This window comes from Nymphaea colorata, chromosome 4 (assembly GCF_008831285.2).
Source record: "Nymphaea colorata isolate Beijing-Zhang1983 chromosome 4, ASM883128v2, whole genome shotgun sequence".
Taxonomy (NCBI): domain Eukaryota; kingdom Viridiplantae; phylum Streptophyta; class Magnoliopsida; order Nymphaeales; family Nymphaeaceae; genus Nymphaea; species Nymphaea colorata.
This window is the reverse complement of record NC_045141.1, coordinates 14,754,843-14,883,054: the sequence shown is the minus strand read 5'-3', so window position 1 is coordinate 14,883,054 and position 128,212 is coordinate 14,754,843. Positions and strand designations below refer to the sequence as shown.

At 37.6% G+C, this 128,212-nt stretch overlaps 11 protein-coding genes across 14 annotated transcripts; 7 read left to right on the top strand and 4 right to left on the bottom strand.

Moving 5' to 3' along the window:
• The first annotated feature begins 7,260 nt into the window (after nt 1-7,260).
• On the top strand, nt 7,261-9,273 carry LOC116252148 (60S ribosomal protein L7-2-like). The gene is made up of 7 exons (XM_031626235.2): nt 7,261-7,379; nt 7,530-7,715; nt 7,800-7,897; nt 8,403-8,460; nt 8,541-8,620; nt 8,692-8,794; nt 8,876-9,273. Exons 2-7 carry the CDS (start codon nt 7,530-7,532, stop codon nt 9,089-9,091), a joined length of 741 nt encoding a protein of 246 aa, XP_031482095.1. The 5' UTR covers nt 7,261-7,379; the 3' UTR covers nt 9,092-9,273.
• Nucleotides 9,274-24,528: 15,255 nt separating this feature from the next.
• LOC116253596 (U11/U12 small nuclear ribonucleoprotein 25 kDa protein-like) lies at nt 24,529-28,693 on the top strand. 2 transcript variants are annotated; one of them, XM_031628500.2, is made up of 5 exons: nt 24,533-24,931; nt 25,061-25,160; nt 25,470-25,569; nt 27,923-28,005; nt 28,102-28,693. In XM_031628500.2, the coding sequence occupies exons 1-5, from the start codon at nt 24,778-24,780 to the stop codon at nt 28,352-28,354; spliced, it is 690 nt and encodes a 229-aa protein (XP_031484360.1). In that variant the 5' UTR covers nt 24,533-24,777; the 3' UTR covers nt 28,355-28,693. The 2 variants fall into 2 exon arrangements, with proteins under 2 accessions (XP_031484361.1, XP_031484360.1); XM_031628501.2 differs by lacking the exons at nt 27,923-28,005; nt 28,102-28,693 and adding an exon at nt 25,653-26,404 and having other exon boundaries at nt 24,529-24,931.
• Nucleotides 28,694-29,254: 561 nt separating this feature from the next.
• LOC116253597 (ATP synthase subunit b', chloroplastic) lies at nt 29,255-31,532 on the bottom strand. Its single transcript, XM_031628503.2, has 2 exons — nt 30,657-31,532; nt 29,255-29,510 (listed from the first exon to the last, which is right to left on the bottom strand). Exon 1 carries the CDS (start codon nt 31,339-31,341, stop codon nt 30,685-30,687), a length of 657 nt encoding a protein of 218 aa, XP_031484363.1. The 5' UTR covers nt 31,342-31,532; the 3' UTR covers nt 29,255-29,510; nt 30,657-30,684.
• A 1,510-nt stretch (nt 31,533-33,042) lies between these two features.
• LOC116253519 (uncharacterized) lies at nt 33,043-35,152 on the bottom strand. Its single transcript, XM_031628356.1, has 4 exons — nt 35,004-35,152; nt 34,825-34,922; nt 33,497-34,153; nt 33,043-33,166 (listed from the first exon to the last, which is right to left on the bottom strand). Exons 1-4 carry the CDS (start codon nt 35,108-35,110, stop codon nt 33,129-33,131), a joined length of 900 nt encoding a protein of 299 aa, XP_031484216.1. The 5' UTR covers nt 35,111-35,152; the 3' UTR covers nt 33,043-33,128.
• Nucleotides 35,153-37,081: 1,929 nt separating this feature from the next.
• LOC116253702 (uncharacterized) lies at nt 37,082-42,465 on the top strand. Of its 2 annotated transcripts, none has more exons than XM_031628659.2 (2): nt 37,082-37,450; nt 39,686-42,465. In XM_031628659.2, the coding sequence occupies exons 1-2, from the start codon at nt 37,382-37,384 to the stop codon at nt 41,942-41,944; spliced, it is 2,328 nt and encodes a 775-aa protein (XP_031484519.1). In that variant the 5' UTR covers nt 37,082-37,381; the 3' UTR covers nt 41,945-42,465. The 2 variants fall into 2 exon arrangements, with proteins under 2 accessions (XP_031484519.1, XP_031484520.1); XM_031628660.2 differs by having other exon boundaries at nt 38,807-42,464.
• Nucleotides 42,466-45,598: 3,133 nt separating this feature from the next.
• LOC116252123 (uncharacterized) lies at nt 45,599-53,823 on the top strand. The gene is made up of 5 exons (XM_031626200.2): nt 45,599-46,156; nt 47,234-47,384; nt 52,370-52,575; nt 53,282-53,455; nt 53,553-53,823. Exons 1-5 carry the CDS (start codon nt 45,968-45,970, stop codon nt 53,637-53,639), a joined length of 807 nt encoding a protein of 268 aa, XP_031482060.1. The 5' UTR covers nt 45,599-45,967; the 3' UTR covers nt 53,640-53,823.
• Nucleotides 53,824-55,876: 2,053 nt separating this feature from the next.
• On the top strand, nt 55,877-76,467 carry LOC116253125 (uncharacterized). Its single transcript, XM_031627895.2, has 11 exons — nt 55,877-56,506; nt 58,318-58,386; nt 59,024-59,116; nt 60,544-60,665; nt 60,988-61,183; nt 63,470-63,645; nt 65,533-65,662; nt 66,724-66,884; nt 72,312-72,409; nt 72,884-72,986; nt 76,110-76,467. The coding sequence occupies exons 1-11, from the start codon at nt 56,183-56,185 to the stop codon at nt 76,153-76,155; spliced, it is 1,518 nt and encodes a 505-aa protein (XP_031483755.1). The 5' UTR covers nt 55,877-56,182; the 3' UTR covers nt 76,156-76,467.
• A 6,267-nt stretch (nt 76,468-82,734) lies between these two features.
• Nucleotides 82,735-111,782, bottom strand: LOC116253184 (probable calcium-binding protein CML17). Its single transcript, XM_050077648.1, has 2 exons — nt 111,663-111,782; nt 82,735-83,103 (listed from the first exon to the last, which is right to left on the bottom strand). The coding sequence occupies exons 1-2, from the start codon at nt 111,663-111,665 to the stop codon at nt 82,861-82,863; spliced, it is 246 nt and encodes an 81-aa protein (XP_049933605.1). The 5' UTR covers nt 111,666-111,782; the 3' UTR covers nt 82,735-82,860.
• Nucleotides 85,988-88,503, bottom strand: LOC116253004 (uncharacterized). The gene is made up of 2 exons (XM_031627690.2): nt 88,185-88,503; nt 85,988-86,653 (listed from the first exon to the last, which is right to left on the bottom strand). Exons 1-2 carry the CDS (start codon nt 88,422-88,424, stop codon nt 86,468-86,470), a joined length of 426 nt encoding a protein of 141 aa, XP_031483550.1. The 5' UTR covers nt 88,425-88,503; the 3' UTR covers nt 85,988-86,467.
• On the top strand, nt 93,268-102,821 carry LOC116253000 (UDP-galactose/UDP-glucose transporter 5B-like). Of its 2 annotated transcripts, none has more exons than XM_031627686.2 (11): nt 93,268-94,031; nt 95,006-95,119; nt 95,216-95,308; nt 95,396-95,461; nt 97,306-97,404; nt 99,343-99,422; nt 100,616-100,728; nt 101,883-101,971; nt 102,080-102,166; nt 102,251-102,319; nt 102,409-102,821. In XM_031627686.2, the coding sequence occupies exons 1-11, from the start codon at nt 93,723-93,725 to the stop codon at nt 102,613-102,615; spliced, it is 1,326 nt and encodes a 441-aa protein (XP_031483546.1). In that variant the 5' UTR covers nt 93,268-93,722; the 3' UTR covers nt 102,616-102,821. The 2 variants fall into 2 exon arrangements, with proteins under 2 accessions (XP_031483546.1, XP_031483545.1); XM_031627685.2 differs by having other exon boundaries at nt 101,820-101,971.
• Nucleotides 111,686-122,698, top strand: LOC116253001 (UDP-galactose/UDP-glucose transporter 5B-like). Its single transcript, XM_050077647.1, has 12 exons — nt 111,686-111,853; nt 112,856-112,969; nt 113,065-113,157; nt 113,245-113,310; nt 116,724-116,822; nt 118,671-118,750; nt 119,999-120,111; nt 121,277-121,365; nt 121,474-121,560; nt 121,645-121,713; nt 121,803-122,073; nt 122,273-122,698. The coding sequence occupies exons 1-11, from the start codon at nt 111,686-111,688 to the stop codon at nt 121,965-121,967; spliced, it is 1,143 nt and encodes a 380-aa protein (XP_049933604.1). The 3' UTR covers nt 121,968-122,073; nt 122,273-122,698.
• Nucleotides 122,699-128,212: the final 5,514 nt, after the last annotated feature.

Sequence of the window (128,212 nt, the reverse complement as noted above, 5' to 3'; positions counted from 1 at the left end):
AATGACATTAGTGCTTTTGATTTTTAATATGCACACTCACTCAGCTTTGGCTTTAGCTAAAAATGTACAAATCACTTGGAATTTTGAAGTGAATGGCATTAGTGCCTTTGACTGTTAATAAGCACATTTGCTTTGCTCTGACTTTGCCTAAAGATGTGCAAAGTACCCGTAAAACAACAAAGCAAAGAGGGCTTCGCTATAGTTGGTCAGATCTAGTATGAATCATAAATGGATGATAGCTAGAGTTGGTGGTTCTTCTAGGGTTTCCTCACTTGAGATTCCGGGAAAGAGAATCAAGTTTGTCCTTGCTTACTGCTTGATGCACTATACCTCTTCAACCTTTTGAGCTAAATATGGCAAAAGGAAGGAAAATCCATGACCCTATTGTCTCCACCCCGTAGGAACAACAAGCTCACTGCATTGAAAGGACAAACTGTTCTTTAGAGGGAGAAAAATATCAACAACTTTGGGATTGCGGGTGGAACAAAAGTTTTCCACTAGATGCCTTGATTCTAAGTGGCTTAGAAGTACATGTATTTACATCAACAACAATTAATATGGGAAAATCTGAGTCTTCGTAAATCATCATTTTAACATAGTAATTAAGCTTTTCTGCATGCAGTTCAGTTTGAGTTAAAATGAAATCATCGGCAAGGGTCTAATTAATTGGACTTTTTCATATTATTACATGCCCACTAGGGTTTTTGTATAAAACCTCTAAGTTGATTACTCAATATGGTGCATGTAACGTTTTAGTCTTTGCAGTTTGGATTGGATTGGGATCTAAACCTAGACCTGAAATCCATCGTGTGAAGAGGAGCCCAACGCCCGCTCTCTCTTTTCGTCTCCCCATCCCTGGTTGCTGATTCGTACGACGCAGTGTAAACCAAAGGCAGAAGAGAGTGCAGCGGCGACGGAGGTGAAGGGCGACGACAAAGGTGGAGGGCAGCGGCGGCGCACAGGTGAGTCTATCGATCTCTCATTGTCTATTATTTCTTTTCATTCTTCCTCGCCCTCCTTCGCAACTCTGTCCATCTCCCCTCGCCATTTTCTATTGGTCTCCCTCTCTGTCTGAGCTCTCTCCCGCACTGTCTCCCTCTCTCTCCCGCAAGCTCTCACTCCCTCGGCCCACGCTCCTCTGCTTGAGCTCTCTCCCAGTCTCTTTTGTCTCCTCCTCTCCCTCTCCCCATTTCATGTTTGCCTCTGACCGAGTGTTCTCCCTCTTTGTCTACACTCACTCCCTCCTGTGCTGCCCTCTCATCATCTCCTTGCTCACATTCTCCCTACCACCAGTCTCCTCTAAGTTGCAGCCCTTCTCACTCTCACCGCCTCTCACCTTCAGTCGAGCACTCTCTGCATTTCCCTTCTCGCCTATCTTTTTCTTCATGCGCGATTGCCGTGCATGAGTCTCCCTCATATGAACCACCTATCTCACAGTCGAATGCCTTCTTCTCAGGGCAGACCTCTCTTTTGATCTCTCTTTCTCTGATTTTCTTCGTATTTATTGTTGTTTGGTTGGATTTCAGCTAGAGAAGTTTGTCTTCTCCCTCTAACCACCAATTAGGCCGTGTTGTTGGCAACGACAACAAATAATGTTTGGTGTTGGTGCTTAGTCGAACACTTGAGGTGGTTGTCAGGAGCAATGTTGTAAAAAGCATATTGTAAGTCGTATCGATGGGCTTTAAGATACGTCGTATCGTAAAATATCATAACGTATCATAACTGTATCATATGTTTTTTTAATAATAATAATAATAAATCAGGAAAAAATTTTTAAAAAAAAACATTAAAAATAGTAAAAAATAAAAAATAATAAGTTCTTCATCGAAAACATGTTTTAGATAATGATAGGCTTATTATTGCTATAAAGTTATGAGTTCATCATTCATAGACATCAAACTTCATAACAATATAATTTTAAAATGAAATTTCATAACAATGAAATTGTGAAAATGTTCAACGCCAATGCATATAAAATGAAAGCACTCTCAAACTCTTATTCATAATCTTCATTTTCATTCTCATCTCCATCTTCTTCATCATCATCATGAATTTGAAGATCCTCACCAACACATTCAACAGGCTCTCCTTCATCAACAAATTCTTCTATTGCTTGAGCTTGAAGGTTGAAGCATTGAAGATCTTCATCATCAAATATTGTAGTTGGTTCTTCCTCAATCCATGGCTCTAAATCTTCAAAGCTTTCCACGTTGATAGGATCAAAATGAGATGTGTGCTTCCTTGCTGAAGCTTTTTTGTAATTGTCCATGTTAAATAATAGAAAACTTGTTAATATATAATTATATATAAATATATTGTAAAACAAATGTAAATATTAAGCTATATTACCTTCGTTTCAACTTCATATTATATCGAACAAAGACAAGGTCACTCAGCCTTTTATGTTTGAGCTTATTCCTTTTCTTGTTGTAGATATGATGGAAAACACTCAAATTCCTTTCGCATCCACTAACACAACATGTCTTGAGGACTTTAATTGCAAAACATGTTAGGTTTAGACAATTAATCCCAAACATATTCCACCACAAATCTAAACAAAAATAAGACAAATTTCATGTAAAAGTTAAAACAACATGAAAGAAACAAATGTAACAAATGCAAAGTAAATTAAAAATTTCTATGTATATACCTGGACGCATGGTTGTCCTGGCTCGAACGGCGCCTGGTTCTTTCATATCCCTAAAACAACTGTCATATAGATCAAACTCATTGTGCACAACATCTTGTTCTCTAGAATTATCCTTTTGGAATTTTGTAACAGTTTATTCCCCGAATTTTGTATTAGATTGTATATAAATACGATATCATGTGATGTATGTCAGTTTACTAAACATGTTAGGGCTGCATACCTTATTTCCAGTACTCGTACTAATGAAGTTTTTTCCTTGAACCATTTTGATGTGTGGAGACCTTCAGGAATTCATTCCCATCATGGATTTCAGTACTTTATAACCTTCATAGATGATTGCTCTCGTAATACTTTTGTATACTTACTGAAAGACTATAGTGAAGTGCCTAATATTATAGAGACTTTCATTATTCTTGTGGAGACTCAATATGGAGGGTATGTTAAGACCTTTAGGTCTGACAATGCTCGTGAGCATGTATGTCAATCTCTTGATGATTTCTTTCGAAAAAAGGGAATTGTTCATGAGATGTCTTGTAGTTATACTCTCCCCTAAAATGGAGTGGCTGAGAGAAAGAATTGTCAGTTACTTAATGTCACTTGGGCCATCTTGTTTCAAAAGAATCTTCCCAAACAATACTGGGTTGAAGTTGTTCTCACTAGTGCATACTTGATTAATCGTATGTCTAGTCATGTGCTAAATGGGCGGACCCCGCATTCTATGCTACCAGGGAGTCGTCAACCCTTTCCTCTTCCATATCATGTCTTTGGATGTGACTGTTTTATTCATAATCACAATCCTAATGTTAAAAAACTTGATCAAAGGTTGATCAAGGTGTATTTGTTGGCTATTTTCCAACACAAAAAGGGTATAGGTGCCTTGACCTGTCCATTGGTCATGTCTATGTTACCATTAGAATTCTCTTCAAGGAAAGAAGTCTATGCCAAGGAAAGAGTATTCTCTGAGTCAAGAAATTCAATTCATAGATTTTCTAAAATACAAAAATGGAAGAGAGTCAAGTGACTGTTACAAATGTTTTTGAGCACGAGAAGAATGAAGGTTGTTCAACTGTGACTGAGAATGAACGTAACCACTTGTTTGGGCAGGTTTACTCTAGGTGAAGATTACCTACAGATGAGCTGGCTGGTGAAGAGAATTCTACTTTCAATCCCAATGTTATACCTTCCCTAGATAACCCAAGTCGTACTCGGGAGGAGTCAGTTGAAAGAGAGTTTACGACAGAGGTTGCTAATGAAGAACTACCCATTGCCTTTAGAAGGTCATGTACTCAACACACTATTGGTAACTTCATATCATATTCTAAACTGAGTAATGACTACAAATGTTTTATATCATCGCTCTCTTTGGTTGTGATTCCCAGGACTATCGTTGAGGCTGAAAGTTATTCAAAGTGGGTTCATGCAATGAGAGAAGAGATGGAAGCTCTGAAAAGAAGCAGGAGTGGGAGGTGGTAAAAATCCTTGAAGCGGCTCATCTAGTTGGATCCAAGTGGGTCTACACCATTAAATACAAACAAGATGAGAGTGTTGATAGGTACAAAGCTTGCCTTGTTGCCAGGGGATTCAGTCAGAAATATGGAATTGATTACTTGGAGACTTTTGTTCCTATTGCAAAGATGAAAATTGTTAGAATTATTATCTATTTACCAATGATAAAGGAGTGAAAGATGTATCAACTTGACGTTAAAAATGTTTTTCTCAATGGAGACCTTGATGAGGAGGTGTATATGTGTATGCCCTCAGGATATGAAGAATCGAGAAAATGCTGCAAACTGAAGAAAGTTTTGTATCGGCTCAACCAATCTCCCCAAGCATGGTTTGAACGTCTTAGACTAGTTATGAGACAACATGGTTATAATCAATGAAATGGAGATCGTATACTCTTTGTGAAGAGAAAAAAAAACATAAAGTTACTTTTTTGTTAGTTTATGTTGATGATATGATTTTACAAGTAATGATGAGGATGAAATAACAAAATTAAATAAGTTATTGGTTGTTGAGTTAGATCTCAAGAACCTTGGCAAGCTAAGATATTTTATTGGTATTGAAATTGCTAGGTCTGGCAAGAGACTTGTGTTGAATCAACGGAAGTAACTTCATATTTACTAAAGGAGACTGGAAAACTAGGGTGTAGACTTGCCTCTATTCCTCTGCATGCTGGACACAAGCTCAGAATTAAAGATGGAGAATCTCTCTGTGAAGAGGCCAATGAAAGGTATCAACGTCTGATTGGAAAGTTGATCTATCTTACTCTCACTAGACATGATATTACCTTTGTTGTGAATGTGATGAGTCAGTTCATGCATGCTCTAACTAATGCTCACTTGAAGCAATTGATAGATCCTGTGTTACTTGAAGATGAATCTTGGTAAGGGACTCCTATATGTTAGGCAAGACCTTTTAAAGATTGAAGGGTATTATGATGCTGACCGGGTAGGTTGTGTTGATACTAAGAGGTCAATCTCAGGCTATTGTGTCTACCTGATAGGGAATCTCATAGTATAGAGGAGTAAGAGACAAGATGTTTATTCCCGATCTAGTGCAAAGACATAATACAAAGTTGTTGCTACGAGGGTTTCTGAACTATTATGGTTGAAAATATTATTGACTGATATTGGTATAGAGACTGAAGGACCAATGAAGATGTATTATGACAACAAGTCAGTGATCAACTTGGCCAACAACTCTGTCTTACATGAAAAAAAAACAAAGCATGTTGAGATTGTCCATCACTTCATCCAAGAAATAATTAATGCTAAAGAACTGGTTCTACCTTACAAGAATTTTTAAGATCAAACTGCCAATGTTTTGACTAAAGTTTTGCCTTCGACCTTGTTTGAGAAAAATGTATCTAAGTTTGGCATGTTTGATATGTATGCCCAACTTAAGGGAAGTGTTAAAGTGTATTAGTGGATGGGTCTTCTGTCTGGGTCCAGACCCGGTTCAGCTTGTATCCTTGATTTGGCTACTTAAGTTATTGTAATCCCTAATTTCAATGTGAATGAAAAATTTGTAGAGAGAGAGAGACTGGCTGCTAGTGGACATCAGACCTCCTCAATCATGGCTTTTTCCTTTAAGTTGGGAGTTTTTCCACGTTGCATCTGTTTCTGTTCTATCTGTTTTTACTGTTTCAACAAGCCAAAAAATTATTTAGTACACATAGGAACTCATTGAGCATTAGGAACCATTCTCTTCCTATACTAAGAATGGATTGTTCTCATACAATGTTGGTTTATATTTTATTTACACTTCACTTCTGAGACTACAAACTACTGGTTAATAGCTAAAATCACAAACATTAGAAATTGAAAACAACATTAGGACAAATTCATGCAAAAGGATATGAAGTGCCAAAAAGAGCATAACTGAATTTTTGTCTTCAGCATACAATTGGTCATAGGTCATTTTGTCTGCACTGTGTTGGATGAGATTAACCGTCAATTGAGAACCATAATAATAGCCAAACTCATCCTTAGCACTTACCGAGGCATAGTATAAATTGTGAATTCTATAACATTGAAAGTATGCCTTTTACCTTAAAGAGACAATTGCCTTAAAGGGACAAGGAGTCGGATGAGAGATTCGTCACTACAGTTAGTGGGGAATAATACAAAATTGGCATCCGGAAATGGTTATTTCAAAAGAAAGTTAAAATTTTGAATGAATATGAATACACACACACATGCAATGTGTCTATGATAAGCAATATGTAACTTTGTTTTCAATATACAAATGTGTCTATGATAAATAAGACGATTGCTTGCAACAAGATAATATTTACTATGCTGAGTGGAATATCTCAAGTCGCTCAAGACATAAAAGACAAAAATAAATTGAAATAGATTAACTGCAATCATATGCCCTGCTATAAACATTATGAAAAGAAAATTAATGGAGGTTCCGAACAACAAGTGCCGTCGACTGATACTTCATATCTTTTAGTAAATGAAGATGGTAATCTTTGTTGACAAAACAATATGTGCTACAGACCATGAAAAATGATGTTTGTAGAAATTCTGCAATTTTAGTAGTAACTTTTGATTAACATATAAAAAAGCAAGTGTTACATAGAAATTGTGCTGGTGTTTAATTTTCGTTCACCAGGCAACACATGGCATACGTTAACATAGAACCTCACATATATGGAACTTTAAAATAATTTTTTTTGTCGCTAAAAGCATCATTAATCATTGCATCGTGGCTAAAAATACTATAAAACATTGTCACATACTATCACTAATGTTCATGTCATGACATGTGAGTTTTCTTTGGCAACAGATTTTTATTTTTTGGCCATCTGATAATATTCAACACATAACAACATAAAACTCTCATAAAATATATTATTATTTTACCAAAGAGGGAGTAGGCATTGCTCGAAGGTCATTACGAATCGGGTCGGAACAAGTGATTTCTCTATGACATAAAAAACAGGTCCATATCCGAAGTTTGGACTTTGGAGCAGGAAACAGTTTTGGAGCAAACTTGACTCGGGGCCACACCCGACCCGTTTTGCGTCCCCACCTCCCGGATTTGGACCACGTCCCAACTTCATTTTCGACGATCAGATGGACGGATAAGAACAAATCCCCAAGCCATCCACGCAATCTCAGCCATTCAAATGAAGAGACGCCGCGGGTAAGTACCCCTTTGCCACCCGCCTCCGCCATTCTGCGCGGAGGCGAGCAACGAAAACCCTAGCGCCGTGAAGGTAAAACCCTGTACTCTTTCTCTCTCTTTCCCCCTGTGGAATGTGAGATCTGATACTGGCAACTCCGTGTCCGACTAATCTGATCTTCGTCCGAACGCCCGTGGAATCCGTGGTTCTTTCTTTTACCTTATCTTGATATCGGGTTTGCAGATGGGTGAAGACGGTAAAAGTGGAGCCGCCGTCGTTCCGGAGTCTGTGTTGAAGAAGCAGAAGAGGCTTGAGGAATGGAATCTGGCAAAGAAGCAAGTGATGGAAGCAGCGAGGAAGAAAAACGCTGAGAAGAGAAAGTTGATCTTCAAGAGGGCTCAGGAATACGCGGGAGAGTACGAGGCGAATGTGAGTTTGTGTTACTCTTGCTCCCTTTCTGTCTTCTATTGGATCTTTGCCGCGAGGGCTGATGCTGATCGGACTCGATGACAGGATAAGGAACTGATTAGATTAAAGCGCGAAGCGAAATTGCGGGGAGGCTTTTATGTTAATCCGGAAGCGAAGTTGCTCTTCATTATCAGGATTAGAGGGTATGTTTTCCATTTCTATTTTGTTGCCCGTCTCTTTTTAACTTTCTTTTAATTGATTTTCATCTTTATAAGTATGAATTGCCTGCGGAAGTCGTGAATGCAAGTACTTGTTTGCTGATTCAACCATATTAACTTGAAACTGCAATTGAAATACTGAAGTGGCGGATCTTATTCCAAGTGATTTTTTCTTGGTATCTTATTGTTAGGAGCCAAAAAACGCATGTGATGCAAAATGGGATTACCTTTGATTGGTGGAATTTGTTTATTAAATGGATTATAAAGGCTGTGCTTGTGCTAAAAGCAAGTGTTCGTTTCTGTCTTTCCTGATGATGAGTTGGAAAATCGACATTATTCTTTAACGTTGTTTGATCTATTGCAAATAAGTACGAGGCCCACCTTCAAGAAGTTGGCATGACTTGCTATCTTTCGTGTTGGCTTATTTGGTTATGATTTTCATGGATTGCTTCAGTGCTTCATATTTATGCTATCTATGCTTTTTGTACAGTATCAACGCTATGCATCCCAAGACTAGAAAGATTTTGCAGTTGTTGCGTCTGCGCCAGGTAGAATCAATTCTCCACTGCTCTTTTCTCCAATTTTTCTTGTATACAGGTGACGGATGACACTTTTTTTTTCCATGTAGATATTCAATGGTGTTTTCCTGAAGGTGAACAAGGCTACTATGAATATGTTACACAAGGTTGAGCCTTATGTGACCTATGGGTACGTCCCTCTCTGTATTGTTACTTTCAAGGTTCCATTTTCATAGACTTCACATATTGTGCATTTTGCAGCTATCCTAATTTGAAGAGCGTGAAGGAGCTGATTTACAAGAGGGGATTTGGAAAATTGAATAACCAACGGATTCCATTGACGGACAATGCCATTATAGAGCAGGTTTGTTCCTGCTACCTTTTCCTTTCATGGTCTTACTGCTAGAATTGTAGCTCAAGATCTTTACTTGTTTATTTATTGCAGGCCTTGGGTAAGTTCGGGATAATATGCATCGAAGATCTTATTCACGAGATTATGACTGTGGGCCCTCATTTCAAGGAAGCAAACAACTTCCTGTGGCCATTCAAGCTCAGTGCTCCATCTGGTGGCCTGAAGAAGAAGAGAAATCATTACGTGGAGGGAGGTGATGCTGGTAACCGTGAAGACAAGATCAACGAGTTGATTAGGCGGATGAATTAAAATTTTCCTTCTATCCTGAATTCGCTATTGGTTTTTGACTCATCAGTTCTTTCTAAGACTAGTATATTTTTTTTCCTTGGGGAGATTTTTGTTTGTTTGATGCTCTATAGCTAAATGAGATACCTTTCTCTTGTGTTGAAGTATCTTTGTTCCTTAAAGAGATATAACTGTTTTCAATATTAGATGTTGGGAACGTGATCTTGCTATCCAGTATCTAGTTTAACCGAGACTGTTCATCCTCGTCTTGTACAGTCATCGATGGTCTAGGTCTTGGTTGTGGGATCTGTATCGTTTTTTCAAAAGTTACCTGTCTGAAGTTTTTGTTGTTTCATATTTGTCTGACCAGTGATGGTGACGTTATTGATTTGTTTCACCATTGAAAGTGGCAGGAATTGCAGGATGGGCAATACAAAAAGAATAACAGCCTAACATATCCTTGGTTGGTCTGTGTTTAGAATTCTGAAAAAATTAGATTTCTTTAGGGGCGTAGATTCTGCATCATGATAGTTTTTAATTACTTCGGATAACTATTATGACCACCTGTTACGTGCTTTGGAAGTCTAGAAAGATGATTAATTTCTAAAATTAAATGTTTTACTAGTATCTGATGAATCCTCTATAAATGGCTCTTATGTTTGCCCTTTAAATGCTCTGTCCGGACGCGGCCCGTTTTCCTTGTCCAATTATGTTCGGTAAAGTGGCTGGATAATTTTTCAGTTGCACCAGGCATAAGGTTGGTGCAACTGAAGAAAAAGTAGCAGGAGAGCAACTCGAGTTTGAAATACAAAGCCGAACAAAAAAGTAGCAGGAGAGCAACACGGAACAAAAGCCGGCAGACTGGTTGTGATAAAGCCGGAACGAGGATTTATGGGAATGAATTCTGCAGATATGTAACCCACTTTTTCTATTTGATGAGGAAATCTCGTCTTTTCCTTTTGTAAAAAACGCGTATCAGCTTCTTCTTTCCAGATTATTCTCTTTCCTTCAAAGGGTTACGGAATGGCTCGTATATGCATTTTGAACTGCTATAGGGAAAAATATTTAGTCTGAAAGTTGCATTGAAATCTAGAAGAGAGAGAGAGAGAGAGAGTTGTGGAAGGGCATAGCTGGTTGGGTAGATGGACATACAGAAAAAGTGTTGGGGTTTGATTTTTGTGGTTAGTTCCATGTTTAGTGGTAGTCCCATGAACCTAAACGACAGTATTGCAACGCTTTAATTGGTGGTTGTACAAATACTTCATCTATGCCCTGATGTACACCAGGGGAGCTGGGGGAATGGGCAGGCATTTGGAGAGGGAGAGGGAGAAAGGCGAGGGGAGGACGGACGGGAAAGAACCGGAGGGGCAGAGAGGGCGCCTGATGAGGCTGAAGCCGGGCGAGAGCTGAAGGAGAGAGTGGTGCATGTGACACGCCATCGTCATTTGTAGGCCTTAAATGTTGGCTGTTTACACCATTTTGAAACTCATTGTGCCCACTGTATTTTTTATTGCGCTTTTTTGGGTATCAAATTCTGATCACATTTTCACCATCGGTTTCTGAAATGGTAACAATCTGGCAAAATATTCTGTTTTTATAGGCCAACTCGGTTGGAATAAAGTCAATCGCTTGTACAATTCGATGCGGGGTTAAACGTTTAGAGGCTGGGTGGGGTGCTCGATCTTTAAAACGTTAAAATCAGTTAAAAAGTTCTGTCTTTGTGAGATATTAGCTAATTTTTGAGAAATCAACCGTGTAAACCACATTAGTGTGGACAAATTTAAAATAAAACAACTAAAACTTTGTTATTTTGATAGTAGGTGACATAAAGATTGTATAAATTATGTGCCTTCTAGCTAGAGACCAATTTGAACGGTGCAGAGGAGTCATAATCATTTTATTGTAGTGCACGAGAGAAAGAGAGAGAGAGAGTTTAGGCTGGAGCTGACAGATACTTTACAAACGCCAATGGAATAGGAGCAGCGAAATATTGTTCCCCCAATTGCCAAATAACCCCTTATGAATGTCAACGGATCCAACTTTGAATTGGATTTTTCCTTATTGGTCTCAGTCTTAGTAGTTTTTTTTTTTATTATTATTATTAATGAAAGTTTTGATACCCGTACTAGTACTAGTTTCAATATTGTTTGTAGGTAAAAATTGGTGATTCTCAATTCCAAATATTTTCTAACTAGATTTTGATCCCTATCAATTGTATATTTATCTTCTAGGCTATTATTTATAGTTATAGCATAAAACAATTTGTATTTATGTGTATTGTAATTAGAAATCTTCCCTTATCGAATACTATTTGCTATTGTACTGTCCAAACAACCCCTCTTATTGGAAGGAGTTAGAACGAAAATACCATTTTCTACTTTTACAATTTTTAGATTTTGCATCCAATTGTGGGAATATGATAATTTCATTCATGAATTATTAGATAAGATAAATTAACTAAATATAACTAAAAAGTAAAAGCCATCGAGTCACCTTAACCAAGATCTTCAGCCTATCCCGAAACCGGTAAAACATTATATTACAAGGAATTTTCTATTCCATTGAATGCCACTTAGGCCTATACAAAGAACAAGAAAGGAATTCAGTACTATTTTTTTCGATGCTGCTTGAAACAACATTGTTGTGTTAGAGGAAAGATAGCTATACTGATTCGGTATACTCTAAATACGCCCTTGGTACAATATCTTATCTAATCATTCATGAATAAATTATCATATTCCCACAATTGGATGTAAAATCTGGAAAGGAGTTTTCGTGGTTGTAAAAGTGAAAAAAGGTATTTTAGTTCTAACCCCTTTCAATAAGAGATGTTGTTTAGATAGTACAATAGTAAATAGTATTCGATAAAGGAAAGTGAACATAGTTGGATCAGTTCACTTTACCTTATCGAATACTATTTGCTATTGTACCGTCCAAACAACCCATCTTATTGGAAGGGGTTAGAACGAATATCCAATATATTGGATGTTGGCATATTTTGATTCGAATTCTGATGCAAATAAGAATGAAGAAAAGGTTCATATTGATCCTAATTCGATTTTTAAATTTACAACCAGAAACTAAAGTGACTTTTAAATATAAAACTACATTTGAACCACGTTATGATATGTTAAGAGCTAATTCTCAAGACGTAAGATATTTGAAATTAGGATATGTAGTTGAAAGAATTTTGAATCCAAATCTGAAAGCCTATCTGATTTTTAATTGGGAGGCTAATGTTTTCAATATTTACTTTTTTGAATAATCCATTTTGATGACCTATTTAAATCCAATCCATTCCATCAAAATTACAAATTTCTAAAAAACATTACAAAAACATGCCGAAAGTTTACAACTATTTACACAACAGGCCTATGTTTTCAGAAATTACAGGTTCATGCTTGAGTAAGAAGTTAATGATATACTAGGCCAAAAATATTTTTGCCATTTTCAACTTTTTTGACATGTAGAAGAACTTGATCATCCAGATCTGTTCACTATTTTCATTCAAGTTTCGTAAGCCAAAATAACTATAAAAAACATTTTTGGGTTATTTATTTTGTGATAAAAGGAAAGGCTGTGTTTTTTAGGGCCGTTTGAGAATAGAAACATTAACACAGTATTTTGCGAATTTCTCCTAAAGATTGAGCTAGCTCCATAAAATAAAATATTAAAAAACATTATTCGAACATTAATGCGTTAGTCTTCCTATTGCCAAGTATCCCTTAGGAGGCCTTTGGTTAGTAGAACAGGTGTTTTATGAACGTACCCAAAAAACCAAGGCGTATCCGTTGAACATTGCATGAAGTTTACCCAATTTTTGTAATACATTCATGGAAAATTATGATACAAGTTCGTTGACCAAACTTCCTCTTAGGGATGCCTTCCATGCATGCATGCAGGTGCTACAATCTTTCTCCGCTAACATACATGTGCTTCCAGGATTTCTTTACTGTGGGAATCGGTTGGGTTCTATATATTCGGAGGACTGCCGTTTGACATTCAGAGTTAGAATATACACCAATGCATCGCTTTGCCTTCTGGTTCCTTTTCTTTGGTGATCCATTCGTGACTCTTTTCCACTCTGTATTAACAATTTTGCTTCCACTTCGGGTTTAAAAGAGAAAACCCCGGGATTATGGTCACCTTGGGACTGGAAAAAGAGATTGCAACACCAAGCTTTTGAGGATGATCAGCCATTGAATTCAATTTGGCTGACTGTTTCTCTGGAGATGTGTTCCTCCATCTTTAGATAATTTTCATTGTTCTTGTATTCTGTTGAATTGGATACAAAATACTGGTTCACGCCGGTTGCTGCCTGGCTGCGTTAATCTATCTGTAACTCTTGAGTTCTGTTCTACGTAAATCAATCTACAGCATGAAAGCTGACATTCCAAAGAAGGGCACTAGTTGATTTTTCATGCTGCAGTATATTTCAGAAACTCATTTCACGTTCAGGTTTGATGGGTTCTCTGTTGTCAATCCTGTCTTTCAATCTTCACATGGTATCGAGCCACTGATGGCAATATCTCGTGTCCTTTCACGACATGAGATACAGTTTGATCTATGTGGAGGCACAACCTTATATATAGTTTGCACATGGTTTACTGCAGGGTTGCCTATGAACATTTGCTGCATGAAGACTTCATGTCTTAAAAGTAACAACAGGGACTGATGCAACTCATAAAAGCACCACAATTTTTGCAAATTACAGTAAACCATTGGAAAATGCCTGTCATTGAAGCACTAGATAAAGAACTATATATATAGGCTTTGATGGGTGCGGGATCCAACTTTGAAGGGCCATAAGCAAGCAAAAGATAGAGCTGGAGTTGATCTTTGTTTTGTGAACTCAGGGAACTGAATTATCAAGTAAATTGCATTAGGAAAAAATTTCCAGATCCATAAATTGGGTAGCAATCAAACTAATAAACATTGTTATAATTAGCTTTGATGAAGCAAAATGGTAGGTATTGATGATGCACCTGCGGAAAGTCACAAGGTGTTGATGCAGAAAGGTCTTTCCCTTCCAAGACTTCAAAATTATTTCATCTGTACGTGTGCACCACACATGCAGGCAGAAACTTTAATGAATCTAGTGTGCATGATGGAAGCACCAGTTATTTTATTAATTTTAGTGCTTTTCTAGAGCTCATGCTTATAGAGATGCTTTTGGTATTTGGGGAGCTTTTCTTTTCGCACTTGAGAATGCAGTCTTCTAGACAAAAAGGAACACTCACCACCATTCAGTTTCTAAAGGGAGAAGGCTTTTGGATGACCTTCAGATCTCTCATTATGGAAGAAAAAGTGCATACACAAAATGAGTGCTTCGGTCTTCAAGGGAGCTATCCATAATCTCATCAAACGCACGTTGAGCACTCATTCCTTTTGTAAGCCCGAGATTTAGGATCATGGAACATGTCCTGTTTTATTGGTACATGTTATTCGAGTGTGATCTTGAATCTTGGTTACAGAGGAGCAGGATCATTTGGCTGGCCTGAGTTAAGACTGTCCCTTTTTGTTAGCCTCTGACCCACTTCTTGGTCTGCCCATTGGAGTAGCATGCAGCAGAACTCTCCAGGTGTTTCTCTTTCTAGAAGTTCGAACTCTTACTTGTATACTCTTCTTCTTTGTCCTGTCACTTGACCGGGATACAACTGAATGACTAGGTTGGCTTTTGAACTCTTTCTCTTTTGGGTGTAGAGAACAGACGCCTGCCTGTTTTACCTTATCAAGTTGCCCTGCCATGGGAGCCTTTAGTTTCATATGGTTGTGTCAATGCACTCTTATTAGCAAACAATTTGCCAATTTCAGTGTTATATGGTTTACTTTACTGGGTGACTCAAACAGCTGGAGGTGACATGGTCTCAGTTGTTCTCTTGGCGCCAAAAAGAAAAAATAACACACTCTAGGTGAAACAAGAGATTAACAACCCATTGCTTAGAAAAGAGGCTGGAAGATCCCTTATCCCCCCTGTCCTTACGATCATGAGCTGTGTCCGAATCTGGGTGGGGTATGGTACACTATCAAATAAAATGTCACGATGCCATTGTTTACAGTTAAGGGGAGAAGCATCCATGAAAATCGAACTGACGACATGTCTTCTACCTAACCGCATGTTCAACCAGCTATGTTACGCCCTTTGGAACGAAAAAGAGTGTTGAAAAAGTAATACACTAATGCACCAACTTTATTATGGATTTTGGTAGATACCACCCAATATCCAATTTTAATTGAAAGAACAAACATTCTCCTGCACTTCCAGTTAAATAAAAGGGCAGCCCTTCCAAACCTATCACCATTCAGAGTAATTAAAGCTCTTGTTATTCAGTAAAATTTGAGTGTGATCTGTAGTTCTCTCATGCAGGTGTAACTTACGTTGTTGATTTGATTATAAGAATTGCCTTTGCTATGCATGGTTCAACTTTTAAGACAACCTAAAACATTGGATGAATTTGAATTTCTTTAAGACAAACTAAAATTCTGACTATAAGTTTGTAGCGGCCTCCTATTTAAAAGAAAAAGATAGTACATAAATGAGTATTTCTGCGTGATAAGGCTGGTAAATTAGCCGAAGTAAACAAGACATGTTCAGGCTCAGTGGTAGCTTGAATTTAACTCGTGTAAAGCATCAAGCATGGAGACATTTAGAAATGAACGTAACTTGTTTGCGCTTCTCAATCGTTTGATTAATATAACAAACCGAGCTTAAACTTCGGATCTTGGAAGTTCGTTAAGATACAAATGAATACCAAAAAAATTAGTGTCAAGCAGATCGATAATAGCTCATTTGAGAACTTGCTTAAACGAGCTAAATTTGTACAATCCACAACCTGGTCGTGCTAGGTACTGCTCGATCATAGCAAGCTGGCCCATATTCAGCTTATTAACTCGTTCAACGTGGTTGACCCAAGTGTAATCAAGGCTGGTTATGTACTTTCATACTGGTACACAAAATTTTCGTGGGCCAGTATAGTTAATGATGAAAATACTCCTGGTCAATAAAAGAAAAAAACTTTTTTGTAAGGATAAAAATGAAAATAAAAAAATGAAAAAAATAAAAAGACATTTCTTTTTAAATATTGATCAAAGTATCTCCTCTTTTTTTTTGGTGTATATGGGTTGTGTGCACCTAACAGACCATGCAACTCACACTCAGTTATACGCACAAGAGAGAGAGAGGAGGGAGGGTTCATAAAATTTTCTTAACTTAATTGTAACGGTCAGATATATATATATATATATATATATATACGGTAGGTTTGCTGTTATTCTGGTTATGGAACCAGAGAGAGAGAGAGAGAGAGAGAGAGAGAGAGAGAGAGAGAGAGAGATAATGAGAAGAGACAGCACGCGAGTGAGGCCACTCGGGATATCGTGATCAAATCACGTCCAAGAAAAGGCATCAAGGAAGAAGATATTAAGAAAGAACCACAAATATGATAAATAATAATCGAATGCAAGGTTGGGCCGGAGGCCAATCCCCAATGCTGTCTCCCCTTCACCCGCCCTCTCATGAAGCGCCATCGCCGCTGTCCCCTCCGTTTCTTTAACCAAGGCAGCAGCAGATGTAGCCGTACTCCCCATCAGAAGCTTCCCCTTCACTCTTCTCCTCCTTTTTCACGTCTCTGTCGAGGGCAACCAACATACCGGTGTCATGTTGCCTATACTGTCTCCTTCTTGGAGTAATAGTTAATAGTTGCAGGAGTGGTGGTAGTGGCAGCAGCAGCAGTTGAAAGAACGCTATTTTTTATGTGTATATACGTCTCTTTGTGCTTGCATTTTATGTGCATTCTATTTTAATGTTAGAAAATTCGAAGGTTGGTGCTGACTCATTATTGTACCCACCACAGGCGAATATCCCACTCTTAGAGCTTCTTTAAATCACTGGAGCCTCTGCCTGTACAATCACCCATCACAACCTTCCTCCTATGAGGATTCCTACACTACAGTTCTTCTTTCCTCCGTATTTGGATGTGTGGTACATGCTGCAGTGCTCCCCACAACAAACCTGCAATGCTACAGAAAGAAGACTGACAAAGAAGTGCATGTTTTTCCCTTTCATCTCCAAAGAATTGAGTACAATAGAGTTATATCCAAAAGAGTTTTTATACTTTTATGATCTGATTCTATATTTTGACTAGAATCCATGATAAGAAAGATCAATGTCAAGTTTATTTATTTGATGTTTGAAACGAGGCAACTTGGAAATATATGTTTACTGTGTTGGTTTCTGGTCGTTTTTTTGGTGTAAAATCTGGAGTCTGTCCCTCTGATGCAACTGGATTTTGAATGTTATTTTTTTTCTTGTTCTATGCCTTTAATAACAAGTAAAAGCCAGACTTCAATAGTTCTTGATCCAGTGTTAGGTTTGAGTAGTTGTGGATTCTCTGAATTGAATTATGTCCATCATTTTTTGGCATTGACAATTTATTTGGAGCTTTGATATCTTAAACTTCTATGATCAGTCTAATAACTTTGCTGGTTGTTTGCATCTTCCTTTTTTTTAATTTTCTGGTCAAAGAAAGCAGAAAATAGTGTCTCGTATTCTATTTTTCGTCCTTTACTACTGGCTTCTGCTTAAGGTTACCCATTAGATATGCGTCTGTTAAGCCGTTGGGTTCATATGATTCTCATTGGTATTATCCTCTGAATCAATCCCACAAAAAAGTTGCGTTTTTCTTCGTTGATCATTGGTATTATCCTCTGACTGAATCAATCCCACAAAAAAGTTACGTTTTTCTTCGTTGTTCATTGGTACTCATCCTCTGAATCCATCCCTGGAATTCCACGTTAATTTGTTGGTCTTATCATGTTAATGGTGTCATCTGATGCTCTTCAGGCTTCGAGAAGCCGGCCTCCAATGGCTGTTTCATATATATTTCTCCCTCTCTCTCAGTGGGTGGAAGCTCTCTGCAGAATATGAGCAATATTGGTGAGGTTCAATCCGAAGACGGATTTCTACGTCAGGGAACACGTAGAGACGATCTCAGATTGAGCCGCGCCAATATCACTGGTTGACTGCTAGAGATACCTTTTCTCTTCCTTTCTCCTTTTGTCAACATATCTCAGATTTCATGTTCGTCTGAACTCTGAAGATCCTCTGGACACAAAGCGTCACGTAAACTAGGACAGCTTGCCGTTGGGATTTCTTCATCCACTGAAGAAAACTAAATCGGCTTTGAAGATCAGCAATGCCCTTATTTACTTCAGCTCTCTTGGATTATAAGCTGGTTATCGCGGTTTGCTTTCTCATAGAACTGCTCTCTCTTGCAGATTTTTGGACGGAGATGTGATGAATGCAATGAAGAAGAGACTGAATCATTGTAGAGAGGTCAGTAGATTCATGAATCTGTGTATGAGTGTGAGAACGACTCGATATATGTCTCTATTCCTGAGTCCTTAATTAATGAAGCACATCCTTGTTTCCCTTACTGTGTTTTCTAGAGGAACATGCACACACATGCAGGTGGCCATTTTCTTGCAAGCAACAGTGGGCATGCAAAATTACACACGCATTACATACATAGAGAGAGAGAGAGAGAGAGAGAGAGAATGTAATCAGAATCACATGGCATGCATGCATGAGGGCATGATCAGACATATGCATCTAAGCGCGTGTAGAGCATTTGTATTGACTGTGAAATATTTGATGTATGAATGGGAGAATGAAAATAATAACATGGTTATACTGCATCATATTGCAGAGACTATTACTTTTGAGATGTTTAAGGCATTTCCTTGACATTTATACTTGGAAATTAACTAACGGTAATATCATCTAGTGGAGAAGATCAGATCAAGCCCCTTGTCTGGAATTCTACGTGCATGGTCTTTGAAAATAATAAACATGGTTATAAATACTGTATCATATTACACATAGACTGGTATTTTTGAGATGTTTATTACATTTCCTTGAAGTAATGACATTTAGCTTGGAAATTAATTAAAGTAATATAGTGGAGAAGATCAGATTAAGCCCCTTTTCTGGAATCTAAGTGCAAGATCTTTGGGCATAAGAGCATGAAACTGGAGTGGCGTATTGGCTAGCAAGTTATATATTTGGGCCGGGACACAGGTTAATCGGCTTCCTTCTAGAGGCTGCCTGGAGGAATTTCTTTGTTTTGTGTGTGTGCATGCACTCTATGACTATGACATGGATGCATGGGCTTGAGCACAGAAAAATTCAATGTTAAATGGATTACCTCTTTGCAGAAAACTAATTACAAGAAGGCTAATTAGTTTTTTGTGGTCTTGGAAGATCGTTGTATTCTGGTGAACTTTAAACCAATCTATTTTTGCTTCATCCATGCCGAAGAGTGCTATCCATCTTAACACACACACAAACACATATACTTATGAGTGTCTTATGAATCTATCCCAAAAATTAAGGCAAATTCATAGACACCTAGTTTTAGTGTTCTTGAATTTGTCTCAACTTAAATGCATGGAACACTCACAAACTATTCCAATTTCTATACAACCCCTAAGGGGGCACTTGGCATTAGGATGAAGGTGCAAGTGTTTCATGAATCTACCCCAAAGTTGGGGTAGATCCATGGAACACTTGAACAAGTATCCCAAAAATTTACTTCAAGTGGCATATTCATGGAACATGTACCATGTTGTTCTTAATGCGAAACAACCCATAAAGGGTTGAGCCTAGGGTTTGCTAAACTTAATTTCATGCAAGCTGAGTTGAAGCATATTATACTATTGAGCTTCTTTATTCGTATCCCAATCTTCACTCCTTTGTTTGTAAATCTTGGAAATGCGTTCGCCACTAACTAGCTGACACCTTATTAAGAAGTTTGATGACAATTATGAAGCAAGATGTATTATGGCTAGATGTGATGCTGATTTTAAATCTACATTATGTTAAATCTATAACAACTTAAACAAGTAGTGGATTTCTCGACTAGGGGTCTCAAATCTGTGTTATCTTGTGAAAGTCATGAATTTGTGGTCTTAAGGGGAGGGGTCTGAAAACATATCCATGGTTTTAAAATCTGTGGTAGCCTCAATTCTGAGGTCCAAGGCTATCAAACATAGCCTATACATGAAAAAGGATATGAATATAAGATGTCATATCCACCACAAGGTGAATTAGGTTAAATCCTATTGCATGACTTAAGTTGCCCAGAATTCCACAGAGCAAGGGATATAAGAGTCTTGAATTGGACCTACCATAAAAAATATAGGCATGATAAATGGACACTATATAAGTATGTATCTCAATGGAGGTTGCTCGATTCTCCATAAAAAAAAAATCCTCACTCAGTTGAACCTTGCTAAAGTCAAGTAGGGAAAAAATGAAAAGAGCCAAACCATCTCTATTTAGAAGAAGAACCAGAATTTTCAATGTAGTGCAAGAAAGTTAGAAACCCTTTGTAGATTGCTCCACAATACTAAGATAGAACATGCATGGCATGTGTGAATACAAAAGCACTGGTTTCATCTCAACTACTTGGTAGCTGATGAGAAATTTATTTGTTCTCCTGCCAAATTTCAAATCTATCTACACTAGCTTGCTGGATTTCCTAAGGCTAGATCTACATGGCCATTGAAAAAGTATATCATAAGCAACATAAACAAGCAGTCATACAACTAGCCTTCAAACACTGACGCAAGAAATAGATGAAAAGTTTTTGGCAAGGTAAACCTTCAAAAATGTTCACAACTGTTTGTGCGTCAGTAAACAGACTTTGAAAATAAGAACTTGCTTTAGGAATAGACTAAAAAGGGATTATTTATGTCTGGATATTTCATGAAGGATGATCTACACCTCAATGTTCTATATAACCATTGTATGAAAAGAAGAGGTATTAATGTTATAGTCCTCAATCAGCCATTGGACCTTTGATTTTTAACCCTTCCATTTCTCGACATAAACAAATGAGTCGCTCATGTATCTGACAAAACTTGCAAATGCCCCTTCCATACCCCTTTCCTGTCTTCTCCACATCTGCTTCAAGCTTGGCCTTCTTAAGTTATTAACCTTTCACATTTTACAAATTCCATTAATCAAAGATTTTTTTGGTATTAACAAGTTCCTTGACTACTATATTATGAAGCTGGTTATATGCACTGGGGGTGCATTGACCAGAATACCCCTGGTCAATAAATAAAGGGAAACCTCTTGTAAGAGCAAAAAAAAGTAGTGAAGTAAAAAGTCCAAAAAAGACATTTCTGATTTAAAATCTCCCAATTACCCCAACTCCTCTTCCTTTGCATATCTGTTGGGTGCACCACCCCATGTACACAACTCTCACTCTCACTATACTCCAACCCAAAAGATTTGGCAGAGAAGAGAGCACCAAAGAATTCAGATGCATATTAAAACATTTTAATTATCATGGGCATCACAAGTCAAAATTCAGTATGTTTTTGGAATCAATGGGAAAACTTTAAACGCTCCCATTGGATGACTCTCTCTCTCTTTCTCTCCTAGCACATACTAAAAACGAAAGTATTCGTTAGTTGCATGGTAGGTCACTGCTTCCTGTTGAAATGCCAAAATTTGAAACTAATTAGGGAAGTAATGTAGTTAGTGAAGAACTTAAGAGGAGAATCTAGAAAATAGAAGTTCTTTTGATTGACCAATAATTGGTCTTTAAGCTCCTTTTTGTAAGACTGCTTTGTCAAAGCCTAACTTTTTCAGCCTTACTGTGGCCAAAGGCTGCTTCAGTCTTCTTAAGTATCGTTGCAGCTCTCATCAATTAGGTTTAAAGGACTTAGAAGGAAGTCTCCAACGGAAGCTTGTCGCCATGTCTTGTACATGGTGGGCCACTCAATGGGAGAGAGGTGGGGCCTTCATGCAGGAACATACCCCGCATGGAGCCCAATCTAAACTTTGAATTTACATGTTGTACCTCAGTTGACTTGGGTTCAGTTATATGGGGCAGCCCCACCAACCCTGGCCACTGCCCTAAGGCCAATTGAAAATTTGTTAACTATATATTTTTGGTTCCTTAGAATAAATTTTTTGGCTCAGCTCCTAGCGCCACTGGATCTACCTTACTTTATGCCAAACATTAACTTTGTTCGATCCTGTGTCACCACATACAGTTAAGTTTATAGCCTATACAACCACTGATGGAATTAGCAGTCAGCCACATGCACTTCCTCACACTTTTCATGCCATGCTTAAGACTGATTTCTGAAATGTCTCTCGCCATTGGTTCAGCTGGACCATGAACGTTCAATCCCCAACAAATGCACTTCTTTTATTAGGTTAATAGAAAGAGTATTTCATCCTATCACTCAACAAAAGGGCCGAAGCCCATGCCCTTCTCCCCATCTCTCCAAATACTAGGCAGCCTAATTTTGGTGTATCAAGTGGTTCTCCTGCCATGTTTCAACTTGTATATCTTTGTCTCCTTTTTTATAGCACATGAAGTTGAAGCCATGAGAATTCAACACGGAAACTAGTCGCCTACCAACCCCACTCCATCCATTACGCCAACCCACTAGAGGATCAACAACTGCAGTTATTATTATTCATCAAAGAGTGCTTAACAAAGTTATTCTAAATTCAGAACACACCTTTGTGGGTGAAACCTTGTACTCGTTAATGGTAGAATGAGATTCTCCCTAATATTCTTCACCAGATTTCATCACGATATCAAAGGATGGTTTTCCCATTTCCTTCAAAATTTTCAAATCCTTACTAGTATGGTGCCATTATTTGGTCACAGTTGATTTAAAAATAAAGTTGGTTTCGTTGAAAATGTCCCTACAACCTATAACAAAATAAAGCAACATGTAGAGCTTCATTATGCACTACTAGTGCTCTTTGCCAGTTGTTTCTTGCTCCCTCCATGCGTTTTGGGCAAAGTGAAACATGACCAAGTTCATCAACTCCATGTTTAGGAGCAAAAGTAAAACACCAATTTTGCAATCTATGAAGTTCTTAAGAGTTATAAATACATGATCGCATATAAAATTCGGCATTTCAGGACATTTTAGATCAATGGATTCTTTGTTCCAGTACCATCGGACCGTTGGTTTTTTGAGATGACAACTTTGCATCAAATGAATGAAATACAAGATATATGACAGGAAGCGCTAGGAACAACGTTAAAAATTTTTCATTGCAGGAGTTAAACTATAGTTTAAAAATTTTAGCAGAGATCAAAATATGACTTTTCAAATTTTTGATATATATTAAACTAAAATTTAAAATTTACATATAAATTTTGATTTTTTAAAAATCTGAGGGAGGGGGCACCCGGCCTCAGCCTTGAGCCCCCTGCATTCCAAAAGGATTAATTTTAGATGGACATTGTTTTAAAACGTGGCTTGAAATTTTGAGAAAAGATGAACGGCCCAACTACATAAACTTTTGGTTGCCATTATCGTTTCTCAGGACCCTATAATATCCAACATTTTTTTTCATTTCTCTATTATAATGACAATAAACCCGTGCTCTAAGAACCAAACCCACTTAATGGATATCTGAAATTGGAATATGGAACTCCACTTATCATGTCTTTCGAAGGCAAACACAATCAAAAAACTCAGAATAGAGAGGGACAAAATTTAGAAATTGGATCACTTATGAGCAACCCTCTGCAAGAAAGCTCCAAGATTCCTACTATATATGCTCAAAGCTGCAACATAAAGTTTCCAACATCATGTGGAAAAGAAAAAGAAAGAAACAACTTACAAAAGAAAAAGAGAAAGCCGATCCTCAAGGAAGGAAAAGCATTCCTGATGCACACACAAAAGCAAGGAATGACGAGAATTCGACGCAAAGGATCAAAAACCTTTCCAAGCCATGTGCTCTCTCCTGTCCTTGAATATTCTAAAATGTTATATGAATTCACTGGGAGGAACTTTTGTTACTGCACTTGCTAATGCATCTCAGATCAGTTTTCTTGCTACCAAAGAACAAAGATTAATGTCTTCAAATCAAGCATGTAATAAGTCGATAAAAAAGAAAAATTATGGTGAAATTGTATGATAAAGGGATGCTGGATGAGCCAAAAAAAGGTTTTTGAAATGTATTCTACCCATTAAACTTTTATTTCCCTTACTACTGAAATTGAGGGTTGTGACGGGACCTCAATGAAGTATGATACACTCATCAACTAAAATATTGTGATGCTATTTTTTATAGTCCATAAAAATAGCACATGTAAGCTGCTTAAGACAGTTAAAGTGTGCTTTTTCACAAAATTTTTTACTGGACTCAAGTGTCAACACATTTTTGACAAATTTTTTTGGCTTTTTTTATCATAACAACCTTTATTTTTATTTTTTTGAGCGAGGGCGCCTGGGAAGCATGAAGACCCCTTTGCTTTTTGAGCTGCATTAGCAGAAGCAAAAACATACATCAAACGAAAATCTTAGCCGACAAGCAACGCTATGCCCTTTAACAGCTCGTCAACTGCACAACAAAGAACTCGAGATCTCCGCCGAACCGTGTTAATCATAAAAGTACCAACATTTGATTATTACTATTATGGAAAAAAAGAAAAGAAATCCACCACATTCTATCTCTCTCATCGGAGGGTGATTCCGTCTCTGGGATTAATGGGGAGGATTCCTTCCTCCTTGGCCTTTCACGAAAGTCTTCTCCTCCTTATATTAAGTTTGTGTTGCTGTTCCTTATATTAAGTTTGTGTTGCTGTTGTGAGTTGGAGGAGGATGGAACCCCATTGCTAAACGATCACCTTCTAAGAGAGATACAACGAACAGAAGAACTAATGTCTTGCATCGTAGAAGGCTCTGCGCTTGGCAGGGCAATCGAAGGGTCTGCGGCGTCGGTAGTTCCCCGGAAGAGTTTCTCATATTGTAAGCTCCCGCAGCAGCGGCAACTCCTGAAGCTCACTGTCCTGAAATTGGACGGGACCTGCTTTGGTATGAAACTTACAGGGCACTTGCTCTGTTTCTCGGTTCACACTTGGGTCTGAATTTAGGGAGGTTTTGTTGGTTTCTTCAGCCTCTTTTCCTTGTCTTCTCATTTGAAGTTCTTGTGGATTCTTTCAGATGTACAAGTTGCTAGGACAGCTTCAGTTGGGGAGCTCAAGCAAGCTGTGGAAGATGTGTTTAATCAATCTCCCAAGGAGGACCATCGCAAGATTTCGTGGTAGGAATGCTTCTTTATTTTTTCTGGTTTTGCCAGGCCTTTCTTCAAATGCAATCGATCTTTCTGCGAGTAAAATAAAGAAAAATCAAAAACCATTCTCGTGATTCTTTCGGCATTGGCATCTCCAACTGTATAATCACGCATTTGCATGAGAAGTTTTGTGTGTTGGCTTGGCTAAGGTGGCCATTAGCACGTGCCGAAACGAAGAGTTCTGCCATGATGTTCAAGAATGGTCCATTGCTGCAAAATGCATTAGTTGGTATCTCTCAGGCGATGGATGACAACCCTTCTTGCTGTTGGTGCTTGCAGGTCTCACGTTTGGGGACATTTCTGCCTGTGCTATGAGGGTTACAAGCTAATTAATGACAAAGAGTTCCTCCGTGACTTTGGAATCAGGGATGGAGATCAGGTGAGCACAAAGTACTTTGACTCTGCATTGGTGGTTGATGATTTTTGTGTAATGCTTTTGTCCTCATTAACGCATGTGGGTAGGTTGTGCTTCGAAAATTGGAGATTTGTGGTATTTCATGGTTAGAAACTGATGAACATGAGAAAGATGTAGTGAACTTGCTGTCGATTGAACAACGTTAACAATGCTCCCAAAGGTACAATGAGAAGCAGGCAGTAAGGCACTTGTTTAACTACACTAAAAGGCAAATTGATTTGCGCATGAGGTTCAAATGCCAAGTGAAATGATAATTGCATATTCATGTGCAATTTGAGGAGAAGATCCCACTACTTGCAAAACCATCGGAACTGATTTTGTTTCTTTATGGGGAAAAATATTTTATCTTGGAGCAACAAAAACAACTCACACTATCAAAAACTGCAGTATTTGGAGCAGACTGCAATGCCATGTTGCATTCATTACAGAGGCCTCACTGATTTGCCGTCTTACCATATAGGGTCAGCCCATGACAAGCTTTTTTGTTATGTCGCCAGTCATCGCACCATTGTATGGACCAAATACTTGGCAGGAGGCAAGCATATTCTCGTGATCAACATTTGCACGGTTGAAAGTTGAAATCCATGTATTCATTCTTAACTGATTAGAGAACAAGTTGCTGAGAGTAGCGCTTTCAAATATGCATTTGGGAACAAATCAACCATGGATTTGACTTGCACAATTTGCAATTGTGAATGGGGCAGTGTGATTATTAGAAATGCAAGACAGGGTCATCATTTTAAACATGCAAAGGCAGTTTTATTGTCTTTTTGCTAGTGGAGTGCACCATTTAATTGCATTTGTTTGTTTATTAGTTATTTACGTATATGATCACCTTTTTGCCTATTAGGAGATCTAGTGAACACAATTGCAGCTTCCCTTGAGCAGTTAAGCCTCATACTGGAGGATAAAAAAGATGTCCGATTCTTCTGTAATTTTATAACTCGTACATGATATAATCAGCTTCCACAGAGTGCTATATGGAAATTTCATTTCAATTGTTGGAATTGAAGTTTTCAAAGAACTCGATCTGACTGCACGAGCCAGTAGCGGAGCCACATACACACCAGCCCCACAAAATTTTCCCTTATCTTCTTATTACTACTTTTTAATCGTTTGCGCTATTATATAGATTCTGACCCTGAAAAGATGAAAGTTTTTAAAATTAGTATCAGCGCAAATTTTACTTGCTTCGCCACTGGCACCAACTGAATCGATGTTGCCTGTTAAGCTAAGCTAGTCCACACCCTATCCAGTACCAGTAAGGCAGTAAGGTTGTTTCTCTCGAAAGCTGTGAAGTACATGGCAGATGATAATGCATCAGGCCTTTCAAGGTGACTATTGCTTTGAGTTCTCGGAGGACAAAATGCTTGAATCGAACTTCAAAATCATGAGTTGCATGGCAAACCTGAGCCCCTTCAACAATTAGTTCAGCTAATTTGTGGGCGTTGCGTATCATGCGAGTCTATGACATTGTCCTGTGTGCAGTCCATCCCAGACGTTGCCTAGTTTTAAAATGACAGGTACACAGAAAGAGAAAACACAGCTACAGTTTTGTTGATAATCTAGATTGGACCCAACTTCTTAACAATGTTAGAAGTTAGAACTGCCTTGAAATTTTTGCACTGTATTTTCAAAATTTATTCAAAAAATAAGGTCCCTTTCTTACATCCTTTTTATAGGATAGAAAGAATGAGAAACTTTGCCACTCAAACTTGAAATTTCTTTAACCATGCAATGTTTCGGTTTTTAACAACATCAAAAACTTAGGAGCCATTGTATCTTCAACAAAACCTTAGGTGTGCTTTTATTCCAATGTGTGTGAGCGCTACATGGGCGCACACGGCACACGAGTCTTGGAAAGCTGCAAAAACTGATAGCATGACAGCATAACTAGTACCACCACCATAGATTTCTTGACATCAATCATCTCCTATTGGGTGTCTCCAACTAACGATAGTAATTCATACACTGGATTCGACCTACGTGTTGATGATCTCAAAAACTTGATAAAAACGCATATTCTCTCATGAAGCTATAAAATTATAAAATCATTTGTCTAAACAACGATTGAAGTGGAAAAAATATCTTTTTGTTATTTGAGTACAGGCAGGATTCAGGTGTAAGTTTCCAAACTCTACATAGTACAAGCTTGATTTTTGTAATGTTTATTATGACCGTTTTTTGTTATGTGAGGTAGATAGACACCGTCCAGTATAAACTTTGGCATTGGATAAAACTTGTTTCTGCTTCTCTTTTTTCTTTTCAGTAGATTTTTGAAGCCTAAACCAGGTCGGTTCTTTCATGGATTATGCAGCTTAATTTCATGAGACATTTGTCCCTTTATCATATTCCGGAGGACCGGCCTAAAAAGCATACTGCAGCTCACAGGCAAAGAAGGTAAATACGCAATTAATTTTTGTTCAGAGACCACGATTATGCTTTATAAAGTTACCGCTTAAGAATATGACTAGCAGCCTTCATTATCGATACCAGGTCATCAGCAGGTTTTGATGACAAACGACAGAATGAAGATGGTGAGAAGTATGGGAATGACGAGGACATCATAGAGCAGAACGGATTCAAGTTATCTCACTTTCTGAGAGGATGGCTTTCATGTTGGAGGTTATGGTTCATGGGCAGACTACAATCAGAAGGCAAGGGATACTTCAAAAGAATAGCCAGCAATAGTCATCTAAGCGGTGAGCGACAAGACCTGAGATTACCTCAGTTCTATGGAACGCCTTAGTTTTCCTCAATGAAAGAAGAGGCGGTACGAGGGGAATGTGAAGGGTGTCAGGTTCAAAACTTTGGATCAAGACTGAACCCTCCCAATCTGCTGTTTGTGTTTTCTCATGACGTTGTCCATGTAAGCATTGGTGATCGGGACTCACTTGGGATTGCAGGGTTTCTCATCATAAAAGAAACACAAAGAAAAGATGCTTAGTTTGTTTTGCACACAAGGAGATTGAATTTCCAGAAAATTATATAAGGAATTTTGCATACAACTGCCAACTCTGAGCTGTCTTATTGTCAATATTTGACTGAGAAACAGTAATTGCCTCAAGGGATCTTGAGGTTTGGTATAGCTGGTTGGACCAGTGATTAATAGAAGGTCAGTCCCTGGTTTGAATCTCGTGGGTGCAAACCTCCTGAGCAAGCTAATGCAGCCGCAAAGCCTGAAGGAAAATCTTAGCTTCTCTCTCTCTCTTCAAAGTCATAAACTAAAAGCAACCAATCACCCTTAAAACCAGTTTCATTCAGATTTATGACAGAGAGGACTGAGGAGTGCATTATAGGGTGTTTGTTTTGCTGTCTGCAGAATGGTCGTTCTTCGAACAGCGAAACAACGCCGCTGAAAGGACATGCTGTTCTGTTTGACACAAACACGGCCTGAGGAGGGGCCACGTTTGTTCTTTCTGTTACTTGAGATATCAGAAACAGGATATCCTATTCCTATATCATCCCAAGAAAGGGAAATGAAACACATTCTTAGTGGCTTGTCTAGTTTCTTAGTTGTAATATTTACTACAGGCTCCCTATGTGTAGTATACACACGATAAACTAAAAGCAACATTAAGAATCTTAGTAGTGCCATGCCGCGCATTCATTTCAAGTACATAAATCTCTCTCTCTCTAATCTAAACCATAAGCAACCAATCACATTCAGTTAAGGTTTATAAATTAGGATAATGTGATGTGAATTGAGGTTTTCATTCTTGGCAAATGAGTCGAAAATGGCACCACTTATCCTACCAGAGCGGCCCGCTACAACTTCTCTTGCATTCAGTTTACAACTTCCAATGGACTATGCTCTTCAAAGAACAACTCTGAACACGAGATGCTGTTTCAGGAATGGCCGTTGTCCTTCAATCTTACTGTAAAAGGTGCCTTTGAGCTGATCACTGAACAACATGAAGGGTATCGTTGTATGACAAAAGCCATCCAATAAAAAGTCCACAATAATTATGTGATTGGGTCAATTCCAAACTATACATCAATATATTTGTCTCTTTTGTCCAAGTAACATCAACCATGGGTGCAAGAAGTAAGAACCGCAGATAGCAAAAGAATCTAACGGGGTCGGACGCGTGGAACATACTTGCACAAAAATAAATCTAAGATTATGAGTTTTTTGGCATTGAATTGTGTAGAATGAACCTACAGAGTTTATATTTTCAAAGAATACTTAAAAGAATAAATTTTGAAATGTGCATAAAACTTGTGCCACCATATTGTGTCCCATCTAGGGTTGGAAACAGTTCCAATCTGGATTAACTATATAAAATTAAGAGCAGAATCGTGTGAAGCTACAGTATAGCCAAATATAGCAAAACCCCTTTACAGGTCGCCAATTTGCAACCCTTATCTCAATCCTTGCTGCCCATAAAAGACCAAGTCCTACTGTCACAAAGCTTTAGCAGCAAACATTCGAAAAACCTACGATATCTGTCGTTCATCAATATAACTCGGAGTTCGGACTAATAAGGCTCAAACAAAAAGGATGAAAGAGATGACAGATGAAAGACCAGATGAACTGAGACAAGAGGATTTTGAAAGAGAATTCTAAAGATATTTATTATTTTTTACTGATCAAACTTATTTCTATAGTTGTTCAAGGACATGAATTTGATAGACAGAAATGTAGCTCAACAACATGGATTTTGAACATCGAAATGTAAATGGCAGTTGAAATAAGAGCGGAGGCAAGACATTTTCATCGAGTTCCTGCTGGTAGCAACTATAATATCGTCTTCTTCTTCATTTCTATTTTTATTCAATTCGATCCCCATCTCAGCTCATAATCATAGCAAAATGCATAATTCTAAACATCCCAATGCCTCGTTTATACAAATACCGCCTCAGAGGCAGAGATAGAGATATCCAATGCAATGTCAGAATCGCATTTATAATCATCGCTTTTCTACAGATTTTATGCCCATTCAACAATTCCACACAATCAAGCTGAATGGAATTGAGTAACAAAGAAAAGGGAAGGAAATCCTAAAAGCAAAAAGGAGGAGGAGGGGAGGAATAACAGAATTACGTACAGACGAAGCTGGAGTGGAGTGTTGCTTCTTAGAGGGGGAGGACCTTCCTGACAATCTCGTCGCTAAGGGCCGCGATCTGGGAGTCGAGGCTCCGGATGGTCTCCTCCTTCTGCCTCTCGAGGTTCTCGAGCGCAGCGTTGAGCTCCACCTCGACCTTCTTCCTCCCCTCGGCGAGCTTCGCCTCCACCTCTGCCGACACCTCCTTCTTCATCTGGTTGAGCGCCGCCGATATCTCGGCTCGGGCCGCCCTCATGATCGCCGCCGCCTGTTCGTCCAGCTCCTTCACCTCCGCAGAGGTGTCCTTCACGCTGTTGAGCTTCTCCCTGATAGCCGCGTCCCTCCCATCCATGAACTTCCCGAGCGGCGTGAAGTAGATTTTGTCCAGCGCGAACATCAACACCAGAAACTCTGCCGCGATGATAGGCAGCGTCAGATTGAAGTCGAAGAGCTTCGCCTTCTCTATCTCCGCAGCCAGGGCCGGCAACGCCGACGAAGCCGAGAAGGCGGCCGCAGCCGTCGAGACCGAGAGCGCCGCGGACCTGAGATGAGGGTGGCTGATGAGGCGGCGGACCGCCTCCTGCGGAACATGGAGGAGGGTGGTCGCAGGGGAGCACCTGGGCTTCTGGGGAAGTGGGGCTGTGGTAGCCTTGGTTGGGATCTTGGCCATGAGGATGCTCGTCGCCATGGGGATTCTTCACTCAGTCTCCGCGCTGCTCTGTTCGTGGCTTCTCCTTTGCTCCTCCTTTCCTTCTTTCCGATGAAGAGAAGAAGAGGGTGGAAGAGGAGGAGGAGGGAAGAGGGTGGTGGTGGTATGGGATCTTATCCGTCCATCTCCTCTCCTGTGCCACACATTCTTTAGCACGAATGGTGGCCGTTGGCTCTCCCCGGCGGGCCGGCCCTCCCTGCTCCAGGACTAGGAGTCCAGGGAATTCTGACGACACTGAATCGGGTTGTGCTCCTCCCTGCCCCGACCCCAAAGTTGGCTTTGGAGCCGGATTTTCTAATCCATCCCAATGTGAAGCTTAAGCACCCATGGGGAATATTTAATAAAGTCAATACCATATTTAAGGCAAAATATTTTACATCGAATATAAGCATGCCCTCTTAACAGCAACAGTAAAACCCCTGAAAGAGTGACGCCGGAAGAGTGAGCTCAGCTTATTGCCTGGCTTCAGTTTTCTACAATAGTCAGGAAGACACCTTAAAAAAAGCAAAGTCTCTCTTCCTTTTCCCTTGTCATGGAGTTTCTCTTCCTTTCCCTTGTCATGGAGTCTAGGACTGATTCGAAACCCGAGTGAACTTACAATTACTCTTTTCAACTGGAGAATAATATGCTATCATTTGCAGTATAGAAGAATATCTCGCATGAGAATCAAGCTGACGACTGTGTTTTCACCAGTCCACTTGCCCAATCAGCTATAATCAGCTATGTTATGCCCCTTAGTGCCAGATTTTAGAGCGGCTATTAACATCTTTTCTGTAAAAAATGTTGAGGGTGCTGCAGGAGTTTACCCCAAATGTGATTAATGCATATGGCTCATCTTGGTGGAATGCGGACTCTGGCAATCTTTGCCGGTATTAGATGTTTAACCTTGTGGGCGCTTGGCCCCTTGATCATCTGCTCTTGCAGACTGCTAAATTTTGCAAGGCAATAACTGCAATTGTGCACTAATTGGTTATAGTTACGACATTCGTTAATATGGGCTGGCATATTACTTCCACGTCCAAGGTCTTAATGCAGGACATCATCTGGTCGTGTTCCAAATTCAGTAAGGAATTTCTTTATGAATGGTGGATTTGTTCATGATGCTTGAATAAAATCTAGTTATTGAACACAAGGCAAAAGAAAAAACATGAGCTAAACTTGGTGCAATCTGGTTCCTTTTATATACGCTCCCTGTTGCTAGATACTGAGGTCTCTGCCTTCAGTTGCTCCAGAACAGGCTGATTTCTGCTGACAATTAACACAGTCCAATTTGCTGCAACATACTTTCAGTTTGTTTCCATGTGATTTAATGCCGACGCGAGCTTCTGGACAGAGTTTGGGAGTCCCAGATCTGCTTAAAAAACAGGGAAAATGACGCTGAACCCCGGCCATAACTAAGCCATTTGGTAACTGATGCTCTTTGATTGCCGGAAATTAGTGTGCTCCGGGCGGTTCATGATGATTTGAGGACCATCGCCACCACAAGGACTCGAACTACCAAATTTGCATGTAGGCCACTTTCATCAAGACAACTCCAAAACAGAAGTTACGGAGCCCTCAGCTGAAAAGTATCGTTCTTGCATATTGATGAAAAAAGACTTCATATTCTCATTATATGTACAAAACAGGAGGATTTATGTTACAGAGTAAACATAGATAAAAACTCCACAAGCAGAACGCAGAGAGAGAGAGAGAGAGAGAGAGAGAGGTTTTCAACTTTTCATGATAATGAAGAACCAAATTGATCCTTTCTGCCAGTTTCCACATTATGACGCGAAGGTCTCCATGGAAATGCATACTGGACCTGCACATTCACATAAAAATGACAGCATTAACAAGAGTTTTTCTTCCCAAATTAATGGTGTATCTGAGATTAATGTTGATGCACTGATCTGACATTAAGAAGTAAAGATGAGTACCATCATGATGATGATGCACATTTTGACATAAACCTACATGTTCCGTAGATTATGATGATGATGGCTCTGATGATACTTAGCAACTGATTTGTGGGTATTGGACTTCTAGACCATGCATGCTTAAATTCCACTGTACGAATACTCTCTTCATAATCGAACCGGTTTTAGTAGTTCAGAAGAACCTGAACCCTGAGGTAAGAAGAAGATTCATATACCATTTATGCGCTTGTGGCATGAGGCAAAATGGTGGACCATATCCTGAATTCCGGCGAAGGCCACCAAGAATTCTGCAGCGTCTGTACGGTCAAGCACCCTCTTGACGATGAGCTCGAGCACCCTGTACCTGAGCTGCTGAGCTCGAGCGACGATTCGGACTATCTTCTTCAAACCCAACTGTAAGGAGTGGACGGCCGTCTCGGTCCTGCATGTGCTGTCCTCGTCAAAGTCGGCTCCCGCTCCGGCGAACGGCAGCCTGAGTATGCATGTGGCCTGATACTCGCCGAGCTCTTCTTCCAGGATGGCTTCCTCGATGCGGGCGTCTTGGCGACAACGATTCAAGACCTTGATCTGCCAGGTCCTTAGATTGAACCGGGACGCACGGATGAAGAGGAAAAGGAGTGTGAAGATGGCCGAGGGACGCCAATCGCCGAGCCAATACAGGGAGTTCTCCAGTCGGCATCTCGACGACGGCATGAGCTCGCCCGCAACCTTGCCAGGACGGATTGGAGCCGATGACCTGTGGGAGCGCGGCTCGTATCGGCTGAGTTGCTTGTCAATAAAGCGGTCCAGGAGGTACTTCGCTTTGAGAAATCTTTCCAGTGTAGCCGCTCTCTTCATTCGGTCGTGGAGCCCTTTTTTCAACGATTTCTGTCCTGTTCGGATAATTGCACCGAGAAGAAGGTAAAGATAAGGATTTAAGCTTTGATGGAACCAAATATGCACGATTCAATCGTCTCTTTAAATGCCAATGGTGCTCTTAGTTTTGGTTTCTTTACAGAAAGCATAAGAAATTAATACGAAGGAGAAATTTTAGCAATAAAATGTTGGTTTTCATCATTGATCTCTTTTGCTTTTAAATCTGAACAACAAACTATTGATTTTCATCCTTGATTTCTTCTTTGTTACCAGAAAGTATCAAGAAACACATCCTGAGGTCTTCGAATAGCGAGTTGCCAGTTTGGTCATGATTCTGCTTGATCCTTCTAGTTTTTGGCCTTCGAATAACCTGAACGGCGTAGCACCCTTCGCAAGCAACGGAAAGAACGAGTTTCTCTTGATGGCGACGTTGGGTCGTCCTGGTTTCTGGGCAAATGGCTACAAGATTTCTTGATGGGGACATGGAAAATGGTTCTCCCCCCGGTGATGGATCACCGAATAAATTACAGCAATCTTGGTCGGAGATAAGAAGAAAGGGATGCAGAAAAACATAAGAAGACGTAATTTCCGATTATAGACAAGATTTTTCCGGTCCACTGGTGAAAAATGATCTTGCTGAGAACAAGACTGTGGCCAACAAGAAAGAAAAGGAAGAAGCAGAACGCACCGCGTCTCTTCCAATCGAGGATCCACGCACATTTGAGAGTGCCGCCGTGCTGATGCTGCTCGTCCTCTTGCTCGGTGGCCTCGCTGCGAGTCTTGCCTCTGCACCAAAACAAGGAAGAACTTAGGACTAAAGCATTTCAGGACTTATCAAATGAGGAGAGTGAGAGAGATGCAGCGGACGTTGGTGGGCAGAGTCTGAGGAGCTCCCACGTCGTCTGCCTCGGTAATTCTCTTTTTGATAACAGCGGTGACGAAAAGGACGACGACGATGATCGCCTTCTCTCCATTATTGATCCCTGCAGTTTGTCTCAAAGCAAAAAGAAAAGGGAGAAGAGGAGGGAAGGAGGAGGAGGAAGCCTTACGCGCGTTCCCTATTTATTGAGGAGGAAGCCGTTAATTTTTGTCAAATAAGTCCCCAATTTACAGTAATTTGACAAAATCATGCCCATCTGCTGCTTCACTCGAAAGAATAAATTAATAATGCATCTCCAGTCAGCGAGTTCGATTTAAAAAACACTTTCATGTTATCATTTGTCCGGATTTTGATTTTACTAATAATCTCCAAAACTCCAATTTTATGTTTGAAAAAATAAAAATTGAATGTTTCTAACTTTCTTTTAATGAATGTCTGATTTTTTCAATCCAAGTGAATTGGTTTTTGTACTATTAAGAAATTAGGTTAAACATAGGTGCATTTGCAGAGTTATGTATATTTTTCACTGCCTTCTTCTAAAGGGCAAAATGGTATATCACTACTAATTCATAGTTTGCTTGATCAAAACAAACTTATAAAGCCTTTTAATTTGGAAAAAAATGTTTAGCTTTATTACTAAATATTTGGGTTATTTTTAAAATGTTCTTTGAATAAAATATTATCTCACTGGCGGACGATAATACCCTTACCTTGCTTTTCATGTGGGGTCATAAATACAACTACTCCAATGCATCTCTCTTGCCAAAGTATGGTTGGGATGCAAAGACATAAAGAAAGATAGATTTTTTCAAATCCACCTTTGACTTATAGACAATTGCCAAAGTCCATCCCCGAACATCTCTGTGCTTTTCACTTAAGTCGTCTATAATATAAGTTGGGATGTAATTCTCTCACTCACTTGCAACTATAGAATAAAGAAATTTGACCTATGGAGATAAATTAAGTAATGCTTAGAAGATACTCAAATGAAGCTTATTAGAACTCACCTCAAAATATTATTTCACAAGCGAATAAGATCACACCCTTCAAAGGTTAGCTGGAATCTATTATTTAAATTGTTAAATTGTCAGCAAAATAATTTTTATTATTTAAAGGTTAGCTGGAATCTATTACTCGTTAAGTTAAAATGAGAATAATTTGAAGTGATTAAAAAATGAAAACCATCTTTTTATCCTTATTTTTTGCTTATAATTTCAAAGAAAACACCATCTTTTATAATGTTTTTTAACAAGGGTATACTTTTTTTAGCCCCAGACTGCATGTATTTAGAAGCTGAGATGACTGAGACTAGTGATTGTGAGGAAGAGGAAACATTTTTACAAGGACGGATGGTAAAAAAAAGTTACGTTTAAAAAAAAAAATCATGCCTTCATATTTTTTTTATGAAAAAACTATTAAATGAGGCCTTAATATAAAAATTCCGTCAACATGATAAACCAAAACAAGTTTTTGGCAGTATTTCTTTTTCAAAAGTTTATGTCTATCAATAGATAACATTCATATGAATTCAGCTAACTGTTTGCAATTTTCATGTTAGTGAGAGTTTACTTCATAGGATTGTTTTTATAAAAAGTTGAAAAAAAAATGTCAAATGTTGATCACGTTTTTTCAAAAGCATAAGAATTCTTCGTCAAATGAAAGTAAGATACATTTGACAAAAGACATTAACAATAATAAATATTTGAAAGAGGCAATAACAGGTTGTATATTTTTGTGTTTTAAGGATTCAAAATGACAAAAATACCCTTGATAGTAAAATAGAAGACCTCTTCGTAAAAGGGTAAAATGGACTTTGAACATAGTTTCTTATAAAAAGACGAAAATACCCTTCTAGTGAAATAGTGGAACACAGGTTCTAGTGCCACCCATTGACATGGAAATTGGCTTGTTTTACAAAACATGGCTTTGATTTGTTTGTACGTTTCATATATATTGTACGTTTCATGGAATTATCTGGTAATTTATCCGCCTTTTGTAAATTAGGCCGTTCTTTTCCCTCCCATTCGTCTTTCTCTGTCACATGGATGGAGCTAGCAAGTAGCAACGCCCTTATGATCTCCTCTCTCTTTGAAAATCAGACGGTTGTGATGTAAAGTGATCCGCCTATTGTTCCATGGCGTCCATCCATCGTGGGGATGGCGATGTTTTGATTGTCTGTGAGTGGTGCAGCAAGATTGGAGATCGTTCTGAGAGGTTGGTTCCTTTCCGGTTGATGATGGGGAGCTCCCTTGCTCTCTAACTTGTCGGATTCTGTTGCCGCCTGCTACCGGGCAATGCGCGAACTTGTCTGCCTTTAGTGGGTTTTTTCGTCTCCCAAGCAAGCAGAGAACTGAGCGGTGGGGAGATGACGTCGTCCGTTCTTTATAGGAAGATTGTCACGGGTTTGCTCATCCAGAGAATTCATAATCCAGAGGTATGCCTTTCTTTTTTTCTTCTTGTTCTTGTTCTTTCACTTTGCTTGATTTATTTTGTTTTCTTGGGATATTCTGCACTTTATTTTTTTATTGGTTTCAATGTTCTGGTTTGGTGGGGATGGTACCCTTTTGTTGAGTTTTTAATTTGGAGACTTATTTGGTGCTATGAAGTACATTTCTTTGTCACTTTCTGTGTTTGGACTTCATAATGATGCTATAGAACCGCTAGACTCTGTCTGGACAAGCACCCAACTTGAGATTGTGGAACTTTATTTTCCTTTTTTCATATTTTGGCAGGTTTCCTTTCTTTTCTCTTGCTGTTTCCCATATTTACTTGCTTATGTAGGAAAGCAACTTCTCCTTTAATGTGGGCTGCTGGTAGTTCCGCCATACTCTAGTTCTATGGCTTCAACTGATATTCAAACATCCGACAAATAGAATCTAATTAAACGGAAGAAGGGCCCTCTGTTACGGCGCTTCTAATATTAAAGTTGTCGAAATGAGTCCGTTTCCATTAATGGCAGGCCTTTTCTGGAATACCCAGATGATATATTTACCTTGCCATATCCTACCGTTCATCTTATTTGGTGAAATTTAGCCGTTCTTAAGCAATATATATTTTTCATGGAGATAGAAATAACTCACCTTCTGAAATTGCGTTAATCTGTTATGGTGCTGTAGTAATGGATCATTGCTGATAGCTGACTTGATCTGGGTAAGTTGTACACACAATTGTAGAGGTGGGCAGCTGACCAATTGTCCTTTTTTCTGCAGTAATTAATGAAAATTAGCGTGGCATGACAATGATATATGTTAGACTGAGGTATGAAAGGCGCTTCTGCAACTTGCATGGAGTGCTACAGCCTAGATTACATAAAAATCATTCTGTATTGCTTCAAAGACCATCCTTGAATTCCCTCATCCCCAAATCCACCTTCCCTGATTAGGAGTGAGTGGTTAACCTTATACGACTAGGATTTGAAGATCCAGTAGTACTGCTCCTCCTAGTACAAGTTTGTCATCGGTAAGAACAAAATAGTGTATATGACAGGTGATGCTAAAAGGTCTGATGGACTGTTCCTGAATCTCAAAGATCTGCCTTGGTGAATTTTCTCACGTGAGTTGAAACTAATTGTGCATGAGCATGGGCCTTGGCGAACCTGCAAACTGCTGTTCTTGGATATGGACATATAATCTTCATGAGATAACTTTGTTTATTTGCCTCATACCAGAAGATTGATTATGCTTGTAAACTATAAATTCATAATTGGCACACACAAATACGCTTGAGTGGAACCTCTATTGAACTGAAATATATATAATGCCTTGAATTTCTTTATTTGTGACCATAATAGGCCTTCTGTAGTTGGCAAGTTCTATGGACCTGTGCCGCTTCAACCTCTTCTAAGTTCCATGCATCATTCTTTTCATCAATAAAGTGCTTCGTGCTTCATCTGAGCTGTTATAGTTTGCCCAAAGGACCTGTTTCAAGCATGAAAGAAAATGTGTCACATGAAAGGGACTATAAAAAATTAGCCTGGGTGGTGCATTTGTGAAGGTACTCTCCTAGTGGATTCATGAAAAAGACGTTTAGATAAAAGCATCTGCGCGCTCCTGCTACCTGCAGGGAAGGTTTTTCTTTTCTCCCACACAGTGAAGTGTTTCATTTCATGTGAAAATGAGCCAATGGATTTGTATGCCAGCAGATATTAGTAAGAGCAAGGACCCTTATGATTTATTGATTACAGTTTCTATGGGGCGTAGGCCTCCCAAAAGGTTAACATTTAAGTTTCAAACTTCCAGAACTTTTCCTTCTGTTGGATTAAGCTACCTTCCCTCCTCCAACCACAAGAAGACTGGGAAATGGACAACAGTTACCTGTTCACTATTGTATCCTCCCTGTCTGGCATTCATTTGAAACTTGGTATCACTTTCAGATTGTTGACTGGATGTATTTGATGTGTCCACCCCATAGTTCACATATCACAGTAATCTTCGTAATGTTGGTTCAGATCCTCCTCCATGCAGGCAAAGGTAGGTCAGTACTGTAGTGGATATCAGTTGGAAGGACCAAGTATTCAAGAATAACCTTCTGCATAAATATGTTAATCTTATTTCCAATATATTTAGCCTATATAGCATTCTCTGAAATTGCCTTGAACTAGATAGGCTAGGCTTTTGGATATGATTTTAGATGCAACTATGTCCTAACAGTTACCACAAACTTAATGCAGCAAGAGCCCATGCAGCTTAACTGGAAACAGAAAATCTTTACTCTTCCAATATCCTGGAACGGGCGTAGACCTCTGATAACTCTGGTGAGATCAGTCCTAGATAAGCCCAAGTGTAGTATTAATAGCAATGAGAATGGATCCACAGAACCTGCAAGAGTTCTTTTGGAGAAATTGTTTTCACAATCACTGAAGCTTGACAAACAAATGAGTAATGTCTTCCAAATGGATGATAATATGGATATTAGTCTTCAAATTCTTGAAGCTGATCTCCAAGCAGCATTAGTTGCTTTGATGAAGAAAGAAGAGGACCTCCAAAATGCAGAGAGAATGGTGTTATTGGACCGTGCTGAATTAGATCATGCCCAGCATGAACTAGAACGACGAGAGGAAGCAATGGTTGCTGTACAAACTAGACAATTAGAGCTGGAGGAAGAACTTAAGAAGGCCCATAATGATTTAGCCTCTCAAGGAAGCCAGATTGAAAAATTGAAGCTTTTGTTGCGAGAGCGTGACAAGGAGATGGTCAGCACCAAATATTCTCTTTCACGGAAGGAGGAAGAACTACATAAAATGAGAGAGGACTTGTACCTGAAAAACATAGAAGCTGAAAAGATTAGTTTGGAACTGCAGTCTAGAGATCAGATTCTGGGCGAAGCCAATGAAGTTATAAAGAAACAGAAGGTTGACATTCAGGAACTCCATAGTGTCATTGGGGAGAAAGAGCTCAAGTTACTTCACTCCTTACAGCAAAAGAGGAATCAAGAAGAGATGCTAAGGGTTGCAGAGGCCAAACTAGAAGCACGAACTCTTGAATGGTTATGTAGACAAGAGGAACTCAAAAAACTTACAGAGGAAGTGGCCAACCAGAAGTATAAAATTAAGGGAACAGAAGCAGAGCTAGAACAAATGAGAACAGTTCTTGCTACTATAAGATCTGAGCTAATCGATTCTCAAAAGTCTTTAGCTTTGTCACGAAAAACGCTGAACAATCAAGAGCACCAGCTTGAGAAGCAATTAGCTGATATGGAGGAGCAAAAGATTGTCTTGATGTCACACAAAGCAAGCCTGAAAAATGCTCAGCTAGAAATTGAAAATGAAAAGAATAAACTAGAAGCAGCTCGTGCCCGTAATGCTGAACTTGAGAAACAGCTTGATGCCAAGAAGGTGTTAGTAGCAGAGCTTCAGCAGGATTTGGATGCTAGGAAATCTGCTCTGGAGTGTGCATCAATTGAAGTCCTGTCACTCAAGAAGGAGCTGGAGAAGAAAATGTCAGAGTTCACTATTTCTCAAGGCCTTCTTCAGGTTAAAGAATCTGAGTTGGTGAAAGCTAAACTTGAAATCGAGCGACTGAGATCAGATAAGAAGTCTATTCAGCTTCTCTTGCAAGCAAAGGATGCCATTATCCAAGCTACAGAGAGGAAATTGTCTGATGTGAAAGAAGAGCTGCATGAGTTAAAGGATCTGTTGAAAGGAAAAGAAGATACACTTCTTCAGGCTACCACTATGCTTCAGGATAAAGACCAATACATACATGCAATGCAACTTGTACTAGATGACACCAAACTAAACTACTCCGAAGCTGCATCTATTATACAACGAATTGCAAATCTCACAAATGTGCTGGTTGCTTCTGCAAAGAAAGAAAGAGATGTTTCCTTCAGTGCAGAAATTCAGGAAAAGCTGTTGACGGAGAAGGAGATGATTGTATCACCAGTAGTGGAACAACCAATGGAGGCTCTCAATAGGCAAAAGCAGTTGGAAACAGAACTAGAAATAACTAAAGAATCTCTTAGGCTGAAAGAAATAGAGTTATTAACTGTACAGAGAACTCTCGCAATAAAAGATGCAGAGATCAAAGCAGTACTTGAGAAATGGACCTTGAAGGAAAGGGAACTTCAAAAAATGGAAGAGGAAATCAACGAGGAAGCCGAGAATATTAGAAGAGTACACATTCTTGCACAGAAGAGAACTGGGGACAAGAGTGTCGACGAATTTACAATTGAAAGGCTTCAAGTTGAGGTTGCTCAGTTAGAAGTTCAAGCAGCAGTCAGTGCCCTTCAGAAACTTGCCAATCTTAGTCAGGAGCTACTGAAAGCAAGCGATACTTGTTTGAGCTTTGAGATGGGGGCTTCCTTAGACCAAAAGAGTGAGACATTAAAAGCAAAGAAGGGGGAGCCTTTTAACGAAACTAAGAGTGCCATCGTCAGGCTTTTCTCTTTGACTGAGCAGCTTCTGGAAGAGGCAGGAATTCAGAAATGAAAAGCTACTTGTCTGCACCAATGTAAATATCTAACACATTCATTGCTGCTTTCGCTGGCTGATAAAAATCACTGCTTGTACTCTTCTTTTCAGACATAACAGTATGAGCTGCGCAAACGTGTAAAGCTCATGCATTCATCTAAAATCCATTATCATGTTAGATGATTGCTTCGGGTAACAGAGACCTGGAATATTGCAGTTTGAGAATGCTTCTAGTTGTATAGTTTAATATTTTTTCTTTTTCCTGTGTTTCTTGAAGATTTTTCCATGTACACTAGAAGTTGTTTAAATGCAGCAATTGTTAAGCGGAGGAGGATTTTTTCCTTTTGGTGACAGTTGTATCAAATGTATATGCAGTCTTTGTGGGCTGGAAAGTGTGTTTGCCACTGAATTGTCAGTTCATATTTCACCATCAGTCGAATTTTTCGGTTCATTTTTTAGCACTGTAAAATATTTCTGTAAAACAATGCTTACTGGCAATTGATATGTTGGGATGCCAAATAGCCAGTCGACAATTTAATTGAGGCTATGCGCATCAGCATCAATGGGGCTTGGAAATCCTTGAGTCGGCAAGGGGGCCAACCACGTTTCAACAAACCCCTTGTTTGTAAAATGTTTCAAGCTTTCTTTCCTTCAGCTGTAGTGGCAGTTTGTGTGCATCCTTCCTCCCTCACTTCAATTTCTTTCAGGCTTCTCCACTACTTCAAGAAAATACGTGCTTATGGAAAGGTATACTCCTTGTGAGATTAGAAATGATATTTTGTCAACCTGTAAACTCTTACAAGTCTTTAATACCAGTGATCACTTGAAGATGCATTATTGTATCTCTCCCTCTCTCTCTCTCTGCTGTGAGCATCAAGCTTGTCAACCTCTCCCATCCCTTCCATCCACCTCCTGCACAGCAGCCACAACCACCAGTGCGTGCTGGATTGAAGTTTAGGGAAAAAGTATTTGAAAACGGACGAATCAAATATTGGAGAAGAAAGTAAGCGCAACAAAGGGTACTCTGTGTCCTCTCTCTGTCATTGCTTATGGTCAGATTGGCTGCTGCATCTCTCTTTTTTTCCTTTTTGGTGGGTCGGCACCCGGCAACCGACTGTCCCAGCCTCAAGTTTGGTTTCATTCTTCATTGTAAGCTGTTCATTTGGAGCAGATTGATTCTGCCGTCTTTGAAAATACAAGAGAAATTTAGGTGCATATATGAAATATCTGGGAGTAATGGAATAAACAGACAATTTTTGATATTGATAAAAACACGCCTGCTTTCTGCATTGTTGATAATAAAAGAACTTTTTTGCCAATAATCAGTCAGTGGTTGCTAAATCAAGTTGGACCTAACTAAAATATTATCAACAAAACACAAATCGCAAGTTCATTAATTTGCATTACCTTTTCCAGTTTACTTGATAATTGACCATATCCAAATTTGTTACTTTTTTATAGTTTTTATTTATTAGCACTATTGCTTAATTAACAGTTAATTTGACAGTAAATTTTTGTAGATCTTTTTAATTAACCATGAAAAAACTTATGTTGTTTACAATGAAATTGAAAAGCTTAAGTGTGTTAGATTATTGTCAAATCCTTAGGTATGTTTTAGATGTGCTACTAGAAAAAAGTTATTTGTGTAATATTAAGACCTCATTTGTATCTATATTGGTTAACTTGGATTTTCATTTTTTTTAAAACATTGTAAAAAAGCGCCTAACTCTTGGGCAAATAACGTTCAGGTTTCTAAACTAAATAAACATGCACTAATTTTTTAAAGAAATTATCAAAAAACTGCCTTCTTGAACAGAATACTAATTTTTGACACAAACTTATTTTAGATGCCACTTACGAACCATTATTCCCTCGTTGAAATGAGATATTTTAGTTTCCAAGTTGGGTGCTTTTGACATAAATTTTTCAAAAATTTAGCACCTCATTGTTAGTTTTTTTGTTAGATTTCAAAAGTTGAGTGGTACTTTGTTATTTTTTAAACATCGGGCACATTTTTTTTGTCTATTTAAACGAGGTGCACTAGACACTTAAGTTGCAACTTTTAAGTTTGCCGTTAGTACGTAAATAAGTAAAAAGATATGAGGTATTAGTGCAAAAATTTAGAGTTAGTTAATGAGAGGTCTCACTCTACTATTGCACCAAACCCCTTTTGCCAACGAGATATCCAAAGAGAACAAAGGGTTTTTTTTCCTTCTCTTTTGCTTTTAAGATATGGAGTTATTTTGAGACTTAGGTGGAGAGCAGAAAACCCGTCAACTAAAGTATTATACATCTAATCATTGCAGCATAAAAGAGTTATGTTCACGAGAATTGAACTGATCATGCATGATTTTTACCAACATCTTAAGTCACCAATCCTTTTTTCTAAAAGTGTTTTGAAATTTAATGTTTAATTCATTTATAGAAATGAAATCTTCAAATTCATTATTGTAATTGGGATTTTAGTTTTGAACATTTTTTTACTAGTCAGGCAGAAATATGCTTTCTTGCTGGACAGTTGATGATTAGCATTTTATTTTTTTTCAATTTTCCCCTACCCTCTGTTGTTTTTCATCTTATTACGGGAGTTAGGCAGTAGGCACGTACTAGGTCCCATAAGATTTAAATTGAAAATTCAAGCTTAATATACAAATTAAAATATCAATAACATTTTTTGTGACTTGAAAAAAAATATATTTGAATAAAATCACCTTTATATTTTACTATGACACGATCAATGTCATGTTGGTAAGATGATTGTAAGTGTTGGAAGATTAGAAGATAGCAATCCTTTTATACAAGTAGTTTCTTTGTTATCAGCTCACTGTGCTCCAAACGAACTTTTGTGTTTTAATGAAATTACATAAGTGCTTATTAACAATGATAACATGAATTAATCATAAATGTGAATTCATCTGACATGTATACATTATACTATCTTTAGCTATTATATATAAACTTTTGTGTATTTTAGGTCTTCATTGAAAAGTAAAAAACATGTTATAGTCAATACAAGCTAGGATCTCATTTAAAATTAAAGCGTAGTTAGTGTTTTAAATAAAATAAAGAAAATTTACCAAGTTGAATTTGGTCCCCCCTTATCTCTCTAAAAGATATATATATATATATACCCAAGTAAATGTTGGTAAGCATAGGTACATTCATCTTAGTAGTTGCGCATTTGCTTTCTCCTTTGTTGGCACTGTATCATTTGCTTTGTTTGTCAAATATATTATATATGCACATGAACAAATCTTGAAGTCAAACAGAGCATTATTGTACTTCCTCATTTACTAGAGAAAGACTAAAAAACCAAGTTAATTCCCACGCGTATTTTTGATAAAAATGAAAAACAGAAAAATTTGACTTTTATTTTTTCTTCCACTTATAAGAAAGAAAATGACTTTTTTCAGCAATTTTTTTCTTTTATGGCATTTATGATAAAATTTTACCCAAAATAAATAACAGACAAAGTCTTAGTTGAGAAAAAGCTAAAAGGGGGGTGAAAAGGAGGAGAGGAAGGAAAGAGTGAAAAAAGAAAAAAAAGATAATCGGTCCTTACTTTGTGCATCTTTTGTCCTTCATCAAGCATGATGGACGGCCGTAAAAGTAGCTCACTCAGAAAAAATAATACTAACAAAAAAACTAAAAGAATATTTTACAGAATGAAGAAAAGCAGAAAACCCCTCCCACACTCTCCTTCTTCTTTCCCTTCCCCTTTCCTTTGCTGTGAAATCCCTCATTTCCTTTGTGAATCATTCGAAAGCCTGTTGGATGGACAAATCAGTTGAGCTACCACCCACCTGAGGTTTCGCCGGGGAATCCGCTTTCCCGACTCATCTATGTGTCGGAATCTTGGGGTTTCTTCTGTGTTGGGTGCTGTCTGATACTTCAATTTGAAGGGAAGGAGTGAGGGTTTCCGTGTTCTCCTCTGGGAACCGGGATTCCGTCGCCGGTCGGGTTTTTGGTGGTTGGGGACTTGCATGGGAGTGTAGTCCGAGCCGGCGGCGTCGAGAGTAACGTCGATCCGTGCCTGAAACCATGTCTGCGATAGTCTGTGGAAAGAGGTCCCTTTTCGAAGAGCTCCATTCGCCTCCTCCCGTCTCGAAGCGACTTCGCTGCGCCGGCGGCAGCTCGCCGATCAGGCCGTCGCCGTCTCGGGTGGTCTGTACCGCCGTCGACTCGCCGCTCTTGCAGCTCCGGGAGCTCTTCCCAGACATGGACGCGCAGGTCATTTTCTGCCTGTATTTCATTGCAGATTGTTTCTTACGTTCGAGGAGGTTCTTAATATGTGGTTCTTTGTATCTGAACGAATCGGCATTGGTTCTAGTTTCTCCATAAGTTTTGCTGGCTGGAGGAGATCGAAAATTGGGTTTAGTGCTCCATTTCTTGCTCATTCTGTGATTTTCTGAGTTTTAATTGGTTTACCACATGAAACTTTTCTTCAAGTTTCTGAAAATTTCAAGATTCTGATTTTGGATAATTTTCTGTATCAAATTGTCTATTTTCTTTCACTGGAGTTGGATGTTTGTTCCCGAAATTGGGTGATCTTTTGGTTTCTATAAGTCGTATAACAATTTTTTTTGCAACCATCAAGTTCAGATCTGCCACCCACTTATGATAATTTTGTTATACGGGGCTGGCACTGGTTTAGAACTTGCATACGGGCAACTGTTATGTTGTTTTTGGAACAAGGGCTACGCCTGCCTTGACAAACTTCTCAAATAAAAATATGTTTAAGAGCAATGCTTTGACTTTACTGGTTTTGAATATGGTTTTTCTGATGTTTAACTAGAAACTTTTTGTATGTCTTTTACTGCTTCGCGTGCTTTTGTGATGCCTGAGATGCAAGTTCAGTACTCCGATAAAAAGCTTAAAGTAAAGTTGGTGTCTGATTTATGGTTTGTATAGTTACCTCTACTTCAACGAGGAAGAAAATGGCTTGTCCTTTGTTTGGGATGATAAAAAAAAATTTATGGAGTCTTGGCAGTTGGTATGTTTATTGGTGAATATCCATTTCGAGAGGTATGGTCATCTTTCCTGCATTTCTTGTTTTCAAGCTTCATAGCATTGGCTTGGTCAATGGATTTGTTTCCTCCATTTACTTACGTACAAGAAAGTTGAATCCCTCACTCATTTCAAACTACAACAACATGTGGATTCATCTAGCAGCTTATTGCTATTTCTAGTTGTTAATTTTTTTTTACATGGATTAGAGCTCATACATGTGCACTAAAATTTTGCAGTTAAATTACTATTTATTATTCCAAAGAGGTCAATAACAATCCTCTGCATGCTATCTTTCAGCTTCTTGAGAGAACACTTGAAGCATGCGGCAATGATTTGGATTCAACAATCAAGAGCTTGAATGAACTCTGTTTACGAGAGTGCAATGCAGCTTCTGCTGGGATGAAGCCTGATGTGAAGGCAGGAGTATTTCCTCAGGAATCTGTAGAAGGTATGCTACTTTGATTGTTGACTCTTGGGGTTGTGAAAGTGGTTAAAATTACAGTGCCTACCAACCTCTTTCTGCAGTACCATATGGATAGTTGTGATTCTTTAATATTTGATTGCAGATTGCCCGTCAGATCCTGTAGATCTACTCGGTTTTAATTTTTGTCAGGAATAAACTCTTGGATCATCGTTTTAAATAAAACCATATTTTTGAGGATTTTTTATTTTTTTAAGGCATGTGAAAATGGCAAAATTATGAGCTATTAATCTTGAATTCAGTCAAATGCCTACTTGTACGTTGTACATGGATTTTGGGTGATCTAGTGACCAATTTGGCTCAGTCAGACCCAACTTAGTTACACCAGCTAAAAGTGGACCTTTCCTTTTTGATAACCCCTTGCTATTAACAGCTGTCAGCTTACCCTGTAAGGGAGCAAACACAAAATGCAAATTCTCCCCCAAGACCCATTTCAGGTGGGACTGTTTTTGTATAAGGCTATAAGCTTCACCAGTAGTTGTCTCTATTTTGTACGTGAAAATGGTCCTCTCATTTTTGAAAGGACAATTCTCTCCATCCTTCCAAAGTGAGACTGAATTTGGAAGAATGTCATATTTTTAGAGTGAAATTTTCACCTATTTTTGGCTGAAGAGATAAGTTCTCAAAATAACCTAGAGCTACATATGGGCATTTCCTTGTCCTTCACTAAGGCACACCCTTACAGAGTCTTTTTGAAAAGGTGAACAAAAGAACCTATATTTGCATAAGAATCACAGTTTTTTCAAGCAAGTATGTTGTTGATTAGAAGTTTAGAAGAGACTTTTCCTTTGGATTGGGCAAGTGAAATGGGATTTGGAATAAAGAAGCATATTTTTGGGTGAAATTTTAACCTACTTTTGATTGAGAAGATAAGTTATCCTCAAAAACAACCTAGAAGGGTACTTGTATGTATGATTTTTTTTTTCCCTTCACTAAAACACATCTATACAGATAATCCTTTTGAAAAGTTGAAAAGTACCTATATTTGCATAAGGATAACTGTTTTTCCCGTTGGTAATGGAGATGGGAAATTGAAAGAACCTAAAATTGATGCTTAGTGAAGACTTGACCCTTTGGCTTAGACAAGATGAAGGATTTTAGTCAAATGTGGCTTTATTTTGTAACTGTATAATAGTTTTTCCATAATTATTTGCTCATGATTAAACGTTGCTTTTGATTTGTTGACAAACTTGACATCTTTCTTTCTAGCTAAAGGCTTAACATTGAGAGTAGTTGTGTGAAAGACAAGCTAATTGGCAAACCATAAGGTGCAAGGATGATTTTTCAATAGCTGCAGCTACTTTAGAAAAAGCCCTACATAATATGCAGCTAGACAGAGAGAGAGAGAGAGAGAGAGAGAGAGAGAGAGAGAGAGAGAGAGAGAGAGAGAGACAAAGGAGGAAGAGGGAGGATAAGAACCGGTCTACTTGGTCTCTACAACGACACCCTTAATCCCAAGATCAACACTCCTCAATACGATCAGGTTGCACCCTCTAAGGCTCGAACTAAGGACGTGGTTACTACAAGCCACCCAACTCGACCAGTTGTGCTACTCATTATTTGGTTGTCTATGTCACATAGGTGCGGGTGCCGGAGCGGCACACCTCAAAAAATTTAGGTGCAGCAATGCGGCGAGGCTATTTATTATTATGATTATTATTAATTTATTATTATAGTATATATATATAAAACATGACAAAAATTGTCTATAAACCACAAAATTATCAAATAACAAATTCAAAATTGCAAATCATGTCAATAAGAAATATACTCTAGTTTTGAGTTCCCAATTCATACTTCATCCATCATCTTAAAATGTAATAACAACTACAAAATCTGATGTACAAAACAAAATAATCGTGCTGAATCTAAGTTCCATAAAGACTATTATGAAGAAAATAAAATGAAACAAAAAGAAATGGTTAAAAATCATAAAATCTCTCATATTGTCCACAGGAATGAAGATACATTATCATCAAAATACTAATCAAGTAATACTATAATACTTGTGAGGCTGAGCGACAATGGATGCCGTGAGCACGAACCTTCTTCCTCCCCGGCCCTTCAGCCCTTCTACTCACTGCCCACCCATTCCCCATTACACATAGTGACGCGCTGGTTAAAGAGGAAATGCTAAACAGGCAAAAAGAACATGCTAAACAAGTAAAAACTGTAAAACACTAAAAGTCGGTGCACGCTGCAGGAAAAAAAAACTGATTTAATCATTTTAATGTTAAAAAATTAAAACAGAACAGTTAGAAGTTAGAACAGAAAACTAGCATTATAGCAGGCTTAGCAGCACTCATAAGTCTTGAGTGGCTGAATCTTGACGGCAAAAACCAAAAAATAGAAATAGGAAACAAATAAAAACCATCAATAAAACTATGTTACATAGGTACGGGTACGGGACAGTGGGTTTGGGTACGGTATTTTTGCCAATCTTGGTATGGTGGTATGGTGATAGTTATGTATTTTTAATTAACTATATACATGAAATCAGCAAAAAAAAGTAACGTAAATATAAAAAACTCATGCCATTTTTGCCGTAGATATGTTGTATGAAAGTAAGGAAGAAAAAGGAAGAGGCATCAGGCAAAAATAAGTTCATTTAAAGTGACATAGGTATTATGTATGAGAAAGAAGGAGGAAGTGCCGACACGTACCACTGTGACATTGCAATAAAACATTCACTCATTTAGACGGCAGAAGCCAAACTAAGATGCATTGTTAAAATTTTAAACTAACATCTAATGGGAAAATGAACAAACGTAAAAATGAAATCAATACAACGTTCAATAGTTTAATAAAACAAAGAAAGTGATTGTAAAATGGAATTTGAAGAATCAGAGAAAGAGCAGCTGCCAGAAAAAATCCTACAAGCTCTACTGCCGAAAGAACAACACACTTGCCCCCCGTCTGGTTGTAGTCGACGCTGGAGGAACAAGCTCTGCTGGCGGAGGAACAAGCTCTGCCGCCGGCCGTCGAAAACACAGGCGCCGCTGCATCGGAGGGTTGTGAAGCGTTGGTCACCGGTGCTTCAATGCAAGAGGGAGAAGACTGAGGAAGACAAAGAGGAGGGGGAAGGGGCACGATCATGCCCTAAATCTGTTTTAACAAAATAAAAAATAAAAAAATGGACACAAAAGTCCGTGATGCGGTTTGACCGCACCCAACTTTTCTTGACTGCGGCTGGGTGCGAATCCAGGCCGCGCAGTTGCGTTGACGCTGGTGCGTTAACAAAATTGAAGCGTCCATGTGACTTAGTTGGTTGTGCGTGTGTGTGTGTGAGAGAGAGAGAGGGAGAGGGAGAGAGAGATGATGATGATGATTTTGGTGTGGGTGAGGTGTAGTCCTTGTTGTAAAATGGTGCTGTTGTTAGAATTTAAAGATTAGACATTATGTAAGTACACATATGTATATTTCATATATACTGTCATACATCTAGTTTCATGTATGATTTGTATATATGAATATCTATGTATGCATAGGTGTTTATGTATTTTATTTTATTTGTTTCTTTTTCTTTTTTATGTACCTTTTTTATTTCTTTTCTTTTTCTATTTTTACTTTTTCTTTTTTTGTAAAGGGGAACTAGCTGTTGGGCCAGCTTCCAACGGCTAGATTTCTAGCCGTTGGAGCTGGCCCAACAGCCAACTCCTCCTTCTTCTCTCCCTTACATTGTACTATAAATAAGGGACTGTTGTCCCTTGTTTTGTTAAGGCTTTTAGGCCTCTCTTGTGTTCTCTTCTCTTGAGATTAATATATTTATATTCTCCTCAAGTTTGAGGATTGGTTGTGCATTACCTATTGAAGGTGTTGGAATCTTCAAGAGTGTATCTCTTGAAGCGTTTGCATCCTCAAGATTGGGACTGATTTACAGCTGTAACTTCATATTGTATTGATTGGGTCCAAACTAATGTTCATGAAAATCATATTCTTTTTTCGTTTAGAAGATCCTTTCAAAATCTAATTAAAATGAAATGGAAATGTGTCTTAAGTGGGTTGTGTTTCATTGGCATGAGTGTGGGCAATGTATTAGAATATGTATTATAACCTATGCTGGTCAAGTCTAAAATACCACATACAATGTATGTAACACGATGTGAAGATTGTAAGCTGTTAAAATTTTTAAATATCTAAAAAATTCAGAGGAAAGACATATTGCTTCAGAATTATATCCACTACAAAACAAAACTACAAGTTCATATGAAAATGACCATAAATTGCACAAGACATTGATGCACAATAACAAAAAGTGTGAATAGCATGCATTTTAAAATTTAAAGCTTAAAGACCTGAACTAATCCAAAAATACAAAAGCTTTATGCTCCTCAAAGAACATAATAGTCTTAAAGAACTTTAGAGTTTCAGATTTCCTCTACAAGAAACCATAACAGCTTCTGTTTCGTTCTTGAAAATCAAACTAGAATTTACTCTTTGCCCGCAAATTTGTAAATAACTGCCATAGCATAGTTAGCAGTCAGTTCTAAGGGATTAATGTGAGATGCCAAATGAAAAAGAATTTTTGGTTATTTTCCATGTTTTTTTTAAAGTAATGTAAAGTAAAAAGTTGTTTTGCAGGTTGCACTTAATAAAATGAGGATGTTTTGTATGTTACACTTAATACATGACAGTGGCATTCTAATTTCAGGGGTGTCACAACGTGATATGTAAACCTATGCTATGGCACTAGATTTTGCTTGAGGTTAGGATTAGCATCCATAAAGTAGCCCATTTCCAGTTTTCCACTTGCTATACTTTTTAGGTCGGGTCTAAAGTAATTGGACAATCCCAACTGAAGCACTTGTCATTTCTATAATATTGGTTCTTGTTTGGATAATTGTCCGGTTAATGTACCTTGTTATCTTCTTTTGCTGAGGTTTCTTAGCAACTATTTGCTGTTATTTATATGCTAGAAGCTTAATTCTCCTTCTATGTTTTCATGTTGGTAGTTGCCAATGATGATGCGACTGCACATGGTCCATCTCCTACTGATCTTCCAGCTGATGGTTTGGAGTGGGTGGAGTTGCTTGTGAGAGAAATGATGAATGCGTGTGATATGAATGATGCTAGGCTGCGTGCATCAAGGATCCTTGAGGTGCTTGAGAAATCAATTATGTCTCGAGCTGGGGAAGTTGTGGCTGAAAATCTTCGGAAGGTGTATATCCTTTTCTGTTCATTTATAAATTTATTTTCTCCTTCTAAGGACCTTATTATTGGCAAACCATTAAGTAGCGGATATTTTGTTGAAATTTCTTCTACCTGCTATTACAGACGACCATCATTTCTCGGTTTTAGTTTGCCCTCTTTTTCTTTCTCCCACCTGTTCTCCTTTGGTCTAAAGCCATCTTAAGTTCCGTTGTTTCCTATGCCTAAGACTGCCTTCCTCCCTTGGAAAAATATTCAGCTTGTTAGATATGCACCTCTAACTACTAAAATGGTGTCAGCTGCTTTTCTGAAACACGAGATTATGAACTGGGAATTGCTGAGAATTTACAGCTTTTACCAAGTCAATCTATGTCGATTTATATGAAAAATGCATAAAGCTGCCTGCTTTTGTTCTTTTTCCTTCAAGGATTACAAAATGGCATATAGGTGTACCTTTTGAGAGTCTGGAGCATTATTTTTCCTCTTTCTCCTCAGAGGTTCAGCTCCTTTTTCTTCCTATCCACTATTATCCCAAAGCCTGATAAAACATACTCAATAATTGTTGTTTGCTCTGTATAGCATGCTCCATGTGCAGGCTGCTCAATCGTTGAATTGCATTTTTGCTAATACCGATCCCACCTGGGATCAGGTTTGATGGTTTGAGTTAAAATTTGACGAACCTGGCCTTCATTTTTTTGCCCTTTGTTGGGGTTCAGGAGAACATGCTACTCAAGGAACACTTTGAGGCTCTTCTTCGTGACAATCAAATCCTCAAACGAGCTGTGACAATCCAGCATGAGCGGCAAAAAGAATATGATGAGAGGGGTCAGGAGCTGCAGCATCTAAAACAACTCGTCTCACAATATCAAGAGCAAGTGCGGACACTTGAGGTTCGTCTTCCTTGAAACAAGACACCTGTTCTCTTATGCTTCCGGGCTTTGCTTCTGAACCATTTTTTCCTCACCAACCCTTGATTGTGTTTTCCAGGTAAATAATTATGCCTTGACAATGCATCTGCAACAGGCACAGCAGAGTAGCTCTATTCCTGGGCATTTTCACCCAGATGTGTTCTAGTTTGCCAGATGGTGTGAAGTCGTATGGAACAGAAGTGGGTGTGTTTTCAATTTGATTGCATTTGTCCCTATGCTATTGCCATACAAAAATATATAGCTATTGAGGGCCCAGTTGTAACGTCTTGGATGATGATTATGAAGCTATAAAGCATTCATTCATCATCTTTCACTCTCTTTCTCTCTCTCCCCGTCTCGTGCACATACACATACAAAGAAAAAGCAGCCAGTTTTGCCATACAAAAGCATATAGCTATTAAGGGCTCTGTTGTAATACCTCGGACGATGATTATGAAGCTATAAAGCATTCATTCATCGTCTTTCCCTTCTCTCTCTCTCTCTCTCTCGCGTGCACACACATACGGGGAAATCTGGCAGCTAGCTAGCAAGAGTCTTGTTTCTGACATCAAATATCATAGGTAAGAGTCTCATGATTGATGGTGCCTTTCTTCTGTCCCACTTATGATCTTCAACAGTGCATTGGTGATATTATCTTATTTCTTTCCATTTAGGCACTGGTTGAGTGCAGGCTATGCAAGGACAGATGCACTATGGTTCTCACCATGGTTCGGAAATTTTGGTGCCAGCAATTTGCTGAACTGCAGGTGGAGTTAACATAAGTCCATCCTCGATGCCATAAACCAGCAGCATTTCTTTTTAGTAGTCGTTTGATTCTCATGCTTTTAATGTGATTTAAATGTCACGCATGTTTTGAAAACACCATCAATTCCTTTCTCTACTAAACTTCACTTTAACAAAAGATGTTCTTTGGACAATTTGTTGGAAATTGGACAACTTACAAAGTCATGGTTTACTGTTTCAAGAAAATCACATTCAGAACCTCTGAAAAAAGCATAATATCTCCATCCAAATGCTGGACTTCTTAAATACATTCCATGCATGCTTCCTTGCACCTAGAAAAACAACGGCAGCTGATGCATTTAGTAGTGAATACGTGTGGTTGCACAGGGTAAGGTGATAGCAAATTGAACAGCTGCGTTCTCATTGTAAGCCAGTGAGCCACATTGCAAGGCAATGAGTTGCGGATCAACATTGCCACGTCGCAACTTGGATCAACTTCGACTCTTTCATGTAGTGGGCTCGCTTTCACTATCGTAGACCACAAACGGTCTAGTGGAAGCCATTAATTGGCAAGACCTGATGCTTCAGTTAAATGAAATGTAAAATATTAGACAAGGAAAACATTCCATCTTATCTTTTATCCTTTTTTTTCATCTATTTTGTTCTTTTTTTTTATGAATAATTAGTCTAAGCAGGTGTAATGCATATGCACACATGGCCCCAAAGAAACCAAAGCCTCTTCCTCTAACCTTAACCTTGGCTACTTCGGGATCTAAGTAGGGAAAGGGGCACCAATCAACCATATTGTTGCATATCCACCACTTACAGTTTAGATGAGTACTGCCCACAAAAATGAAACCGATGACCAGACTTCTACTTGCCCACCAGTTCGATCAGCTACGCTATGCCCTTCCAAGCGAGAGGGAGAGACTTCACATTTAATCTCACTCATGGTTAGATGCAATGCTAATTATATATTTGAAAAAGTTTAATTAATTTTATGTTTTTCAGACCTCAAATACAACAAGTTTGTGATCAACATGTTCATATCTATAACCTAGAAATGCGTTCTTGGATCAGTTCAGTTGGATGCTTTATACAATTTCAACTTATAGGAGTTAAAAAATAGACTGTTGAAACTTCAAATCTGTATGGAATACACAGTATACACTATTGGCGGTGCAAATGACCATTCAAGAATGCATATTATGAAAACAACCACTTAAAAAGACACCAAACCTTGTTCTGAGATGCGACCTTGCAAATGAAGGAAGCCAATGATACAACAAGGGAGCAAAATGAAGAATAGCCATTAAGTGTGTTTCTTCTCACCAGCTGCCCCAGTAAAAAGGAAATTCAGAAGAACAGAAACCAGAAATCCCTTAACCCTAAACCCCAAACCATAAAGAAAAAGACCAAGAACCCTAAGACCCCGAACCTAGAAATACAAGTACTGCCCTTTGGATCGCGCCTGCAATGCCGCCGTTAGTGGGAGCCAGATTTGCAGACGGCTGCTACTCACCGTCGCTGTCTCCATTCGTTTATCAGAAGGTGGGAAATGGGGATGTCGGATTCGGGTTGAATATGACTGAAGTCACCAATCCATTCTTAAATCAGTTGGACATGAAAAAACAATTTGGAGACGTCATAGAATTCCGAAATCGGGCGGATTGTGTCGTGCTTAAATGGCTCAGCAAGAACACGGGAGGAAAAATCAGGATAAAGTCTCAACCGTGCCGAAATCAAACAACTGACTCAGGAACAGAACTCCCCCCGGCAATAAAAATAATATCACTTGAACGAGAGAGGGGGAGGGAGCCAAGTTTCATCCATACATCTACAGACTGCATCATCCCACTCTGCCCCTCCCTTCTTCTTTCTTAGTTCTTTCCCTTCTCTTCTTCTTCTTCTTCTCCTTCTAGATGATCGACCATCATCTTTCCTCCCGTTGAATTCCCCTCCTCAATGGCGCTGTCCATCTCCTACCACTTTGTCAATCTCTCACCCTTTTCCTCTTCCCCAGAGAAGTCCTTCCCTGGCAATGCCAGATTGAAGTCGGAGCTCCTTCACCACCCGCTTCATGGCACACCATCCTTCCTAAATGGGGGCTACAGCCTCTGGAGTGACCCACTTCTGCTTTTTTCCTGTGATTTCAACAAGAAGGTCGGAGGCGGCCGCCTTGATTGCCTGCAGAACGTGGTTTCTGCTGACTATTACTCGACTCTGGGCGTCCCAAGGACAGCGACTAGCAAAGAGATCAAGAGTGCCTATAGGAAGTTGGCTCGGCAGGTAATGAGGCAACCTTAACAGTGGATTACTCCCGTTTTCGTTCAATTGTTTTCCGTATCTTTTTGGTAATGAAGAGTGACAATGTTCCCCAAGTTAAATATTCTGTCTTTTGCGTTAATATTGGCTTCGCTGCACTGGAAGTGGCTAATCCAACTGGCGAAGAAAGAGTAGGTCGTAGTAAGCCTTCGTCACTCGTCAGCCTCTTATCTTATCCAAACACATGTTACTTTAGGAGGTCGTTAGCATGAAAAACGTGGATTTTTTGTTCTCTCTTGTTGTCGTAGCATACTACCAAGAATTGAAGAGAAATTAAAGCTGCCGAACGCAAGCCACCTCTTGCCTACAAAAGCTCATATCAAATATAACAGACTGGAGACTCTGAGGGAAGTGTCAATTTTTGCATACGAGCATGGCATTCGAATAAATTTTGGACGTGTATGCATAAACTGAATATGAATAACCTCCAGTTCATTTATTCAATTTCCAGTTCAGATGCACTTCTCCTTCTTTTAAGCTATTGCTTCATAGGGTTTCTTCATGAGAAGGCGTCTAGTTCAGCTTTGATCACTATGTTGCCAAGACCAAGTGCTAGACTAAGCCATGTAGGGTCACGAAGTATTTACAAGTTGAAATTCCAATAGCCTGACCTGCATTTGCACCCAAGTCGACTTTGAGTTTGGCAGCTTATATGCTGCGTTCATGTGATGCAAGCTGAAAGTAAGCAGAAACATATTTGGTTTCTTACTAGTATCCTTCTCAAGTTGAGATGATATACATCATTCACTGCTCTTCCAAAAGTTCAAGTTTTTACTGCATTTAAGGTTCTATTTGGGAAGTTCTACCTGGATAGGAGTTTATGTATTACGAGGCATTGGATTTGGTATTTTATCTAAATGGTCATCTCATGCAATCCAGAACTTGCAAATTATACACGTAAATCACAGTCTCCCACAACTTGTTGGCTCCTAGTGCCATGACTCTGTACCCAAAATTGGAGTATGAACTGGTCATCACTTACTGCTTTTTGCTTTTAAGAATGGCTGTTTAGATATGTGGTCCTTTTGAAGCGTCTCTCTATTGGGCTTCTAGCACTAGGGAAAAACTGAAAGTCAAATAATTTCTTGCGAGATATACTTCATTCAGAAGTGTTGCCTGTGTTGGCATGGAGGCTTTCTGCTTGCTATGTTAATGGACATGCAGCAGCTTCAGTAACATGCACTTATAAAGATGCACAAACTGAGTTGGTGGTTACATAGTCTGGACTCCCATTCAACTGATTGCAGTTTGGCATGCGAATCTAATTTTTTCTTAGAAATGATCCTTTGTTTTGTTTGAGAAGGGACAAAGGACAGTAATTGGTGTAACATAATTGCGCATACATATATAAGGTATTACTATCTAATGATTAAACTTTCATTCTTTGTTCTGCGAAATGATAATTCTCTTAGTTAGTCTTCCAACTTGCTATAGAGAAAGGCATTAAAAATTAGCTTTCTTGCATTAATTCTTCATTCAGGTTGTTTCAGCTTTTGCTATTAATTTACATCTTTTGGACCTGAATAACCTGAACTTCGCAACTTCAAGACTATGAGAAAATCGAGAAATCCTGCATAATAACTTGTAATGGAACTCCACAAATGGAAAGAGTTTCGTGATTTATGAATCCATGTGAAGTATGTATTCTATTTGATATTTGATGCTTCAGTCTCCCACAACTTGTTGGAAACCTTTTGAAGCATTTTTTTGTTCATTATGCAACCTTTGCTCACGATCCTCTTTTTCTTTATTTTCCTCGAACTTCAAAAATAAAGTATCACCCTGATGTGAACAAGCAACCTGGTGCAACTGAAAAATTTAAGGAGATAAGCACTGCTTATGAGGTACAATTTTGACTCCTCCAATCCCCCTTTTTCCTTCAATGTGTTTCTCTCTTAGTTCTTGTGGTGCTATGTGTATCATCAGATAATCAGACCCACCATTACTTGCTCTTTGTTATTCATGCTTATAGCGTAACACCCTGAAATTTAGTTTCGTATTGAAGATTGTGAAGGATCTTCAAGACTTATAAACGGGGTTGTTAAAGAAGTTGGTTGTCCTGGTTCCTAGCATTTTTTAGGCTGGAACCAAACTGCTAAGGAGTGGGTTGGGATCTGGTGAACCAAGGTCTCATGCTCGGGAGTGAGTGAGTCGTTATAGTGGTACCAGAGCATAGTTCAACACTCAGACCTACGGTCCTACCTGTGGACGCGTGTACCTAAGCAGGGTGAATTGTAACACCCCAAAAGTTTAGTCTTGTATTGAAGATTGTGAGGGATCTTCAATAACTTATAAAGGGGGTTGTTAAAGAAGTTAGTTGTTCTGGTTCCTAGCCTTTTTCAGACTGAAACCAAATTGCTAGGGGTGGGTTTGGGATTTGCCGAACCAAGGACCCAAGCTCAGGAGTGGGTTGGGTTAGGTCATTACGTATAGTACTTCTGTTTCTTGATATTTTTGAATGCTGATCTACTAAATTGTCAGGTGTTGTCAGATGATAAGAAGAGGGCTTTATATGATCAATATGGTGAGGCTGGTGTGAAGAGTCCAATTGGGAGTTCTGCTGGAGCATATGCAGTATGTTAAAGCTCATCCTGCAAACATAGATTTACTTTCTTAGTTGTTATGTTCTTTATCTTAGTCTGCAAACACATCTTGGTTAATGTCTTAGCATGTGTAGGAGGTGCTTTAGTTAAATTGTCATCTATCTAATGAAGCTTGGATGCTGGGATTTTATTATGGTTAACATGCTGCTGATGCAGACCTTTTTTCTTAATGGTTATTGGTGTTTGCCTTAGATGAGGTCTCTTGTTAACTAGTTAAGGTGCTAAAGCTTTGTTTAGGTATAATCCTGCAAATTGTCTTAGGAACTTAGTCATCACAGTTTTTTTTTTTTGCCCACCGCTTTAGGTTAATTTATTGGTGAAGGTGGAGGAAGGCTACCTGCCATCTTGCTCCATTAGGTGTGGGACAGTTTAATAACAAACAAATTGTAAACCATAATCTACGTCTGTCATTTGATTTGAGAAGCTCCCACAGTTACCACTGCCACATCTATTTAATGTTCCTTATCTAAGATAGGAAAAATCCCAGTGTCCTGGTTACTATTGAGCATAATGATAGGAAAAATCCCAGTGTCCTATTTACTATTAAGCAAAAGAAGGATGCTGTGTGCCCCTAATAGAAAAATCTGACCATATAGAAATCTTGACCTCTTTATTTCTTGCCCTGCATTTTGAGACATGATATATTCAGATTGAAAAAGCTTGCCCTGCATTTTGAGACATGAAATATTCAGATTGAAAAAGCTTTTTACAGATGCAATTTCAAGTCTTTCTTTGGTTACACTAAAAGAAACTGCTTTGGAATGCATTAATGTAAGGCTATAAGCCTATAACTTTCATCCTGTAAGTTTGGGCCCCAAGTTTTGGTCCTGGATTCTGTTTCTTTGCAGTTATATTGTTTCCTTTTTATGTTTTCAAAAATGTGTGCTCTCTGGAGTACTCTATATTTTCTTCGTTAGGGGTGGAGAAATTGCTAATAGGCGGTGACCTTTTCCCCTTTATTGGAACTGTTGTACACAATTGCTTGTATGAAAAAGCACAACCGTAGTGCATATACATAAGATCAGGGTTATCTTTGGCTGCCATTGACATGCTTTTGGTTTGCACCAGAAGCTGGTGCAAAGACATTATATTTCAATTTTTCTGCAAATAAAATTTAAGGATTGTTTTCTGCTATGAGTTTCTTAAGGGACATCTGAATCTTTTCTTTTGTTATCCTAGAGAGAAATCAGTAGTTACTTTCGAGTTTCAGGGAAAATGTCTATGTTTGGCAATTATTGGCGGATAAGAACATCCCAAACCCTACCCCCCCACCCCCGCAAAAAAAAAACGAAAAAAAAAAGGATATATAGAGTATGTAGATCTTTTTCGTGTAGATGTGTAACTCGTCCCTCCAATTTTTGCAACTGACAGCCAATTTTTTTGTTTTTCTTTTTCCAGGCTAATCCTTTTGATCTATTTGAGACATTTTTTGGTGCAAGTATGGGTGGATTTTCTGGTATGGATCCAACTGGATTCAGGACCAGTCAACGCACCACTGTTGTACGAGGTGATGACCTACGGTGAGCTGAGCTTTGAAGTGAAAACTTCTTTGTCCTTTTGTCCATCTGTTATCTGTGTACTCTTAGAAGTTAAGCACTTTGTTCTTGTGCTTGTTGCAGTCTCTATTCCCATTGTTAGAAAAAGGTTCAGGAAATGAGTTACCAAATGTTGTCTAGCTAGGTGGTTTGATTATGCTCGTCATGATCAGCCTTTTGGATTAAATTATTCTCACCATTATATTTGCATAATCTCTTCTTCAGAGTTACTGCAAGTGAAGTATGTAAATATTCAGGATTTTCCATGTGAGCAACACGATGATGTGTAATTTCACTGTTTCTGCAGATATGATATGTCATTGAAGTTTTCAGAGGCCATTTTTGGAGCAGACAAAGAGTTTGAGCTCTCTCACTTGGAGACTTGTGATGCTTGCAATGGTACTGGTGCGAAGATAGGGTCAAAGATGAGGGTCTGCTCTACTTGTGGTGGCAGGGGCCAAGTGATGCGGACAGAGGAAACACCGTTTGGTCTTTTCTCACAAGTATGTAAGTCCTGTTTTGCTAATCATAAAAGCGTCATTATTCCCCAATTAGTCATCATCTGTGCTTCTTCTTTCCACAGCACCTGTTAATTTTGTCAAATTTTTTTGGTCTCAAAATCCAATTTTGGTAAACAAGGCCTTCAAGTTTCTGAAACCCAATGTTGAGATGAATATTCAATTTAAATAGTTTTTACCTTTAGGACCTTTAACTTTTATCCGAGTATTGGGTTGGGTGGGAAGTGGAAAAACTTAAGTTGAATGTCCAATTTTGGTCCAACAGAAGCTTCAAGTTTTTGAGGCCCAAGAAAACGGAATTTCAAAAAGGAAAGTGCTTCACCCCCCACTTAAATCAGGGTTGCAAAACCTTATGATGAATGTTATTGAAATTCTAATGGTCTATGGAAGAAGCTGTGACATTGGTTCAGCAAATGCTGCATCTGAGTCGGACATGCACTGAGTGCACTTGTCAACGGTTATATATATATATATATATATATGTAATAGTCACAGAAAACACATTTTTTAACACATTTTTTTCTCCTTTTTTTTCACTTTTTTCATTTTTTTTCAGTTTTTTTAATGCCAAACAGTTTTTTTCATTTTCTATTTTTTATTTGTTGCAAATCTACTTATCTTGTGATGTTTGTGTTATTAGTTTCTTACTTATTTTATTTTTCCCTCATTTTTAGTTTTTTAAATTTTTTAAAAATTTACCGTATTTTTTTTCTGTTCTTTTCAAGCTCCCCATATTATACCCGAGAAAAACATGGCCGTTTAAAACTCCGAGACATTATTTGTGACTATGATATATATATATATATATATAAGGGAGAAAGAAGAACTAGTCGCCATTTTTAACTGCACAGACTAGTTATAATATTTTACTCATTTTCTTGTAAAATCAACTCTATGGATGTGATCTTCATAACCAAAACATTATAAATTCATATAAACAATGACATTTTTAAAGTGTGTATCTAAGATTTGTAAAAGTGTAATAGATAATGTCTAGGAGTTTTAAACTGCCATGTTTTTCTCGGGTATAATATGGGGAGCTTGAAAAGAACAGAAAAAAAATACGGTAAATTTTTAAAAAATTTAAAAAACTAAAAATGAGGGAAAAATAAAATAAGTAAGAAACTAATAACACAAACATCACAAGATAAGTAGATTTGCAACAAATAAAAAATAGAAAATGAAAAAAACTGTTTGGCATTAAAAAAACTGAAAAAAAATGAAAAAAGTGAAAAAAAAAGGCGAAAAAAATGTGTTAAAAAAGAAAAACTAGTCGCCATTTTTAACTGCACAGACTAGTTATAATATTTTACTCATTTTCTTGTAAAATCAACTCTATGGATGTGATCTTCATAACCAAAACATTATAAATTCATATAAACAATGTCATTTTTAAAGTGTGTATCTAAGATTTGTAAAAGTGTAACAGTCGATGGTCTGCTTTATTTTTGGCTTATAAAACTGATCTTTATGTCCAGAAAATGTGTTTTTTATCTGATTTTCATATTTCATATCTCGAAGCATGAAGAATACATGTAAAGTTAGTTTTCTAAAAAGAATGTAAAAGAATAGCATGACGCAAGTCAACTTGTCCTTCTCATTTTATGTACATATATACATACATACATATATACATACATGTAGGTAAGTTGGTATGCATGTGTGTATGTAGAGCTTATGTATATACATATAAATATGATACACAAACATAGCCCATACTGATTTTTTTTTTTTTCAAAAAATGGCACCCCTTATGTATGTACATATATGTGTATGTATGTATATAGAGCTTGTGTATATAATTATATATTACATACACATAATCCGTACCAAAGTTTTTTCAGAAAATGGCACCCCTACACCTACACTCGTATGACATGGGTTAAAAGCAAAAATCTTATCGTAACTTGAAGACCTCAACTGTACCATGATATTTTTGTGATATTACCATGATATTTTATGAGATTTAGTTTGCTGAAGATTGTGAGAATCCAAATATACAATCCTAACTTTTTTGGAAGTTCTTAAGTTATCATAGGACAATACCTCGCATGCTTAAGATCAGTTTTCATGATTACTATTTGATTTGCCGAAGTGATCATGCAGATATTTTTACGAGTGAAGTTCATGCTCCCAAGTTTGATTGCTTTTTCTTCTTTTCTTATGATTTGAAAAGAAGCTATTGATTCTTGATATTCTTTTCCTGTTGTCCTCAGTCTGGGATACATGTACTGAATGCACATTAATATTGACTTCTATTGCTTTCTCCAGATCTCTGTTTGCCCAACCTGTGGTGGAGACGGTCAAACTGTTTCAGAATATTGTCGAAAATGTGCTGGCGAAGGGCGTGTCCGGACTAAGAAGGATATGAGGGTCAAGGTACCTCCTGGTGTCAGTCAAGGAAGTACACTAAGGGTACGTGGAGAAGGTGATGCAGGACCAAGAGGGTATGCTGAGTTCTTTTGTATTTGCTGTTCAGCTTTGAAATTTTTAATTTTATCTTCTTCCAGAATTCATGCATTATTCTTTGATATTTGTTCATCTGGCCATTCCACAGGCCATTGATGTATCTTGATCTTCTAAATGTTGGTCATGCCTACAATGCTGTCTAGACTCTAGTGCATATATTTCTGAAGATTGAGGATCATATGTAATGCTTGGACATGCATGTCATGTTTCTGTATGTCATAAAAATGTAAAGATGTTTATTCATCATTTTGATCTGTGCATGTGTATGGGTACATCTTCTGAATGGTGATCATAGAAGTGGTTGTTAACTTGTTATGCTTGCGGTTAGTTGGACTGAATATATGCCTCATGCCTGAACCCTTAGATGAAGTCATGCAACTGCCAAGGTTCTGATTTCTTTCTGGTAAAAGTAAAACCAATTTAAAATGCTTAGTGTGTGTATATATATATATATATATATATATATAGAGAGAGAGAGAGAGAGAGAGAGAGAAAGAGAGAGAGAGAGAATCTTGACTGATATCAAACTTGTTAACCTTGGCTTTTAAGTTCTGTCTCTCATTCAATGCTTAATTGTTGATCATTTAATGAAAAAGATAGAGTTGTCATGGTGTCATGTTTGGTGGACTAGATTGTATGAGCATTTTATATTTAATGGCCTTAGCTTTATCAGCTCATAAAATATGATCTAGGCATCAAATTTTCACACACACACACAGACCCACAGATTATGAATGTGTGTGTGTGTGTATGTATATATATATATATATATGTTGTTAATGTAGTTACCAAACTCTTAACTATTAGATGACCAAAATGCATGGGTGAGATGTTCTTGACAGAAAAACAAGTCTTCATTTCTTTTTGAAGGCATTTTTGTCCTTTTTTCTGGGTTATCCTAGCCTTACATTTCTTCCTATTTAGTCACTTAAGGCTGGTTGCACAATTGACCCCACAAAATAGTTGACATAATCTTGGAACTCTCTCTCTCTCTCTCTCTCTCTCTATATATATATATATATATATATATATATATATATATATATATATATATATCACACAGAAGCACACACACACATATATAGAGAACTAGTGTCAGCATTGTCAACTTTTCCTTTTCTTGTTAGGTGCTAGTATTTTATCTTTCTAAATGGAAAAGGATGGTTCTCCCTTTTGCCATAATCATGCATCACAGATTGAGTTGATACAGTTGATATATTCTCAGTTGACACACACTCACATACACTTGCATTGCACTGTTATATGTGTGTGTCTGTATACAAAAACCTTTCTTGGTCGTTCAACTGTTTTGCCATGTGTTTGTCATGTCATCATTTGGCCATTTTCCAGCCATCATTTCAAAAACCCAACCATATGTATAGATTTAGAATCTTCAAAACTATTACATCAAACAAAAATTACCAAATTTATGTGTCCAGTAGGTTTCATTGAGGTTCATAAATCATGGATTTTAGATTTTTCAACCCAAAAAATCTGATTTATGATCCAAAGTTTAGTAAGTTCTTAATTTATAGAGTTTTGGACATTCCAATCACATTCCACTTCTTAGATTTTGAAAAGCATACTTAAAATATTTTGGTTAGCTACCAGACCACATTTCAAACGTTAGGTTTCATTGTTTCTTATGAATGTGCTCATATTTTCATACTTCCTGTGCTTATTTGATTGTACTGTTTTTCTTTAAGTCTCATGGTGAGCGTGCAGCTTCAAAGTTGTTTTGTTCTACAGCTGATTTATTTTTCAGATGTTGGGTGAAAAAAATTTGAGCTTTATCTGAATCCTTTTTTATTGTTTATCTGACCCTCAGAGTGTGTCTGACAACTATTTATTCTTTTTTTGTGCAGGGGACCTCCTGGTGATCTCTATGTGTATCTCAATGTCGAGGAGATTGAAGGGATACAGAGGGACGGCATAAACCTTTGCTCCACAGTCTCAATAAGTTACCTTGATGCCATCCTGGGAGCAGTTGTGAAGGTAAGTCTCTTATTAGGCAGTCTTTAAGTAGATGCCATAATAGGGCAAGCAGCCCTGCATAGCTATGTGCACAGATCTGGAAGAAAAAAACATTGCTCTGTCAACTCTCATATTCAGATAAAACCATCAGACCCATGGAACCAGCCGTAATACATAAGGTCATCTCTTAGAGCCTTAAGAGCGCTGATCTGAAACTGGCTTCTTCATGGTAATATGTATACAAGCATCTTAACCCTGATCCTTGAAACATTTTATCATATCGGTTACATAAGGCAACTGGAACCCTGTGTAGGTCTAGTGGATTCTAGTTGCAATCATGCACTAACTTTATGGAGGTCTTGAATTACCCTCTTAGTCACTAGCATTGTGACACTTCTGGAGTTGCTTGTGGAATTGGTCCCATGACCTTAGGTATTTCCTTGGACTTCCAATGGATTGTATCTAGACCGATTTATTAAGATACTGAGATTCGTTACCTGCTTTATTTGCATCTTGGATCTTGATATTCAAATCTTAGATGTATTGGATTTTGAATCCTTCAGCTTTGCTCGCCATGAGGACCTTGAAGCTTCAACTGATAACTTAACTGCTATCTTTCCAAATGATATAAAACGAGGACCAGATATCTCTAGCAACTGCTAGTTTCAAAAAATTGGTTTGAGTCATTAAAATTGTAAATTTTTTGGCATGGTTGTACAAAAATATAATTTGGCCATTATGTTTCTATTTATCATTTAATTATTTTGTATTCCCTTCTTTTCTGAGTTTTTTAGCTTTTTTATTGTGATGAGAGGAACATTTCAAAGGCAAGACTTACATTACAGCCTGCAATTGGGTGAGCCCAACCACCATCCCTTAGGAGGACGACACCATGGGAAAACTCAGCTGCAGAGCTTCATGGTTGAGCATGCTTGTCGTCTTCATGTTGACACCCTTCAAGATCCCTCTCATTTTTGCCTTTCATGGTTTTGGAGTTTTGATTGTAAAGAGTCAATAGTAACTGTAGAGGACCTGATTAAGGAATTTTCTAATTTGTCTACCGTGATAATCGTGTGTTACAGGTAAAGACGGTTGACGGTGTCAATGAACTTCAGATTCCTCCTGGTACACAACCAGGCGATGTGATTGTTTTATCAAAACGAGGGGTTCCAAAACTTAATAAACCATCCGTACGTGGTGACCACCTCTTCACCGTGAAAGTCACCCTACCAAATCGCATCAGGTACACCGTCTTTCTTTTTTTAACTTTTAAAATGTTTGGTCAGAACCATTTACTTATGCCTGTGGTCTAAACAAATTGTGAAGGCATGCCTTGAAAACAAAAGGAGTCTGTTCCTTCTGACTGTTGATCATAATAACATAAGACTTGCCACTGGACCTTCTTGTTCCATGCAACAAAGTGAAAATGGCCTGATTTTGCTGCACTAGGATGTTAATTCAGATTGCCACCTTTCTTAAATGTAAAACTGGAAGATTGGGGCAGAATTCTTGCCTTTGGCTGATGGAGTTTGGTAAAAGGATTGCCATGCAAATGGCATGTAAACTCCAAGTATAGGTCCTGATAAAATTGTTTTCTCTCAATGGTCAAATCCATATAGTGTTTTTTATATTGATTGTGCAGATCTCAAGATTTTAGTTTTTATTGATATAAGATTTCATGTTGTCCTGGTATTATTGCGGTATATGAATATCATACTTACTTATCCAAATGTTGATGATAACTAAGCATATACACCCTAGTGCACCTTTTCTCATGAACTGTGCAAAAGGACATCTTTTTCATATCATTTCAGAAGAAGTAGACAAACTAGGTAACATGTGAAAGACATTTTTTGCTTTCCATCATGTGCACATGTATCAAAAAGATATTGGGACATTTCATTTCTTACAGAATTTGAAATCGATCATTTTTTATATATAGTGGGGGTCTATTCCAACATTGAAAATCAGAAAGAAGTGGCCGAAGGGATTTTTCAATTCATAAAAGTCCACACTTTTCTCTCTTTAAAGTTGAATCCATCTTTTTTGCTTTCCATTTAGCTAGATCTCCTCTATTTCATATATGTTCTTGTAAAGGTTCTACCTTTCTTCCTCTTCCAAAGAAATGGAGAGGTCTTCTTCCATGGATTCATCTTCTTCATGTTCTCTCTTAATTGTTTTTGAAACTGTTTCTATTTCTACATTTCCTTCTTCACTTTTCTTCTTTTCTTCCCCTTTTGAAGTTATGATCTTTCTGTTTCTCAGTTATAATGGGTGATGGCATTCTTCCTACGTAGCAGGCACAGATGATAAATAAGATAATACTAAAGATTTGAGATACAGAATTTCTCCATTTTGACATAAGATACTTATTTGACCTAACAAGAGCATTAGATCTCATATTTTCCCCATGGCCAAGATAATACTAAGCCAATACATTTCATCAATAAGATATGACCTAAGTCACATGGGTATGGGTACGGAGATATGGGTACGGACATGACAACTTTAAAAAATGTGGGATGGCAGGATATATGTATGTATATATGCAAAATAACACAAAAAAATCAAAATGAAAGCAACATTTATTAAACAAGTGATATAAATAAAAACATTATATGTTAATGAACAATGACTAAGAATAGAATGAAAAGTAAGGTGAAAAAAAATTAAATCAAAGTAAAATTAAGCAGTTTGGATCTATAGGTACTCAAGTGTGTCCAAGTACCCTTTGTGGGTACGGGTACGGCGACATGGGTACACGGACCTTACTGAAGTACCCATGTGACTTAGGATATGACCAGTTAACCAGCTCAAAAACCACTTGGTACAAATAAAATCTTCTTGTTGTATTGAAACACAAAAATGTCCACTAATCTGGTGAATGTTGAACTTGGTAAAATAAAATGGTCAAATAATGGAAACGTTAAATTATCAAATTTGATTAACTAAATGTTTCCAACTCTGGTTTACTCACATTCATCATTTGCATAAAGTTGACCCATAGATAGCTGAGATATAGCTCAAGGAAGGTTTTTTTCATGCTTATGCTTCAATGTCGTTTTATCCACATCTCTCATGTTAGCTGAAGGAAGGTTTTTTTCATGCTTATGCTTCAATGTCGTTTTATCCACATCTTTCATGTTAGCTGAAGGAAGGTTTTTTTCATGCTTATGCTTCAATGTCGTTTTATCCACATCTTTCATGTTAAAGTGGTTTAATAAACCTAATAATATGTAAGTTTTAAACTGATAAGACATGTTCTAATCTGGATCAAGATTTTCCCAAATCCACACACATGTAATTATAACGTGGCTCTTGTGTTGTAATTATTTATAGTCTCTCAAAGACATTTTAGTCCAAAGAAATATTTTATGTTATATAAAGATTAAGGACTGGGGTTGTGTATCACTGCTGCTGCCTCCCCCCCTTTGTGCACTCTTCTTTCGTTCCCTGTATGTTCTGAGAATGTACAATTGCACTGGCCTCATCAAGATATGATATTGAGATCTTACCTGGTATCAAAGCCAGATTGCATATTGCTTCCAAAAGATATACCCAGATAGATCTAAAAATATGTTTCCAGTTAGACAGCCTTTCTCACACCCTTCTCTACATATTTCTGTTTCAGGTGTCCTTCCTTATTCTACACATCTTGAACAGTTTATATTCAAACAGCCCCACAACTTTTCAATTTCTGCATTGATTTGAACTGAAATCATCTCTATTTTCTGATGTCAGATAATTGGATTCCTTAATTCTCGTGTGGGTTTTTGGGTTCTGAAATCTGATTTGAATCGGATCATTGGTTCAATATTTGATCAGATATGCCATGTTACAGAATTACAAAGATTGATATTGTGGCCGACATTGGATCAAATTCATTACGTTTACAATTTTTTTGTTTTCTCTATGTTGAGTCAACTTCCTTTCTGATTTCCACGTGTTATCTGATCTGATCTGGTCCTTTTCTATTTTGTTTTCCTCTCCTTGTTAAGTGAAATCCAAATCTGGAATTTGCGCAAAAAGAAGCTGATTTTAACCTGAGTTCTGCATAATTTTCAATTACCATATGTTTCACAGCACATACATTGTTCCAAAGAAAAATCAGATTGCGTTCCAGGATAGAGAAATTAATTTGTAGTGCCCATGACAATGCAAGACACATTTTCATACTGCCATTCTGTTATCTGCGCAAAGCTGATATCCGTTGCTGCATTACATTTGATTGAATAATTTCTTCTCTTGCTTCTTTTCCTTCTCTTTGACTCAATGCACTCTTCTACCTACACTGAGCTCTCTTTAAACTTTCTAGGCTAACTTGTCTCTGGAAAACTCACTCATAATAACTTTCTGACTTGGAAGAGGTAAGTTTTTCTTTTTATAAAGAGCCAGAATCCGTCTAGGCATCTCAATGGGTAATTGCAGACTTCCAGCCTCACGTAGTTTATACCCCAGTGGTTCACATTAAAACTTGAGCTCTCAAGATGGAGACCTGTTTGATGATCCAACTATCTGTCAAAGTATTGTAAGAATGGTCCAACATGTCACTTTCACAAGACCAACATTATATATTTCATTAAACAAATGCCTCAATTTATGCATGAACCAACGATTAGTAATATTAATTCTAGGAAGAGGATTTTGAGATATTTAAAGGTATCCATTTGAGATGGGCCTGTTTATTAAAAGAATAGGTTTAACAAGAAAGGGCATGAAATCATCAACTATACAAATACTGATTGCGCAGGAGATCTACATAAGAGGAGATCTATTTTCAAAGAATTGCGTATCTGTTCAACAAAATACAGTGCCATTAAGAGGCCGTTACAAGGCCCAGTATTGAAGCGTTATATAGGTCTATGGCAGCTAAAACAGTTGAAGTGATATGGGATCAACATCTATTGGGTGATTGGGGAGAAATCTATTGAGAGACAGTTGAAGTCATATGGGATCAACATCTATTGGGTGATTTGGGAAAAGTCTATTGATCTCTCTTATTATGTGACAATGAGGGTGCTATCATCATTGCTTTAACCTAGTTCATCACAGTTGCATAAAGCATATTGAAATAGATCAAGACTTCATTAGATAGAGGTTGAAGATAAGGAGATCAAACCTTTCAGGTTCAGAGAAGCCAAAATGTCAATTTGTTCACCAAAGGCCTAGCAAAGCGTCAGTACTGTTTTCTCAAGAATAAGTTGTTCAGGTCTGAAAACATGTATAACTTGAGGAAGGGTGATAAGACGTGATTTGGATCTAGATCAGATTTTTTCTAGATCCATATACATGCGTAAATATAATGTGGTTGCTATGATCTACTGATTTTATAGTCTCAACTCTCAAGTATGTCACATGGGTATAGATACAGGTGCCGGAGTGGGCGCAGAGTATATTAAAAACAACTTTGGTACCGGGACACAGCCATATATATTATACTTATATGTATGTTTATATGTGTGCATATATATATATATATGCATTGTACATATATAATAAGATTATAAACAAATAAACACATAAATTCGTTGTTTACATTAATAAAATAGATATTACTGAACAAAAAATGTTAAAATATAAAATATACAAAAAATACAGAAATTAAGTCTGCTGTTTCCAAGCAGTGTCCCGTACCAGCACCAGCATTGTGTTGCGTTGATATGGGTACTTCTACAGTTTAAAAGTGTCTAAGTTATACCTGTCTCAAGGATATTTTAGTCCATGGAAACATTTTATATTATGTAATGAGAATTACGGTTATGTGTGGCTTCTGCTGCTGCCCCCCTTGTGCACTCTTTTCGCTCATTCTCTTTATTTTTTGTGAATCTGCAATTTATGGTGGCCTCTTCAAGATCTTATATTGAGAATCTTTCATAATCAACTCTATATTTATACCCTTCATGGGTATGAGTACTGATTACACCCTAGGCATGGACCACATTAAATGAGGATGTACCTCCCTCAAAACTTGAAAATAGTAAATATGCAATCAGTATAAAGTTTTTACCCTTTTACCTTCTAACCAAGAAGGAAGACCAACTTAAACCAAGATAGAAGGAAGAAAGATTTTATGAACATTTTGGTCAAAGAAATGTACAAAAGTCAGCAATAAAAGGTTCTTCATTTGTGGGTACAGACAAATTGAGGGTACAGTTTGCAAGGTGAATGACAGGAACAGGGAAAGAAGAAGAAGAAAAGAAAAGAAAAGGGGCTGGAAACAAGTGAAAAAGCAAAGCTAGTGCTACAGATTCACTTAATATTTTGTTTCAATTCCTGCTTTGATGCCATGTCAGCTAGTATTCCCTTTCCTTGTAGCTTAATGGTTGATTACAACTAAGACATAGAATGACATAATCCCTCATCACAAAGAATAGCTGTAATCTAGAACACGAAAAAATATTTATATAGTTCAAGGTGATATTCAAAGTACTAAATCTTTCATTTCCTTTGCTTAATGGGATTCTTACGATGTTTTAACCATTTGCATCTTAAGGATCACACACTTGACAACTCAGAACATCTAAAGTTATGATTTCAATATTCTCTTTTTGTGGTGACTCTGTTGGTGAAGTTATTCTCTCAAATGCTTGTTCATGTACCAAAGTATATATTTTTTTTGTTTGCTTATTTAGCATACTTCAAATTTCCTTGATGGTTCTGCTACTTGCAGTGGCAGGGAAAGGGAATTGCTTGAGGAGATTGCCATGTTGAAGGATACTCGCAGCCAAGCAAGGACTAGTCCTATTAGCAAAAGTCAAAGTAACACAGGTTTGTCTTTGGACATGATATTCTTGTGTTACAGTGTTAGTAATTCTGCTTCTCAGAGAACACCCAAGCTTCCTTGGGTGTCTAGTTGTAGTGAGTAACTAAGCTATTTTCAGATTGTGGGACTAAAATCTAAATCCTTGAAAGAGGTTTGACTAATTTTTAGGATTTTTTTTCATTTTTCAAAATTTGCCGAGATTTTCCCCACCCAAAAAAAAACAATTTTACTGAAAAAAATACCCGAGAAAAACCTCATCATTCAAAACCTGAGAACCATATTTGTGGCTATGAATAGGTGATCCACTGATTTATAGTATCAAGTTAGAAGAAGTTACTCTTGAAAACTTGCTAGAAACTAGGCATGAAGTGGCTGGTTTCGATGGTGCTTAAAGTCTCCAGTGAACTAAATGTTCTCTGATATGCATTGCTTATTTTGCATTTATAAACTTTAATAAATTAATTGTATGTTGAATGCAGGCAACAGGATCAAAGGTCAGAATGGGGACACTTCAAGAAAGCCTGAGCATGAGGAATCTGACGCCTCTGATAATCTCTGGAAAAAACTAAAAGATTTTGCTGGGTAGGTTTTATTACTTTTAGTTCATGTGATTAATTTGATTTGTTTTTTGGTTGGACAAACAATGATTTCTGCACTTAAAAAGAAGTTATGCCCCTTTGTTGTCAGCTGACATGGTTATTGTAAATGCTTGTGTACTATTTTGCTCTTGGTATACCATAGTTTTTACAACATATCAATGAGAGAATTCACCAAGCAATTACAAAAATTGTGAACAACGAGTTTATCTAGTAAGCTGTCCATGAAATGAACTCATCAAACGAGGGCTGAGTGAAGCTCTAGTACAAGAGGGGAACCTCACACCTATAGAAGCTCACTTTGGAAGTGAGGTAGCATGCCAGGATCACACTTCTTCCTCTTCTGTTATGCCTTCATGCTTCTTTATTCCTTCTTAAGTTTTCTCTTGTTTTCGTACATGTTTCCTGAATGATTCTACTATAACTCCTTCTCCTACTCTGTACATGCTTTTCTGAAACCAATAATTATGCTTCCCAAATCAAAAGTATTGATTCTTGCTATGTTGTCATGGCCTAGAAAAGTATGTATACCTGTACCATGTTCCTTAGTAAAAGGATGCCTGCCAGAGTTTGTTCATTGAAGGGCAATCTTATAATTCCTTTTTCAAAAGAAAATGTGTTGATGCTACCTTGTTTATTATTGACGCATGTTAGAAATGGTAAATTATTGTTTTAAATGTGAATTTCATACTAATTTGGATATACATGAACAGTTGTCACAGCTGAATTCTGAGGCCCGTGAGGTTATCTGCTTGACCAGAGCATTTTGATATGCAAACAGGAAAGTGCACAATTTTTTATCGCCAGGCATATAGGCATGTGGTTGATGACTCATACCAACATGAACAGAAGTTGTATGGAAACATAAAGAAGGCATCGCAAAGGAAGGAAGTTTTACTCAAGATTGCACAAGGTTAATTAGGACTGAGTGTTGGTACAAAAGGACAAGAAATAGGAACATTGATAGGGACGTCATGGATCAGATTTATCTGATTACCGTTCCAAAAGCATAACTGTTTAGCTGAATTAGGTAAGAAAAGTCAATCTGATTACTAATTGCATTTGGATTTGGTGTGCAGTTTCACAATTGAATCCAAATCCAAGTCCAATATCTGACTGAAATCTGATAAAGATATGACACAGTTACATGTAAGCTTTGGAGCTTAGCCATGTTTGAACTCAGTTCTAAAAAGGGTCCAAATCTGAGTTAAATGTGGAGTAGCTAAAACAGAGAGGAAATAGGTTCTGTACAGGTTATAGTAGTATTTTGGTCGGTATAGGCAAAAAGGTTTGATAAGGACCTTCCTTATAAATTCTTGAGAGCTGCATTTGTGACCATGCATCAGGCATTTGGAAAACATGTCTGTTATTAAACCATAGCGTTTAGTAATACTTCCATTGACAGTGGTCACTGCTCCAGTGTAGTATCGTGCAAAATGGAAAAGGTTCTACTGACAGATAAATGTTATTCACTTCTTTGTCACATGAAGCTATATGATAAGAGATGTAAGCATTAGCATATACAATTCCTCAAAAGGATGGTGATGGCTATTAATTGAAAAGTTATAACTTCACCTTTTCTTGCATATAAGCTTTCCTTTCTCTGCATCCAGAGTCCCAATTGTTTAGCAAGTCTTATGAGCTTGACTCTTTTTTATATTATATTAATTTGAAATTGATTTAATTGGTTAGTGCCACTTTATTTAGTATTTTATTTTATTTTTAACTCTTCCACCCCATATATGCATAAAGTTGTGAAATTACCATTCACTTACAAGGATTTAGATGCAAAAAGCGCGGTAAGGAAAAGTTTGCCCTTGATTCTGTAGTGCCATCATCCAAAAAAGGGGAAAGTAATTATACTTCAAGTTCCCAATTCTTGATGCTTATGTTCAATACTTGTCAAAATGAACATGATATTCTACTAAGGGCCTGATGCACAAAGTAGGACAGGTTTATTAAATTAAGTGGTTAACATCAGTTATTAGCTTAGTAGTCAAAAGCGCGATGTGTAGAAGAAGAAGAAAATATGAGAGAAATGTTGAAAACATTTTTTTGACTTAGGCGGCTAGGTGCTTCAGCTAGTTGAAAAGGAGACTGCCTAGGGCCTAGGCGAGCTTTTGACTACTATGGTTGTTAGATTGCTTTATCTGATATAAATTCAAACTTGGAGTGTCTAATGATAAGTGGAGACAGTGGAATTCTAGAACCACAAAAGGATTGGGAAAAGATAAAAAGAATGACAGGAAATTTGCATCAACTTCATGCACATGAAATAGACAGGCAAAATGTGGGGTTCGTTCTTTTTCATGTTTGTGTGTGTGTGTGTGTGTGTGCAAACAACCATACTTGTGCTTTCTCTGTTTCATCATTTCTCTCTTGATTCTTTAGGACCTTAGGTTGTAGGTGTCAAAGTATATTGTGTTTTAGGACCACTACTGAGTTACTTCCACGCTACCACTGTTTGGAAAGAAATTTTCCAGAACAACAAGTTTGAGCATATTTTTCCTTTTCCCCCCTTTTATCCTTAGGTCTTAGCTCTCCAGGTGTATGAGTAAAATCCTCGGTTTTGTGTATGGTCAGGTATGAGTTGTATTATTCTTATTTTTATGAACTCAAGATTTTGTTCTGCAAAGCTTTGCTTTGCCAGCTGAGTTATAGATACTTGAGTCGTTTATGTGCTATATGCAGAACATATAATTTTTGTGGAGGGACATAGCAATTATATTAGGCTACTGGGGTGTGATTTGACCAAGGTCAAAGTGACCATACGGGTTAATGTATCTTATGTAATACCAAAGAGTAAAATTGTAAGCATAGACATTTGTCAATTCTATGTTGTTTGACCAACCTGAATTTATCTAATAGTCCGTCACTATTGACAGGAAATGACCCTGTTTTGTAAACTATATGCATAACTACAAACAAATTCTTCTCAGCCAAAAGATTGTAACTATTCAAATTGTAACTATTCAAATTGTAACTGCTATTTCCTGTTCTTTGATCGTGTTTTTTTAATTCATAAATGACTATGTAGCTTGCAGTTTACATTTGAGTCTAAGGATGGAAAGTGTTCATTGCAACTCATATAATCTCCTTGGGCATGCAGATCGGTAGCGAATGGAGCGCTAACATGGTTAAAGAACAATCTCTAATCCTGCAATAGACATTCCTGGCGTGCAGGCACTGAAACCTCTCCTTGGGCATCTTTCTAGGCCACAAGTTTTTCTCAGTAGTGGCTTTGAATATGTTACTTATCAAGTGTTTTAAGCCTCAAGCCCAGTTCTTTTTTTCATCTTTGTTTCTCCTTGTAAGAGCATCTTCCTAAAGCCCATTCTTTAACAACTTAATTTTTGTATATACTTCTGTAGCAACTGAAATAAGGAGATTTTGTTTAATACTGATGTATAAGATTGCCCTACTTGGGAATAGATTCATCAATGAAAAATAAATTTGTAGGAGTATAATTGTCACCTTCTTACATATACAAATAATTGCTCGGTGATACTACATGTGTATCCATTCTTTATCCGAATTGTTCATACTCCATCTTCCTAAACTCTATTCTTTGTCCCCTCTGCTTTGCCTTCAAAATATTAAATGGAAGCAACCTTTGACTTCAACCCGCCCTAGGAGGTGGTGGTGAGTCTGAAGGTTCTACTTTCACTTTCTACATTTTCATGGTGGCTTCTGCTTGAGAGAGTGTATCATATTCACCTCTGGAACTGGACTTGGTGACAACCTCTGCAAGTTTTCTGCTCCACTTGCAAAACTCACTTGCTTTTGCTGCTCTCTGGTGAGCAATCTAGCAGCTTTTCACTTGGTTTCGTGGGGAGTTGATTTCCATGAAAAAGAAAAATAATTCTCCTTTTTGCCTTCTTCCATGATCTTTATGATGTGTTGGTAGTTATTTGTTTGGCAGCTGGGAGACTGGTCTAGTGAGGTGGTACTAAATGTTCACCAACCTTTTTCTTGTTTTGGCCAATTTCGGCGAGCCATTTGCAAGTTGTCTTCCATTCATTCACTCGGTCAAAATTTTGTCTACTGAGTACTGAACCTTGGACCTTCAGGTTGAAGGCATTAAGTGGATCTCCTAACCAGATGTAAGGCGCATTTCTCAGTTTTACTTTCTGGGTTGTAAGCGTGCACTGTGTACGGGACGCTCTAGTTCCAGCTTTACTGGAAATACTATTCATGTGTAACTTATGAACAATCTGGTAGGGGTAAACGAATGGCTTATATTGGTCCTCATATTTTCAATGTTTTCTTCTTCTAAGGGCTACATTTTTTTGAGCCCAAAGTTAGGCCCTTGGGAGAAACGTAAAACGGCAAGCCACTTTTCGTTTGATTAAGTCTTTTTGGGTGCCCAATGCCCATGGATATTTAGATCATATAACACGTAAATGTTTGAGCTTGCTTTTTTCGGTTTATGACTTGAGGAAGCCGCACCCTGGCAGACAGACTTTGTCAATCGCCTGGCCCAAACCAGCCGAGCGTTTTGCTCGGCTGGAACTTGCGTAAGGAAAGACAGATTATATATATATATATATATATATATATATATATATAGAGAGAGAGAGAGAGAGAGAGAGAGAGAGAGTGCAATCAACGTTCCTACAGGCTACAAACAAAAGCCAGCACTACCACATGCAGCTTCAATGGGCGCCATCACCACTTGTATCTTTTCCCACCATGACAGTCAACAACACTGCAAGGCCATTACGATCACCAGCTAAAATTTATGGAGCTTCTAGTTACCTTCTTGCAGGTTTATTTTAAACGGATAGACTTGGACCGTGTAAGTTTTGCCTAAAATACAAAAATTTCTCCAGGCCGGAATGTCTAGAAAAAGGGAGGCCTTTAATAGTTTATAAATACTTGTATGTGCGTCACAATCTAGCAAGCGTTTGTCGATTCTTAGAAAAACAGTATGACAGATAACACTCTAGAAAAGTGAGTTTCCAAAATTTGAGCAATAATCTCTATTATAATAGAACTATGTATCATGATCACATTGTGTATGTATCGCGCGCTATTTCATTTTTTGTCTGATACATGATATTCTTAAGAATATGGTTTATTTCCTTCAGATATAACTCTTATAATATTGCATGCATTTCATCTCATTCTAGGCTACTATAACACTTTCATATAATGAAGCGTGAATTTTACATCCACTTAGAATCATTAACACCATGACATATCCTTTTCTTGTTAGAGCAGGTTGTTTGTTATAGAATTCCACTTGTGACGATGGAATTTTCATTCGGGTAGTTTGTGTTCCACCATCGCAAGAAGAATACCATAACACTAAAGTCACCCTTGCATTTTGTGGGTTATAAAAACCTAAATTATCTTCTTCTCTTTCTTATTAAATGCTAGAGATTATGATTCACAGCCAATTCTCATTGTTTAATGTCCTTTGCATGTTGGTAAAGATTATTTCTCTAATCTTGTCCTCATGAATTCACATTTCATGCATATCAGTCTTTATATGTCCGTAGTCTCTCTTCTAGAGTGCATGCTTTTGATTAATTAGATATAAGAATGATCCTACTCTTGAGAACCATGTAAGTGGTAAGCCGGGAAACTCGGGAAGTACTTTTTACTATTTGGAAGAAAAAGAACCTCATTAGGGGAAAACAAAAATCTTACTTCAGACACATGTACTTACTGGCCCTCAAAGCACTCCTAATTTTTCGTAAAACTAGTGTTCAAGTTGAATTTTAAAATGTCAAACTCTCTTCCTTGCTGTCTTGATTAGACCTTATTGTTGAGATGTTTTAATAGGATGATAATTGTTTTTCTCATCACTACACGTGACCCTTCTAAACTTCTACCATTGATAATATTTCTCTCTATTTTATGATTGCACTACAAAAAAACTTAAGCATTACCAATTGCCAGAAAATGTCGCTAAAACGAAAACACGCATCACTAATGCTTTTACCGATGTTCTGTGATATCATTGGTGAAGAGTGTGTCAAAGAATGTGCCGTTAAAAATCATCACCGACACACTGGACTGGCATGTCGGTATAGGATATCACCAGTGCAGTCTACATGTAGTAAATATTGACATTACCAACGTCCGACAACGTCGATAATAATCAATTATTTCTGGCATCTTAACGGGTTGTCAGTAAAAACTATGCCGACAATGGACTTGGACGTTGATAAAATTTTTTACACATCAATGATGTTAATGTAGTAACATTACTGACATTCCAAGTGCGTCAGTGAAAAGGGTATTAGCAACGTCCGTAGTCAACACATCGATCAAAGCAAAGTTTTAGCAACGTGGGATGCTCGCGTTGATAATGTTTCAATGGAAATATGTTTCAACGACTTGAAGAATGTCACGTGTTGGTATTAGACTGATACAGATGCCTTTTATTGACGCACTTAGCTGAACATCGGCAATCTTCAACATCGAAAAGTTTCATCGATGGGAGAACCATAACGCGTCGGTAAAGGTTGAACCTTTTTTCATTTTTATTGATGCTGGCTTTTGACATTAGTAAAGGTGCAACTTCAACAACACAATAGCTTCACGCATCCGTGAATGTCTTTTTTAACCGATATCCTCTTCTGAACATTGGTAAAAGTTCATACTTATCGAATAAAGGTTAGTAAAAGTCAACTTTCACTATGTTATATTCTTCATGCGTTGGTGAAACCATCTTTTTGTGTAGTGTTGCTATGCATACTTATTATTGTGTTAACTAAAGCAGAACAATCTTTTATGAGAACAAAGTTGGAATTTATTCTAAGCTACTCATGAAGGTTCCTTAACTTTTTATCTCATTGAACCTTGCCATGTGTAGTCTACCATATAAGAAAAGCACATATCTTTGTCTTAGTTGGGGAAGATGTGATCCTTAAGATAATAAGTCTAAGGATAAAAGTTCATGAAAGTTCCTTAAATATTCAGCTCATTGAATTCCATAATGTGTAATCTCTCTCCTATAGGAGAAACACATTCTTCATCATGTACATTCATACATGTATTTCCCCAAATTTTTCCCTAAGCTCTTGCCCTTATTGTAGACTTGCAATATATATATATATATATATATATATATATACACACACACACACACTAGTCATATCTTAAAAGAATCTAATTTAGGAAAATGAAGTTCATAATCATTGTTTTGGTTACCTTTTAGCAGATGAATTAGCAACCGCTAAACTTTGTATTTATGAGTAAGTTCCATATTTCCTATTTTTACACAAACATTTTCAAAAGATGTAAATTTTGAAAATATCTTTGAGATATCAGTTGGTTCATTTTCAGTCTTTCTCCACATCCTTCTCATTTAGTATTCTTTTGTGAATGCAATAAATATTCACTAAAGATGACGGATGGATCTGCATACTTTTTCTGAAGAGACTTTTCACATTTAAGAAGATGATTTCAGCTAAGAAACTAATTTGGAGAGAGAGAAAGAGAGAGAGAGAGAGAGAGAAGGGGATGAAGGTAATGGTGGAGATGGCCCACAATGGGCCAGAGTCATTTGGCAATAGTAATAGCATAATAATATTACTTCGTACACTTACTACAATTTTTTAAGACAGATTCATGAACTACTTTATGGTATTCATTCCATAAATAAATACATGAAACAATAGCAGTATCTGTTACTGTTACTGCTATGTCCCCATAGAGAGATATGATATACAATGGTCTCAAGTCTCTGGCTTTCTTCCCCATGTGCATGAAATGAGATAGGTGGCGACAGGTGCTGATTTCATTATCAAACAGACTTTACCACTCCTATAACATCTAAATCATGCATAAGTCAGTGATGATCTCAAAATTGAGACTGGTTTTACTATTTCTGTAACATCCATCTTTATGTCACATCAATGGCGAGCGACCGATAAGAAAGGTATTCAGGATTGTTGTTAAGTTGAAAACCCTAGATCAAGTCTTAGTCTTGTCATCTTAGAGGACAGTCTTAGTTTCTAAAAGCATGACGGCCAAACTCATCATCCCATAGAAAAATTCTATGACATGACACCTTGTGTAAAGTAAAAGTTATGAGAAGAATAGGTGCGAGCGCGTGGTTTGTAAGCGACGTATCTATCGTCGACTCGTATCACAGTGAATATGTGGAGGAAAAATGGCAGAATTTGTAGTTGTCAAGAGCCCACGCGGTTTGGAGTAGTTGATAATTCTTATGAATTGTTTTTCATATTTTGTTTTTGACTTTATAACATTTTCCTTTTTATTTTGATTTGGCCTTCTTTGGCTTCTTCGACATGGTTGTTTACTGGTCCAAGCGACCGTTGTTGGTCTTATTGAACGTTAAAAAAAAAAGGCATTTTCTTGGATATTGAAAAATATATTTTCGGTCAATTTGGCGTCATTATGGAAGGATTTACCAAAACAAAGTGTCAACAACTACATATTGGGTTTGAGTTGAAGGGGTAAAAAATAAAATGAATATTGAAAGAAAAAAATCCATAATCACATAATATTTTTTCGAGTAAGCATGAGGTTAACAACCTACTAACCATTCAAACTCTTAAAAATAATTGGGACTGAGGAAAAGTAGATTCACTTTAGATAAATATATCTATTCACGCTCTGAAAAATAAAGTGCAGTTGCTCTTTGCATATTGTTTTCATAAACAAAAACTTTCTAACAATAAAAGTGGTCACGATAAATTTTTCTTTCAAAACCATGTTCACTTACAGGAAAGTCCTATAACTCTATCCAAAATAATCCATAGTTTGCTTACTAATTGAAACTATACAAATTAACCAGATAATCTCCCTTTCATAAATTTAAGCTTAAAAGGAAAACCAAAAACGAAAACTAGGTATTAAGCGTGTTTGATTACTAGAACATGATCGTCACAAATTGCCGCGCGCTTTAGCATGATTATCAATTTGGAATCCATAATGCAGTGTGATCAATTGCCTATACTATTAGCTCATATACGTAGCTCTACCATTGGTCCGTACAACATAAAAAAAAAGTTTCTCTTGGACTTTTCCTTTGGTTTTCATGCACAATTTGTCTTAAGGGACATGAAGTAAGTGGTCAAACTCGTGTGCGGATGAGAACTTAGTTATCAGATTAATTTCTATGAATACTATTCACCTAGACTGCAAATAATGATGAGTAAGACTCTTCAATTGATGGGGTATACTTTCTTCTACTAAGGTCATGAAGCGGCCTTATACCTTCAAACAAAAGGAGGGGAGGTGAGAGTATTGGCTCCTTTGACATCTCATTTACTTTCCCTTATATAAAAATCAGTACTCCAAACTATTGAGCCATTGAAATTATACTATTGTGCGGCATAGCTAGGTGCATAGCTCATATCAATAGTTATTTAGATCGAGTTATATCCAATGCTTTTTGGACCTGACCTACAATTCTTTACTGTCTCCCTTCTTTATATATCAAACGTCCAATTAAAAGGGACCAATTTACAAGTATATGTAGAGGTAGTTTGGTAGCAAAAACACTATATCATTGTATAGATTCATATAAAGTGTTTTTTCTGTCAGATGATTCCAATAAAGGAATATGTCCTGATTGTTCTCTTTTTAAACTAACTTTTATGTCATGCATTTGATGAAGAAAACCTTCTAAAAATTAAAATACCCACACACATTCAATATAAAAGTAACAAATAAAATGTTTGGGCGCTTTTTATGCGAATTTTTAGGCATAATTAAACTATTGCTGCCGAGAAATAAAAGCATCAAATATGTTGCAAGAAAAATAATCAACTTAGAGCCGAAGAAGCAAATTTTCTTTGTACTCGTAGGGAAAAGTGGAATGGTGGCTTCGTCTAAACTAAACTATTTACAAAGAGAAAAAGGCGGAGGCGTTGATTTCAAGCGAGGGGCGAGATGCCAGCAGCACCTGCCTTCATCATCTGCTGGAACTCAGCCAAGCTCACCCTGCCGTCGCCGTCGGCGTCGACGGTTCCGATCATCTGGGCCAGCTGCGTCCGGCTGGCGCGCCGCTTCAGCCCCATCGAGCTCAGCACCGACCCCAGCTCCTCCACCGTGATGAACCCATCCCCGTTCACATCGAACACGTCGAACGCCTCCTTCAGCTCCTCGTCCTCGCCGACCTCTTCCCCTCCCAGCCCCTCCCCATCACGACCACTACCCGCGTTGCCGTCTCTCCTGCCGGAGACGTTCACGGACTCGTAGAGGACGCAGAACTCCTGGAGGTCCAGGGCTCCGTCGCCGTTGGTGTCCAGCCTCGCCACCATGGAGTCCAGGTCGGCGTCAGAGACGAAGAGGCCGAGGTTCTCCAGCGAGTCTTGCAGCTCCTGCCGGGTGATGAGGCCGTCGTCGTTGTGGTCGAACGTCGAGAAGACGCGGCGGAGCTCCGCCTCGTTGGTTGTCTTGGCGAGAGGATGCTGGCAGGGGAGAGCCTTGTTGGTGGAGGGTGCAGGGGGAGGGGAGACGGCCATGAAGAGAGAGGAGAGCCAGGCCATGGTCTTCTTGGTCGGTGAGAAGGAGAGAAACAGGGAGTTGAAGAAGCCCAACAGGAATATGGTGGCGAAGAACACCAGAGTCATTACCATCTCTTCCTCTCCTTCCTTCTCCCTTCTTCCTCTTATAGGATAAGGAAAACAGAGAAAGAGGAAGAGAGAGATGTCTTTCCAGGCAGCGTATGGAAGAAAAGAAGAAGTGGGAGAAGAAGAAGAGGAGGAGAAGGAAGGACAGGTCGATGAGGTCTCTGTTGAAAACGCGTGCGGTTGACCATCTTTCTTTCTTTTATCAAGATAAACAACTACAACTGGATTGCATCCCAACGGCTGTTGGTTATATGCCAAACTGGTTAACGACTAAAATAACTTTAATTCATAATAAAAAAAGAAAACCTTTTGTAAAAATAAAATTGAAAATTAAAAAAAAAGACAAAAAGATTTTGGAAAACATTTTTTTAATAACTGGTCTTACTACTTTATTCAAATAAAACAAACAATCGTTGACCCCATAAAATAAAAGCCCAGGATTGGTAGATTAGAATTGTACATGTACCCTTATATCACTTTTTTTCTTTTCAATAAGAGTAAAGGAACATTCTTTCGAACAAATGTTACAGCATTTCATGAGGGTCGGTCTAAAAAAACCGAGTTATGATCAAATCGTTTGAGAAGATTTTAAGTTAATTCTGGCTCCACTTCTTAGCAAAAGCGAAGCTTGTACCTATAACTTCGAAATGTGAGTCTTGTTGTTAAAGAGAAAAGCCGTTAAATGAAAATTTTCAAAAAAGAGCGCTAACTTTAGGTCAAAGTAGAATTGAAGGTTTGAATGCGTCTCGCCGTACACATGAAAGGGGCTTTGGAGAAATAAAAAAACGACCATCGCCTGTTTGACAAATCTCCGGAACGGTGGCCGTCGGCCTTGTAAAGTCTACTCATGAAAATTTTCAGTCTTTCAACAGAACAGAATCCGTCCATATATTATAACAGTGGCTAGTTATACCGATTATTTTCAGTTTTTTAATATATATATAGACTATGAACAGATTTTGATGGCTCAATCAATGCATTTTTTTTTTTTTTTTTTGAAGTTGTGGTGGAAAGAGAACGGCCACTTGCCGCCGTCCGAACGGTTGCTGCCACCATCTCCAGACGTTGGACGCCCTGCCACTGGACAGTGGGCGGCCTGCTGTCCGGCAGCGGAGAATCTCCCTCCTCCTTCCACTAGCATGTTGAGGAAGGAAATGGGAGGGGGATTCGTCGCCCCTGTCGCTAGATGGTGGCACGGAAGAGGTCGGCCGGCGCCGCCAACGGTGGGAATCCCCCAACCGCTTTTGCCTCGGCCTTGATTTTTGAAGGCAGAAGAGAAGGGGGTGGGCGCTGACCGGCCGCGTGGCCGCTGCTGTCAGGCGGCAAGGGAGGACGATTCCCCACCCCCTTTCTACCGTGTGGGAAGGGGAGAAGGAACCGTCCCCCCTCTCCTTCCGCCTGCAGCGTGCATGGCATCAGCGTTCAATAGCATCACACGAAATTTCAAAGTGGACCCATGCAGGGATCTTGATTCCCCCTTCAAAATTTCATAAACAAAAGTTTTACATGTAAACTTTAAAATTTTTTAATTAATTGATGTTAGTCTTTTATATTTCAGCCTACCATGAAAAATTCCTAGCTCTACCCCTGGACCCATGCATGTGAATATCATGAAAACAGAACTTTCCTAATAAGAGAGAAGTCGCTCAAATAACTCTGGTCTTAAAGAGCCACAATGTTTAGGTTCCTACTGGGCATAGTCTTAGCCTTTAGACTTTGCGCGAGTCTCCTCCGACTTAGTCATACAAGTGGAGAATATGCACCCACCAGAATTGAAGCCCAAACAACTGATAGAATCAAGTCAAGTCTGTTCTGTTCGTCTCCTGTGTGAAATGCCAGGAAGAAAGAGGCCATTGATCGAAAAGGGCTTTTTCAAGAGTTGGCAGCGACGACCAGCAAATGTTTGATGTACCCCCGCATTGACCGTACGTTAAATTGTGTACCCACTTAAACAGCAAGGGATGTCAATGACTGGGATATATGCCTGAGACCACCTTCCGATCCGGATCCCGTCAATCGAATTTGATAAGAAAGTCTCTGCCCAGACAATGACAGAGTTCAATTCCAACACAGGATTTTGTAACCAAATTCAAATGAGTGCTGAATCTGATTCTATCTGATTAGACAAGTATGGCAATGGCTACATTCGATCAGTTTAGTTGCTGAGGCCACTTACATGGGAATGAATCAGGAACCCGGAATTATTGGATTGGTAGTCACAACGAAGATACAACTGTCATTTATTCCATTACATACTGCAAATCAGATTTGTTTTCAGTAACTCTAACGCACATTTTAGTGATTATGATGTATTCAGGTAGCCTCTTATCTGTTGTACATACACACGCATGCACGCAGACACACACACTCGAACTCTAGTAGAGATCCTTGGCTTTGGCAGCAGTTTTCCCCTCCAGGATGAGCAAAATGGACATCTAATGGTGATTATAATCAACGGCAGCTCCTGTATTTGATCTTACAGTAGTTTTTAATTGAAGTGGTAAGCAATCTGATTAATTAGCAAGGGTAGACCCATATGGGTTGATTCCCAACATTGGATGCAGAAACTTGGTAGCAAAATTCAGAAAATGTGCACCTTGACAATCTATACTGCCCTGCTGAATCTTCTGCTCCCATTTTTGCAATCTGACCTCAATGGTAGACATCTGCAGCTGCCTAACTGAAGCACAGTAGTATTGAGACTTTCAAATTGCAAGCCTCCATGCTAGGGGTCAGATTTGAGATGTTCAAGTTGCAGAGTGTCAAAGGTTCAATACCCTGCCAACATCTGCTAGGGGTGTATATGAGTCAGATGAAACCTCTACCAGATGTTATATATATATAACATAGTGACATGTTTTGGAAAATTTCCCAGGTGAATGTGTTATATAAAACAGTGATCTGTGTCTCAACTGTCACTGGAACTAGCATTTATCAGCAATAAAACACTGACAACCACCGGCAGAAAAATCATTAGCAGCGCCTGTGTAATGTTTGGTCTTGTAATTTCTGGTACAAGAACGCTGCCATACTTCACTAACACAGACCCAAGAACAGAACCAGTCAGCAATTTCCATAAGTACCCCAAATCCTCCTGCAGCAAAATAACCAGAATCAGAAAATGCAGACCAAGACTTGCTTAAGTAACTCGAAGTAGGAAGATGACTGAAATTCTTGAAGCCAGATCATCAATGCATTGAAAGTAACTGTCGTGATGTATTCTCATGAATTTCCATGACTTCTTATGGAAAGTCAAATCAGTGAAGGGACATAGATATAGGCAATTTGAATTTTCCTGCAAGAATACATATTGATACTTGAAGCAGAATTTCTCTGGAGTTTTAACTTTTACATGTTCCCCTTTGTATTCAAGATAAATTCCCTTTGCTTCCTGCTCTAGCATTGGACAAGTCTAACAAGCCTTCCAACAAGGGAGATTGATGCAAACCATAAACAGATGAAGGATTTCAAGGTTAACAGATCAACGGATCTATCTAGACTTTTCCTTCCCGTACATGACTTGTTATTCCCTGATAGCCAACATTGTAAACTTGTAATCTTGTATAACTGAACGACAACAAAACTTAGCAACCAAACAAGGACTAGAAGAAAATGGTCTGTCATCCAGACCCGTTGTAGATGGATTCTATGAGAAACTAAAATAAAGGTATTAGCAAAAGAAGTATCCCTTCGACTAATTTGGACCACCTAGGTACAGGTGCCCAAGTGAAAGAAAATGCCGCACTTTTCTTTCTTCAATTTTACATTTTTACATTTTTTTTTCACTTTTCTTTTGTCCATCTTCTTTTCCCTCCCCTCCTTCCTCTTATTTTTTTTTTCATTTACTGTTTTTTATCTGCTTCAAGCACCTGTCTAGTCCTTTCTGAAGGTCTATCACCTACACGATCATTGACTACTAAAGGAAATGCAGGACCTACCGATGTTTCTGAATTATGTCTATATTTTTTATAGATCTTAGCCTTCGAAGAATGCACCTTGAAGCATTCCTACTGACAGTAAACCAGAAAAGGAAGAAAAACAAGGATCACTGTGTCAAGTTCCATCTAATCTTAGGAAAGCAAAGATCAAATATTTCCAATTAATATGCTCATTAGGAAGCTTCAGAAGATAAAAAGATGATTAAACTTCAGAAGTTTAATCAGAGTATGGTGCAGCTGATTACTGTTATTCATGAAAAAATTGAGGCAGAGGTATGCTAGAACCAAGTATTTGTTTCGTTTACTCTGCCATAATGTTCCTTAGAATAATTACGTTTGTTCTATGCATAGGTCAAAACTTCTGGCCCTGCTACTGAGGCGGGATTGTGGTCTTGGATAGAAGCAACGGCTTTTCCAAAGCCCCTGGTGGAAGGAAGTTGCTGACAGACAATATTTTAACAGGATTCCTCCTAAACCCACGGCAATTGCAAATTACTGGCATGCTAAAGCTTCTGGTTTGAAATACAATTTTTATGGTGATGGAAACACCAGCGATGGGCTCTGTGTAGTTGGTAGTGCGAAAAGTGGTGTTGCTTACCAATTTTCCGAGAGGCTCGCCGGAGAACAACACATGGGCATCGGCTGTTTTGATTCATATCAACGGAAAATGAAGAATTAGAGGCTCACCGGAGAGAAGAACGCAGCTAACTTCGTTCTTTCTTCTTCCTCATCCTCGCCGGGTTGCTGGTTTATCCGATCTCTGGACAGCCTTATACACTTCGATTTCCTCGACCAGTTTCGAGAGCTACAGGCGAATCTGGAGATTGGCGAAGGACGGCTTGTTAAGATAATGGCAGGAGATGGCGCGGTTCCACGAACGAGGGCCGCCATGGATGAGGGGGAGAAGCGGAACAGAAGGGAGGCCATCGGTTTCTTCCACCTTGCGGCTCACTGGCCAACGATTCCTAGCGGATGTGGCTGGGTCGCGTGTCTAACCAGGTGAGGGTCCAATGCGGTCTTTATTTAGCACTCAAAGCCCGATCTACAGCCAAGTCCAACTCAAATAACTGTAAAGCAAGGTTTGTTTACCGCAATGTGGGTTTCAATGAAATATAAGGCTTTCAAATCTAAGTTGTTTGATTTCCTTGAATCTTAAATTGGAGATGATATTTTAGACTCTAAGATTTTAGATCTTCGACTTCTAACAAGGATTTAGAATCATGGATTACACTATGAATGTCTTGGCTTAGCATCTTCAAACCATAGGTCTCAAAGTCAGAACTCATTCCTTATAATTTAAGATCTTTGGATTTTAAGTGTAATTTGATCTTAAATACATTGTTTTCTAATTCAAAATTTGTTATAATTATGCATTTTAAGTGAAACCCCCCCCCACCCAACCTAATCCAAGGCATGGAGGCACAAAGGGAGAATTAAAGATAGAGCAATAGACAAGTGTTGGAAGGACTGTTTTCATTTAACAGTATGGCTTCTTTAGACTAAGAAACCTTAAATCATTCTATATAAATGTATCAACAAGTCATTAGATTAACTATAAAAGACTAAATGAATGACTTAAATACCATTCACATTCATACAAACTTGTAATTTCAACCTCTTAAGTCAATCAATATAAATAAAACAAGAAGTTCAACACATTGTATTAATTATAAGAGATCAAATGAATTGTTTAAATCCTATTCATATTCATATTAACTTGTGACTTCAATCCCTTGAATAGGTCAATATGAATGTAATAATAAGTTGAACTCATTCAATTAAAAAGAGAGCCTCAAATTTCTTGATATTCATGGTAGTTTTCAGAATCTATGCAAGGAACACCTTTGAAATATTAATGCATCAAGAACTTTTAAGGGGCAGTCCTTATATGAACAATGAAATGATCATGAGGTACCAATATAAAAACATTCGGATTTATGTAGGCTGGTATAAGTAACTGGCCACACTAGCCCATATGTGCCTCCACCACTGAGTTGGGGGTAGCGGGTAGCATCAATCGTAAAAAAACAACAAGGGAGAGTGCATTGTTCGTGTTGTTCACTGGTTCGAAATGGTGAACGTACGCCATTCAAGAAGACTGGATGGTTACATAATGCTTGCAATTTTTGGGAAACATGGGTTGAAATTAATCCTGGGCATCAAGCCGGCCCAACGCCTGAAACTTGGGCCCAAACCCAGCCTGACCATTAAAACTTGAGCCCGAGCCCAGCTTGGCCCGATTGAATTTAAAAATATATTTCCTTTTTTTTGGGGCCTGGGCTCCGGCCGGAGTCGAGTCGGATACCGGGTATCCACCGGCGACCCGGTCCGGTGCCCAGCCTTAGTTGGAACGATGACCCCATGTTCTTGAAAGCTAACAATGGGGACTGGGGACTGGAGAAGAAAGGCTGAAGGGGATCACATGCAACATGGCCTTTAACTTGCAGCAGGAAAGTTCTTAAACTATGTATCTCAACCTTATCAACGTCTGCAAAGGCTGGCTTGATGCCAACCCCTTACATCTGTTTTTTGTGATTTCAGACAATAATATAACTTCTGCAAAAGATGGGTAGCAGAGAATTCTTTTCCGAAAGCGAATCACAAATACAAGGTAATCAAACACCCCCTAAATATAACGTATTTTCACCTTCATACTTAGGTTTAAAACCCCAATTTAATCTCATTGTTCACTTAGGCAAAACTGGTTATATACATAGGCCTATGCACCTTTGCATTATGCACATGTCCATGTGGCTCCTCCATTGGATTGCTAGCAACGCCGCAAGGAGGAGATAAGTTTTATTTTCTTTTTGTTTACTTTTGATTTTTTTTTTGAACCCTAGCATTGTGCTAATCAATCTATCAATTAGATGGATTTTTCTTTTTTTTTTTCTCTCTCTCTCTTTATTTTTGGATGAATAAAAAGGTAATCCAATCATTCGAGTAAACATCAAAACTCTTGACTCCTTTTTTTCATCCCCTTATGGGGTCTATGACTGTTTTCAGTATCTTAGGATGACACCCCTGTTATACTTCAACTTGCATATCAGTATCTCTTTTCGCTTTATTACAAAGTCCAAAGCTATATTGTAACTTAGGTCCAAAGCTATATTGTAACTTGCATATAAGACCACCCCGTTATAGTAATATGAACATAACCCCCTCCCCGGCCCCCTCTCCAAACGACTTAAACTAGAAACACATTATATAGCGCAGTCCAAATCCGCCGGCCAATCGGTTGTTCTGAAAAACACACAAGATTTTTAGGAGAAAACACGACTTATCCTGCTTGTTGCAATGCAATGAAATGGGAAGAAAAATAAACCCTTTTTAATATAGTTAATTAACAAAAAGCACTTTGCATCAGTTTAATGTTCATTGTCATTAATACAATAATACCTTTAGCAGATTGAACCAACCATACATCCATTACCTTTAAGTCTACAGATCTAATTAGTGATCAAATGCCGCCTGACTGAAAGCCCTAAAAGAAAGCATTATTATGTTGAGTATTTTTTATCAACCACTTTAGCTGTGCCCGGTGGATCATCGTATTTAAATATTTCCAAATAAGTTTGTGTTTTCCCAATAAACAAATTAATCAAAAGGACATTTTAACAATAGTAAAGATTATGTGCAATTTTCAGCTATAAACGAAGCTTGAGGAGCGGTTTTAAAGTGCATCTAAAACTATGTGTATTTTGTGAAACGATCCCCTAGCTGTTTCTTACAACTTTTTGATCAGGTGTAAACTTTTACTATTTTGCTCTGGCTAAGAAGCACTAGTTATATGATTTTAAATATTTAAAAGGTAGAAAAAATAAGGTGAAATTTCAATATGAAAAAAGGCACTTTCTATGGGTCTGTGTGGACAAATGCCCACACTTGCCTCTACCCCGGCCATGACTTAAGTCTTATATCCTGTTGAGAAAGTTTAAAAAAACCAAAAAAAAAAAAAGATGGAGGAAAGAAGAAAGATGTGAAAGATATTTCTAAACTATCATTTGCCAGCAGATATCTAGAGAACTTGAATACAGGCATCAACCTCTATTTATAGCCTTAACTAATAAATGAAAGAAAAGGATCCGTAGCACAAAGTTCCTCATGATTTTTTTTATCTCAACTAAAAGTCATAGTCCATTAAGGTTGGGCATCGAGCGGAGCAGCCTATAGGTAACCGGTACCCAGCCCGACTCGGTCTCGGAAAAAAATTTATCGGGCTGGCCCAGTTGGGCTCAATAAGTCCCGATGGGCCCAATTATTATTTTTTAAATATTTATTTTGTTAATTTACATATATATATATAATATTTTATTATAATTAATTATATTTATATATTATTTTGTATTAACAATATATTTTTAATTTAATTGGGCCAGCTTGAACCTCGGTTTTAATGGTCGGGCCGAGCTCATGCCTGAGTTTCGAGGGTCAAACCGGCAGGCCCGATGCCTAACCTTAATTTAAATAAATAGATTTTTACGGTCATCATCCAACTCATGTAATCTCTACTCAAGGGAGTGAACACCACTTCTCAACATAAATTTCCATACTACTTCTGTAATGGCAACATACTTTCATTGGTTGAATGAGGACTTTGTTAATTCAATTCATTACTATAAATCAATTGCATAATAATGAACAGTTTTTTCAAATTTGTGACATGTTCTCTTGGGAAAATTATTATTCGTCGTTGTATGATGTGATGTTGGCAAATAAGCCATTTGTTTTATAAATGGATATTTAATTTAAATCAAATCGTTATATTTAAACTTTTAAGAGTGTTCTCTTGTCGCTGTACTTTTAAGAGTGCATTTTTCTGTGAGCTTTTTCTCAGTTGGCCCTGTATCTGTAATTTTAAGAATGCGTTTTTCATCCCCTAGTGTATGGTAAGTTTAAGTTACCTAAATAAAAATAAAAAAGCTTCATTACAAATATGCTATAAAAAGGAAAAATAAAGAAAGAAATATAGCACATTTACTATGCAAACTTTCTTATACTTTTAGGTAACAATCAATCACGGAGGGCCATCTCAACGATGTCGATAAAATAAGAAAGCCAAAAACATTTCCATGTTTGATATTGAAAAGGTTGAGAGAGAGAGAGAGAGAGAGAGAGAGAGAGAGAGAGAGATTGGTTTTGATATTTTTTTTATGTATCTATACTTGGTTGTTTTTCTTTCTAAATAATGACCTGCTATAATATTGGAGAAGAAGACATTGATGTGTTATGTTTTTATTGTTTAAATAGTAACTTGCAATATCTACTTTGTTTTTATTGTTTTTAAGCATGTCATTTTTTTTAAGGTTATAAACTTATTATTTTTTTGTTTTTCTTGTGATACCAATTAAATATTAGCACTTTCTTTACCTATTTCGAAAATAAATGCAGCCTTTGCCACGACCAACAATTTGAAAAGAATATTAATTTCATGAAAATTATTTTTAAGTTCTGCATGCAGCATTCTTAAAGTAAGGAACATTAAAGGTCGTTAATTAAAATGGCGAAGCAGCTATTGTTTATAATGCCCAACGATAAAAAATTTTAGTGCGACCTAAACCCTTGTTGATCCTCTATCATCCAAGCATCCCCTAGATTACGTTGTTTCAAATGTGACTGTCTCATTACTACGATTTTTTACTGATATGAATGACGAAGGACAAATGTATGACAAACTTTTATTTCAGTATGAAAGTGAAACATCTGTTGGTATTAAACTACTTCGATTACTACCCTTTACGATATATAATCAAATACCAACCAATTTTAGTAAAAAGCGAAAGAACAGCTTCCTCTGTGCTCACCACGCGGCTGCCTACGAACCAACTACCAATTCCTAGTTTCAGAGGGATTGGAAGCATCACCTGCTGTTCCTAGTTTCTGCATCCCAATTCCAAGGCCGACTGCCTAAAAATTTTGCCTACCCATTCACGGGTGGCTCCCACGACGCCATTAATCCTGTGCAGCTCCCGTTCCTTCGTAAATCACCTGCTGCCATGCCATGCCTTCCCTACTTTTACAGATCGACGGTCTCAGAAATCGCCGACACGCCATTGCCTTCGTACATGGTTGATTGGCATCTTTGGCAGTGCCCTTTCTGTTCTACAGTAGAAAGTTAGGTAACAAAAAAAAGTGAGGAAGGTACGAGAGAGAGGATGGAAGGTACACGAGAGAGGATGGCTGTGTCGGATATTGCCCTATCATCCCTCTCATTGTTTCCCAGGCATGATGCAGGACAGCAGCAGAATGGGACTAAGAACAAGGGGACTAAGAACAAGGAGCTCCGCTGCTCCACTCACTCCCACCTCCAATGAACTGCCACCATCATTGCTATCATCACCACCATCACAAGCCAAGACGACGTCGATGGCGACAAAAGCCGCGACTGCCAACACTGGTTCCCCTCTTTCTCACCCGCGCGGCTTGATCGACGCTGGTCCCGGTTGTGCTTCAGAGACGGAGAGGACGCTGCTCAAATGGGTGATCTCCGTGGGAGGGATCATGGTCACGCTGGTTATTTATGGAGTTCTTCAGGTACTACCCAATTCACCTCCCTGGATAATGCTGCTCCTGTGTCGCTTAGATGCTCGGGAGTCGCGGGGAAAAACGAGAGGGAAACTCATAGTCGGGTGTTGGTAGGGCCAAAAAGGTGCAGTTCTCTGGCAACCAAGCGTTCGATCGTATGCCTGAAAATGGATTCAACTCTCATTTTTTCTCATCGATGCATCTAAACAAGGCTTCATACACCTTTCTGCCATCATTGGCATGATTCTTGTTAAAAAATTATGTATGTAAAAGTTCTGGCTATGTGTGCAGGGCAGTAGTTGCATGGATGTCCAAGCCAATTTTTATTTCAATCTCCTTCGGCTCCGTCCGCCTCCCAAGTCCTAGCTGTAATCTGTAGTTAGAGGTGGAAATTTTCTTGGAAAACTACATTTCCCGCCGTAAATTTTATGCCATTCAAAAAAGTGCGCATTCACGATAATTGTGTTCTCTATCTCGTGACATTTGTTAGGTTTCCTCGAGCGAGATTGTTTGTAATTCTTTCTTGATGGTTTATTGGTGTTGGTCGTGGTTATTAAAACTCACGCACAAATAACAGACGGTTTATTTTTCGTTTCGTTTTCTTGCTAATGGGGAAAGTGTAGTCTTACTGTAAGATCATGAAGTATATAAATAATCGTATGTTAATAACGTGTGACATAGTTGGTAAAATGCCTGCTGAACTGTCTTTACCTGTTATGGAATTATATAAGGACTTTGCATAGAAGGAGAGGATTTGTAGATAGTCGAGCAGGTAGTGTTGGTTAAATTAGCCTTTCCTACTTTCAATCCAGTTAAGGTATGCAATATTCTAGTAGCAATGGTGTTCCAGATCGCTGTGACTCTGCTTTTGTACTTTCAAGAAGCCTGTCAGTTTTCATGGGACCCATTAGTGATGAAAAATTATTTAGTCCCAGTGCAAGGTTGGTTATAGCATGTCATATTGACAAGCGAATATTCCCCAGGAAAGGATTATGAGAGTTCCATATGGTAAAGATCGTGAGTTCTTCAAGTACTCCCTTTTCATTGTTTTCTGCAACCGTATTACTACATCAACTGCAGCTGCAGGTGCCGTTCTGGTAAGCTATGGCAAATTTCTTCCTGGATTTGTCAATCAGCTACCTTATAAAGCATTAAACTCTTAATTCTTTGCTAGTAAATCCTTCGTTTTACAGGTTAACAAAAAGGCCCTGGATCCTGTGGCTCCACTATATAAGTATTGTGCTGTGTCTGTATCAAACATCTTGACAACAACATGCCAATATGAGGTGACACATCTTCTTTTTGCTGTTCTCCTATAAGCAACTAATAGTTAGTACTTTAATGTTGTGGTGACTATGAAATGATTGTGGCAGGCTCTTAAATATGTCAGCTTCCCTGTTCAAACCCTAGCAAAATGTGCCAAGATGATACCTGTGATGGTAAGAAGCCCTTATTACTGTGTCAGATGGTCTTTTTTTGTTATTATTCATCAGATGTTAATTTATCTTGTCTTATTGCGTAATTGTGCTGACACCTATTTGTGCACTCACAATTTTTTATTTTAGTATTAATTTTGAGATGTTTCAACCAGTGTTATCTGTATTGTATGTTAAGGAGGCATGTCATATGATACGTATCATATAAAGGTATAAGATACCTACGATATAACATGTGCAAAAGATGTATTGTTCATATCATATGATACGTCTGCTATATTGTACAATCCAACTGAAACTAATGCTATCCTAAGATATGGTGCAATATTTAGAAAAGGGGGGCATGATGCTCCTTTTGATTTATTTCTTTTATAAAACCCTTTCTCCCTTTCATTTCTAATACTTATAAGAGCTCTGAGAGAGAGAGAGAGAGAGAGAGAGAGGGTTTTGGGTGGTTTTAGGGAGAAATTTCGAATAAATCATCGATTTGAGAGAGAAAATTTCAGTTTGAAGGGAGATTTGCTTGTGGGAAACCTATTTGTTTAGAAAAAGAGGGCTTTTGTGTTTCTTCTTCTACAAAAAAGTACACTGCATCTTGAAGTTTTATTGTATATTTCTATTGTTTTCAAAAGTTTACCATAGGTTTTTATTTATTTTATGAAAATAAATATTTTATTTTCTTAATGTATTGTTAACATATTACGGCTTATGAATGATGAATTATGAACATTATGTATGTGATGAATTTTTTATATAGAACATTTTTTCATGATTTTTCCTGATTTTTTTTCTCAATTTTCTCTATGGATTGATTTTTCTTATTTCTTTTGTAAATTAAAAAAAGTTTACCCAGAGAATGGAAGGAAAAAACTCAAAAATAATGCGAAAGAGAAAAATGAGCTTGAAATCATGGAAGAGAGAAAAGTAAAGCTGTTCTCGCATTTTGTAGGTTCCTATTAGCTTTCATACTGTTAGAGTCTTTCACCAGCACCAGACATAAGGGAAGTGGCGAAGGCATGAATGCTAAAGCTACTCTTAGCATTCAACCATTTCTTTCAGGCACAATTTCCATTGAGTTGTTGTGTGCCACACTCCAACCTCTTATCAAACAAAGTCAGTTTTGGCCCCATAAGGTATAGGGTGGAAAAGGCTAGCCATGCTCCTGTAATGGACACAGACATCTTAGCATTATGATTTATGCCTTCAGAAAGTTGATATGATAGAAACTTATCAAGACACTCTTGTTGGCTCCACTTGTGAAGTCGTAGCTGACTGCCTTTCTTGAATCTGTTCCAGCAATCTCTTGTAGGAAAAAAAAATGTGATGATAATATTGCTGACTGTATGTACACGTTATGTGTACTGGCTTTATTTTAATTGGTGATTGAAAAATCAGCTTTGCTGATCAGGAGTGCATTTTCTTTATGTAGTTGATAAATCAGTCACAAATATCATTCTCAGGAAGCTTTTCTCTCGTTTTTTTTTTGGATTTTTTTAAATAAAAAATATATGAAGAATAGCAGAAAAAATTATGAATTGTGAATTTTCCACCAATTTTTTTTCAAAAAATTTTGTCATATGTTTAAAGTAGCTTAAGTGCCTTAAACAACACAAAAAGTACATTAAAAACCTTCTTTTTTTGGCTATAAAGTAACAGTATTTTCAAAATATTACTGGTATTTGTGGCTATGTCATAAACATGTATACTGTTGTACTTGCTTTTGCTCTATATGGAACACAGTCACATAAATATGTTTCAAGTTCTGCAATTGTTATTGACAATTTTATTTTTTGCTTTTTTTTCAGGAAAGTTACATTCTGTTGCTGATCTTAACTTTGGTCTTGCAGGTTTGGGGTACATTCATTATGCAAAAGCGATATAACATGCAGGAATATCTATTGGCTGTGTTAGTGACTGTTGGTTGTACACTTTTCATTCTCTATCCGGTAATTATAGGCAAATTCATATTTCTGCAGATTCAGACATCTGTTTTCTAGCTAAAAGTTTTTTTTGGATGATGATTTTAAACGGCTGTTATGGCATTACTTTGAGTAGCTCAAATCACTTGTGAAAAAGTGGCCTTATTCTTGAGTATCTTGAAACCATCATACCAATCTTTCGGTTGAATGGTGTTAATTGATGACTTCTGGAAAAGATTCTTATGGGTGTGAAATAGTTCCCCTTGCTATTGTGAATTTGTGATTAACTGAAATGCCCTTGTTTTAACAAATAGTGTGATATTTTTGAAAAGATCATGATATTAACAAAAAAATGAAGAAAACGAAAAAAGGGAAAAATAGCGATATTTTGAAAAAAAAAAATTTAAAAATAATTTATTGCGATTTTTCATTTATTTTTTTATTTTATTTTCTGTTTTCATTTTTTTCAACTTATGTTTCATTGTTTTATTTCTTCTTGTTTTAGGTATTTAATGTGACCTCCTAGATACAATCTATGTCACATAGGTACGGGTGCCGGTGCGAGTACGGGTACTGACCATTTTTAAAAAACTTGGGTGTGAGGGTACGGCCGTATATATATATATAAACAATAAGAAATACTTAGAAAATATGTATCAAAATAAAAAATATACATCAACATAAACAAATAAATAACATAGAAAATATATATCAATGGCTCTTGCAGCAGTGTGTTTAAGAAACCTATGAAAAACTTTAAATATATGGACAACCAAGCAGCCCCCTAGTCAAATATGAACATCAATCGAATTTTCACATCTAAAAAATAAAATAAAAAGTAAGGTGGAAAAAATTAAATCAAAATAAAATTAAGCAGTTTGGATCTATAGGTACAAGTGTCAAAGTACCTATTTTGGGTACGGGTACGGCGACACGGGTACATGGACCTTACTGAAGTACCCATGTGACTTAGGATACAATGTAATGCTTATTACTTTATCATTTTTATCATTAACTAGGCATTTTTTTATGTCTTCTTATTAGTTTATTTTTTACCTAATATTTTGATTTTTTATTTTTTTCTAAATTCAATTTTTTTCCCCAAAAAAAATACTTTGGCAAAAAATACCTGAGAAAAATCTCACCAATAGAAAGACATTTATGGCTATGGTTTTAAGACTGGCCATTATTCTTTCTACTCCATCACAACCCAATCCCAGAACAAGCAAATGAACAGCTCGAGCTGATTGGTCAGAAGTCTTCTCCCACCTCTGATTTCATTGTGAAGTTGAGGTAATTTGTTGCATGTGGACTTCGATAAAATTGGCTTCTTACTGGTAGCTATACAGGACTGTTAGATTAGCAAAATGTTTGTGAGGAACCAGTGGAGTTCTATTCCATTCTGTGACAAAGGTTTAAGTTTCATTTCCCATGTCTGTTCATGTTTGCATATTTGTTTAGTTGACGTAATTGTTTCTACGTCCAATGTCAAGGACATCAAAAGCAGCAGCATTTTCACTAAAAGTTTGCAGACTGGGCTGGTGGATTATGTTAGTCATGGAATGTTTTGATTGCAGCCACGTTCTCTCTATAATTTTGCATGAAAGGTCTTTTCATAGGAGGTTGCATGGATACTCCTGGGTTGTGTGCATTCTTTGCATTAATATTGTTTTTGTTCTTATTTGCCTTTCGAACCAACTATCCTCCACTTCTGTGTCCATGTAGTCAACATGAGGAATTTGCTTAGGCCATTTTAATCAACTTCTTCTTTTTTTAGTTTATTGGTTTCTCAGGTTTCTATTGGCAAGAAATCTTGTCAGTTCCTAATCGGATGGTTCATTTGCTGTTATTTTTCATACAGAAAGGATTTGAAAAAAAAATCAAAATGGTTATATCGATTGTCAAGTTATTGGGTTGGTGGAGCAAAAATGGAGAAAATCACCTTATCTTTTTTTGTTGGTGCAGGCAGGGGGAGACATTAATCCATACAGCTCAGGAAGAGAGAGCACGGTTTGGGGTGTAACTCTCATGATGGGCTATCTCGGGTACCTTTTGTATTCTTGTTTGTCTATTTAAACTTGGTTTTTTGTTTGACCATTCTTAACGAATCAGTAAGATGTTGAAACTTGAAAAATCTTATCTCTTTGATCATAATAATTATACGGCCACTGAAGTTTTGTGAACAAGTTACTGCTTCGTGTTTTTGCTTTTTAGTTTTTGAGAATGAAGAAGAGTGTTTAAACTGTTGAAACTCTAGTAATTATCTTGATATGCTCATGTTGAAGGCATGAATCAAGTAATGCAGTCACGTTTCAGAGTCTCGGACTGTTTGGTTGGTGACATCAAGGGATTGTGCATGTTCTCAGGTTTCTTTGTTAATGCTATTCTTTTCTAAATGTATGCAAGAAACATGGGCACTGACCTCTTCCTAGGCTCATTTTTGTGTTTAAAGGTTTTCCCTTTTTTTCCTTGCTTGGTTTGCCTTCTCCAACTATCATCAGATGGACAGTAGCATGATGATTTTATTGGCAGTGCTTAGGGTGAAAAAAATAACAAATAAACATACCTGCACATCCCAAATTATCAATGAGGTGAATGATAAGCTTTAGGAAGAAGTATCAGTTGACCTAGTTGAAGGCTTTTCAAGTTATTTTGATGCTCAAATGTTTAAATGGTTAGCACAGGTTTTATATTTTCTCCTTTCTCTTTGTGAGGGGTTGTTCTTTTCCTCTAATAAATAGGAGTTGTCATCCCAATGGAAGTAGGGTGCTAGTTTAAGAAGTTCAGAAGACTCAGGAAAAGCCCTTGTGGTCGAGTTTTGATGACTGAACACTTCCATATAGAGTGCACTGAGTAATCACGATTTAAAATAATCAACAGAATCGTTGTTGCCCACTGAATGGAAATTGGAGATTGGTTCATGTAGTTCTTGGGTTGGAAACTGGTTTTCTTTCTTACACTGGTCATCAATCTTGAAATGCACTTCTTCCTTCTGGAAAGTGGATGGGGCACATTATTGGTGGTATATGCTTTATCTAGGTGTGCAGATTCCGATGTTCCTTTTTCCTCCTATATTGGTGTTGTGCAGTTCTAATTCTGTTGTTTATATAATTGTATTCATTTCTTCATCTTTTAATAAATCTGAATTCTGAACTTTTGTGTTATTGATCCACCAATCTTTAACATAATTGAACCATCCAACTTTTTTTACATGGGGCCTTTGTTGTATGCTTCACAGGTTTGATGGATTTACCAGCACATTCCAAGACAAACTTTTTAAGGGTTATAATATGGAAATTTACAACCAAATATTCTATACTACATTATGCTCATGTATTCTTAGCTTAAGTGGTGAGTCACTGATGCTATACCTTTTCTTTCATTTCCATGGTATTACTATCTAGTTTTTATTATCTTGTATTATTTCTTTAGTTTGAGATATGGTGTGCTATCTTATTTATCATGTGCCTGTGCATGAAATTGCTTTTATTCTCAAGGTCTTGCAGAAAGAATCTATTTATTTTCTGTAAAGAAATAGGGAAATGGGGACACAAAATGAATGATATTTGGGTTCATAAGACTTTAACTAGAGCAATGTCATACATCATTGCCAAAGTACTGACGAAATATCAATTTAACCTATACTAATTTGCCTGCTTATACATTTAATCTTATAACTTATCAGAACAAGAGAAGAGAGAGAATGAAGGGGAAGATGGCGCACTAGGCTCAGCATTCTTATTGCAGCATGAAAGGGTCAATCCTTTTTGTAGGCTTTAGTTGTTCTGAAAATGGCCTAATACAATGCTTCCAATAACTGTGCATTGTAGTAGCAGCAAGTGAATTAAACAAAAATTGTTAACCATTATCAAAGCACTGACCTAAAGTTACACATATCATACAATTGAGTAACACAACATATTTTATTTCCATGCTCCCCTCCAGGTTGAGATGACATAATTTTAACCATTCCAACCTTGTCCATGAAGTCATGAATCTGGGAAGCAGGTAGACTTTTGTGAATACATAATCACATGGTCCTGACTACATCTCAACATTCATGTATGTGAGACGATAGTAAAATTCAAGCATGTTTCCCTTGTCAACTGACAATCAATTTCAATGTGCTTTGCTTACCCATGGAACTCTAGGTTTTGGGCAATGAGTATGGCAGTTTGATTATCTCTATGAAAAGGACGTAGGAGACAGGGATACTTACTAATGATCGAAGGGAGGAGACCAGAAGCAAATTGAGAGATTATTATTGTTTTCAGTCCCTAGTGTCTTGTAGACAGCAAGATGTCATTATCATTTGAGCCTGGAATCATGGGTTTCTGTTCTTCTGTTCACCTTTAAAGAACAAAGAAAGGCATCACGTTTTAATGCTTAGAATTGAAACTAGTTCACTTTGGTCTGCATAACTCTGTGCATTGCTGTCACAGGAGAAAGCACTATGATCCTCCAGCTTATGAATTTTGTGGACTTCATTGTCTTGCTCGTTTCAGGGCTCATCATGCAAGGACATCTTCTGCTGGCCATAGATTTTGTGTATCGTCACAGAGATTGTCTCCTTGATGTTATACTGCTCTCTACAGTGAGATTCAAACCTCAAATTTGTTGGTCTCTGGCATTTAAAGTGCATAATTTCATGCTTATTGTAGAATGTTAATCTTTGGTAGCTAACTGATGGCTGAATGTGTAGGTAGCAACACTTAGCCAGTTCTTCATTTCCTACACAATCCGCACGTTTGGGGCTTTGACATTTGCGACAATTATGACGACAAGACAGGTGTGGAAGTTTTTGTCCAATTGAATCTTGTTTGTAGATTCTCAAAATCTGGTCTTTTGAGGTGCTCCTTTTATCAAACTGCAGTTGGTGAGCATCTTGTTATCTTGTGTTTGGTTTGGACATCCCTTGAGTTGGGAACAGATGGCTGGTGCTGTGAGTATTATCCTTTCCCTCTCAACGAGTTGATAGAATACCTTTCCAGTACTATAGGAAGCTCAATAACCTTACTTGTGCTCAAACAGGGTATCGTATTTGGATCTCTATATTCGAAAAGCTTTCTAAAGAGCCGACCTCGAAAAGCATCGCAGTCCACTCAGGCCCAAGACAAATCAAATTATATGGTCATTGAGGATGTTGGGCAATCAGATGAGGACCACAGACACAAACAAGCTTCTTTGGGAAGAAAACTCCAACAACTTATGCAGTCAGAAAGTACCGAGGATGGTTGATTCCCAAGTCACGGGCCTGAGGAAATGGAGATGGTTCTCATCAATGTTTACATAATTGCAATTTGTACTTTCTGTTCATCCTCAGCTTTATTTTCATTTTGTTCTTTCTGTTATCATCTTTTGGTTTGTTGATTTGGTTCTCTTGATCCGTGAATTCTTAATATATATTAAAATCAGTTTATGGTTGATTTCAGAATATAGATAATGCAAGTGCACAGCCTATGGCTGGGATTGGTGTTTGATGGCAATCAACCAATGGCTGTAACTGTTTAATCGGAACCCAATCTAATTTTGGTGGGCCTATGGTTCGAATTGCATCTAATCTTTTTGTTGGTTAGGGAAACAGGACAGCTATTGATTCGGAGGCTGGGATCTGGTAGAGGCTCCCTTAATTATCCATGGATATCGAACTCTTGCACACCTTCAGCTTGGAGGTCTCAAGTTCAATCTCCTAACCTGGTGGGCAGTTGTCAGATGTTCAAAAATAGAAGAAATTAGATCGGACTTAACTTTTTGTTTTATTCCCTCTCCTAAATGGTATCTAAAACTTATAGCTGAACTGACCCTATGCGTATCTGAATATGTTTCTATATTTGATTGGATTGTGCGTTCACTTCACAAGTTATCTGCTTCAAGAGCGACACTTAGATCTCCCTAAATTTGAACTAGATTTCATTTTTAAATCTGATTAGGGTTCGCCCTCTACTACACCTAGCTTGTCCGGCTTTCAGTTCAATTGGGATATGGCTGAGGAAGGTAAACTGAGTTGGACATGGATCTTGCTTTTAGATCTAGTGTTGGAAATGGACCTGTTTGGTTTGCAAGCTCAAATGTAAGTCAAATGGGTACGTCAGTAAGGTCAGTAAACTTGTGTTACCATATTTGCACGTAAAGTGGCTATTTGGACACACTTGATATTTTTTTATCTCGAATCTGATGTAAACTAGTTAATGTTATTCGGTTTAATTTTTTCTAACTCAGTTTTCAATTTGTCTTTTAGGGCTATTATTTATTAAAATATAATGTTTTTATTTATATCATTTGTTTCTTTCACTTGGATTTTTTTGTGTTATATATATATATATATATACACACACACACACACTGCTGTATCCCCATACCCGCATAAGTTATCGTATTTTTACCAATATCTTTGCAGCCTTACCCTAGTCATACCCATAGTCATGCGGCTTAGGCTCAAACCCAACCTAGTCAGAATGCTATTGACATCATCTTTGGATTCTTAAGGACTCTTATCACCATCAAATAGGTATATTTTCACCTTTTTCTTTGTTTTTTTCAAGTTTTCCTCTTAAAAGATGATGAACATTTTGGAAAATTTTCATCTTGAAAGGCAAGTCCGCATTGGACAGATCATTGGTTGTTTTTGTCGAGATGTGAGCCCTGTCTTCTGGACATTGGACTCTAACGAAATAATCCTCAAGGAATGAGCAATTTTAGGGGCATGTCACCTGTGGATGACTTCTCTGTTGCAACTTAAAGCTTTCTGTGTGGCTTTTATGAACATTTTCTTCAGGGAAAGGCCGCCTAGAAAAGTATTTCAGGCAATGAACATGCCCTAAAGAACTTAGTTGATGAAGTATGCACTTGATCACATAAAAGAACTTGGAAATTAATATCAAAGCAAAGAACAAGAAAACATCCACCGAATTGAATTGCAAATAGAATGATGGGGATGAACCACTGGAATGCCATGAAAATGTGCAAAGGCTTGTAGTTGAAGTTATCTCCTATCACCTGGCTCAACGCCCATTCGAGTAATTTCTTCAGCTTATGCATGCACAATGGAAGCACCCATTGAATTTATACACACACGTACACACATACACACACAGAGTCACCGAAGCGAGATAATATCCAGAAAGATGTGGACATCATCATTGGATTTATGTCCTTTGAATAGTGTAGAGAAAGATTGCCATTTTGTATAGCAGGTGTCTAATTGTCAAAAACAATGTTCACACCCTATAGTGAAGACCATAACCATATCCACTTCATTTAGATGATTAGGAGAGCTTCTTTCAAACAAATGGGGCAATTAGTGTTCTTCTTTTCCTTTTCCTTTTATTCTTCATTTTTTGCAATGTCGCAACAAAGGGTTTCATTGGATGGCTGATATAAGACCTCCAAAGGCTGGCTTGATGGGTAGCAGAGAATTTCAGCTGAGACCCATTTAGTGAACAGAAAGTTTGCTGATTAGAACCCTCTGTGGTTCCGTTCTCTCTTGTTCATAAATCTGCATTTTTTTTATCAATAAACGGCAAGAAGCGAGCACCGCTGCCGCCCCCCCCTCGAAAGCAAATCACAGATACAAGGTAATCAAACACCCCCTAAATATAATTGTATTTTCACTTTCATACTTAGGTTTAGAACCCCAAGCTAATATCCTCACTTTCATGTCCTATGACCTAAGTGCTCTTAAGCTCATAGCTCACACAGCAAAGCAAAACTGGTTAGATGCACATGCCTATGCACCTTTGCATTATACACATGTCCATGTGGCTCTTCCATTGGGTTGCTAGCTATGCCGCGAGTAGGACAGCCAGATGTGGATAAGTTTATTTTTTTTGTTTCTTTTGATTTTTTTTTTTTGAACCCTAGTGTTGTGCTAATCAATCAATCAAGTAGACAGATTTTTGTTTTTGGGTGAGTAAGAAGGTAATCCGATCATCCGAGTAAACTTCAAAACTCTGTCTTCTTCCCTCCATTCATTAGGGTCCAGAGCTACTTTCACCGTCTTAGAATGACGCCCTTGCTATACTTCAACTTCCATATCGATACCTCCTTTTCTCTTTCTTCCAAGGTTTAGAGTTGTGTTGGCATCAAGTGGTGATATTTTTACGAGCTTGAACTTGCACATAGGACCCACCTCCTTATAGTACTAGAACATAACCCCATCGCCGCCCCCTTCCTCAAACGAGTCAAACTAGAGACAGGTTATATAACACAGCCAAACCGTATGCCTATGGAAGCCAAGGCAAAGATCGGTTGTTCTAAAAAACACACAGGAGATTTTTCGGAAAACTGAAAGCACTACTTATCCCGCTTGTTGGACAGAAATGAAATGGGAAGTAAAAAAAACTTTTAAATATCGTTAATTAATCAAAAAGCACAGTTTAATGTTCATTGTCATTAATATAATAATACCGTTAGCAGATTCAACCAACCATAAATCCATTAGCCTGAAGTCCATAGAACTGACATAAAGATTCAAAATTTTCAAATGTATAGCCTTGCACCTTCCTACTTCCTAGCAAAGGATTTCAGATTCTTGTTAGAAATCAATCTAAATTATAAGGTCTTAGATACCCTCAGATCTAATTAGTGATTAAATGCCGCCTGACTGAAAGCCCTAAAAGAAAGCATTATTATGTTCATTATTTTTTCTATCAACCTCAAATCTTTTTTTTTTTTCTTTTTTCCTATTTTGGTTTTTGCGGTTGAAAGAAGACATGCACCAAAAAACACATGTAAGTTAAAAATAAAAAAATAAACTTATACACATGGAGAGCATTAGATGACACCCTCCAAAATTCAATTTTGTGAAAACTTGGTTTCCTAAAATAAGTTTTTTGATAAGTTTTTAAAAACTGGTTTTTGTGTTTAGATGATACACCTACAATGCAGCTTTTATGAATAGTTAGTACTGTGGATCAGATTATTCACTCCCATTTTGAAAATCAGATTTTATAGCAACTAAAAGGGTGTTTCAAACCTGGTTTTTGGAGTGTTTGGATGGTAATGACGAAACCTGGTTTTGTAAAAAATAATGCAAAACTTCAACCCCCGCAAGGTTATTTATAAAAATCCAGGTTTTGAGTGTCTTACCTCAACAAATAAATTAAGTTTTCAAAACTGCTAAAAACACTTGGTTCTTACAAAACTGAGGGCAAATTTGGATGACACTCAAAAATTAGATTTTGCAGGCAGTTTATCTCCATAATCATGGGTGGAGTTAGAAATTTTTCATGAGACGGGGCGAATTAAAGTTTCTAAATTTTGATTATGGTTGAAATATCATTTTTCAAAATTTTTATATAGCACAATTGAAATTTTTTTTAAGTTTACTTGTAACTTTTTTTTTAAAAAAAAAAAAGGTAGGACCAGGGCCCAAGTGTGCCCTAGCTTGCTCCACCCCTATCCATAACCAGGTTTTTTTTGCAACAGTTAATCTCCATACCAGGTTTTTGGAATATTTGAGTGTCGTCAAAACTAGATTTGAGGAAAATCCAATCTTGGCAAATATGGTCCTGTGAAAAAGAGTGAACTATGTTTATGTTTTGGTAAAATTATTAAAAAGCTTGTTTTGATAAAATCAGGTATTGACAAAATTGGGTTAGATGAGGATGTCATTCAAACACCCTTTTTCTAACCCAATTTTAGTGTGACCCAAACCCTTGTTTATCCTCCATCCTCCAAACATTCCCTAGATTATGTTGTTTCAAATGTGACTGACTCATTACTACGATTTTTTACTGATATGAATGACGAAGGAAACATCTATAATCTATTGGTATTAAACTACTTTGAATACTAATCTTTACAATATATAATCAAATACCAACCAATTTTAGTAAAAAGCGGAAGAACAGCTTCCTCTGTGCTCACCACGCGGCTGCCTACGAACCAACTACCAATTTCCAGTTTCAGAGAGATTGGAAGCATCCCCTGTTGTTCCTAGAAACCTGTTGTTCCTAGTTTCTACATCCTAATTCCAAGGCCAACTGCCTAAAAATTTTTCCTCCCCATTCACGGGTGGCTCCTGCGATGCCATTACTCATGTGCAGCACCCGTTTCTTCGTAAATCAGCTGCTGCCATGCCTCCTCTACTTTAAGAGATCGACAGTCTCAGAAATCACTGAGACACCATTTTCTTCGGACATGGTAGATTGGCATCTTTGTCTGGTAGTGTCATTTCTTCCTGTGGTTCTACAGTAGAAAGATAGGTAACAAAAAGAGGGAGGAAGGTACGTGAAAGAGTGAGGATGGCTGTGCTGTTTATTGCGCTATCATCCCTCTCCTTCTTTCCCGGGCATCCGAACACAGATGCAGGACAGCAGCAGAAGGGGACTAAGAACAAGGCGCTCTGCTGCTCCACTCACTCCCACCTCCAATGAAAACAGATTCTCTCTACCGAAGCCAAGGTTCGGTCAGGAGACACAAGCAATTCTTAATCAAATGAAATCTCGGATGTGCACCACATATGGTTGGGCCTGGCTTTAGCATATTATCAATTTGGAATCCATAATGCAGTGTGATCAATTGCCTACACTGTTAGCTCATATGTAGCTCTACCACTGGTCCGTACAACATAGAAAAAGGTTTCTCTTAGACTTTTCCTTCGGTTTTCATGCACAACTTGCCTTAAGGAACATGACATAACTGGTGTGCCGATAAGAACTTAGTCATCAATTTAATTTCTATGAATACTATTCATTTAATTTCTCTGAGTACTATTCACTTAGACTGCAATATTGCCATTGTCATAACCTAAATTTTCCGTGGGTTCATAAAAAATCGAACTATTTAAACCATGATCATGAGCAAGTGCATAGATATACTCTCGAAAAAGAAGTGGATATAAGAAGCGCTGTTTCCGGTATCTATCTATTTCTAAATAGCCTTGCAAGAGAGGATGATCCTATGTACTGAAATATCAAACGATTAATCACAACCCGAATCCTTATTTTTTTTATTCGTCTAGAAATTCATATAGAATCTTTGAAAAATACCTTCTTCAATAAGAAAAAAGGGCTTACTCTCCTTGGGATCTGATACTACACTTCTGCTCAATACCTTAGGAAAATCGATGTTTTACTACTAATCACAAGTTTCATCTTGGACGCAGTACTCGTGCTGTAAATTACGATCAAGGATTACTCTATCAATCGACATCGACTTGGTAGTTCCTACAAAGGATCAGACTAATGACATATACAATACTTAAATTAGCGATGTAGATGCTACATAGTTGGTTCTCATCCTTCAGAGACTACGAGTGCAATAGGAGCATCCGTCGACAAAAAGATCACCCTAAGATGATCATCTCATGGCTATTGAGAACGAATCAAATCAGATGGTTCTATTTCTCAATATTTCTGACTTGCTCCTACGGAACCAAGGTCGAAAAGATTGAGAAAGTCAGTCATTCACAACCACTGATGAAGGATTCCTCGTATGGGTTCAAGTCTAAGAGAAATTCTAGACAATGTTTGCTACCTTGAAATTTTCTTGTCTTTCCCAAACGAGAAGGAGAAGACTGGATTGAATCCTCGGTGTATGTATCCAATAGATGAGATAGTACAGTGGGGAGAACTATATGAACCTTTCTACCGTACTATCTATTGTATGAAGATATGGAATATGGAATTGATGGGCAATATCGGTCAGCCATAAACATTGAGTTTGCGGATGGAATCCCCCGAGAAGGGTTAGAATGGCAATTCCCGCTCCTTGGGAGGTACTGAATAAATGACTACTGGAATCGGGGTTTTGGGCATAAAGATTCCACTGACATGTAAAAAGTGGCCCCAATCCTTGGGGATATAGTAATACATCTAAGAAATTATTCCATCTGACATATTCACCCCTTGACCCGGATTCGAATCATTTCAAATATGTTTCTTGGAATAGCAATCCAAACAAAATAGATGTAAATAAATTACGTCCAATAGGATTTGAACCTATACCAAAGGTTTAGAAGACCTCTATCCTATCCATTAGACAATGGACGCTTCTCGTCCCGATTCTCTTCTTTCTGATTCCTCCTTTCCATTCCCTGTTTGGATAAAAACAGAAACAATCAGATTGTACGCGTCTCGGTGTATTTAATTGATACTTCTCTTTGTTAAAAAGATATCTATTATAATTATATATTATAATTATAAGTATATTAACATAATATTCTAAGTTATTAGAATATGAGTGCAAAGAATTTGGATCTAAACTAAACAGAAATTAGTGTACTTACCCATCTTTTTTCGGGAAATATATGTATGAGAAGAGAATCTTATTATTCTTATTCCTTCTTTATGTTTCTAAACAAATTTCTTTTCAAGGATTCGTTATAATTTGATCCAACAAGGATTCATATTACAAATGTATGATTCTCGGAAGATATAGAAGTGTTGCATATTGATTTCTATATCTTAGTTAGGTTGGAACATTTGATATGTAACAAGGGGAAGGGGGCTTTTTTGGATTTCTCTAATTTGGATTTCTCCGAAGGAAAAAGACACTACTTTGATCTTTTATCCTGCTCTGTTGCTAAAGGGTCCGTCCCTGATCTGATTACTCATTAGTAAAGGTTCCCCACGATCCGAGTCCGAGCTGTTGGAATAGGTTCGGCGTTCGGCAGCGGATCACGAAATCTTAGCGATCTTCTCTATCTAATGAATGGAGGAGCCCGTTTTGAAATCGTCCACCCTGCACCCACCCCCAAGTATATGCTTCAACAGGAATCACACAAGGTAGATTGATACGATAGAAACTTCTGGTAAAATGCCCGCCCGTAACCTAGCAGATAAAGTACATTACATAGTCAGTTTTAGGTTAGGGATTGACGACTTACCCATTCAGTGACTTTGGCACTGGACGTTCCCAAAATGGGTACTATCGTGTCGGGTGAATTAGATATGTTGGCATTCCAGGCTTCCTTCTCCTTTCAGGGAGGGCCTATCCGAAAGAGAATCCAGTGCCTCTTGGTCGTGCTGAATAGGACGAACCGGCCTCTGTTGTTTGCTTCGGAACAAAACAATTAGAATTAGGCTCGGTCAACTGGAATGTGTATTATCCATGTAAGAGATATTCCAATTGAGAAGATCTATCGACCTAAGACGAAGAGGAAGGTCTATCTATTTGATTGAGTTATTCAGTTAAACCAATGATTCGTTATTGGAGCAGATAGCAACAACCATTTCATCGGACATGTGCTTTTTTGATTTTCCAATGGATTTACATGTTTCATTAGTGGAAATTGTTTGATTTAGTGAGTAATAGGTTCTAGTTGTTCGCCGTTCCAGAATTCTTGTTTAGGCAGTTCATACCATCCATACATAGTGTTTTGATCTAAGATTTCAATTGTTCCATGTTTCAGCAGTAGCATATTGCTCCATGGAGCTAAGGTCCAAAATATGGAATAAACAAGTGTTTCCACGACTCTACCACCCGGTCAATTATGTTCCACTTAATCCCTCTTTCACGGCCACATATCTTTCCGGCTAATGGGCCGGGTTGGAGGTTTGTTTTAGCCTCAGTGAAGAGCAAGACTCTCCAATTGATGGGGTATACTATCTCCTACTCAGGTCACGAAGCCGCCTTATACCATCAAACAAAATGAGGGGAGGTGAGAGCCTTGGCTCCTTTGACATCTCACTTACTATTCCCTATACAAAAATCACTACTCCAAACTATTGAGCCATTGAAATTATACTGTTATGCGGCATAGCTAGGTGCATAACCCATATCAAAAGTGATTTAAATCGAGCTATATCCAATGCTTTTTGGACCTGACCTACAACTCTTAACTGTCCCCCTTATATATCAAAGGTCCAATTAAAAGTGGCCAATATACGTGCATCTGTAGAGGTAGTTTGGTAGTTCCTGTAACATGCATTTAAGGAAGAAAACCTTATAAAAATGAAAAGCATCAAATATGTTGCAAGAAAAATAATTAACTAAGAGCCGAAGAAGCAAATTTTCTTTGTACTCGTAGGGAAAAGTGGAATAGCGGCTTCGTCTAAACTAAACTATTTACAAAGAGAAAAAGGCGGAGGCGTTTGATTTCAAGCGAGGGGCGAGATGCCAGCAGCACCTGCCTTCAAAATCCGCTGGAACTCAGCTAAGCTCACCTTGCCGTCGCCGTCGGCGTCGACGGTTCCGATCATCTCGGCCAGCTGCCTCCGGCTGGGGCGCCTCTTCAGCCCCATCGAGCTCAGCACCGACCCCAGCTCCTCCACCGTGATGAACCCATCCCCGTTCACATCGAACACGTCGAACGCCTCCTTCAGCCCCTCGTCCTCGCCGACCATCACAACCCAAGACGACGTCGATGGCGATAAAAGCCGCGACTTCCACCACTGGTTCCCCTCTCTCTCACCCGCGCGGCTTGATCGACGCTGGTCCCGGTTGTGCTTTACAGACGGAGAGGACGCTGCTCAAATGGGTGATCTCCGTGGGAGGGATCATGGTCACGCTGGTTATTTATGGGGTTCTTCAGGTACTACCCAATTCACCTCTCTGGATAATGCTGCTCCTGTGTTGCTTAGATGCTCGGGAGTCCCGGGGAAAAACGAGAGGGAAACTCATAGTCGGGTGTTGGTAGGGCCAAAAAGGTGCAGTTCTGTGGCACCCGCTCAAAGAGCAACCAAGCGTTCGATCATATGCCTGAAAATGGATTCAACTCTCATTTTTTCTCATCGACGCATCTAGAAAAGGCTTCATACACCTTTCTGCCGTCATTGGCATGATTCTTGTTAAAAAATTATGTAATGATTCTTGTTAAAAAATTATGTACGTAAAAGATCTGGCTATGTGTGCAGGGCAGTAGTTGCATGGATGTCCAAGCCAATTTTTATGTCAATCTCCTTTTGCTCGGTGCGCCTCCCAAGTCCTAGCTGTAAAGTGTAAACTGTAGTTAGAGGTGGAAACTTTCTTGGAAAACTACATTTCCCGCTGTAGATTTTATGCCACGATAATTGTGTTCAGTCTATCTCGTGACATTTGTTAGGTTGCCTCGAGCGTGATTGTTTGTAATTCTTTCTTGATGGTTTATTGGGGTTGGTCGTGGTTATTAATACTCACGCACAAATAACAGACCGTTTATTTTTCGTTTCGTTTTCTTGCTAATGGGGGAAGTGTAGTCTTACTGTAAGATCATGAATATATAAATAATCGTATGTTAATAACGTGTGAAATAGTTGGTAAAATGCCTGCTGAACCGTGTTTACTTGTTGTGGAATTATATAAGGACTTTGCAAAGAAGGAAAGGATTTGTAGATACTGGAGCAGGTAGTTTTGGTTAAATTAGTCTTCTCTACTTTCAGTCCAGTTAAGGTATGCAATATTCTAGTAGCAATGGTGTTCCAGATCGCTGTGACTCTGCTTTTGTACTTTCAAGAAGCTTGTCAGTTTTCATGGGACCCATTAGTGATGAAAAATTATTTAGTCCCAGTGCAAGGTTGGTTATAGCATGTCATATTGACAAGCGAATATTCCGCAGGAAAGGATTATGAGAGTTCCATATGGTAAAGATCGTGAGTTCTTCAAGTACTCCCTTTTCCTTGTTTTCTGCAACCGTATTACTACATCAACTGCAGCTGCAGGTGCTGTTCTGGTAAGCTATTGCAAATTTCTTCCTGGATTTGTCAATCAGCTACCTATAAAGCATTAAACCCTTACTTCTTTGCTAGTAAATTCTTTGTTTTACAGGTTAACAAAAAGGCCCTGGATCCTGTGGCTCCACTATATAAGTATTGTGCTGTGTCTGTATCAAACATCTTGACAACAACATGCCAATATGAGGTGACACATCTTCTTTTTGCAGTTTTCCTATAAGCAACTAATAGCTAGTAATTTAATGTTGTGGTGACTATGAAATGATTGTGGCAGGCTCTTAAATATGTCAGCTTCCCTGTTCAAACCCTAGCAAAATGTGCCAAGATGATACCTGTGATGGTAAGAAGCCCTTATTACTGTGTCGGATGAAGTCATTTTTTGTTATTATTCATCAGATGTTAATTGATCATGTTTTATTTCATAATTGTGCTGACACCTATTTGTGCACTCACACTTTTTTATTTTAGTATTAATTTTGAGTTGCTTCAATCAGTGTTATCTGTATTGTATGATAAGGAGGCATGTCATGTGATACATATCGTATAAAGGTATAATATACCTATGATACAACATGTGCAAAAGATGTATTGTTCATATCATATGATACGTCTGCTATATTGTACAATCCAACTGAAATTACTCCTATCATAAGATATGGTGCAATATTTAGAAAAGGGGGGCATGATGCCCCTTTTGATTTATTTCTTTTATAAAACCCTTTGCCCCTTTCATTTCTAATATTTATAAGAGCTTTGAGAGAGAGAAAGAGAGTTTTTGGTCGTTTTAGGGAGAAATTTCCAATAAATCATCGATTTGAGAGAGAAACTGCCGGTTTGAAGGGAGATTTGCTTGTGGGAAACCTATTTGTTTGGAAAAAGAGGGCTTTTGTGTTTCTTCTTCTACAAAAAGGTACACTATATCTTGATGTTTTATTGTATATTTCTATTGTTTTCAAAAGTTTACCCTAGGTTTTTATTTGTTTTATGAAAATATTTATTTTATTTTCTTAATATATTGTTAACATATTATGGCTTATGAATTATGAATTATGAACATTATGTATGTGATGAATTTTTTATATAGAACATTTTTTCATGATTTTTCCTGATATTTTTTCTCACTTTTTTCTATTGTTTGATTTTTCTTACTTTTTTGTGAATTAAAAAATTTATAATACATTTATGGTACATTATGAATTTACAATATGTTATGAACTTATGGTATGGCATGTAGGTCAGCCCGACTGATATGTGTTATAGTACGCCTTATGACATTAGTCTCAACTTTCAACTATGAAGTTCATCTGAGGTCACTCTAGTTTATTCCTCGAAAGAATATTTTTTTGTTGGTTTTTGTTGCCCTTTTGTTTCTTGATTTTCTGTATTGTGATGCAACTTGAGAGAATATAGCAAGAATTTTCATTGTGAGCATTCTCAACAAGTCTCTAATTGTAGTTATTAAGGTAAGTTCCCATCGGATACTGCTGCAATGCTGTTAATGCATGTTTATCTTTCTGTTAGGGGCAGAATGTAGCAGTGAAGTTTGAATAGGGAGTACTTGATGCTTTTTGTTTTCTTTCCCATGCCACATTTTGAGTACATCCTTAGACCCTTTAACAATTTTTCATTTCTTATGAATACCTACCTCACTAAAGAGCTTGTTGATATGCTGAATGGTGGAACCGTGGAAGCAACCACTAGGCTTTATTTTCTTGCTTCTTCTTTTCTCACCTGGAAATTACTTTGAAATGGGCATTAAAGCCTGAAGAGACTGAGATATGAGAAGGGCCTCTGTCAAATGGATAGGATGGCCAATGATCTGGGTTTCTGGTGAGTTTTATAGATCTGGAATAGCCATCCTAGTTTCAGTGAGTAATTTGCAGCCGTTAGAATGCTCTAAAAGAAGTTGGCACTATGTCACTTGGGTGTGCCTGCCTAAACAGCTGCTGCACACTTGTCGAAGCTGGTGCTTTTCCGACACAGCATGTCCAATGTGGTAAGTAGAACTGGGCCAAAACTGACCATTTTAAATGCACACTTGACTAAACTAACCCTAATACAAAAAGTTTATAATGACTTAAATGTAATATAGATAAATAAGGCTATTAAACAGTTAACCAGCAATATAACATATTATACATATATATGTATATATATTTGCTGCAACCACACCACTTTTTTAAAAAAAAACTTTTATATCCCACACCCGCACCCTGCACCCATGTGACATAGGTGAGAAAGAGATAAAAAGATGCATGAGATAGCCAAGTAACTTAAATGAGTTATGAAATCTTAAGTAATTTCCACTTGCTCTTTTAAAGCTGTAACCTAATTCAAATTTTCATTGTTAAGGGCCTCTTGAATTGCTGGAGCCTTGGATTGGATTATTATGATATTTTTTAACAAGCACAACTGGAACTGTGGTTTTCTTACACAATTTACCTACATTTACTTTTGCATTTTTTGTATTCATACAGAAGGGATGATTATTTATTTGATTCTACACTAATTTGATGAATGGTTTATCTATTTCCTATTACAAATGTTGAATAAATACTTGATATTCTGCTTGAAACGTATGTGGAATCCACTTTAAGTGACTGACACTTGTATAGGAAATCTGTAATTGTCGTATTGATGCTGGGAGCATAGTTACTCCTGTGAAAAGAAATTAGAGGTTTAAAGGCTATTTAATTTCAGAGCAGAATTGGAAGGGTTAAAAAGGAAGAAGAAGAAGAAGAATACCTAGAGAATGGAAGGAAAAAACTCAAAAAATAATGCAAAAGAGAAAAATGAGTTTGAAACCATGGAAGAGAGAAAAAATAAAACTGTTCTCCCTGAACATGCATTTTGTAAGTTCCTATTAGATTTCATACTGTTAGTCTCTCACTGGTGCCAGACGTAAGGGAAGTGGTGAAGGCATGAATGCTAAAGTTAGTCTTAGCATTCATCCATTCCTTTCAGGCACAATTTCCATTGAGTTGTTGTGTACCAGACTCCAACCTCTCATCAAACAAAGTCAGTTTTGGGCCCATAAGGTATAGGGTGGAAAAAGCTTGCCATGCTCCTGTAATGGACACAGACATCTGAGCGTAATGCCTTCAGAAAGTTGATATGGATAGAAACTTATCAAGACACTCTTCTTGGCTCCACTTATGAAGCCGTGGCTGACTGCCTTTCTTGAATCTGTTCCATCAATCTCTTGTAGGAAAAAAAATGTGATGATAATATTGCTGACTGTATCTGCACGTTATGTGTACTGGTTTTACTTTAATTGGCGATTGAAGAATCAGCTTTGCTGATCAGGAGTGCATTTTCTTTATGTAGTTCATAAATCAGTCACAAATATCATTCTCAGGAAGTTTTTCTCTTGCTTTTTTGTGGATTTTTTTAAATAAAAAAATATATGAATAATAACAGAAAAAAATTATGAATTGTGAATTTTCCACCATTTTTTTTCGAAAAATTGTCATTATGTTCAAAGTAGCTTTAGTGTCTTAAACAACACAAAAGAGTACAGTAAAAAGCCTTCTTTTTTTTCTATAAAATCACAGTATTTTCAAAATTTTATTGGTATTTGTGGCTATGTCATGGACTCATAAACATGTACACTGTTGTACTTGCTTTCGCTCTATATGGATCACAGTCACATAAGTATGTTTGAAGTTCTGCAATTATTATTGACAATTTTATTTTTTGCTTTTTTATCAGGAAAGTAACATTCTTTTACTGATCTTAACTTTGGTCTTGCAGGTTTGGGGTACATTCATTATGCAAAAGCGATATAACATGCAGGAATATCTATTGGCTGTGTTAGTGACTGTTGGATGTACACTTTTCATTCTGTATCCGGTAATTATAGGCAAATTCATATTTCTGCAGGTTCACTGTAGGCCTGGGCGTCGGGCCGGGCGGCCGCCGGGCTGGCCCGGCTCCATTCAGCCCGTTTAGGATTAAAAAATATTTTTTTTTATTTTTTTGTTTTAATAATATATATTTATTATTAACAAATATATTTTGTATTTTAAAAAAATTATTTTTATAATTAAAAATTATTTTTTATTTTTAAATGGGCCGGGCCGAGAACCGGGCTATCGGGCCGGGCTGACCGGCCCGACAGGCCCGATCGGGCCGGACTTTACCGGGCTGGCCCAGCCGGCTCGATACCCACCCTTAAGGTTCAGACATCTGTTTCTAGCTAAAAGTTTTCTTTGGATGATGATTTTAGACGGCTGTTATAGCTCAAATCACTTGTGATTGTGAAAAAGTGACCTTATTCGTGATTATATTGAAACCATCATTCCATTTTTTCGGTTGAGTGGTGATTATTGATGACTTCTGGAAAAGATTCTTATGGGTGTGAAATAGTTCCCCTTGCTATTGTGAATTTGTGATTAACTGAAATGCCCTTGTTTAAAGCATAGCCACAGATAGTGTGATATTTTTGAAAATTCATGATATTAACGAAAAAATGAAGAAAGAGAAAAATAGCAATATTTTGAAAAAACATTAAAAAATAATTTGTTGCGATTTATTTATTTTTTATTTTATTTTCTGTTTTCATTTTTTTCTACTTTTGTCTCATTTTTTTATTTCTTCCTGTTTTTGGTATTTAATGTTACCTCCTAGATACAATGTAATGCTTATTACTTTATCATTTTTATCATTTTAACTGGGTACTTTTTTATGTCTTCTTATAAGTTTCTCATTTATATTTTTATATAACATTTTGATTTTTTATTTTTTATTCTAAATCTTTCGAGAGATTTTTTGCAAAAAAAAAAAAAAGATTTTGGCAAAAAATACCTGAGAAAAATCTCACCAATAGAAAGAAATTTGTGGCTATGGTTTTAAGACTGGCCATTTATTCTATATACTCCATCTCATCCCAATCCCAGAACAATCAAATGAACAGCTCAAGCTGTTCGGTCAGAAGTTTTCTCCCATATCTGATTTCATTGTGAAGTTGAGTCATTTGTTGCATGTGGACTTGAATAAAATTGGCTTCTTATTGCTATACAGGACTGTTAGATTAGCAAAATGTTTATGAGGAACCAGTGGAGTTCTATTCCATTCTGTGACAAAGGCTTAAGTTTCATTTCCCATGTTTGTTCATGTTTGCATATTTGTTTATTTGACCTAATTGTTTCTACGTCCAATGTCAAGGATATCACTTCAAAAGCAGCAGCATTTTCACTAGAAGTTTGCAGACTGGGCTGGTGGATTATGTTAGTCGTGGAATGGTTTTGATTGCAGCCATGTTCTCTCTATAATTTTGCATGGAATGTCTTTCCATAGGAGGTTGCATGGACACTCCTGGGTTATGTGCATTCTTTGCATTAATGTTGTTTTTGTTCTTATTTGCCTTTTGTACTAACTATCCTCCACTTCTATGTCCATATAGTCAACATGAGGAAATTGCTTAGGCCATTTTAATCAACTTCTTCTTTTTTTAGTTTATTGGTTTCCCGGAGATCTTTAATTTACAACATCTCCAGATAGTAATTGAAACTATGGTCACAAATGTTCTCAGGTTTCTATTGGCAAGAAATCTTGTCAGTTACTAATCGGATGGTTCATTTGCCGTTCATAAGAAAAGATTTGAAAAAGAAAAATCAAATTAGTTATAACAATTGTCAAGTTATTGGTTTGGAGGAGCAAAAATGGAGAAAATCTCCTTACCTTTTTTTGTTGGTGCAGGCAGGGGGAGACATTAATCCATACAGCTCAGGAAGAGAGAGCACAGTTTGGGGTGTAACTCTCATGATGGGCTATCTCGGGTACATTTTGTATTCTTGTTTGTCTATTTAAACTTGTTTTCCGTTTGACCAATCTTAACAAATCAGTAAGATGTTGAAACTTGAAAAAATCATATCTCTTTGATCATAATAACTATATGGCCACTGAAGTTTTGTGAACAAGTTACTGCTTCGTGTTTTTGCTGTTTAGTTTTTGAGAATGAAGAAGAGCGTTTAAAGTTTAAACTGTTGAAACTCTAGTAATTATCTTGATATGCTGATGCTTAAGGCCTGAAACAAGTAATGCAGTCACATTTCAGGGTCTCGGACTGTTTGGTTGGTGACATCAAGGGATTGTGCATGTTCTCAGGTTTCTTTGTTAATGCAATTCTTTTCTAAATGTATGCAAAACTTGGGCACAGACCTCTTCCTAGGCTCATTTTTGTGTTTAAAGGTTTTGCCTTTTTTTCCTTTCTTGATTTGCCTTCTCCAACTATCATCGGATGGACAGTCGCATGATGATTTTATTGGCAGTGCTTAGGGTGAAAAAAATAACAAATAAATATACCTGCACATCCCAAATTCTCAATGAGGTGAATGATAAGCGTTAGGAAGAAGTATCAGTTGACCTAGTTGAAGGTTTTGAAGTTATTTTGATGCTCAAATTTTTTAAATGGTTAGCACAGGTTATATATTTTCTTCCTTTTCTCTTTGTGAGGGGTAATTCTTTTCCTCCAATAAATAGGACTTGTCATCCCAATGGAAGTAGGGTGCTAGGTTAAGAAGTTCGGAAGACTCAGGAAAAGCTCTTGTGGTCTAGTTTTGATGACTGAACACTTCCATATAGAGTGCACTGAGTAATCACAATTTAAAATAATCAACGGAATGGTTGTTTCCCACTAAATGGAAGAAATTGGAGATTGGCTCATGGAGTTATTGGGTTGGAAAGTTGGAAACTGGTTTTCTTTCTTACACTGGTCATCAATCTTGAAATGCATTTCTTCCTTCAGGAATGTGGATGGGGCACATTATTGGTCATACATGCTTTATCTAGGTGTGCAGATCCTGATGTTCCTGTTTCCTCCTATATTGGTATTGGGCAGTTCTAATTCTGTTGTTTATATAATTGTACCTCAGAACTTGTTAAGGTTTATAAAAATTCAATTATTTATTTCTTCATCTTTTAATAAATCTGAACTCTGAACTTATGCCTTATTGATCCACCAATCTTTAACATAATCAAACCATCCAACTTTTTTAACATGGGGCCTTTGTTGTATGCTTTCACAGGTTTGATGGATTTACCAGCACATTCCAAGACAAGCTTTTTAAGGGCTATAATATGGAAATTTACAACCAAATATTCTATACTACATTATGCTCATGTATTCTTAGCTTAAGTGGTGAGTCACTGATGCTATACCTTTTCTTTCATTTCCATGGTATTACTATCTAGTTTTTATTATCTATTATCTTGTATTCTTTCTTTAGTTTTAGATATGGTGTTCTATCTTATTTATCATGTGCATGTGCATGAAATTGCTTTTATTCTCAAGGTCGTTTTGCAGAAAGGATCCTTTTATTTTCTGGAAAGAAATAGGTGTAAATGGGGACAGAAAATGAATGATATTTGGGTGCATAAGACATTAACTAGAGTGATGTCATACACCATTGCCAAAGTACTGATGAAATATCAATTTAATCTATACTAATTTCCCTGCTTATACATTTGACCTTATAACTTATCAGAACAAAAGAAGAGAGAGAATGAAGGGGAAGATGGCACACTAGACTCAGCATTCTTATTGCAGCATGAAAGGGTCAACCCTTTTCGTAGGTTGTAGTTCTGAAAATGGCCTAATACAATGCTTCCAATTACTGTGTATTATAGTAGCAGCAAGTGAACTAAACAGAAATTGTCAACCATTATCAAAGCACTGACCTAAAGTTACACATATCATACATTCGAGTAACACAACATATTTTATTTCCATGCTCCCCTCCAGGTTGAGATGACATAATTTTGACCATGCCAACCTTGTCCATGAAGTCCTGAATCTTGGAAGCAGGTAGACTTCTGTGAACACATAATGACATGGTGCTGACTGCATCTCAAGAGTGATGTATGTGAGAGGATAGTAAAATTCAAGCATGTTTTCCCTTGTCAACTGACAATCAATTTCAATGTGCTTTGCTCACCCATGGAACTCTAGGTTTTGGGCAATGAGTTTGGCAGTTTGATTATCTCTATGAAAAGGAACTAGGGGACAGGGATACTTCATACTTACTAATGATTGAAGGAAAGAGACCAGAAGCAAATTGAGAGATTATTATTATTTTCAGTCCCTAGTGTCTTGTAGACAGCAAGATGTCATTATCATTTGAGTCTGGAATCATGGGTTTCTGTTCTTCTGTTCACCTTTATAGAACAAAGGAAGGCATCACGTTTTAATGCTTAGAATTTAAACTAGTTCATTTTGGTCTGCATAACCATAGCTGTTACAGGAGAAAGCACTATGTTCCTCTAGCTTATGAATTTTGTGGACTTCATTGTCTTGCTCGTTTCAGGGCTCATCATGCAAGGCCATCTTCTGCTGGCCGTAGATTTTGTGTACCGTCACAGAGATTGTCTCCTTGATGTTATACTGCTCTCTACAGTAAGATTCAAACCTCCAATCTGTTGGTCTCTGGCATTTAAAGTGCATAATTTCATGCTTAGTGTAGCATGTTAATCTTTGGTAGCTAACTGATGGCTGAATGTGTAGGTAGCAACACTTAGCCAGTTCTTCATTTCCTACACAATCCGCACGTTTGGGGCTTTAACATTTGCGACGATTATGACGACAAGACAGGTGTGGAAGTTTTTGTCCAATTGAATCTTATTTGTAGATTCTCAAAATCTGGTCTTTTGAGGTGCTCCTTTTATCAAACTGCAGTTGGTGAGCATCTTGTTATCTTGTGTTTGGTTTGGACATCCCTTGAGTTGGGAACAGATGGCTGGTGCTGTGAGTATTATCCTTTCCCTCTCAAGGAATTGATAGAATACCTTTCCAGTACTATAGGAAGCACAATAACCTTACTTGTGCTCAAACAGGGTATCGTATTTGGGTCTCTATATTCGAAAAGCTTTCTAAAGAGCCGACCTCAAAAAGCATCGCAGTCTACTCAAGCCCAAGACAAATCAAATTATATGGTCATTGAGGATGTTGAACAGTCCAATGAGGACCACAGACACAAACATGCTTCTTTGGGAAGATAACTCCAACAGTTTATGCAGTCAGAAAGTACCGAGGATGGTTGATTCCCAAGTCACGGGCCTGAGGAAATGGAGATGGTTCTCATCAATGTTTACATAATTGCAATTTGTACTTTCTGTTCATCCTCAGCTTTATTTTCATTTTGTTTTTTCTATTATCCTCTTTTGGTTTGTTGACTTGGTTCTCTTGATCCGTGAATTCTTAATATATATTATAATCAGTTTATGGTTGATTTCAGAATATAGATAATGCAAGTGCACAGCCTATGGCGGATTGCATCTAATCTTTTTGTTGGTTTGGGAAACAGGACAGCTATTGATTCGGAGGCTGGGATCTGGTAGAGGCTCCCTTAATCATCTATGGATATCGAACTCTTGCACACCTTCAGCTTGGAGGTCTCAAGTTCAATCTCCTAACCTGGTGGGCAGTTGTCAGATGTTAAAAAATAGAACAAATTAGATCGGACCTAACTTTTTGTTTTATTCCCTCTCCTAAATGGTATCTAAAACTTATAGCTGAACTGACCCTATGCGTATCTGAATCTGTTTCTGTATTTGATTGGATTGTGCGCTCACTTCACAAGTTATCTGCTTCAAGAGCGACACTTAGATCTCCCTAAATTTGAACTAGATTTCATTTTTAAATCTGATTAGGGTTTGCCCTCTACTTCACCTAGCTTGTCCGGTTTTTCAGTTCAATTGGGATATGGCTAAGGAAGGTAAACTGAGTTAGACATGGATTTTGCTTTTAGATCTAGTGTTGGAAATGGACCTCTTTGGTTTGCAAGCTCAAATGGCTATTTGGACAAGTGGTTATTTGGACACTTGGGTATTTTTTATCTCGAAAGTTGACATAAACTACTTAATTTTATTTGGTTTAATTTTTTCTAACTCAGTTTTTAATGTCTTTTAGTGTTACTGGTATTAAAATATAACGTTTTTATTTATGTCACTTGTTGCTTTCACTTTGATTTTTTTGTGTTTATATGTATATGTATATATATATATATATATATTCTGCTGTACATGCCCTAAAGAACAAAGAAATGGTTTTTATGAACATTTTCTTCAGGGAAAGGCTGCCCAAAAAAGTATTTCAGGCAATGGGCTTGCCCTAAAGAACTTAGTTGATGAAGTATGCACCTGATCACATAAAAGTAATTTGGAAATTAAAATCGAAGCAAAGCACAAGAAAACATCCATTGAATTGAACTGCAAATTGAATGATGGGGACGAACCACTGGAATGCCATGAAAATGTGCAAAGGCTTGTAGTTGAAGTTATCTCCTATCACCTGGACCAACGCCCATTCAAGCAATTTCTTCAGCTCATGCATGCACATTGGAAGCCGTGCATGCACACATACACACACAGTCACCAAAGCCAGAGAATATCTGGAAAGATGTGAACACCATCATTGGATTTATGTCCTTTGAATAGTGTAGAGATAGATCGCCATTATGTATAGCAGATGTCTAATTGTTAAAAACAATGTTCACACCCTATATTTGGGTGAGTGGGAAAAAACTTCACCACCCAAGCGAGAGCTGACCCCCCCTTGTACCCCTCATTTTTTTTCCTATTACCTGGAAGATATAGGGCTACGTCGGTGCTTAGCAAGGAAATTACACTTTCATCTCCATGTCATATAGTACAAGGTTATAGTGCCTAGGGGCCTGGGATGTACATTTTTTCCTATGTCACTAACTTGTCCAGCTACGCTATGCCTCTTAAAATTATTCTACTTCAAATGGGATTCAATTTTCAGATTTTTTTTAGTTTTTAGCTAGTTGGTGGGGTACTGGTTTCAGGAGAAGTGATCACCACAACCATGTCCACTTCATTTAGATGCTTTGGAGAGCATCTTTCAAAAAAATGGTGCAATTAGTGTTCTTCTTTTCATTTTCCTTTTGCTTTCCTTCGTTTTTGAAATGTCCCAACAAAGGGTTTCATTGAATGGCTGAGATAAGTATCTATGAATTCCATGTTAGGGTTTGGTCTAGAGAAGTAATACTCTCTCTCTCTCTCTCATCTAGATGAAATGGCTACTATTTGCAGGCTAGATGCTGACCTACTCCCACATTGAGCTTGGGTCTCTAGTGCAACAAATCCCAGTCTGTCTTCTTTGTAGTTTTGGTTGCAGATTGAAAAAGCCTAGGATCCAAGAGAACCAACCACATAACCACATCTTTTTATAAACCATTGAAGATCTATCGCAATTTCCAATACGGAAATAAACTTTTCAAAGATGGGTGGCACAATCTACCGCCTTCAAGGCACACAAGTACGCACATGTGGGACCTCAATTCTTATTGTTGAACTGTATTCTAATATTGCTGAAACGACCCAACGCACTCCCACACCAGGCTTGGGCCCCTAATCCAATGGATCCCAACTACCCTCTCGGTATCAGCCTAGAAAATGTTGTGAACCAATAAAACCAATCAATTAATAACCTCTTTTATAAGTTCTTGAAGATCTCGTACAGTCTTCAATGTGAAACTAAACTTTTCAAAGTGGGGCATTATACCAAAGGAGTAGCACCCACAGAAATGCCTTTAATAAAGTTGTCCACTCTTTCAAGATCCTTTGGTACTCTTTCAAATAAAATACTGTGTGAGGACAAACCTCTTGCCTGGCAGCCTATTGCTATTTGATTTCTAGTCAATTGTGTTGTTATCAATATGAATGAAAGGGACCACACCATCCACCAGACAAAAGGATAACAAATTAGAGATACACATAAACCTAATCAATTCAATCCTTTTTCAAGGACATGGGCCATAAAGCCCCGAGTCAGATATATATGAAATTTGGGCATCATTGTGAAGGCCTAACTTCATTACCTCTTGAAAAAAAGAGGAAGAAAGTAATACATTTTTTATTTGAAAACTTGAACTTAGGCACATAAATTTGGCAAAAAGATAATGCACCAAAATTATTCACATAAAATGTGCATATGCTACCATGACTTGATGATAATGAATGCACCATCAAGAAAAGTTATGGTCCAAGCAGTATTGTTTTACATTGTCAAAGGTGCAATTCTGTGTGACATGCTTTCTTCTAAAGAATTAGAGCTTGGATGTGATTGAAAGGCTTCAAAAGTGTTGGACATGAAAAAAAAAAATTAAGATGCAATTAAGGAGTTGGATTGGATTCGGATTTAAGAAAGAGATATGATCGAATTAGGATTTAAGAAATAACATATCATTGGATTCATATTTATTTTTAAATAAAATTTTTGATCCGATTTCATTTCTAATAAATGTCCTATATCTAATACCCACACAACTTAAAAGTTGGTTATGAACAGATCATAATGTGGTTCACATTCAGTTGTGTCTTTAAAATCTGATGTCCACAATAAAGTTGGAATCTGATTGTGAATTAAAAAATTGGATTCAGATGTAGCGTAAACTTTTCTTCAATCTTACTGAATCCGAAGAAAGAAATGGTACATCCGATTCGAATGTCATCCATTGACATCCCTACTGATTTCCGTTTTAAAGATTGAATCTGAATATGTGAATATCCGATGAATTCGATATGGAAAATGGTACATCTTATTCGAATCTCATCCATTGACATACCTACCGATTTTCCATTTTATAGATGGATCGTCTTGTTACCCCGATGGCTGGGGACGGGATATGTAAGAGAAAATAACTAGTTTCTCCAACAATCTTGATCTCAATTTGGATCGAATGTCATGTAATTTACGTGCAGGTAGCAGATTAATGAGTGTAGCAGTGGAGATAATTGCAGAATTATTAGCAGCAGTGTTTCATAAAAGCATGTCCCCGCAATTAGAGATAATATCATCTAATCCAACTCATATCTAACCAAACACATGATTTAAAGGGAGCCATGTCTGTCGTTGGCAAAAGGCATTAATGAAGTTACGTAGACCAGCGGGGCATCACGTGCTCAGATCCCAAACCTTATATCATACACTATACAACTTTTGTCCAATCTTACAGATAACCACATAATGTTTACTGTATCAGCCATCGAGGAACAAGACATAATGTCTCACAAAACGTGAGATTAATTGTAATTAATATATATATATATATATATATATATATATATATATATATATATATATATATATATATAAGTGCAGAGCTATTGTAGAGGCCATAGCCCCTGTCGGCCCCTTGCCTTTGTCCTTATATATATATTGTTCCTTTCCTATTCATTTTCATAAAAGTAGTGATGCTGTGTAATAATTTAATACTTGGATTAGCCAATTCGGATGTATAAACATCCATGTGTTTGATATAATGATGAATAAGACATGTATATCATGATGAACAAGTTTTATATATATATATATATCAGAAATATGTCAGGAATAAAAACCATATCCTTTAAATTTTTATTAAAAAGTTGAACAAAATATAAACATCCAAATATATTTATAAAAACTATTTTAATATAAAACATGCCTTGATTTTATTCTGCTATCAAAATATTGACGTTAAGAGAGCCTTTTTCATTTTTTTTCTTATTATAAAAAATCATTAAACTTCAAAAATTGATCAACTTGATTAATGTTTTCCATCAACTCATTTGTAAGATCATATCAATAAGATTAATTGCAAGAAAAATGATCTAATTACCACTGTCAAGCCACCTGATTTTTTTTTCTGACCTAATGGTTTGGGACCTATCAATCTTTTTTTTTCCTTTCTTCTCTCTACATATATATACCCCTGACCTAATGGTTTATATATATATATATATATATATATACACCCCTAATGGTTTGGGTCCTACCAATTTATATATATATATATATATATATATATATATATATATATATATATATATATATATATATATATATAAAAAGGAAGGTCAGAGCCTCGTGTTTTGATCCGCTAGTAAGAAGAGAAAAAAAAAAATAAAAACACTCGAGATTGAGGCATGCTTAATTCCAGGAATGAGGAGTGAACATTAAGAAATTGATCAGCAAGCCTCGAAGCAGAATTCCTCCTCTCCATCTGCACATGCACATGGAGTCCTACCCTCCACCATCTTCTCCCTCTCTCGAACTAAGTGTTACTGTTGGTGCGGAAGGCCATGATCTCAGTAAACGTAGAAACACAAGAACCCCGCCACCACCACCACCTCCTCCTCCTCCTCCATTACCAAGGCAAGGCAGAGCAAAACGAGGAGGAGAAGGCATCGGTAGGAAGCAATCTTCATATTTGCAGCAGATCAGACACGGACAGGAATGCCTCCCCAGTTTCTAGAGTCCTGCAAAAGTATTTAAAAAGAGAGGGGGAGATTGTGTGAAGAAAAATGGCCGTACCACTTCAAAACATGTAGAAACTCTTCTCATTCTTCTTCTTCGTCTTCCGTTTTCTGCATTAATTTAATGGATACGATCCTGCAAATTCGCATAACTTATGCCGCACAATACACGAGTCGGAGAAGACGATCGAGCAGGCGCAGTTCTCGATACCAAACACGAGAAAAGCGAGTTACTGTATTCTGCGGGAAGACGAACCACTTGTCTCCCTTTTCCGCTACATCCGAAACATCCTCACTAACTATTGTTTACAAACACTGTTGGTTCAAAGCATATGAGATTCATGGATTTCTCCGTCCAAGTTTGAACTCACGAATCTTTTATGTTTCCGTTGTAACATTGTCATTGCAGCAAAGTATATTTAATCACGCTCATACAATGCTTGAACGATTTCGTGTCCTATATCCTGTGTGTATATATGTATGGTAGCTTTCACTTTTATGTAGAATTCGAACAAAGATCAGATTCTAGATTTTTGAAGATTGTAAAAGTTAATGGAGTTAAATTTTCTTGTCTTATAAAGTTCAATCTAGATACCCGAATTTTAGTTTTAACTTTTCTGTTTTTATATTAATTTTCATAGATTTTACATCCATCTATAAGCTGAATTTTATGAAGAACTTGAAACACGTGATGACATGTTCGGGATGCATAAATGGTGAGACAAAATCTAGGGATATCGATTATATAAAAGAGAGATACATATCTCAGAGTCACGGGATCTGTGGACGACGCACACATCCAAGACTGTTTTAAGCGTAGGTTTTTACATGGTTTATGCTTATTTTATTCTTGGAGATATCGGAAGATAAAAAAATTTCATCGGGGAGATCCCACAGTATTAATGTCCTCTTTCAGACAGCTTTAATTATGCATCTTCTTTTTCCTTAGTTTTAATATCATAAATCTCAGAAGAGCCATAAAA

Bases quoted from the DNA above. Each gene is read 5' to 3' on its own strand.
- LOC116252148 (XM_031626235.2), top strand. From the start codon at position 7,530: ATGGGTGAAGACGGTAAAAGTGGAGCCGCCGTCGTTCCGGAGTCTGTG. The intron at 7,716-7,799 runs GTGAGTTTGTGT...ACTCGATGACAG, and splicing joins CGGGAGAGTACGAGGCGAAT to GATAAGGAACTGATTAGATT. The intron at 7,898-8,402 runs GTATGTTTTCCA...CTTTTTGTACAG, and splicing joins TTCATTATCAGGATTAGAGG to TATCAACGCTATGCATCCCA.
- LOC116253596 (XM_031628500.2), top strand. From the start codon at position 24,778: ATGTCTTGCATCGTAGAAGGCTCTGCGCTTGGCAGGGCAATCGAAGGG. The intron at 24,932-25,060 runs GTATGAAACTTA...GGATTCTTTCAG, and splicing joins ATTGGACGGGACCTGCTTTG to ATGTACAAGTTGCTAGGACA. The intron at 25,570-27,922 runs GTGAGCACAAAG...TGGATTATGCAG, and splicing joins GAATCAGGGATGGAGATCAG to CTTAATTTCATGAGACATTT.
- LOC116253597 (XM_031628503.2), bottom strand. From the start codon at position 31,341: ATGGCGACGAGCATCCTCATGGCCAAGATCCCAACCAAGGCTACCACA.
- LOC116253519 (XM_031628356.1), bottom strand. From the start codon at position 35,110: ATGGAGAGAAGGCGATCATCGTCGTCGTCCTTTTCGTCACCGCTGTTA. The intron at 34,154-34,824 runs GTGCGTTCTGCT...TTATCCGAACAG, and splicing joins CCTCGATTGGAAGAGACGCG to GACAGAAATCGTTGAAAAAA. The intron at 33,167-33,496 runs GTATATGAATCT...GTGAATGTGCAG, and splicing joins ATGCCACAAGCGCATAAATG to GTCCAGTATGCATTTCCATG.
- LOC116253702 (XM_031628659.2), top strand. From the start codon at position 37,382: ATGACGTCGTCCGTTCTTTATAGGAAGATTGTCACGGGTTTGCTCATC. The intron at 37,451-39,685 runs GTATGCCTTTCT...AACTTAATGCAG, and splicing joins AGAGAATTCATAATCCAGAG to CAAGAGCCCATGCAGCTTAA.
- LOC116252123 (XM_031626200.2), top strand. From the start codon at position 45,968: ATGTCTGCGATAGTCTGTGGAAAGAGGTCCCTTTTCGAAGAGCTCCAT. The intron at 46,157-47,233 runs GTCATTTTCTGC...GCTATCTTTCAG, and splicing joins TCCCAGACATGGACGCGCAG to CTTCTTGAGAGAACACTTGA. The intron at 47,385-52,369 runs GTATGCTACTTT...TCATGTTGGTAG, and splicing joins TCCTCAGGAATCTGTAGAAG to TTGCCAATGATGATGCGACT.
- LOC116253125 (XM_031627895.2), top strand. From the start codon at position 56,183: ATGGCGCTGTCCATCTCCTACCACTTTGTCAATCTCTCACCCTTTTCC. The intron at 63,646-65,532 runs GTATGCTGAGTT...TTTTTTGTGCAG, and splicing joins GGTGATGCAGGACCAAGAGG to GGGACCTCCTGGTGATCTCT. The intron at 65,663-66,723 runs GTAAGTCTCTTA...CGTGTGTTACAG, and splicing joins TCCTGGGAGCAGTTGTGAAG to GTAAAGACGGTTGACGGTGT.
- LOC116253004 (XM_031627690.2), bottom strand. From the start codon at position 88,424: ATGGCCTCCCTTCTGTTCCGCTTCTCCCCCTCATCCATGGCGGCCCTC. The intron at 86,654-88,184 runs GTGAGCCTCTAA...ATTTTGCTGCAG, and splicing joins TAGCTGCGTTCTTCTCTCCG to GAGGATTTGGGGTACTTATG.
- LOC116253000 (XM_031627685.2), top strand. From the start codon at position 93,723: ATGATGCAGGACAGCAGCAGAATGGGACTAAGAACAAGGGGACTAAGA. The intron at 95,309-95,395 runs GTGACACATCTT...TGATTGTGGCAG, and splicing joins CAACAACATGCCAATATGAG to GCTCTTAAATATGTCAGCTT. The intron at 97,405-99,342 runs GTAATTATAGGC...TTGTTGGTGCAG, and splicing joins CACTTTTCATTCTCTATCCG to GCAGGGGGAGACATTAATCC.
- LOC116253001 (XM_050077647.1), top strand. From the start codon at position 111,686: ATGGCGATAAAAGCCGCGACTTCCACCACTGGTTCCCCTCTCTCTCAC. The intron at 116,823-118,670 runs GTAATTATAGGC...TTGTTGGTGCAG, and splicing joins CACTTTTCATTCTGTATCCG to GCAGGGGGAGACATTAATCC. The intron at 121,561-121,644 runs GTGTGGAAGTTT...ATCAAACTGCAG, and splicing joins CGATTATGACGACAAGACAG to TTGGTGAGCATCTTGTTATC.